The sequence below is a fragment of the Musca autumnalis genome, unplaced genomic scaffold (assembly GCF_047663935.1).
Source record: "Musca autumnalis isolate F117 unplaced genomic scaffold, ASM4766393v1 scaffold_53, whole genome shotgun sequence".
Classification (NCBI taxonomy): domain Eukaryota; kingdom Metazoa; phylum Arthropoda; class Insecta; order Diptera; family Muscidae; genus Musca; species Musca autumnalis.
The window spans coordinates 121,833-266,011 of NW_027412122.1; the positions used below are offsets into that span (position 1 = coordinate 121,833).

Consider the following 144,179-nt stretch of genomic DNA (forward strand, 5'->3'; position numbering starts at 1 on the left):
AAACATTTTCCAGGTGTCCAAAATAATCTTTTCAAAAAGGGAAGAACCGCAATGAAATTATACTGTTAAATCCTGACTGTTAAATCCTGATGTGAAGTAACATAGAAGCACAACCACATTTGGTGATAACTGCAGATAAATTGAATATGCAATGATTTAAAATAATTGCTTCATTTAATATTTTGCCTATAACCATCACCAGTAATACATATGTAATTTTTTTGAAATATTTTTTTCCATTTTATGTAATTCAACATTTTAAAAAGGCATTGAATACATACATATCAGTCTGCAGTACAAACTAGTTTTTATGAGTACATATGAATTCATTTGTAATTATGTAACATTCATTTTTCATTATTTTTAATAAAATTAAATTAATTAATAATTAAATTAATAAACATTAACATATGTTTATATACAAATGAAATCTTTCTAAATAAAATTGTTGTTATTACAAATATGGGTGGCTATTTTTTCTAGTAGTTCTAATTTTCGCTCACTTCTACTGCCCTTTGCTTCCAAGTGTTTCAATGCCTCAATTTGAAATTTCTTTTTGTTTTCAGCAAATTTCCTCTAGTACTTTTAGCGATTTTTGTTTTGGGTTATTATTTTCCTTACCTGAAAACATACAATGGTTTAATTTATTGAAGTGAGGGACACATAAGTAGCTGACTTCTTGCTATGTTCATTTCTGCTAAAGGAATCAAGGTTTTTCTACAATGTTCTTTTGTTTCTCAGAAATGTCCTCAAAGCCAGCTGCTTATGTATGTCGACCCATAATGTTTATAAACTTAGTCTAGTTTGTTTTTTACATTTCTTCTCAGAGGAACTGGGCTTTGGACATGGAGAAGTATCTGAAATATAGTAAAATTTATTACAATTACAGCTTACATGAATGTATTATTTACATATTGTAAGTGGAAATATAAGCGAAGAATGGCCAAAGAGAGACCAACTATAAATTGTATTACTTACCACTTTCATCAGAATGATCATTCAAAATAAACCAATGCCTGCCTTCCCTTCTAAATTTTCACTTCCTAAAACGTAATCAGGGTTAATTGATTTTTTATCCCCAAAGATGTTATCTAACTCCCTATATAAATAAAGCTCAAGACGAACTAAAATTTTAATAACACACCACAACCTGTAGCATAATGAGGCAAACATAATTGTAGTGTATTAAAGTAATGTATTACTCAGGTAGTGGTGTAATCTTACAAGGACATTACTAAATCGACTTTAACAACCAATTCATACTTACAACTCAAATGGGCAAGTCATTTTATTTCGGCCTGTTAGAGAGTTATTTAATTTTGCATTTTTGTATTTTCTCTCCAAAGTGCGAAATTTTGTCTGCACTTGTTCGGCAGTGAATATATACCTGCAATTTAATTGGGGAAAAAATTATGAAGCTCCATATTTTCCTCGTTTTTCTTTTGGGAGTAGATATTATTTATCCACACCCTCTTCAGAAAGGTCGGTAATTTGATCATTTAGGTAGTTTCTAATAATCTGAAGGCCAATTTAATTCGTATCATTTTTCCTTTAACCTGGACCAAACGAAAATCTGGAAATTCTCAATAAATACCGGTCCTTTGCATTACGAATTCAACAGAAACATTTTCACGTTGAATCGACCACAGAGAAAACATATCAGGCAGTCCTTATGTAAATGTTCACTTGTGTAGGATTTCTTATTTTCAGTATATCGCCATATTTTCAAGCAATCAATGGCTAAGCCTTCATAGAGATCATAATAAAATAAGTTATTATTTCAAGATAACTGGAAGTATACATTACATATGTATGTTCCCACAACATCCCCGAAAACAAGGGATACTTTTCAAAGTTGAAGTATATTGAAAATAATTTTGAGTAAAGTTATCAGCATTCAGTCATTCAGTTGTTTAAAAGTCGTTTATGAAAGTCAAGGCTTATTCGTAGGAGAAGTGTAGTATAACGATAACTCGAGTAGAGGCGATAATTCTCTCAACGATTTGGTACAAACTTCGATCAAGTACAGAGATGAACCATATAGCTCCACTCCCTCGCGGGCCCTGTCTTCGTATTTCCCACCCAAAATTTAAAAATATGTACGTTGCAATTCTTACTACACTAATTTGTTTCTTAGACAAGTTCATACTTCTTGAGATAACGACCCAAAACAACAAAAAAATACTACCGAAGAAACTAAGATGGCTGATGAGCACAATAATTTCCGAATTAAGTACACAATTTGGCCGAAATTGTGCACATCGTACAATTTCTTCCAAACGTACATGTTCCATGGCAGAATAAGAAGGTAATCTCATTTCAAAAAACCGTCTTTGAGCTGTCGAATACAACCATGCAACGAAACGTTGACAAAAGTTAATTTTTTTTTTTTTAATTTTTTAATCGAGCTTTATGATCTATTATGCAAGTGAAAAAGGAAAGCCGACGATTCGAACCCACACACCCACCACTATGTGACATGCATGTTTCGTCTTCGGTAAAGACTCTTCAGACATATCGGATGTGGAGCGGCTTCGATGTCCTCGAACTTTTCTTCTTTCAAATGCATTTTTGTTTTGTATTTTACAACAACAATGAGGATTTTCCCATTTAGTTGTGCTTTCATGACAAACGCTTAGTGCTGCCTTTGAAAGTTATGAGTTTGGCTCTGAACGCTAACACGCCGTGACAACACTTTTTTCTGTGTTTTCCAAGGACGTGGGTTCAAACCCCAGCCTGGCTCAGCTGATTTTTATTTATTTGAAAATTTTTGCCGTTTTAGGCGAAGATCATTTTTTAAGATTAATTTTGTTTTTTTTTTTAATTTTTTAATCAAGCTTTATGATCTATTATGCAAGTGAAAAAGGAAAGCCGAGGATTCGAACCCACGCACCCACCACTATGTGACATGCATGTTTCGTCTTCGGTAAAGACTCTTCAGACATATCGGATGTGGAGCGGCTTCGATGTCCTCGAACTTTTCTTCTTTCAAATGCATTTTTGTTTTGTATTTTACAACAACAATGAGGATTTTCCCATTTAGTTGTGCTTTCATGACAAACGCTTAGCGCTGCCTTTGAAAGTTATGAGTTTGGCTCTGAACGCTAACACGCCGTGACAACACTTTTTTCTGTGTTTTTCAAGGACGTGGGTTCAAACCCCAGCCTGGCTCAGCTGATTTTTATTTATTTGAAAATTTTTGCCTTTTTAGGCGAAGATCATTTTTTAAGATTAATTTTGTTTTTTTTTTTAATTTTTTAATCGAGCTTTATGATCTATTATGCAAGTGAAAGAGGAAAGCCGACGATTCGAACCCACACACCCACCACTATGTGACATGCATGTTTCGTCTTCGGTAAAGACTCTTCAGACATATCGGATGTGGAGCGGCTTCGATGTCCTCGAACTTTTCTTCTTTCAAATGCATCTTTGTTTTGTATTTTACAACAACAATGAGGATTTTTCCCATTTAGTTGTGCTTTCATGACAAACGCTTAGCGCTGCCTTTGAAAGTTATGAGTTTGGCTCTGAACGCTAACACGCCGTGACAACACTTTTTTCTGTGTTTTTCAAGGACGTGGGTTCAAACCCCAGCCTGGCTCAGCTGATTTTTATTTATTTGAAAATTTTTGCCTTTTTAGGCGAAGATCATTTTTTAAGATTAATTTTTTGTTTTTGTTATTGTATGTCAATGACAACAATAACAACAACATACTGTTTGTTTACATTTTATTTTGTATACATATAATTTTTATTGGAACAAATAAAATTAATTTATTGAATTGTGCAAAAAAGAAACAGACACCGCGGCTAATGTGCATACATACATATATCGAAATTCTGTGGAAAAGAATTAACAAATCGACCAGCAGTGTTTAATGTTGCATCGCCCTGATGTCAACCACAAATTGATTGTCCCGAGACCAAAACTGTTTCCCAGCATCTCATCCATGTAACATAAGCAACAACCAATTGATGCGCGTCAACATAAGACTGACAGCAAACAAGCCGGTAAGTAATTGGGTTGGAGCGATGTTAAAAATTGGTTTATATTCCTACATTGAATGTGCTCCTTGTTACAGTTCACCAAACCTCTGCCGAATCTTGGGCTACTGGTTGCATGGTTTCCCTTTTTCCCGTATTTCCTCTGTCCGAGGAGTGGTACTCCTCATCGATTTGGTCGGAGGCTTTTGATAACATGTGCAGTGGTGGTTACATGTTCGTTCCTACTAAGACTTTCTGCGTTGATACTGCAACGTCAATGCAAACCAACGCCCCTACTCTTGGGTTTCTGCCAATTTAAAGGCCACATCATTGATGGGGTCTTTGAATTCCCTTTAGTAAATTCTGATGATGAACAAAGACCTAGCAAGCTGCTGCCTTCCAGAGGCCCATCAAGATCTGGGCCAGAATCCAAAAGCCGTACAAATCCCAACGCTTCCGTTCTGGCCGTGGTAACATGCGCGAACGTTACCGTTCTTCGGTTGCTGGAAATCTGGTTCCAAACTTCTTTATCCCATGGTGGGTAACACCAAAATCTGAAGATGCCCGTAAAACACAAAAGAAAGTCTTCCGTCGTGTTCGTCGTCTCTATCCGTTGCCCAATGTTCACTAAACTCATCAAGTTGAATCCTTATGCTAAAGTTGTCCTCCGCTTTGCCAAGTTTGTCGCCAAGAAGAGCAACGTTGAATTGCCTAAGAACAACTTTGCTGTTTTTGCTACGAAAGCTATAAAATACTACAGAATGCACTTGAAGCCAGCAAGAAGAAAACCGCTGCTGCCCCAAGAAAAATTAAACTTTTGAACAGGAATGTACGGCAATTTTTTAAAGTACACCTTTAAAGCTGCAAAATGTATGAAAAAAAATATATAAAACCATGTTAAGTTATGCAGCCGTATCACTTTGCTGCATGTATTGTCTAGTAAAACAACATCCATGTAGTTTGCCTTTTACAAAAATAAAACGTCCAAACTATTTATTGGGCTATTTTTATTGTGATGCCAAACATCAGGTTCATGTTGCTGAAGATGCGGGAAAAAATTAATATGATCACATTATTGGGACATAGAACATTTCTGATTTAGCTCCTTCTATGTCATGTTTTTTTTTATCAGAAGCTCCTCTATGCATAGATCTTTAGCTCTTCTATCAGAAGGTTCTTATCTGTTGTATACATACATATATAACTGAAATGCGATTAAAATTTATTTCAATGGTTTGTATTTAAGAAGAAATGGGGATGAATATTAAAACACAGATTAAATCTACAGCGGTATTTTATAAAGATGGTAGAGGTCAATCTTAATTTGAATTATGATGTGTAGAATTTGACGTATTATAGTGATTATTGTAAATTTTGGTAACGACCCAACATGAGCGACGGCAGGAACAATATACAGCCAAAACATCAGGAACAACAAAATAGTCAATATTCCAAACAGTTTGAGATTAACGTCAAAATTAATTGAAGAGCATGAGTTGGGACGGAGTGCCTGAAATTACATGTACACATCACTAAATATTCTAATGGAATAGTTCCTCAGCGATAATTACACGTATAGCCGTTGTTAAATACATGTACATTAGAGTGGGGCGATTTGAACACCACCACGGGCGCCTGCAGTTTCTGATTCTTGGGATTGTACTGAGCAAAAAAGTCAACTAGACCATATGTCTACGGTAAAAATCGAGCCCCCGGATTTTGACTTGAAGTTTTTTTTCAAGGACTTTTGGGATACTTTGACATATATCAACCAAACCACTGAGATTTTCTATCCAACACAAAGACAACAATTGTAGCCAAGACAATAATAAAGAACTCTCTAGTACAAAAGCATTGGAATGCTCCTTCAGGCAGTTATGGCCTCGAGAAAGTGCACATTTTTCGGAAAATATCGATAAATGACACTGTGCTACAAAATGGGACTCAAATACAGTGGGTGGAAAATCCCTTTTCAAGATGAAAGCCCTCGGTGAGTGTACTAAGAACCCAAAAGGAAATTTTCACCATAGATCAAGTTTCCGAGATATTGCTTGATTAATGGTTTAATTTTGGGCCCTTAATTTGTGAGAAAATAGCTTTATATCTCACTAAAGCGTTATTGTAGCTTCATTTTGATATTACATGTCTTCATTCAAATCGAATGATAAATCTTTTTGTGGAATATTTCATCCCTCTAACTACATTCCTTTTATGTCCTTTTCGTCCTTTATTTTTTGAACCGTAGTAAAAATACCAGAAGACGAGATTTTACAGCATCCAAATATTCTACAACAATGTTGTTTAGAAGATTTTAGGTACGGTTCTCATTGATGACCAACCGATATTTCCCCGTTTTCATGGTTCTTTTTGACATTTACCCGGTTTTTGTTTAGAAAACTATGTTTTGTTTTTATGTATATTCGTTATTGGTATGTGGTGCTTTTGAAATACTTACCATAAATAGCTCTTGTAATGACGAACACGATAATAACAAATTTTATTGAAAGATAGATCCGGTTATCTCAATTTTCGAACCGGTTATTCTGAAACCGGTTTTAAGTAACCGATTAACCGTATATGTATATCATTAGAAAGTTAATAAAATGGTCAATCAAATGGCAGCAAGTAGCTGATTACAACTTTGTTGGTTCCTAAGCTAGAACAAAAAAACCGCTTTCTTAAACCGATTTTGATGTAAAATATCACTGGTTTCAAAAATTCTTTTCGGCGATGAAAGTCGATTAAGACAGTTATGCCATAGGTAAAACTTCTGAGTTATGGTGAGATGAATTTGTGTTATGTTGTTTTTTATGATGCACTTAAAGTTCATCAAGAATGAATTAATTCCCCATAACTCAGAAGTTTGAACCACGTCAACCCAGTGATATTTTACATTTTTGTTCTAGCTTCGGAACCAACAAAGTTGAAATCAGCTACTTGCTGTCATTAGATTGACCATTTTATTAGCTTTCTAATGATATACATATACGGTTTATCGGTTATTTAAAACCGGTTCCAAAATCGATTTTGATATCAGAATAACCGGTTCGAAAATTGAGATAACCGGATCTATCCTTCAATAAAATTTGTTATTATCGTGTTCGTCATTACAAGAGCTATTTATGGTAAGTATTTCAAAAGCACCACATACCAATAACGAATATACATAAAAACAAAACAGAGTTTTCTGAACAAAAACCGGGTAAATGTCAAAAAGGACCATGAAAACGGGGAAATATCGATTGGTTATCAATGAGAACCGTACCTAAAATCTTCTGAACAACATTTCTGTAGAATATTTGGATGCTGTAAAATCTCGTCTTCTGGTACTTTTACTACGGTTCAAAATAAAGGACGAAAAGGACATAAAAGTAATGGAGTTAGAGGGATGAAATATTCTACAAAAAGATTCATCATTCGATTTGAATGAAGACATGTAATATCAAAATACCAAATTAAAAAATGCTATTTTATCACAAATTAAGGGGCCAAAATTAAAGCATTAATCAAGCAATATCTCGGAAACTTGATCTATGGTGAAAATTTCCTTTTGAGTTCTTAGTACACTCACCGAGGGCTTACATCTTGAAAAGGGATTTTCCACCCACTGAATTTGAGTCCCATTTTGTAGCACAGTGTCATTTATCGATATTTTCCGATAAATGTGCACTTTCTCGAGGCCATAACTGCCTGAAGGAGCGTTTCAACGCTTTTGAGATGTACTAGAGAGTTCCTTATTATTGTCTTGGCTACAATTGTGGTTTTTGTGTGGGATAGAAAATCTCAGAGGTTTGGTTGATATATGTCAAAGTATCCAAAAATTCTTGAAAAAAAAACTTCAAGTCAAAATCCGGGGGCTCGATTTTCACCGTAGACATATGGTCTAGTTGACTTTTTTCCTCAGTACAATCCCAAGAATCAGAAATTCGAGGCGCCCCATAACACTTTTTTCCTTCCGTACAAATCGCCCCCGGCCTAATATACATACTTAGGCATATGTCCAACAACGGGCTATATATGCATATACAAAAAAGTTCGTCCGACACACACCACTTTACTTACATTGGCGACATTTCCTCTTCTCATTTTTCGTCACAATCCCTCGAACACTGGGAACATTTCAATTTTGCGAAAACCACATATTTTATTTGTTGAGAATTCAAGATACTTAAATATTTATTTATAAATTGTCGTTTAATTTTCAAATTAAATGAAACTGACATCTATGTATATGTTTATTTACATACACATATACAAAGTTTGTCAAAATAATTTGTCAATCAAGGGACGGAAAAGCGAATACAACGCTGTGAGTTGTGAGCGTGAACTTGTATCATTGTATCATGAACAAGTTCCAAGAAGGTCTACATCGGGAATACCTACGGGTACCTCATTCCCAAAATTTCAATATTTTCGCTAAGTACTTCCGAGTGTCGTGTTGTTATCATTAAAAAATGCAGCGTATAAGATTGTACTGCAATCACCAGCAACACGTTATCGGGAGGAAAGCATGGATGAGAAATGTCGTTCCCTAAGAAAAACATGGGAATTGAAAAACGGAAGCGTGAAAAAATTACAGTATTCAGATGAAATACAAATGATGATTATGGTGCAAACTCACATTTTGTAACAGATACAGATAGAGTGAAAAGGTTGTAGGATAATAAATTATGTGAGATATTTTGGTCCTTACCCATTATTTCGCAACTCTTCTGCAATAACTTTCCATAGCTTTTTCTTATTTTTCAAAGTGGCGCTTTTCCCAACATTTGGTAACATTTCTTCCAAGAGCGTAAGCATTAACAACATTGCTTTCCTGTGCTGGCAGTGTCGGTAGGATCCATGTATTCCTCCTGGACCACGTATTCAATTATGTCTTCTGAAAACATTTAAATAAAATTACAAATTAACCGTTAATACAAATGAATCTGTACTTACCGACTAAATATTCCATTGAGCCTGTATTTTTGTTAATTTTTCGATGTTTATATCTATTTTAGTTTTTTTTCGACAATTTAAAATTTTTTTGTCCTTATTTATTTTGTACGTATACTATTTTTTTAAAAGTTTTTGACATATTTGGTTTGTATCAATATTTCTACACAATTTTTCATTCCTGTACTTTTGTAGCAAATGTGTGCCGAGAGAACGATTTTGACACTTTTCTCTTTTGCAACTTTTGCCATTAAAAAAGTTCTGGAACGAAGCTATATTGTCAAATAGTTAATAGGGCGGCAGAGGTCTTATGATGTATTTTTGTTTATATTTGTGTAGTATTATTAAGAATTTAATCATATACAAAATATAAATTCATTTTTTAGAAAACTGTATTAATTATTTTCGAAGTCGAGTAATTTGAGGGTACACAAACCTGTACTGGGATTTGTAATAGTCCGTAGTTATAAATAAAACACGTCTGAATTGTTCTCGAACTCCGTAAAAAGTAATTTTTATTATATTTTCATATTTGATATCCACATGACATTATTGTCTATGCTACCGATACTACAGATACTATTTTTTTTATTTTATTTTTTTTTCAAATTTAATATAAACAAATTATTCTGATTACATTCGATACTCCTGGAATCGTATTGGCTTTTGACATCTGCGTTTGGCTGGCAATAGTCGCCCCTGTTGCGGCGATCGCAAGTCCCCCGTTGGCAATACGATCGAAGGAGATTGATTGCCCGTGGTTCGGGCACAAGGCTTTGATTTATTTCCTTCGTTCACAAGTGGATTGAACGATGATTCATTTATACTGTCGTCAATTGAAATTCGTTTAAGATGTGCAACGTTCCGTCGCTTCCTTCTTCCATTTTCCGTCGATTCAACCAAAGCTTCAGAACCACTCCTTTTCAATACTTTGTGTATGTTTGGCTCAAATGGTGAGTCTAATTTATTCACCACAACCTGCCGTTTTAATATGACCATGTCCCCTTCTTTTATATCGATATGCTTAGCATTTCTCTTGGAATCTGCATATACCTTTCCTTTTTCTTTTTGTTCTTTGTCACGATCATGCAGCTCTTCGTCGATTTCCAATGGCTGTGTTATAGTTGGAAGCTTATCTCTTATCTTCCGATTGAACATCAATTCGGCTAGCGACTTCAATGTTGTTGAGTGTGGTGTTGATCGATACATCAACAAATATTTCAACAATTCTGCTTTCCAGTTGCTTTTTGTTGCTTGACTTATTTTCAGAACCTTCAATAGTGACCGATTTTGCCGCTCAACCTCACCATTTTGCCGGGGCCAGTATGGTGTCGTGTTTATCAATTTATGTTGTTTATTTCGCAGTAATTTCGAAACTCAGCGCCAAACTGGGGTCCATTATCTGCCGTAATGGATACTGGAAATCCAAATCGCGCAAAAATGATTTCCAATCGATTTATGGTTTCCATTGTATCGATCTTTGTCATTATCTCGACCTCCATGAAACGACTGTAGTAATCAACGATGACAAATAGGTGGTGACCCGAAGGCAATGGTCCACAAAAATCCACCGCTAGGTGCTGCCACGGTTCTGATGGTAATTCGGTTCTGCGTATCGGTTCTGGATTAGACGGTATACTAACGAGGGTACAACCTTGACACCTTTTTACCATGGCCTCAACATTTTGATCGATTCTAGGCCACCATACTTTTGCTCGTAGACGTCTTTTCATTACCGTCATACCTGGATGTCCTTCATGGGCCAAATCTAGTACACGACTCCGCAAGTCCGATGGAATGACAATACGTGTGCCTCTTAATAGTATACGATCTGCAAAACTCAATTCTGTTTCATATACTTTGTATGATTCAGCAGCACCAACCCATTCTTGATTCATAATTGCATTTCTTACTGCTTGAATTTCATGGTCGTTATCAGACGCTTGTACTATTTCCTGAAGCTTCATCGCCTTTGAGTTACATGCGATAGCAGCCAATTGACATAATAAATAAATTTCAATGTTTGCTATTGAACCAACGGCCAGTCGCGATAGTGGATCGGCTATATTTGACTTACAAGGCCGGTAGATTACCTTGTATCGGTATGATTGTAATCTCAATACCCGTCGTTCGATCCGTGCACATGGCTTCGATCTCGGTGCGAAGATTGTCTCCAGTGGTTTGTGGTCGGTGACTAGTTCAAATAGCTTTCCATAAACGTAGTAATGGAATCTTTCTACTGCCCATACCAAAGCAAGGGGTTCCTTCTCTGTTTGCCCCTTCTCATCAACGACATAAAAATCTGCTATAGTGCTTCTACCATCTATCTGAACCATCGCTTTGAAAACTCCCATAAGCTTCAACAGTTTTCCACCATATGCCGTGAGTCTTATCAGTTTGTTTCTGGCGACTGATTACATTTACATTTTTGCTTTTCAAATCCATCCAATTTTCTCGATCCACCACATTGTATTTTTATCCCGAGTCAATGATAGCCGTGGTCTCAACACCACCAATTTGACATCGTATTTCGTTTGAATTGTCGGGTGTACTAATGCATCATCAGCATTATCATCATAATTATCCATAGAAGAAACCATCTGCACCCCTTCCGTTTCGTGGTTACCTGTCCCTCTGTTTAATGACTTATAGCGTGAATGGTTTTCATCGTAATGCTCATTTATCTTGCGCTTCCGAATGTTCGTTGTCATACATTTCCGGGCAAAATGATTTTTTCCACCACACTTCGAACATTCTTTACCCTTCGCTGGCAGCGATTGTCATTAGCCTTATGACCCTTTATTCCACACCGATAACATTCGAATCGATTGTTTTGGTTACTTCGGAATTGTAGTTTACGCATATCCTGATTGTCGAATTACTGTGACCATAAACTGACTTGGATGTTACAAACGACTTTTGCTGTTCCGATACTGCTTCTATAATCTTTGCCTTTTTAAAAATTTCATCCAAACTGTCATCACCATGTTCAAGAATCTTACGCCGAAGCTGATCAGATGTACATGCCTCGGTGATTTGGTCCTTAATGTTGCTCTCAATTTAATTTCCAAAATTACATCTTTCGGCCTGTGTACGAAGACGCATTGCAAACAGCTCAATTCTCTCGTTTGGTTCTTGTTTCATTTTTCGGAAGATGTGTAGTTCATATGTTGCATTTCGTTTCGGTGCAAAGAAAATCTGTAATTTCATTACCGCATCATCATATTTGTTTAAATGAGGAATAAATCCACCAATCAGTGGCCCGCGTTTGACATAATCCTCTGTGTGCGGCAAATTGAAGAACACATCCTGCACTTTTGTGCCAGCATAATGTAACAACCAACTGTACTTTTCGCCACTATCTGTTATTCGATTTGCAGATGCAAAGTGCTCAATCCACGCAACCAACTACTCCATTTAATTGCGCAGTTACCATCTTCTTGAATCGTCACATCTTCATTTCGCTTCCCAAGTTCCGGGTTGCTTATACACATTGCATCTTGACTTCAATAAATGATTCTACTTTTCCATATTTTGCTCTCTTCTGAATTTAATCAATTGCGAACCGAATTTAATCATCGCAACAGCAAAATAATTCGTATTGCTCCATATGTATTCCGAATTTAATCAATTGCGAACCGAATTTAATCATCGCACCAGCAAAATACTTCATATTGCTCCATATGTATTCCGAATTTAATCAATTGCGAACCGAATTTAATCATCGCATTAGCAATACATCATCATCTTAACCGAATGTGAAACGAATTTAATCCTCACATTAGCAACTGGGAGCTGATTCTAATCATCGCATTTTCCAAAATTAAAAATTCCTGCACTATGTATAAGTAACCATACCATCGTTTGAACTTCCATAAACAGAAGTAAATATTCCAAACTCATGGTTCATTTCGATATTGTGTACATGTAAAAGAAAAGAAAAAAAAATAATTAAGAGAAACAATCAAAATATGTCACTACATTTATGAATTTTAACTGAATGTGGAAATTCAGTCTGAGATAGAATTGAAATGTTCACAATCCCTATTTCTCCCCGAAGCATTGTCGGATAATCGATCTTTTAACACAAGGAAGATTGAGACGATTCGTACAAATAAGACATTTATCATACATCTTACCTATATTATCCATGTCCATTTTAAATGATTCAAAACCGTTTCAACTTTTGCAAGTAATGCTTATTTATTTGATCCTGATTCTTTCTCAATCTGATTTTCTCCTCGTCGCCAATATAATAGTCCGTAGTTATAAATAAAACACGTCTGAATTGTTCTCGAACTCCGTAAAAAGTAATTTTTATTATATTTTCATATTTGATATCCACATGACATTATTGTCTATGCTACCGATACTACAGGATTCTGTAACTCATTTTTGCTGTTACCGAAGTTTTCAGTATGTATTACATTTTTATTTTCCAGGGTTGTAAGATGGTTGCGCCATACTTTTTGTGTCCCCTCGTAATAATACAACATAATGTTCGTCTCATTAGAAAATATAACGTCATCAAAGTACTTTAAAGGGCTTGAAATCTTTTCTGTAGAAAATTCGTTTCTCTATATTTTACGGGGAGAGCAGTGGTTTTTCCTATCCCTTCGTAATAATGCTTTTCTGACTTTTTCACGTAACGCACATATTCCAAAATCGTTTTCAATTACAAAACCAAAATTTGATTCTGGTTTGTGGTCTATTATTGATTTCCTAAATTATTTGGTGACGAAAAGTTATAGACTCTACATTTCTATATACCAAGAACGCCATAAAAATTCTTAATTGCAAAGAAATCGTGGGAATATTCAGAATTTTATTGCACTTTAACTGATTTGCAAACATTTAGACCAAGGCCAAGAAATCAAGTACATACAGTTTTTGTTGTTGTTATTTCTGGCCGATTTCTGATTTTATTGCCTTAATGATATTTTAAACAGTAAAAAACTTAACATTATTGAACTAAATTTTGTTTTAATCTTAAATTAAAAATTAAATTTTCCAAATTCGTTGGTAATATTTTTTTTGTTTAAAAAAGAAAATCTGTTGTGCGACATTTGTTAAGTGAAAACAGAATTACTCCAGACACGCAAATCTGGATCTGTTGGTTTTTACTGCTTACATTACGTTAATACTATACAATTGCGACATCTGTTGAAACGGAAGAAAAACTTCTAATGTGGTTTTATAATTTAGTGGTTTACGATAAAATGATACGATAAAACCTGCGCCTAGAAGTAAACTACAAAATTTGAAATTATTTGTGATAATTTACGGTATATAATATTTTACGGTATATAATAGCAAAATATAAGGATTTTTGTTGTTGATATTTTTTGTGGTTCCAGGACGAATTTTCTAAAACCCGGCCTTATCTCGCACATTTGCACCAACAGTGACCTACTGGTAAAATTTCAAGCTCATAGCTTTAGCCGTTTTGGCTGGGCGTTGATGATGAGTCAGTCAGTCAGTCACTTATCACCAAGCTCAAATATATAATAGACTAGCAAGTGCCCGCTACTTCGTTAGCGGAGAATTCACACGAATATAAAGGAGGATAATAAATTAAGAAATTAAAATGCAGAGTATAGTTTCACCCGTTCCTATTTACAAATTCTTTAACCAGTAAAGTACGACAGTTTAAGGTATTACCACATATTCTTTCTAAAAATCATACCTGTGGTTTTCAAATAGAACTACATAAATCGATTAATCGATTTGTGTTCATTTTGCTTTATTGATGTAGCTAGAAGCTATCAACGGCAAAAATCTGTTTTAAAAAATGTGGGCCGTAGTATTTTTAAAACTATATTCTCAACAACTATTGTTAAAACATTTGGTACCCTACGCTACATCGAATATGGCATAACTAAATCCCTTTAGTAATGAAAGTACTTAGCTCAACCGTCACTTCAATGTTCCTCGGAGGGGCAAAACAGTTGAATTGTACTACACTAAGCTGTATTTCATTAAAAACGGTTAAAAATAAGTGCAAACAATCACAATGTCTTAAACATATCATCATTGGGCATTAATTACAGCATGTAAACTCCTGGGATTTAAAAAATACAATTCGAAATGTCATATTTTATTGGTATTTGTGCCATTGATCTTTATTAAGTCTCTCATATTAGTGGGCTGTCTTATTCCCGACTTCTGTCTTCAGATGAACCCATAAATTTTCAATGGGGTTAATATTTGGACTTTAGTGTCGATGTCTTCGTTGTAGTTGTATAACAACCAAGTCCTACGTAAATAAGATTTACGTCTGTCTAGGCTGTCTTGTATTGGTAGAGTTTATATTATAATTTATAATTTTCAGTGTCCAAAACCCCAATTTTGACATTGTCGATTAAATAATTTTTCAATGTTTCCGTATTTTACCAAAGCCCTTGCTTAATATACAATCCCATGCCACAGAAAAACGGATTGTATAGACAAAGGACTGCTCTCACCAATTTTATTAACATTGAGTTTGTTGACAGAACAACTGAATTAAAAATACAATTGTAATCAGATTTTGTTCAAACAAAAACTGTATGTGGTTAGTTTTTGACGAAATCTACATCCTCAGATAAATGTATAAATGAAAATATTGCATTTTTTTTAAATCGCCTTCGAAAAACGTTGGGTATTTTTGTTTGGTTCGGTTAACAGCATATAACATGATGCGGTGCTCTTGAACCTACATTACACGAAAGTAGCTCACACCTGGGAATAAAAAATCGCCTGAGCGCTTTTTAAATAAATCACGGTCAAAGTTCACATTTTTTGGGGGTTTTTAGGTTTTCACGCCCTATCAAAATGGAATAAAGAAATTGTTGTAGCATCGAAAATTCTCTACAAAATTGTCCTTTATGATATTTTTGTAGGTTTTACCATTTTTAACATATAGATGTTCAGATTAGGACAATTTACTGACTGTATCGTCTCCATATGAAACAATGTCATGACTGCAATTTCCCTACTTTAACTTATATATCGCAAAAATTGTACAACCTAGGAAAAAATTACGAAATTTTCACAGCTATAAGATTTTTTAGTCCCATTTTGACAATACATGCCGTTTTCAAGCAAACTCGCGAAAACCTAACAAAAAACATAAAACTGTGACCTGAACTTCTCTCAAAAATGGTAAAACCTAGGAACAAATCGTATGAGTAATCCTTTGTCTATACGATTCATTTTTTAACATCGAGTTCGTTTACAGAACAACTCAATTAAAAACACAATTTTTAAAAACATCTTGTTCTAACAAAAACTGTATGGTGTTAGTTTTTACGGAATCGACATCCTCACATGTAAAAGAAAATCTTGCAATTTTTTCAAAAATCGACTTCGAAAATGTTGAGTATTTTGGTTTGAGTCTGTTGACAGCACTCAACATGAGTAATCCTTTGTCTATACACTTCATTTGTCTATTCCCTTACCATAACTTACAGTTCTCCGAACTTTACAATAAGTATTGCATTTTTATTTTCCAGGACTGTGAGAGGGTTGCGCCATTTTTTTTTTTGGGTTCCTTCGTAATAGTGCAACATAATTTTCATCTTATCAGAAAATATAACGTCATCAAAGTACTTTAACGGGCTTGAAATCTTCTCTTCAAATCTGATTCGTTGCTTTATATTTTGCGGGGAGAGAACTTTTTTCCTAACCCTTCGTGATGAATACTTGTTATGTAATACTTTTCTGCCTTTTTCATGTAACACACATACTCGAAAATCGTTTTCAGTTACAGAAATAATCTTTTGTCTCTGGTTTGGGACCTATTATTGATTTCATTAATTATTTAGCCATTTCTTCAAATTACAGATTTTGAAAATTGAATAGTTATGACTGTACATCTCCATATACGATAAAATTCTTAATTGCAAATATATCGTTGTAATATGCACCATTTTATTGCACTTCCGTTGATTTGCAAACATTTAGTTATTACCAAAAAGTCAAGTCCATACAGTTTTTAGCTGTTGTTATTTCTGGCCGATTTCTGAATTTATTCCCCTAATGTTGTCTTCAACAGCAACTCATTTGTTCAACAAACCAAACCCAACAGTATTTATTGAAAGAATTTTTGTTTTAATTTTAAATTGAAACAAATTATAGCTAAATCGGTCTGAAAATGTAGCTTAAAACGTAAAAATACCGTAAATCGGGGGGTACCGTTATATGGGGGCTATACCAAAACGTGGACCGATATAGCCCATCATCGAACTTGACCTGCAAAAAAAGGACGCGTTTTCCCAAAATTTCAGCGTCCTATCTCCATTTTTGTGGATGCTAGAGTGATTAACACAGGCGGACGGACTGACGTGGACAGATCGACTCAGAATTTTACCCTAATCAAGAATATATATACTTTATAGGGTCGCAAATGAGTATTTCAATGCGTTACTAACGGAAAAACAAACTTAATATACCCTCCATACTATAGTGGAGGGTATAAAAAAGTACCGTCAATTATGCGGCTTTAGCACACCCAATAGTCAACTACGACTAATAGTCGACCACGATTAATAGCCGACTACGAATAATAGACTACGACTAATGGTTGACTAGTCGACTTCGTCTTCCGAAAGTCGATGAAGAATAATCGATTATTCGGTTTTCGCACAGTCAATAGTCGACTACGACTTTTGGAAATTTTACCGTTAATAATCGATTAACCGAAATCGATTTTACGTATCCCTATTTTGTACCATTCAATCTTGTCTTAAATAAGTCGACCAACTAATTTTTGGGCAAACTCCGATATTTTATTATTCATAAATTAGTACAAAAAGATTAGTTTTCTTGGTTTGGAAACAATTACTAGACAATCTTATTAATTAATTATGTTAATATAAATATAGTTTCATACATCCTTTATTTTCCAATTTTTTATTATGTTTTTGCTATGCATATGCAGCCATAAAACACACAATTCCAGTTGTTCCACCTACGGTATTTATAGTATTTGAAAAATATCTGTCAATCTAACTAGGATATAGTGTTAGTCCATTCAAGCACATAAACTTGAATTGGCACTTAGGATCCACTTTTAATTGATCCTTACAAGCACATAACTTGAAGGAAACCGTCCACTAATAATTAAGAACAAATGGTTGGTTGTAGTACTAAAAGACGACTGATTTTCTTTATTGATTTCATTCTTTTATAGCAATATTTTCTTAACATAAATGATGACATGCATAAAGTATAACTAGGTCAAATATTATGCATACTTACTTCTTGTATGCATAATATTTGAAATGAAATTTATAAACATTGCAAAAAGTCAGTGAACTTATGAAAGCTCTTTTCACGTGAGATACAGAACATCAATTGCTTTTACAGGTGAAGTGCATGTGTGATGTGAAATGGATACACGGTGAATTCCAGAACATACCCGATTATGCATACAAGGAGCAAAGAAATGAAATTTATAAACATTGCAAAAAGTCAGTAAATTTAATAAAATATAGAATTACTAGCAAAATGCCCGCTACTTCGTATGCGGAAAGCATATAAAAAACAAATAAACAATATATAATATGGAAATGACAAACACTGAAAATTTGGTCGCACTAATACCAATTTTAATCAATATTTATTTTTATCTTAGTACTGTACGTACCCTTTTTTCGATTTTCGAAAAGATCGATTTCGAAAAGATCGATTTTCAAAAAGATCAGCCGTATCTCACATTAACAGCGAGATCAACGTTGCACACCAATACACACCCTAACTCCAAAAAATAAAAATTCCAGCACTGTCCCTACACCCAAAAACAAATTGAGTACCATTAAATAATTTTCGTATACTTATGGTACGTATTTCGACGATATATCTCATCCATACACAGACATTAATACAAAATAATTACAGTAAATTCCATAATAATTACAGTATTTCCAAATCTCAAGATTCCAGCTGTATCCGTTCGTCCAATTCCAAATTGTACCAAACTTAGCATCAAGTCAAACTCTTCGTATCTATAAGTAAGATTTTCCAAAACTACCTCAATCCATCACTTTAGTAGTAATCTTATTTCCAAATTTCAGGATTCAAACTCTATCCGTTAAACCAAATTAAAATTGTACAAAATTTAGAACAATTTAGAATTTTCGTACCAATTTTCAAAACTTCCTCAACGCAACAGGGCTACAATAATCATACTTTCAAATTGCAGGATTACACCGCTATCCGTTCACCTACATACAAATTGTATTAAATTTAGTACCATAAGTTTGCTTTTTCAAAACAACCTGAATCCTACTCTTCGACTGTAATCCTAATTCCAAATTTCAGGATTCCAGCTCTATTAATTCACCAGAATCCAAATTGTATCAAATTTAGTACCATTTCATTCCCAAACAAAATTTTCAGGATTCCAGGTCTAAACGTTCACCCAAATCTATATTGTACCATATTTAGTACTTCTCGTATCCATACGTACGACTTTTCAAAATTTCCTCAATACTACACTCCTACAGTAATCTTAATTCCAACACTATCCGTTTACTAAAATTCAAATTGTACCAAATTTAGTGGTTTTCGTACCCATAAGTACGAATTTCCAAACTACCTCAATTCTACTGTCCGGCAGTAATCTTAGTTCCGTTCATCCAAATCCAAATTGTACCAAATTTAGTACCATTTAGTACTTTTCGTACCCAAAGGTACGAATTTCCAAAACTATCTCAATCCTACACCCCTACAGTAATCTTAATTCAAAACTTTAGGATTCCATCTCTATCCGTTCACCGAAATCCAAATTTATTACTGCTCGTAATCATAAAAACGAATTTCCAAAACCATATCCTTATTTCAACGCCATTTCCCAACCTTGATTCCCATACCAAATTTGAAGATTCTAGCTTTATCCATTAAAAATATGCAATTGGTACCAAATTTAGAAACTTTTAGTACTTTTCGTACACTTATAGGTCGAGTTTCTAAATACCCTTTGGTACATCTTCCTAACTCTCCACCAATGACCACTCGTTCAAAATTTCAGAATTCTAGCTCTTCGCGTTTGCCTAATAAAATGTATTCCATATTTAGTACAATTTAGCACTTTTCGTACCTTTCTACGACGAATTTCCAAAAACCCCTTTACACAAAAACAAATTGTACCAAATTCTGTACAATTCGATTTTCCAAAACAGCCTTAATCCTTCACTTAAACAGTAACCATAATTCCAAATAACAGGATTCCAGCGCTATCCGTGCACTCAAATCCAAGTTGTACCATTTGGTACATTTCGTACCCATAAGTACGAATTTCAAAAACTACTTCCATCTCAATCTTATACTCCAACAGCAGTCTGACCGAATTCCAGGATTCCAAATTGTATCACAGGTAGTACCACTTAGTAATTTTCGTACCCTTACTACCTCAGTCCTACACTCCAATAGTTATCCTAATTTCAAATTTCAGGACTCAAACACTATCCGTCACCCAAATCCAAATTCTACTCTATAGCCTACCGCGAACGGGTTTCAAATTCTAACTCTTTCCGTTTACTACAATTCATACTTTAAATTAAAATAAATAAAATTAAAATACTTAAAATTCAGGATTCCAGTTCTATCCGTTCACCCAAATCCAAATTGTAATAAATTTAGTACCATTTAGTACTATTCGTACACATAAATACGAATTTCCAAAATTTCCCCAATCCTATGCTCCAACAATAATCTCAATTTCAAATTTCAGGATACCAGCTCTGTCCGTTCACTCGAATCCCTATTGTACCAAATTTAGTACTTTTCGAACACATAAGTACGACTTTCCAAAACCACCCTCATATCTCAGTCCTACACTTCACAGTAATCTTAATTCCAAATTTCAGGTTTCCAGCTACATACATACGTTCACCCAAATCCAAATTGCACTAAATTTAGTACCATTTAGTACTTTTCGTACCCATAAGTACGAATTTTCAAAACTACCTCAATTCTACACCCCACCAGTAATCTCAATTCCAAATTTCGAGATTCCAACTATATCCGTTCACCCAAATCCCCATTGTCCCAAATTTAGTACTTCTCATTAACATAAGTAAGAATTTCCAAAACTTCCCCAGTCCTACACTCCAACAGTAATATCAATTCCAAATTTCAGGAATCCAGCTCTATCCGTTCACCCAAATCCAAATTGTACTAAATTTAGTACCATTTAGTACTTTTCGTACACTTAAGTTTCCAAAAACCCTTTGGTGCATATTTCTTACTCTTCATCAGTGATCCTCAGTCCAAATTTGAGGAATCAAACTCTATCCGTTCACCCAAATCGAAACTGTACCAAATTTAGTGCTATTTAGTATCTTTCGTACCCTATGTACGAATTTCCAAAACTTCCACAATACTAAACTCCACCAGTAATCTCAGTTCCAAATTTCGAGATTCCAGAGCTATCCGTTCACCCAAATACCCATTATACAAAATTTAGTTCCATTTAGTACTTTCCAACTAAGCTGTATTTCATTAAAAACGGTTAAAAATAAGTGCAAACAATCACAATGTCTTAAACATATCATCATTGGGCATTAATTACAGCATGTAAACTCCTGGGATTTAAAAAATACAATTCGAAATGTCATATTTTATTGGTATTTGTGCCATTGATCTTTATTAAGTCTCTCATATTAGTGGGCTGTCTTATTCCCGACTTCTGTCTTCAGATGAACCCATAAATTTTCAATGGGGTTAATATTTGGACTTTAGTGTCGATGTCTTCGTTGTAGTTGTATAACAACCAAGTCCTACGTAAATAAGATTTACGTCTGTCTAGGCTGTCTTGTATTGGTAGAGTTTATATTATAATTTATAATTTTCAGTGTCCAAAACCCCAATTTTGACATTGTCGATTAAATAATTTTTCAATGTTTCCGTATTTTACCAAAGCCCTTGCTTAATATACAATCCCATGCCACAGAAAAACGGATTGTATAGACAAAGGACTGCTCTCACCAATTTTATTAACATTGAGTTTGTTGACAGAACAACTGAATTAAAAATACAATTGTAATCAGATTTTGTTCAAACAAAAACTGTATGTGGTTAGTTTTTGACGAAATCTACATCCTCAGATAAATGTATAAATGAAAATATTGCATTTTTTTTAAATCGCCTTCGAAAAACGTTGGGTATTTTTGTTTGGTTCGGTTAACAGCATATAACATGGTGCGGTGCTCTTGAACCTACATTACACGAAAGTAGCTCACACCTGGGAATAAAAAATCGCCTGAGCGCTTTTTAAATAAATCACGGTCAAAGTTCACATTTTTTGGGGGTTTTTAGGTTTTCACGCCCTATCAAAATGGAATAAAGAAATTGTTGTAGCATCGAAAATTCTCTACAAAATTGTCCTTTATGATATTTTTGTAGGTTTTACCATTTTTAACATATAGATGTTCAGATTAGGACAATTTACTGACTGTATCGTCTCCATATGAAACAATGTCATGACTGCAATTTCCCTACTTTAACTTATATATCGCAAAAATTGTACAACCTAGGAAAAAATTACGAAATTTTCACAGCTATAAGATTTTTTAGTCCCATTTTGACAATACATGCCGTTTTCAAGCAAACTCGCGAAAACCTAACAAAAAACATAAAACTGTGACCTGAACTTCTCTCAAAAATGGTAAAACCTAGGAACAAATCGTATGAGTAATCCTTTGTCTATACGATTCATTTTTTAACATCGAGTTCGTTTACAGAACAACTCAATTAAAAACACAATTTTTAAAAACATCTTGTTCTAACAAAAACTGTATGGTGTTAGTTTTTACGGAATCGACATCCTCACATGTAAAAGAAAATCTTGCAATTTTTTCAAAAATCGACTTCGAAAATGTTGAGTATTTTGGTTTGAGTCTGTTGACAGCACTCAACATGAGTAATCCTTTGTCTAAACACTTCATTTGTCTATTCCCTTACCATAACTTACAGTTCTCCGAACTTTACAATAAGTATTGCATTTTTATTTTCCAGGACTGTGAGAGGGTTGCGCCATTTTTTTTTTTTTTTGGGTTCCTTCGTAATAGTGCAACATAATTTTCATCTTATCAGAAAATATAACGTCATCAAAGTACTTTAACGGGCTTGAAATCTTCTCTTCAAATCTGATTCGTTGCTTTATATTTTGCGGGGAGAGAACTTTTTTCCTAACCCTTCGTGATGAATACTTGTTATGTAATACTTTTCTGCCTTTTTCATGTAACACACATACTCGAAAATCGTTTTCAATTACAGAAATAATCTTTTGTCTCTGGTTTGGGACCTATTATTGATTTCATTAATTATTTAGCCATTTCTTCAAATTACAGATTTTGAAAATTGAATAGTTATGACTGTACATCTCCATATACGATAAAATTCTTAATTGCAAATATATCGTTGTAATATGCACCATTTTATTGCACTTCCGTTGATTTGCAAACATTTAGTTATTACCAAAAAGTCAAGTCCATACAGTTTTTAGCTGTTGTTATTTCTGGCCGATTTCTGAATTTATTCCCCTAATGTTGTCTTCAACAGCAACTCATTTGTTCAACAAACCAAACCCAACATTATTTATTGAAAGAATTTTTGTTTTAATTTTAAATTGAAAATCAAAATTTTTACAATTGCATCGTTTGTAATCATTTTTTCTAACTGGACTTTAACGAATGAAAATCTTTTGTGCGACACCTGTTATGTGAAAACAAAATCGGTTTGTCTTTATCTTTCTATCATCTAGTGGTTTACGATAAAATAAGTGCGCCTAGAAGTAAACTACAAAATTTGAAATTATGTGGGATTTTTACGGTATTAAGAAGTTATAGCATTGTTAATTTTACACATGTCTTACAGAGGGCCAACTAAGTGAATAAGTACCCAGCAAAATGTTCGATGCCAAAGATGTCATTCAATCATGGGTAAAAGTGATCCGGCATGTCATCTTTTTAGCATCTTCATCGATGAATTTTGTATGAGCGTGGACCCCAAAAGATGCTATTCATTTTTGGATCCAAAGCATGTCATTCACACTAATGCCTTGACATGTCATTTTCACCAATGATTTGGCATGTCATTTCCACCAATACTTTGGCATGTAATTTTTACCAACTCTTTGCAATGACATTATCATTACGACGAGAGTTTTAAAAACGTTGTTTGTGATTTCGAGTCTCCGACAACATGAAGCCTATTGTAAATAATTAATCTTATATATTTAGAAAAATGTGTATAAATAAAAACACAATATTCATCTCTATTGGATCGATAGAATGGGTTCAAATGCTGGTGAAAAGATCGGATCTTTCACGACTTCCTTTGCATGGGTTCAAATGCTGAGGAAAAGATCGGATCTTTCACGACTTCCTTTGCATTTGTTCAAATACTAATGAAAAGATCGGATCTTTCATGACTTCGTTTGAACCAATGCAAAAGATGCCATGAAATCACGTCATCGCATGGAACCCCTTCCCTCAAATTTTGCTGGGTACGTAATAATAATGAAAAATAAGGATTTTTGTTGTTGTTATTTTTTGTGGTTCCAGGACGAATTTTCTAAAACCCGGCCTTATCTCGCACATTTGCATCAACAGTGACCCACTGGTAAAATTTCAAGCTCCTAGCTTTTGCCGCTTTGGCTGGGTGTTGATGATGAGTCAGTCAGTCAGTCACTTATCACCAAGCTCATTTATATATATAGGTTGACACTTAGGAACCCTAAATGTCAAATTATAGCTAAATCGGTCTGAAAATGTAGCTTAAAACGTAAAAATACCGTAAATCGGGGGGTACCGTTATATGGGGGCTATACCAAAACGTGGACCGATATAGCCCATCATCGAACTTGACCTGCAAAAAAAGGACGCGTTTTCCCAAAATTTCAGCGTCCTATCTCCATTTTTGTGGATGCTAGAGTGATTAACACAGGCGGACGGACTGACGTGGACAGATCGACTCAGAATTTTACCCTAATCAAGAATATATATACTTTATAGGGTCGCAAATGAGTATTTCAATGCGTTACTAACGGAAAAACAAACTTAATATACCCTCCATACTATAGTGGAGGGTATAAAAAAGTACCGTCAATTATGCGGCTTTAGCACACCCAATAGTCAACTACGACTAATAGTCGACCACGATTAATAGCCGACTACGAATAATAGACTACGACTAATGGTTGACTAGTCGACTTCGTCTTCCGAAAGTCGATGAAGAATAATCGATTATTCGGTTTTCGCACAGTCAATAGTCGACTACGACTTTTGGAAATTTTACCGTTAATAATCGATTAACCGAAATCGATTTTACGTATCCCTATTTTGTACCATTCAATCTTGTCTTAAATAAGTCGACCAACTAATTTTTGGGCAAACTCCGATATTTTATTATTCATAAATTAGTACAAAAAGATTAGTTTTCTTGGTTTGGAAACAATTACTAGACAATCTTATTAATTAATTATGTTAATATAAATATAGTTTCATACATCCTTTATTTTCCAATTTTTTATTATGTTTTTGCTATGCATATGCAGCCATAAAACACACAATTCCAGTTGTTCCACCTACGGTATTTATAGTATTTGAAAAATATCTGTTAATCTAACTAGGATATAGTGTTAGTCCATTCAAGCACATAAACTTGAATTGGCACTTAGGATCCACTTTTAATTGATCCTTACAAGCACATAACTTGAAGGAAACCGTCCACTAATAATTAAGAACAAATGGTTGGTTGTAGTACTAAAAGACGACTGATTTTCTTTATTGATTTCATTCTTTTATAGCAATATTTTCTTAACATAAATGATGACATGCATAAAGTATAACTAGGTCAAATATTATGCATACTTACTTCTTGTATGCATAATATTTGAAATGAAATTTATAAACATTGCAAAAAGTCAGTGAACTTATGAAAGCTCTTTTCACGTGAGATACAGAACATCAATTGCTTTTACAGGTGAAGTGCATGTGTGATGTGAAATGGATACACGGTGAATTCCAGAACATACCCGATTATGCATACAAGGAGCAAAGAAATGAAATTTATAAACATTGCAAAAAGTCAGTAAATTTAATAAAATATAGAATTACTAGCAAAATGCCCGCTACTTCGTATGCGGAAAGCATATAAAAAACAAATAAACAATATATAATATGGAAATGACAAACACTGAAAATTTGGTCGCACTAATACCAATTTTAATCAATATTTATTTTTATCTTAGTACTGTACGTACCCTTTTTTCGATTTTCGAAAAGATCGATTTCGAAAAGATCGATTTTCAAAAAGATCAGCCGTATCTCACATTAACAGCGAGATCAACGTTGCACACCAATACACACCCTAACTCCAAAAAATAAAAATTCCAGCACTGTCCCTACACCCAAAAACAAATTGAGTACCATTAAATAATTTTCGTATACTTATGGTACGTATTTCGACGATATATCTCATCCATACACAGACATTAATACAAAATAATTACAGTAAATTCCATAATAATTACAGTATTTCCAAATCTCAAGATTCCAGCTGTATCCGTTCGTCCAATTCCAAATTGTACCAAACTTAGCATCAAGTCAAACTCTTCGTATCTATAAGTAAGATTTTCCAAAACTACCTCAATCCATCACTTTAGTAGTAATCTTATTTCCAAATTTCAGGATTCAAACTCTATCCGTTAAACCAAATTAAAATTGTACAAAATTTAGAACAATTTAGAATTTTCGTACCAATTTTCAAAACTTCCTCAACGCAACAGGGCTACAATAATCATACTTTCAAATTGCAGGATTACACCGCTATCCGTTCACCTACATACAAATTGTATTAAATTTAGTACCATAAGTTTGCTTTTTCAAAACAACCTGAATCCTACTCTTCGACTGTAATCCTAATTCCAAATTTCAGGATTCCAGCTCTATTAATTCACCAGAATCCAAATTGTATCAAATTTAGTACCATTTCATTCCCAAACAAAATTTTCAGGATTCCAGGTCTAAACGTTCACCCAAATCTATATTGTACCATATTTAGTACTTCTCGTATCCATACGTACGACTTTTCAAAATTTCCTCAATACTACACTCCTACAGTAATCTTAATTCCAACACTATCCGTTTACTAAAATTCAAATTGTACCAAATTTAGTGGTTTTCGTACCCATAAGTACGAATTTCCAAACTACCTCAATTCTACTGTCCGGCAGTAATCTTAGTTCCGTTCATCCAAATCCAAATTGTACCAAATTTAGTACCATTTAGTACTTTTCGTACCCAAGGGTACGAATTTCCAAAACTATCTCAATCCTACACCCCTACAGTAATCTTAATTCAAAACTTTAGGATTCCATCTCTATCCGTTCACCGAAATCCAAATTTATTACTGCTCGTAATCATAAAAACGAATTTCCAAAACCATATCCTTATTTCAACGCCATTTCCCAACCTTGATTCCCATACCAAATTTGAAGATTCTAGCTTTATCCATTAAAAATATGCAATTGGTACCAAATTTAGAAACTTTTAGTACTTTTCGTACACTTATAGGTCGAGTTTCTAAATACCCTTTGGTACATCTTCCTAACTCTCCACCAATGACCACTCGTTCAAAATTTCAGAATTCTAGCTCTTCGCGTTTGCCTAATAAAATGTATTCCATATTTAGTACAATTTAGCACTTTTCGTACCTTTCTACGACGAATTTCCAAAAACCCCTTTACACAAAAACAAATTGTACCAAATTCTGTACAATTCGATTTTCCAAAACAGCCTTAATCCTTCACTTAAACAGTAACCATAATTCCAAATAACAGGATTCCAGCGCTATCCGTGCACTCAAATCCAAGTTGTACCATTTGGTACATTTCGTACCCATAAGTACGAATTTCAAAAACTACTTCCATCTCAATCTTATACTCCAACAGCAGTCTGACCGAATTCCAGGATTCCAAATTGTATCACAGGTAGTACCACTTAGTAATTTTCGTACCCTTACTACCTCAGTCCTACACTCCAATAGTTATCCTAATTTCAAATTTCAGGACTCAAACACTATCCGTCACCCAAATCCAAATTCTACTCTATAGCCTACCGCGAACGGGTTTCAAATTCTAACTCTTTCCGTTTACTACAATTCATACTTTAAATTAAAATAAATAAAATTAAAATACTTAAAATTCAGGATTCCAGTTCTATCCGTTCACCCAAATCCAAATTGTAATAAATTTAGTACCATTTAGTACTATTCGTACACATAAATACGAATTTCCAAAATTTCCCCAATCCTATGCTCCAACAATAATCTCAATTTCAAATTTCAGGATACCAGCTCTGTCCGTTCACTCGAATCCCTATTGTACCAAATTTAGTACTTTTCGAACACATAAGTACGACTTTCCAAAACCACCCTCATATCTCAGTCCTACACTTCACAGTAATCTTAATTCCAAATTTCAGGTTTCCAGCTACATACATACGTTCACCCAAATCCAAATTGCACTAAATTTAGTACCATTTAGTACTTTTCGTACCCATAAGTACGAATTTTCAAAACTACCTCAATTCTACACCCCACCAGTAATCTCAATTCCAAATTTCGAGATTCCAACTATATCCGTTCACCCAAATCCCCATTGTCCCAAATTTAGTACTTCTCATTAACATAAGTAAGAATTTCCAAAACTTCCCCAGTCCTACACTCCAACAGTAATATCAATTCCAAATTTCAGGAATCCAGCTCTATCCGTTCACCCAAATCCAAATTGTACTAAATTTAGTACCATTTAGTACTTTTCGTACACTTAAGTTTCCAAAAACCCTTTGGTGCATATTTCTTACTCTTCATCAGTGATCCTCAGTCCAAATTTGAGGAATCAAACTCTATCCGTTCACCCAAATCGAAACTGTACCAAATTTAGTGCTATTTAGTATCTTTCGTACCCTATGTACGAATTTCCAAAACTTCCACAATACTAAACTCCACCAGTAATCTCAGTTCCAAATTTCGAGATTCCAGAGCTATCCGTTCACCCAAATACCCATTATACAAAATTTAGTTCCATTTAGTACTTTCCAACTAAGCTGTATTTCATTAAAAACGGTTAAAAATAAGTGCAAACAATCACAATGTCTTAAACATATCATCATTGGGCATTAATTACAGCATGTAAACTCCTGGGATTTAAAAAATACAATTCGAAATGTCATATTTTATTGGTATTTGTGCCATTGATCTTTATTAAGTCTCTCATATTAGTGGGCTGTCTTATTCCCGACTTCTGTCTTCAGATGAACCCATAAATTTTCAATGGGGTTAATATTTGGACTTTAGTGTCGATGTCTTCGTTGTAGTTGTATAACAACCAAGTCCTACGTAAATAAGATTTACGTCTGTCTAGGCTGTCTTGTATTGGTAGAGTTTATATTATAATTTATAATTTTCAGTGTCCAAAACCCCAATTTTGACATTGTCGATTAAATAATTTTTCAATGTTTCCGTATTTTACCAAAGCCCTTGCTTAATATACAATCCCATGCCACAGAAAAACGGATTGTATAGACAAAGGACTGCTCTCACCAATTTTATTAACATTGAGTTTGTTGACAGAACAACTGAATTAAAAATACAATTGTAATCAGATTTTGTTCAAACAAAAACTGTATGTGGTTAGTTTTTGACGAAATCTACATCCTCAGATAAATGTATAAATGAAAATATTGCATTTTTTTTAAATCGCCTTCGAAAAACGTTGGGTATTTTTGTTTAGTTCGGTTAACAGCATATAACATGATGCGGTGCTCTTGAACCTACATTACACGAAAGTAGCTCACACCTGGGAATAAAAAATCGCCTGAGCGCTTTTTAAATAAATCACGGTCAAAGTTCACATTTTTTGGGGGTTTTTAGGTTTTCACGCCCTATCAAAATGGAATAAAGAAATTGTTGTAGCATCGAAAATTCTCTACAAAATTGTCCTTTATGATATTTTTGTAGGTTTTACCATTTTTAACATATAGATGTTCAGATTAGGACAATTTACTGACTGTATCGTCTCCATATGAAACAATGTCATGACTGCAATTTCCCTACTTTAACTTATATATCGCAAAAATTGTACAACCTAGGAAAAAATTACGAAATTTTCACAGCTATAAGATTTTTTAGTCCCATTTTGACAATACATGCCGTTTTCAAGCAAACTCGCGAAAACCTAACAAAAAACATAAAACTGTGACCTGAACTTCTCTCAAAAATGGTAAAACCTAGGAACAAATCGTATGAGTAATCCTTTGTCTATACGATTCATTTTTTAACATCGAGTTCGTTTACAGAACAACTCAATTAAAAACACAATTTTTAAAAACATCTTGTTCTAACAAAAACTGTATGGTGTTAGTTTTTACGGAATCGACATCCTCACATGTAAAAGAAAATCTTGCAATTTTTTCAAAAATCGACTTCGAAAATGTTGAGTATTTTGGTTTGAGTCTGTTGACAGCACTCAACATGAGTAATCCTTTGTCTAAACACTTCATTTGTCTATTCCCTTACCATAACTTACAGTTCTCCGAACTTTACAATAAGTATTGCATTTTTATTTTCCAGGACTGTGAGAGGGTTGCGCCATTTTTTTTTTTTTTTGGGTTCCTTCGTAATAGTGCAACATAATTTTCATCTTATCAGAAAATATAACGTCATCAAAGTACTTTAACGGGCTTGAAATCTTCTCTTCAAATCTGATTCGTTGCTTTATATTTTGCGGGGAGAGAACTTTTTTCCTAACCCTTCGTTATGAATACTTGTTATGTAATACTTTTCTGCCTTTTTCATGTAACACACATACTCGAAAATCGTTTTCAATTACAGAAATAATCTTTTGTCTCTGGTTTGGGACCTATTATTGATTTCATTAATTATTTAGCCATTTCTTCAAATTACAGATTTTGAAAATTGAATAGTTATGACTGTACATCTCCATATACGATAAAATTCTTAATTGCAAATATATCGTTGTAATATGCACCATTTTATTGCACTTCCGTTGATTTGCAAACATTTAGTTATTACCAAAAAGTCAAGTCCATACAGTTTTTAGCTGTTGTTATTTCTGGCCGATTTCTGAATTTATTCCCCTAATGTTGTCTTCAACAGCAACTCATTTGTTCAACAAACCAAACCCAACATTATTTATTGAAAGAATTTTTGTTTTAATTTTAAATTGAAAATCAAAATTTTTACAATTGCATCGTTTGTAATCATTTTTTCTAACTGGACTTTAACGAATGAAAATCTTTTGTGCGACACCTGTTATGTGAAAACAAAATCGGTTTGTCTTTATCTTTCTATCATCTAGTGGTTTACGATAAAATAAGTGCGCCTAGAAGTAAACTACAAAATTTGAAATTATGTGGGATTTTTACGGTATTAAGAAGTTATAGCATTGTTAATTTTACACATGTCTTACAGAGGGCCAACTAAGTGAATTAGTACGTAATAATAATGAAAAATAAGGATTTTTGTTGTTGTTATTTTTTGTGGTTCCAGGACGAATTTTCTAAAACCCGGCCTTATCTCGCACATTTGCATCAACAGTGACCCACTGGTAAAATTTCAAGCTCCTAGCTTTTGCCGCTTTGGCTGGGTGTTGATGATGAGTCAGTCAGTCAGTCACTTATCACCAAGCTCATTTATATATATAGGTTGACACTTAGGAACCCTAAATGTCAAATTATAGCTAAATCGGTCTGAAAATGTAGCTTAAAACGTAAAAATACCGTAAATCGGGGGGTACCGTTATATGGGGGCCATACCAAAACGTGGACCGATATAGCCCATCATCGAACTTGACCTGCAAAAAAAGGACGCGTTTTCCCAAAATTTCAGCGTCCTATCTCCATTTTTGTGGATGCTAGAGTGATTAACACAGGCGGACGGACTGACGTGGACAGATCGACTCAGAATTTTACCCTAATCAAGAATATATATACTTTATAGGGTCGCAAATGAGTATTTCAATGCGTTACTAACGGAAAAACAAACTTAATATACCCTCCATACTATAGTGGAGGGTATAAAAAAGTACCGTCAATTATGCGGCTTTAGCACACCCAATAGTCAACTACGACTAATAGTCGACCACGATTAATAGCCGACTACGAATAATAGACTACGACTAATGGTTGACTAGTCGACTTCGTCTTCCGAAAGTCGATGAAGAATAATCGATTATTCGGTTTTCGCACAGTCAATAGTCGACTACGACTTTTGGAAATTTTACCGTTAATAATCGATTAACCGAAATCGATTTTACGTATCCCTATTTTGTACCATTCAATCTTGTCTTAAATAAGTCGACCAACTAATTTTTGGGCAAACTCCGATATTTTATTATTCATAAATTAGTACAAAAAGATTAGTTTTCTTGGTTTGGAAACAATTACTAGACAATCTTATTAATTAATTATGTTAATATAAATATAGTTTCATACATCCTTTATTTTCCAATTTTTTATTATGTTTTTGCTATGCATATGCAGCCATAAAACACACAATTCCAGTTGTTCCACCTACGGTATTTATAGTATTTGAAAAATATCTGTTAATCTAACTAGGATATAGTGTTAGTCCATTCAAGCACATAAACTTGAATTGGCACTTAGGATCCACTTTTAATTGATCCTTACAAGCACATAACTTGAAGGAAACCGTCCACTAATAATTAAGAACAAATGGTTGGTTGTAGTACTAAAAGACGACTGATTTTCTTTATTGATTTCATTCTTTTATAGCAATATTTTCTTAACATAAATGATGACATGCATAAAGTATAACTAGGTCAAATATTATGCATACTTACTTCTTGTATGCATAATATTTGAAATGAAATTTATAAACATTGCAAAAAGTCAGTGAACTTATGAAAGCTCTTTTCACGTGAGATACAGAACATCAATTGCTTTTACAGGTGAAGTGCATGTGTGATGTGAAATGGATACACGGTGAATTCCAGAACATACCCGATTATGCATACAATGAGCAAAGAAATGAAATTTATAAACATTGCAAAAAGTCAGTAAATTTAATAAAATATAGAATTACTAGCAAAATGCCCGCTACTTCGTATGCGGAAAGCATATAAAAAACAAATAAACAATATATAATATGGAAATGACAAACACTGAAAATTTGGTCGCACTAATACCAATTTTAATCAATATTTATTTTTATCTTAGTACTGTACGTACCCTTTTTTCGATTTTCGAAAAGATCGATTTCGAAAAGATCGATTTTCAAAAAGATCAGCCGTATCTCACATTAACAGCGAGATCAACGTTGCACACCAATACACACCCTAACTCCAAAAAATAAAAATTCCAGCACTGTCCCTACACCCAAAAACAAATTGAGTACCATTAAATAATTTTCGTATACTTATGGTACGTATTTCGACGATATATCTCATCCATACACAGACATTAATACAAAATAATTACAGTAAATTCCATAATAATTACAGTATTTCCAAATCTCAAGATTCCAGCTGTATCCGTTCGTCCAATTCCAAATTGTACCAAACTTAGCATCAAGTCAAACTCTTCGTATCTATAAGTAAGATTTTCCAAAACTACCTCAATCCATCACTTTAGTAGTAATCTTATTTCCAAATTTCAGGATTCAAACTCTATCCGTTAAACCAAATTAAAATTGTACAAAATTTAGAACAATTTAGAATTTTCGTACCAATTTTCAAAACTTCCTCAACGCAACAGGGCTACAATAATCATACTTTCAAATTGCAGGATTCCACCGCTATCCGTTCACCTACATACAAATTGTATTAAATTTAGTACCATAAGTTTGCTTTTTCAAAACAACCTGAATCCTACTCTTCGACTGTAATCCTAATTCCAAATTTCAGGATTCCAGCTCTATTAATTCACCAGAATCCAAATTGTATCAAATTTAGTACCATTTCATTCCCAAACAAAATTTTCAGGATTCCAGGTCTAAACGTTCACCCAAATCTATATTGTACCATATTTAGTACTTCTCGTATCCATACGTACGACTTTTCAAAATTTCCTCAATACTACACTCCTACAGTAATCTTAATTCCAACACTATCCGTTTACTAAAATTCAAATTGTACCAAATTTAGTGGTTTTCGTACCCATAAGTACGAATTTCCAAACTACCTCAATTCTACTGTCCGGCAGTAATCTTAGTTCCGTTCATCCAAATCCAAATTGTACCAAATTTAGTACCATTTAGTACTTTTCGTACCCAAAGGTACGAATTTCCAAAACTATCTCAATCCTACACCCCTACAGTAATCTTAATTCAAAACTTTAGGATTCCATCTCTATCCGTTCACCGAAATCCAAATTTATTACTGCTCGTAATCATAAAAACGAATTTCCAAAACCATATCCTTATTTCAACGCCATTTCCCAACCTTGATTCCCATACCAAATTTGAAGATTCTAGCTTTATCCATTAAAAATATGCAATTGGTACCAAATTTAGAAACTTTTAGTACTTTTCGTACACTTATAGGTCGAGTTTCTAAATACCCTTTGGTACATCTTCCTAACTCTCCACCAATGACCACTCGTTCAAAATTTCAGAATTCTAGCTCTTCGCGTTTGCCTAATACAATGTATTCCATATTTAGTACAATTTAGCACTTTTCGTACCTTTCTACGACGAATTTCCAAAAACCCCTTTACACAAAAACAAATTGTACCAAATTCTGTACAATTCGATTTTCCAAAACAACCTTAATCCTTCACTTAAACAGTAACCATAATTCCAAATAACAGGATTCCAGCGCTATCCGTGCACTCAAATCCAAGTTGTACCATTTGGTACATTTCGTACCCATAAGTACGAATTTCAAAAACTACTTCCATCTCAATCTTATACTCCAACAGCAGTCTGACCGAATTCCAGGATTCCAAATTGTATCACAGGTAGTACCACTTAGTAATTTTCGTACCCTTACTACCTCAGTCCTACACTCCAATAGTTATCCTAATTTCAAATTTCAGGACTCAAACACTATCCGTCACCCAAATCCAAATTCTACTCTATAGCCTACCGCGAACGGGTTTCAAATTCTAACTCTTTCCGTTTACTACAATTCATACTTTAAATTAAAATAAATAAAATTAAAATACTTAAAATTCAGGATTCCAGTTCTATCCGTTCACCCAAATCCAAATTGTAATAAATTTAGTACCATTTAGTACTATTCGTACACATAAATACGAATTTCCAAAATTTCCCCAATCCTATGCTCCAACAATAATCTCAATTTCAAATTTCAGGATACCAGCTCTGTCCGTTCACTCGAATCCCTATTGTACCAAATTTAGTACTTTTCGAACACATAAGTACGACTTTCCAAAACCACCCTCATATCTCAGTCCTACACTTCACAGTAATCTTAATTCCAAATTTCAGGTTTCCAGCTACATACATACGTTCACCCAAATCCAAATTGCACTAAATTTAGTACCATTTAGTACTTTTCGTACCCATAAGTACGAATTTTCAAAACTACCTCAATTCTACACCCCACCAGTAATCTCAATTCCAAATTTCGAGATTCCAACTATATCCGTTCACCCAAATCCCCATTGTCCCAAATTTAGTACTTCTCATTAACATAAGTAAGAATTTCCAAAACTTCCCCAGTCCTACACTCCAACAGTAATATCAATTCCAAATTTCAGGAATCCAGCTCTATCCGTTCACCCAAATCCAAATTGTACTAAATTTAGTACCATTTAGTACTTTTCGTACACTTAAGTTTCCAAAAACCCTTTGGTGCATATTTCTTACTCTTCATCAGTGATCCTCAGTCCAAATTTGAGGAATCAAACTCTATCCGTTCACCCAAATCGAAACTGTACCAAATTTAGTGCTATTTAGTATCTTTCGTACCCTATGTACGAATTTCCAAAACTTCCACAATACTAAACTCCACCAGTAATCTCAGTTCCAAATTTCGAGATTCCAGAGCTATCCGTTCACCCAAATACCCATTATACAAAATTTAGTTCCATTTAGTACTTTCCAAAACCCCCCTCATATCTCATTCCTACTCTTCAACAGTAATATTAATTCCAAATTTCAGGTTTCCAGCTCTTTCCTTTCACCCAAATCTAAATTGTACTAAATTTAGTACCATTTAGTACTATTTGTACACATAAATACGAATTTCCAAAATTTCCCCAATCATATGCTCCAACAATAATCTCAATTTCAAATTTCAGGATTCCAGCTCTGTCCGTTCACTCGAATCCCTATTGTACCAAATTTAGTACTTTTCGAACACATAAGTACGAATTTCCAAAACCACCCTCATATCTCAGTCCTACACTTCACAGTAATCTTAATTCCAAATTTCAGGTTTCCAGCTACATACGTTCACCCAAATCCAAATTGCACTAAATTTAGTACCATTTAGTACTTTTCGTACCCATAAGTACGAATTTTCAAAACTACCTCAGTCCTACACCCCACCAGTAATCTCAATTCCAAATTTCGAGATTCCAGCTTTTATCCGTTCACCCAAATCCCCATTGTATCAAATTTAGTACCATTTAGTACTTTTCATACACATAAGTACGAATTTCCAAAAGTTCTTCAATCCTACACTCCAACAGTAATCTCAATTCCAAATATCAGGATTCCAGCTCTATCCGTTCACCCAAATCCCTATTGTACCAAATTTAGTACTATTTAGTACTTTTCGTACACATAAGTACTAATTTCCAAAACTACCCTCATATCTCAATCCTACACTTCAACAGTAATATTAATTCCAAATTTCAGGTTTCCAGCTCTATCCGTTCATTCAAATCCAAATTGTACTAAATTTAGTACCATTTAGTACTTTTCGTACCCATAAGTACGAATTTTCAAAACTACCTCAATCCTACACCCCACCTGTAATCTCAATTCCAAATATCGAAATTCCAGCTATTATCCGTTCACTCAAATCCCCATTGTATCAAATTTAGTACCATTTAGTACTTTTCATACACATAAGCACGAATTTCCAAAACTACCCTCATATCTCAATCCTACACTACAACAGTAACCTTAATTCCAAATTTGAGGTTTCCAGCTCTTTACGTTCACCCAAATCTAAATTGTACTAAATTTAGTACCATTTAATACTTTTCGTACACATGATTGGTAATTTTCCAAACCATTTCCTTTTAGAAGCACCACTTCCCAACCTTGATTTCCATACTATAATTCCTATATTCCTGGGGCCTATTATTGATTTCATTAATTAGTTATCGATTTCTTCAAATTACAGATTTTGAAATTGAATAGTTATGACTGTACATCTCCATATACGATAAAATTCTTAATTGCAAATAAATAGTGGTAGTATGCACAATTTTATTGCACTTTCATTGATTTGCAAACATTTAGTTATTCACGACATCTGTTGCAATGGAAGATAACAAATGTCTTGTCTTTCTATTATTTAGTGGTTTACGGTAAAATAAGTGCGCCTAGAAGTAAACTACAAAATTTGAAATTATGTGTGATCGTTTACGGTATCATGAAGTTATAGCATTGTTAATTTGACACATGTCTTGCAGAGGGCCAACTAAGTGCATAAGTACGTAATAATAATGAAAAATAAGGATTTTTGTTGTTGTTATTTTTTGTGGTTCCAGGACGAATTTTCTAAAACCCGGCCTTATCTCGCACATTTGCATCAACAGTCAGTCAGTCAATCACTTATCACCAAGCTCATTTATATATATAGATTGACTGTTACTTTGGTGAATGACTTACATAAAAATGTTGTATTAGCAATTTTTACAATTAAAATACAAATTGTAAATATGTGACAACTAAAGTACAAATAGTAGATATGTGCATAGTTATGTGTGTAAATATGTATGTTTTAACATTCTCCGCACCGTTGACAGTGTTCAAGTGGTGAGTGTAGCTGAAGCGGGTGTATGAGTGGATGAATCAGCTGGTACATTTATTGTTGATTGGAGAATTCTAACTAGGCGTTTACACCAGACAGTTTGTCTTCAAATACAACTCTGATTTACTAACACATACATACATTTGTCGCTTGTCTCCCAGCTGTCCATTATTGGGTTAACAAATTTCTGACATTTTTGTGAAAAAGAAGTGAGATGATAATTCAAATGTGCTGAAAACAAAACAATATGTACAAAAACAAAATATGTGAACGAAAAACGAAAAGGAATCGATGATTTTCATTATAATTTCACGACTGTTTTTGCAGTTGTCTGGACGCCTACGTCACACAGGCAAGTTTTGGGTTTTTGACAATCAATACATGAACTCAACTGTCCTGTCATTTGTAAACGCAGGGTTAAGGCTGGAGAATTAATAGATGAATTGGAGTCTTGTGAAAACATATTGGAAGCTGACAATGCATTACTTGAAACGGGTAATGCCGCCGAAGGCTGCGGCATACTCATTGTGGACGATGAAGATGTTGATACACTCACAGTGATACGTTGATAATTATTATATTTACTAGCATATGGCCGCTACTTCGTTAGCGGAAAATCCCCATGGTATAAAGCAGGATAATAAATAAATTGACCAAAATTCAGAATATAATGTCCATTTCCCATTACGGACGGATTACTTGAGCAAAACTGACAGTCAAAACTGATCGTGTGTACCCCGCTTAAAGGGGAGTACACATTATCAATCAAAAATGACAGCCAACGTACTTTTAGGACATTTTTCCTGCAACTAACAATTTTATTTAGCGAAAAACCTTTTAAATACGATATATACGGTATTATTTAGATATTACAAAAGAAATTTTTCAGTTAGGCTTTGATATTCACGAAATAGACCTCGATGACTGCCAGTTTTGCTTGTCAATGTGTACTATACTTAATTTGCAGCAAAATTGATTGAATGAGTCTATAACATAAAAATGGACTCTACCGCTACATTAACCCTACAGAAAACCGCGTGTCTATGTGGTAAATATTGAGCCTCGCACTACTAACTAATATAAGTGGAATTTTTGTGTTTTAAAAATTAGTAACCTATGTCCTTCATATCAAACTACAAATGTTTCGAAACTATCAAAATTCGAAACATTTGTACTAATTATTACAAATTATCGAGTACACGGACAGACATATTGTCAAATAGTTAATAGGGGACAGAGGTCTTATGATGTATTTTTGTTTATATTTGTGTAGCATTATTAAGAATTTAATCATATACAAAATATAAATTCATTTTTTAGAAAACTGTATTAATTATTTTCGAAGTCGAGTAATTTGAGGGTACACAAACCTGTAGTGGGATTCTGTAACTCATTTTTGCTGTTTCCGGCAAAAGTCGGTAAAATTAAATAGCAAAATGATGACTAAAAACATAAAGAAAAGTTGACATCACTGTTTGTGTCGCTAGAGTCTAGAGACTACTTTTTATTCTTCGTTAACTTACCGAAAAAATTCGTTAATTATCGAAATTATAAGCATTTTAAATTTACCGACAATTATCGATACTACTAATGAACGTTAACATAGATTCACCACAACACAAAAGAAAAAAGCACTTTTTTTATTAAAACACCATTTTGCACAGCTTTATATATCACCGTGGGTCATTTTGCAAAACAAATAAAAATCAAACCCTTCATACAGCACGGAAACAACTCGAGTTTAAGACCGCCATAATCCGGTTTATAGTCTGGTCTTCAATCGTTTTGCATTGCACTACTTGTGATGCTTAATATTGCTATTGCCACCTGAGATTTATAAACAGTTTCGTTAAGACGATACGAATACAAATGTGTTCAAACTGCTACCTGAGTTACGTTTTGTTTAAATATGAGTTATTTTTGTTCGTTTTTTGTTTTCAGTCGAACAACCATTTTCTACACCGAAAGGCGTTTGGTAGTAATTCGAAGGAATATGATTTCGGATCGTCTTAGAAATCAAATATATTATAGTCATTCATTAACCATCATTCAAGACACAAATTTGTTTTTCACTGAACACTAATTTTAAATGTTAGTTATACGCATAGGTAAGGGTACTTTACACGATATGAAAAAATACATTTCGAAATGTCATATTTTATTGGTATTTTTCCCATTCATCTTTATTAAGTTTCGCATATTAGTGGAGGGTCTTTTTCCAGCTTTTTTCCTCAGGTGAATCCATAATGTTTTTGAAAATAAGATTTACGTCTAGAATGTCTTGTCTTGGTAGATTTTATATTGTATTTACTTTTTTGATTTTCAGGTTCCAAAAACCACAATTTTGACGTTGTCGTTAAATAAGTTGTAGAAGATCTTCAAATAAACCTCAGAAAACTTATTTTACCCAAAGCCATTGCTCCATATACAACCCTTTGCCATAGACAAATTAAATGTACATATAGACAAAGGAATGCTCTAAACAATGTTCTTAACATCGAGTTTGTTGACAGAACAACTCAATTAAAACTACAATAAATACAATTCTATAAAGTTACTTTTTGACGGAATCTGCATCCTCGGATAAAAATGTAAAAGAAAATCTTGCAATTTTTCTCAAAAATTTAATGAAATATAGTATTTAAACAAATGTGTAGCTTCATCTTCTTATTAAACGTACTATATAGCTGTTTTATCTATGAAAAGTTCCAAATAAGCTAAAAAAATAGTATTGAAAATCTGGTACTATTGACTCACTACCTCCAATGTCTATACTGACTCACTACCTCCATTGTCTATACTGACTCACTGGCTCCAATGTCTATACTGACTTACTATCTCTAATGTCTATACTGACTCACTACCTCCAATGTCAACACATGGTTCCTCAGGAACTACTGACTTACTATTGACATACTAGTTCCATTGTCAGTACTGACTTTCGAATGACACGTTCATACAAAATGTCTATAGGAAATTACATTAGTTGTCTACAGTTTGTCAGTAGTACTGTTGACAATGTCAGTAGTAAGTCTGTATAGATTCACTATTGACATTTCCTACAGGGTTACAGTTCTCCGAAGTTTTCAGTATGTATTACATTTTTATTTTCCATGGTTGTAAGATGGTTGCGCCATACTTTTTGTGTCCCCTCGTAATAATACAACATAATGTTCGTCTCATTAGAAAATATAACGTCATCCATGGTTTAATAAGAAAGGTTAGCCAAAGCTTCCTGTAAATTTAAATTTTTTCTTTCGACTATTCCTAAAACGTCAAAACAATATACACAATCTTTGTATGTGTGTGTGTTGTTTGAATAATATGCCAAACAATTTTAAAAACAATCGAATTCAATGGATTTTAAATTCGTGTTTAGAATATTAGTATGGAAGAAATTTGTCAGCTTATCATTGAAACAAACATTTTATCATATCCGAAACTCGATTATGTGGAGAAACCTTGGCCCTTCATTAATTTTTCGTGTTTTTTATAAAATGCTCAAAATCGGTATTGTGAACAAACACACTTGTTGCTTTTGTGTTTACCAATTTTGATGTTTCAGGAATTCAGGAAAAACAAGGGTTTTATAGATTTTTTCATTTAAATCTACCTCTTTACTTATACCATGACGTCATCAAAGTACTTTAAAGGGCTTGAAATCTTCTCTGTAGAAAATTCGTTTCCCTATATTTTACGGGGAGAGCAGTGGTTTTTCCTATCCCTTCGTGATAATGCTTTTCTGACTTTTTCACGTAACGCACATATTCCAAACTCGTTTTCAATTACAAAACCAAAATTTGATTCTGGTTTGTGGTCTATTATTGATTTCGTAAATTATTTAGTGACGAAAAGTTATAGACTCTACATTTCTATATAGCAAGAACTCCATAAAACTTCTTAATTGCAAACAAAACGTGGGAATATTCACAATTTTATTGCACCTTAACTGATTTGCAAACATTTAGACCAAGGCCAAGAAATCAAGTACATATAGTTGTTGTTGTTATTTCTGGCCGATTTCTGATTTTATTGCCTTAATGATATTTTAAACAGTAAAAAAACTTAACATTATTGAACTAAATATTGTTTTAATCTTAAATTAAAAATCAAAATTTTCCAAATTCGTTGGTAATAATTTTTTTGTTTAAAAATGAAAATCTGTTGTGCGACATTTGTTAAGTGAAAACAAAATTACTCCAGACACGTAAATCTGGATCGGTTGGTTTTTACTGCTTACATTACGTTAATACTATACAATTGCGACATCTGTTGAAACGGAAGAAAAACTTCTAATGTGGTTTTATAATTTAGTGGTTTACGATAAATGTTACGATAAAACCTGTGCCTAGAAGTAAACTACAAAATTTGAAATTATTTGTGATATTTTTTACGGTATATAATATTTTACGGTATATAATAGCAAAATATAAGGATTTTTGTTGTTGATATTTTTTGTGGTTCCAGGACGAATTTTCTAAAGCCCGGCCTTATCTCGCACATTTGCACCAACAGTGACCTACAGGTAAAATTTCAAGCTCATAGCTTTAGCCGCTTTGGCTGGGCGTTGATGATGAGTCAGTCAGTCACTTATCACCAAGCTCAAATATATAATAGACTAGCAAAATGCCCGCTACTTCGTATGCGGAAAGGATATAAAAAAAAACAAATAAACAATATATAATATGGAAATGACAAACACTGAAAATTTGGTCGCACTAATACAAATTTTAATCAATATTTATTTTTATCTTAGTACTGTACGTACCCCTTAAGTCGGTTTTTAAAAAAGATCAGCCGTATCTCACCCTTACACATTAACAGCGAGATCAACGTTGAACACCAATACACACCCTAACTCCAAAAAATAAAAATTCCAGCACTGTCCCTACACCCAAAAACAAATTGAGTACCATTAAGTAATTTTCGTATACTTATGGTACGTATTTCGACGACATATCTCAGCCATACACGGACATTAATACAAAATAATTACAGTAAATTCCGTAATAATTACAGTAATTCCAAATCTCAAGATTCCAGCTGTATCCGTTCGTCCAATTCCAAATTGTACCAAACTTAGTATCAAGTCGAACTCTTCGTACCCATAAGAAAGATTTTCCAAAACTACCTCAATCCTTCACTTTAGTAGTAATCTTACTTCCAAATTTCAGGATTCATACTCTATCCGTTAAACCAAATTAAAATTGTACTAAATTTAGAACAATTTAGAATTTTCGTACCAATTTTCAAAACTTCCTCAACGCAACAGGGCTACAATAATCATACTTTCAAATTGCAGGATTCCACCGCTATCCGTTCACCTACATACAAATTGTACTAAATTTAGTATTTTTCGTAACCATAAGTTTGCTTTTTCAAAACAACCTGAATCCTACTCTTCGACTGTAATCGTAATTCCAAATTTCAGGATTCCAGCTCTATTAATTCACCCGAATCCAAATTGTATCAAATTTAGTACCATTTCTTTCCCAAACAAAAATTTCAGGATTCCAGCTCTACCCGTTCACCCAAATCCACATTGTACCATATTTAGTACCATTTAGTACTTCTCGTACGCACACGTAGGACTTTTCAAAATTTCCTCAATACTACACTCCTACAGTAATCTTAATTCCTAATTCCAACACTATCCGTTTACTAAAATTCAAATGTACCGAATTTAGTGCTTTCTGTACCCATAAGTACGAATTTCCAAAACTACCTCAATTCTACTGTCCGACAGTAATCTTAGTTCCAAATTTCAGAATTCCAGCTTTATCCGTTCATCCAAATCCAAATTGTACCAAATTTAGTACTATTTAGTACTTTTCGTACTCAAAGGTACGAATTTCTAAAACTATCTCAATCCTACACCCCTACAGTAATCTTAATTCAAAACTTTAGGATTCCAGCTCTATCCGTTCACCCAAATGCAAATTTAGTACTGCTCGTAATCATAAATACAAACTTCCAAAACCATTTCCTTATTTCAACGCCATTTCCCAACCTTGATACTTAAAATTCAGGATTCCAGTTCTATCCGTTCACCCAAATCCAAATTGTAATAAATTTAGTACCATTTAGTACTTTTCCTACACATAAATACGAATTTCCAAAATTTCCCCAATCCTATGATCCAACAGTAATCTCAATTTCAAATTTCAGGATTCCAGCTCTGTCCGTTCACTCGAATCCCTATTGTACCAAATTTAGTACTTTTCGAACACATAAGTACGAATTTCCAAAACCACCCTCATATCAAGTACACATTAACAGCGAGATCAACGTTGAACACCAATACACACCCTAACTCCAAAAAATAAAAATTCCAGCACTGTCCCTACACCCAAAAACAAATTGAGTACCATTAAGTAATTTTCGTATACTTATGGTACGTATTTCGACGACATATCTCAGCCATACACGGACATTAATACAAAATAATTACAGTAAATTCCGTAATAATTACAGTAATTCCAAATCTCAAGATTCCAGCTGTATCCGTTCGTCCAATTCCAAATTGTACCAAACTTAGTATCAAGTCGAACTCTTCGTACCCATAAGAAAGATTTTCCAAAACTACCTCAATCCTTCACTTTAGTAGTAATCTTACTTCCAAATTTCAGGATTCAAACTCTATCCGTTAAACCAAATTAAAATTGTACTAAATTTAGAACAATTTAGAATTTTCGTACCAATTTTCAAAACTTCCTCAACGCAACAGGGCTACAATAATCATACTTTCAAATTGCAGGATTCCACCGCTATCCGTTCACCTACATACAAATTGTACTAAATTTAGTATTTTTCGTAACCATAAGTTTGCTTTTTCAAAACAACCTGAATCCTACTCTTCGACTGTAATCGTAATTCCAAATTTCAGGATTCCAGCTCTATTAATTCACCCGAATCCAAATTGTATCAAATTTAGTACCATTTCTTTCCCAAACAAAAATTTCAGGATTCCAGCTCTACCCGTTCACCCAAATCCACATTGTACCATATTTAGTACCATTTAGTACTTCTCGTACGCACACGTAGGACTTTTCAAAATTTCCTCAATACTACACTCCTACAGTAATCTTAATTCCTAATTCCAACACTATCCGTTTACTAAAATTCAAATGTACCGAATTTAGTGCTTTCTGTACCCATAAGTACGAATTTCCAAAACTACCTCAATTCTACTGTCCGACAGTAATCTTAGTTCCAAATTTCAGAATTCCAGCTTTATCCGTTCATCCAAATCCAAATTGTACCAAATTTAGTACTATTTAGTACTTTTCGTACTCAAAGGTACGAATTTCTAAAACTATCTCAATCCTACACCCCTACAGTAATCTTAATTCAAAACTTTAGGATTCCAGCTCTATCCGTTCACCCAAATGCAAATTTAGTACTGCTCGTAATCATAAATACAAACTTCCAAAACCATTTCCTTATTTCAACGCCATTTCCCAACCTTGATACTTAAAATTCAGGATTCCAGTTCTATCCGTTCACCCAAATCCAAATTGTAATAAATTTAGTACCATTTAGTACTTTTCCTACACATAAATACGAATTTCCAAAATTTCCCCAATCCTATGATCCAACAGTAATCTCAATTTCAAATTTCAGGATTCCAGCTCTGTCCGTTCACTCGAATCCCTATTGTACCAAATTTAGTACTTTTCGAACACATAAGTACGAATTTCCAAAACCACCCTCATATCTCAGTCCTACACTTCACAGTAATCTTAATTCCAAATTTCAGGTTTCCAGCTACATACATACGTTCACCCAAATCCAAATTGTACTAAATTTAGTACCATTTAGTACTTTTCGTACCCATAAGTACGAATTTTCAAAACTACCTCAATTCTACACCCCACCAGTAATCTCAATTCCAAATTTCGAGATTCCAACTATATCCGTACACCCAAATCCCCATTGTCCCAAATTTAGTACCATTTAGTACTTTTCATTCACATAAGTAAGAATTTCCAAAACTTCCCCAGTCCTACACTCCAACAGTAATATCAATTCCAAATTTCAGGAATCCAGCTCTATCCGTTCACTCAAATCCAAATTGTACTAAATTTAGTACCAATTATTACTTTTCGTACACTCAAGTTTCCAAAAACCCTTTGGTGCATCTTTCTTACTCTTCATCAGTGATCCTCAGTCCAAATTTGAGGAATCAAGCCCTATCCGTTCACCAAAATCGAAACTGTACCAAATTTAGTGCTATTTGGTATTTTTCGTACCCTATGTACGAATTTCCAAAACTTCCACAATATTAAACTCCACCAGTAATCTCAGTTCCAAATTTAGAGATTCCAGCGCTATCCGTTCACCCAAATCCCCATTATACAAAATTTATTTCCATTTAGTACTTTCCGTACACATAAGTACCAAAAACCAAAACCACCTTCATATCTCAATCCTACACTTCAACAGTAATATTAATTCCAAATTTCAGGTTTCCAGCTCTATCCGTTCATTCAAATCCAAATTGTACTAAATTTAGCACCATTTAGTACTTTTCGTACCCATAAGTACGAATTTTCAAAACTACCTCAATCCTACACCCCACCAGTAATCTCAATTCCAAATTTCGAGATTCCAGCTATTATCCGTTCACCCAAAACCCCATTGTATCAAATTTAGTACCATTTAGTACTTTTCATACACATAAGTACGAATTTCCAAAAGTTCTTCAATCCTACACTCCAACAGTAATCTCAATTCCAAATATCAGGATTCCAGCTCTATCCGTTCACCCAAATCCCTATTGTACCAAATTTAGTACTATTTAGTACTTTTCGTACACATAAGCACGAATTTCCAAAACTACCCTCATATCTCAATCCTATACTACAACAGTAACCCTAATTCCAAATTTCAGGTTTCCAGCTCTTTACGTTCACCCAAATCTAAATTGTACTAAATTTAGTACTTTTCGTACACATGATTGGTAATTTTTCAAACCATTTCCTTTTAGAAGCACCACTTGCCAACCTTGATTTCCATACCAAATTCCTATATTCCTATATTCCTGGGGCCTATTATTGATTTCATTAATTATTTAGCGATTTCATCAAATTACAGATTTTGAAATTGAAAATTGAATAGTTATGACTGTACATCTCCATATACGATAAAATTCTTAATTGCAAATAAATAGTGGTAATATGCACAATTCTATTGCACTTTCATTGATTTGCAAACATTTAGTTATTACCAAAAAGTCAGGTCCATACAGTTTTTAGTTGTTGTTATTTCTGGCCGATTTCTGAATTTATTCCCCTAATGTTGTCTTCAACAGCAACTCATTTGTTCATTTGCGTAATTGATGTTTATACACCATTATCACCAACTGCGACATCTGTTGCAATGGAAGATAACAAATGTCTTGTCTTTCTATTATTTAGTGGTTTACGATAAAATAAGTGCGCCTAGAAGTAAACTACAAAATTTGAAATTATGTGTGATCTCTTACGATATCAAGAAGTTATGGCATTGTTAATTTTACACATGTCTTGCAGAGGGCCAACTAAGTGAATAAGTACGTAATAGTAATGAAAAATAAGGATTTTTGTTGTTGTTATTTTTTGTGGTTTCAGGACGAATTTTCTAAAACCCGGCCTTATCTCGCACATTTGCATCAACAGTGACCCACTGGTAAAATTTCAAGCTCCTAGCTTTAGCCGTTTTGGCTGGGCGTTGATGATGAGTCAGTCAGTCAGTCAGTCAATCACTTATCACCAAGCTCATTTATATATATAGATTTGACATATTTAACATCATATTAAAAAGTCGTGTTCCAATGTCCACTATGAAGATGTTTATAAAATTATTCTTGCAGTGAAAAGTAAAAATCGGCCAATAAAGATGACAGGCAGTTCACTGGAATTTGACCAGTCAGTCTATGAAATTGAAGGACTTAACGACTGACAACTGTGCGCCACGCCGCGTACAACAACACAACACGAAGTATAAAGAAGAATATAGGACAATAAACAAATCAAGAGGTTATCGCCATTAACATCGTTTTAGTTGAGGAAGACAATGTTCGAGTTAGCACGCTTCCTAAAACCACAACTGCGATTACAAGTTAAATTCACTTGGCTGATGTACACTTGCTGGATTTGCCTTTTCAAAGATAAAACTTCATTAGCATTACCACTATCGAACTTTGTATTTGTAATGGGCGATTGTTTTTAAGCTATGTATATTGCCGTGCTATACGCAATCTTCATTCTTTTTGTCGGAATGATATCTCTATCATCTCCATCTTCTAAGGATTGTTCCGTTGTCGAAATTGCCTCGTCTTGAGCTGTATTCCTGTCTGTTGACACTTCATCTCGACTTTCTGGAAATAGGGTAGCCAGTCTGTGAATGGCCCTATTTTAACAAAGTGTTGCCAACTCATCATTGTAATTGGTTTAAGAGCCTCATCCCAGTTGATTTGGTCTAGCCAAACTTGTTGCATTATTAATTTGGCTACAACTACAACTGGTGCTAGCCAACCACATGGGTCGAATAATTTTGCGATAACGGAGAGGACTTCCCTTTTTGTGAAAATGTTTTTGTTTTGTATTGTTGGAGGTGTAATGGTAAAAAAGTCACCAGAAATGTTCCATCGTATTCCTAAGGTTTTTGTAGAGGAGTCTTCCGATATGTCCAGCCAATTGACCGGTAGCAGAACTTCTGAAGGTAATTCTTCAAGTATTTTGGGGTCATTTGCAGTCCATTTCATGAGATCAAATCCCGCGGACTTCATAGCACTTACTAGTTCCTTCAGACCAGCTATGGCATCCTGTATGGAATAACTTCCTGCCAAAACATCGTCGACGTATAAGTTTTGCAGGATAATTTGTGAGGCGAGTTAGTGACTTTCCTTCACATCCTCAGCAAGTTGTATAAGAGTCCTCAGGGCTAGATATGGGGCGCAGTTTACTCCAAATGTCACTGTTAATATTTCGTAATCTTCTACTTGGTCTTCTGGAGACTTTCTGAAAAGTATGCTCTGAAACTGAGTTTGATTTGCATCGAGTAGTATTTGTCTGGACATCTTTGTAACGTCAGCGTTAAAGACGTATTTGAAAAATCGCCACTTCAAAATTTGTAATATAAGGTCTTGTTATAATATGGGACCAGAGAGTAGAATGTCGTTTAAACTCTTTTTGTTTGAAGTGGGACTAGATGCGTTAAATACTACCCTGAGCTTTGTTGTGAGTCTGTCTGGTTTAATTATTGCGTGATGAGGCAAATAATAGTTGGGTTGTTTGTTTATTTCCTCAGGCGAAATTTTTCGCATGTGACCTAAATCCAGATATTCCGAAATTGAATTGTCATACTCTACTTTTATTTCTGGTGTTTTCAAGAGTTTCCTTTCCATTCTATAAAATTGCGCTAATACAATGTTTCTAGATTTTCCCAATTCTACGAATTTTTTGAATGGAAGTGTTACTATATATCGACCTTGTGGATTTCTTTTTGTAGTTTTTATATAATTTCCTTCACAAAAGGCGTCCTCTGCTGACCTCAAAATGTGTTTTGGAGTTTCCTCCCCCTCCCAGAAACGAGTGAGAATTTTTTCTAAAGAAATAGTATTGTAAAGTGAAATGGGCTTTCTATTTGAAGTCTGTTCTGTCAGGGGTCCGCCGATTATCCAATCGAATACGGTGTGTTGCGCAAAGAATGTTCCTATGGATTTCATTGGAACTCCAACAGTAAATATTGATGGCCGTATGTCCATACCTATCAAAGGATCTAGTGGTTGACTTAGGTAAAACTTGGGATCCGTTAATTGTAGCTGATTTACGTGTCCATATTGAGATTTATCCATTGTTTGAAAAGGTAAATTGGAAGGTAAAGTCTTTAACACGGGTGCCCAGACTTCTAATTTAAAACTAGGTTCTAGTTTTGAACGCTATGTAAATATACAAGATCTTGTAGATGTGTCTGATACAAATTGGTTGATTCCAGTAACGTGAACTAGATTTCGTTTTGTGGGAAGTTTAAGTTTGTTTTTAAATTTTTCTGTAACGAATGTGGATTGCGATCCTGAGTCAACAATGGCCCTTATATCATAAAATTGTCCATGTACTTCTAATTGTACCATGGCTGTAAAAAGCAATGTATCTGTTGGATAAGTAGCTGGGTTCCCTTGTTCTCTAAGAGTCATGGTTCTTATAAAGGGCGTTTTTTTTAAGCTAGATAGAACTTTAAATTGCAAGAAGTAACACAAAAAATTAAATTTTGATGAAACTTTTTTTTATTTGTTTCAGTATACTCTGACAAATCATCATGAATAGACTCACGCTTGAACAACGCTACGAAATTATCCAAATTTACTTTGAAAATCAGTCGTCGATTCGCGCATCTTATAGACGACTTCGTCATTTGAATGGCGTTCAGCGATTTTTTGGCTTAACGGGTTTGTTAATAAGCAAAATTGCCGCATATGGAGTGAGACCAATCCACAAGAGACCCTACAGACTCCATTACATCCAGAAAAATGCACCGTATGGTGCAGTTTTCACGCTGGAGGGATCATCGGACCTTATTTCTTCAAAAATGAGGCCGGAGCTCGCGTTATGGTCAATGGAGATCGTTACCGCACCATGATCAATGATTTTTTTGTTTGAAAATATGGATGACATAGATCCGGAGGAGATGTGGTTTCAACAGGATGGCGCTACGTGCCATACGGCGAACGCAACCATCGAATTATTGAAATCGAAATTTGGCGATAAGTTGATTTCGAGAAGTGGACCTGTCAATTGGCCTCCAAGGTCGTGCGATTTGACACCTCTCGATTATTTCCTGTGGGGCTACGTGAAGTCACTGGTTTATGCTGATAAACCAGCAACAATTGATGCCTTGGAGGCCAGCATTGTTCGTGACATACGGCCAGCAGTGCTCGAAAAAGTGGCCAAAAATTGGACGTCCAGAATGCACTTCGTCAAGAACAGCCGCGGTGCCCATATGCCCGAAATCATTTTCAAATGTTAATGTCACGTATTGATCTTTCGAATAAAAAAAATTTGATTACAATTTAATTTTTTGTGTTATATGTTACAATTTCAAGTTCTATCGGGCTTAAAAAAACACCCATTATGTGCTGGTTCTATGTTCGTTGTGGACTGTGTGAAGATAGTGAGAGAAGTAGCACTGCTACTAGTTCGTGTGTCTTCTCTTTCTACGGTTTGCGTTGTAAGAGATGTATCTGTTTCCTTATGCAAAAAGGTGTAATGGCGTAAGAGGTAGTTTACACTATCTATCAATGTCATATGTCACAAAATAAAAACATTCCATATTTACCCACGGAGGCAATGTGGAGACGTAGTTTTTTTACATTTTTGCTGGTGTGGACGCACAGAGTAAATGGCGTAAGGAAAATCTCCAATATTACACATATTAGCGAATATATAACAATGTAAAATTTCATGTCATATGACATTTACATGTAGTGTAAACTACTTCCTACTGCCATATCGACTTTTGCAGTCTTTTACTCCATGATTGGAGGAAAGACAATTGTAGCACAAATGACTTCTTTTGATTGTATGTATTCGGCCATTGGTTGTTTTTTCAAGAAATTTTGAACAATCGCGTATAAAATGAGTTGCCTTGCAAATTGGACATTGTGTTGTTTGGTATTGGGTTTTAGAGTGTTCATGAGACCTGAAAGAGACCTTGCTATTTCCATTTCTGGATTTTTGGGAAACATTGGCTTGCAAACTATTTGAGAATCGAGATCTTTTACCAGATTCTGGTTTGGGTTACTTGATTTCAACCAAGTTGGTTTTATATTGCCAACTGATTCAAGTGTTTTGAATTTATGTGTCAAGAAATTGTTAAATTTTTCCCAAGACGGAAGATCCTTACAGTCTTTTATAGTGTTTTCGAATTCTTCCAGAAAAGATCGGGGTAATTTACTTGAGCATATGTAAATTAAAATTGGGTCCCAACATTCTACCTAAACTTTTAAAGTTTCTAGGGTTTGGATACTACTATTTACTGTTCGTTGCAGTTTTAGTATTGTTGTACTAGAATCTGAGCTTACATTGGGTAAATTGAAAAGAATCTTAATTTGTTCATTCATATCTAACTGCTAAGTTTTTCCACGCTTACTCAAATCCATCGTTAGTAAGAGGGGCCTGACTTACAATATCCCTAGCTTCTCCAGCTGTTTTCTGGGTTAAATGAAAAAGCTTTTCTACATTGCTTAACTTGGAATTATCAATGTAGATAGCCGTGAATAAGTTCCTAAATGTTGGCCAAGCATTGTATCCACCATTGAATGTGTCAGTATCACATGGAGGCAATTTTGAAACCGGGGCATAATCATGTGGGTCATATTTTTGTTTAATCTGTGGTTCACTTGCTGCTGTTTCTTCTAACGTCTTGTCTGCTACCTTTTGGATCGTTCCATTTAATGAACTTAAAACCCTTTTATAACATTCAAGAGCTTCATTGTAGTGAGTTCGTATCTTAGACTTGTCGATAGATTTTTCAGCCTGTTCAGGCACGTGTTCCCTACATTGGTGATATGATCTTCTAACTTGGTTCCACAGTGTCGTTAGTTCCACTCTGGATTCTTCCAAAGAGTGAAGCCACTCATCATGCTTAGCTACATTGTAAATTAACTCGAAATCCTTGAGATCATTTACGCTATTAGCGTATTTCTCAATTAAAACATCCATATTGTTCGTTAGAGTCAAATTCCGTTAAAGAAATTTTTGCGTTTCGCAAGAATTTTTAAGGGCTTTCTCAGAAAATGATATTTATCTGTTGACTGGATTCACCCAATTGAAAATTTTCCCATTTTGTAGGAAAATATAAATTGATAGAAACCAATAAGCTAAAACCAATTTAAAGAGTGTACATGTTTATTAAAGGAGATCCAAAGAAGTTTTTGTTTACGTCAAAAAACAGTGATTGGTTTTATCACCCTAATGGTTATACCCTTTCCTTCACTTGATAAGTATGTAATACGTTGATAATTTTAGGGCAAACTGTATTAATTTGTGTTAGTTACGTGTCAAAGTACAGACAGAATGACGTAGGAATATTAATTTTTATAAGAATGTTACGAATGTTGATTGTGGTACATATTTTAATATAATTTCAATATTTGTGTACTATGTTCGAAAGTGGTTCGTATTGGACGTTGTTTAATTGTAAGCATTATTAAGGGTTAAATTTTTATTTCCAAGTAATGATTTTATCCAAATATGTTTGATGGGTTAGCGAGTTTAATGTTGCTTGGATTCAGTTACATGTATTGGTGACATGAAGAAAATGGAAGTTTACTTTTATTACTGTTCCATTTCTCTCATATAATTATTACATTGAGTTGTTGCTCGAATATGTTACACGTTTTCCCAAAAATGGCGATAATGTACAAGCCTGATGGTTTTGTTTCCAGTACGAAATACAAGTATAGATATAAAACAGTATATATAGACACGAGTTCACATGTGTTGGTGTCAAGATGGCGAATCATACGTTTGTATGATTATTAAAATGAACGGAGAATTTTTAGTAAATGTTTTAATCCCAATTCCAATGTTATTTTTAAATATTGCGTCTTGCAAAAATGAGTTTTTTTATTTATCCACTCCAAAGGGTGTCAACTTCAGTAAGGAACTATTGGGTTTATATTAATTTGTTTGTCGATGATTGAAATCAATATGTTAACCCAATGTTATATACACAATGTTTGTTGGGAACTCACTTTGATGTGTCTTTAATTTGTTTCAGGGTATGTGTTCGCAATCTTAGCTTGGTTTCTCTCCTTCCAATATTTCCAAATGCAGGTTTTGTTATATGACCGAACCGTTTCGCGTTTTTGTTCTTTTTAGTTCATAAAAAATTGACACTGTTAAATTGATTTTGTTAAATACTCGCAATGTTTTGTGTCTTTATTAAGCACTTTTTCACTTTTTCAATCGTAAAGCAAATATGTCTCCCGCTCTCTCCTTCCCTTCGCATCTTATGGTATTGTATTTTTTGAAGGCAAAGAAATGATTTGTTTGTAAGTTAATACCAGCAATTTAATATTAATTAACATTTAGTAATATTCGTACCGCGAAAACACTAATTATCAAAAACTCTACCCGTTTGTAAAAATTGAGCTTGCTTCTAGTTCTGTCTGTTCACACAACCCCAGTTATCCCCATTTGTAAACTTACAGAACTATATTTTAAAATCACCACTTTATCTCAACCAATACTAAATATCAGTTTAGAAATCTATCTGTTCACACAAAACAAAAGGTACCAAATTTAGTACGCAAATTATAACCTTTTTTACATTTCCGTTTTTATTGAGTTTTATTGAATTCGTTAGATAAGTACCCAACGCAATTTACCCCTCGCAACGCCTTAAAAAACGCATTTAAAAGTTGCACTTTTGTTTCATAATTTTTTGTAAGGAACAAACGGTATGCACAAATCTATCATTCTTAATATTTTACAAAGCAGTTATATTTTACTCTTTAATTCAAAAATGTAAAAAAATGGAAATTTAAAGCGGCAGTGAAATTGAAAAAATTAATCTACTAATCATTACAAATGATGATTTCTGTGATAATAAGAATCCTCTCGCAAATGAAACGGTAAAAATAGAAATGCAGTGACAACCTGAACTTAATGTAAGACATACTGTATAAAATTGATGGTATGATGATGGACCAAAGTCGATTGAAAGTTTTGTCTTTAAACTTTAAACCTAAACCTAAACCTATGTTGCTAATATTTCGCACAGAGGTTTTCTATCTACAAAGAACAACAAATGCCAAATTACAACAAAATACGTATGAAAATGTATCCTAACGGCCGACACGGTTAAATGAGGGTTATATCAACGTGTATTGAAAATATTTTGTACATATTCCGAAAACCCTATATTCTAAAGCGGGGTACACACGATCAGTTTTGACTGTCGATTTTTCGGAAATATCGATAAATGTCAAACTATCCAGCAACCACAAAATATTTTGTGGTTGAATGATGACTGACAAAAATGAACGGCCACACTGGCAAGCAACCGATTACTTGAGCAAAACTGATCGTGTGTACCCCGCTTAAAGGGGAGTACACACTATCAATCAAAAATGAAAGCCAACGTACTTTTAGGACATTTTCCCTGCAAATAAAAACTTTTATTTAGCGAAAAACCTTTTAAATACAATATATACGGTATTATTTAGATATTACAAAAGAAATTTTTCAGTTAGGCTTTGATATTCACGAAATAGACCTCGATGACTGTCAGTTTTGCTTGTCAATGTGTACTATACTTTATTTGCCGCAAAATTGATTGAATGAGTCTATAACGTAAAAATGGACGCTACCGCTACATTAACCCTACAGAAAACCGGGTGTCTATGTGGTAAATATTGAGCCTCGCACTACCAACTATTATAAGTGGATTTTTTGTGGTTTACTGTAAAAATTAGTAACCTATGTCCTTCATATCGAACTACAAATGTTTCGAAATTTTTCAGTTAGGCTTTGATATTCACGAAATAGACCTCGATGACTGTCAGTTTTGCTTGTCAATGTGTACTATACTTTATTTGCCGCAAAATTGATTGAATGAGTCTATAACGTAAAAATGGACGCTACCGCTACATTAACCCTACAGAAAACCGGGTGTCTATGTGGTAAATATTGAGCCTCGCACTACCAACTATTATAAGTGGATTTTTTGTGGTTTACTGTAAAAATTAGTAACCTATGTCCTTCATATCGAACTACAAATGTTTCGAAACTATCAAAATTCGAAACATTTGTACTAATTATTACAAATTATCGAGTACACGGACAGACATATTGTCAAATAGTTAATAGGGGCAGAGGTCTTATGATGTATTTTTGTTTATATTTGTGTAGTATCATTAAGAATTTAATCATATACAAAATGTAAATTCATTTTTTAGAAAACTGTATTAATTATTTTCGAAGTTGAGTAATTTGAGGGTACACAAAGTGGGATTCTGAAACTCATTTTTGCTGTTACCGGCAAAAATCGGTAAAATTAAATAATTATGACTAAAAACCATAAAGAAAAGTTGGCATCACTGTTTGTATCGCTAGAGGCTAGCTTACCGAAAAAATTCGTTAATTATCGAAATTATAAGCATTTTAATTTTACCGACAATTATCGATACTACTTGTTAATCTAATTAGAATCTGGTGTTACTCCATTCAAGCACATAAACTTGAATTGGCACTTAAGATTCTCTTGGGTTGTTCCTTACAAGCACATGAACTTGAAGGAAACCGTCGACTAATAATTAAAAGAGGTGGCGGATTGTAGTACTAAAAGACGACTTATTATCTTTATTGATGTCACTCTTTTATAACAATACTTTCTTAACATAAATGATGACTAAGCCAAATATTATGCATACAAAAAAAATGTAAACAAATGAAATTTATAAATATTACAAAGTAAGGGAATTTAAATATAGGTCACATTAACGATAAAAAGTATTGACTTACTTTAATTAATGACTGAATAATACTTTATTGGCAATTTGGACAAATAAAATACAGAGTGTGAAAACAAAAATAAAAATAGTAAATAAATATAAGCTATGTAAGTATGTATGTTTTTAACATTATCCGCCGCGTTGACAGTGTCAAGCAGTAAGTGTAGCTGAATTGGTTGTATGAGTGGATGAATCAGCTGGGACACTTATTGTTGATGGGTGAGTTCTTACAGCTGGAGTAGGTGTAAATTGAGCCGTTTTGTTTAACCTTGAATGGATTTTCCAACTCAGCAGACCAAGCAGAATAACAACGCAGCACAACAATGAAGTGTAGCTGACTGCATGATGATGAAGACTTCTGGAGTGAATTAGTTGTGGCAAATGTCTTAGAGTTGATTCATTCAGCCGTCTTTGGATGTTCTCCAATACTTCTAGATGAACCTTGTAAAAAGTAGTGTTAGTGCGTGTTAAAACCCTTTCTACCTCCTGTGGTGAACTTAGCACGTAGGCTATTGGAGGCTTCAAAATGTCCGTGTATGGTAACAAAATTGTTCTTCATAACACAGTTGGGACCAATTTCCATTATACCGGCATTTTTAATGGTGATAAGACTAGTCTGATGGTGCAATTGGCTCCAAACCGCCGTTTCAATAATTCTGTTGAGTTTGCAATTGGTAGTTGAATGATTGTTAAAGAAGATTGTTATATTCCCCATCCTTTGGTTTGAGGCATCTTGATATGTCCTCTGATTGGAGAAGTATATATTCATCTCTGTGGGCATCTGTAGCCATGTACGATGTTTCTGGCTTGACTTCAAAGATGACTTCATATTTTGTTACTGCTCCCTTGACGCTCATAAGCTTATATAGTTCACCGGCAGTTGACAAAGCATGCGAAATTGGAAGATTAGCTTTGATAACGCTAATTTCTTCCTTCAATTGATGAGGAGACAGTAACAGTGGACTTATTTTGCCATTATTGGAGCAAAGCGGAGAAGCTTCAAAGCAAATGATCTCGTATATGCTCAAATTTATAGGAATGGGAAACAAATGTGGATACCCGGAACAATAGTGGAACGAGTGGGCGTAGTTAACTACAACGTCTACATTTATGAAGGTCAGAAAACGAAACTCATTAGATCTCATATTAATCAGCTGATCCAAAGAACAGACAAAGGTATTTATATAATGATGATGGAGATTTTTGGTATAAAGCCCTGTACTCAAAATGAACAGCAATCACATCAAGAAATGGAACAAGTAATTCACGATGAATATTCATCAAATCGACAGCAAATTCAGAATGCCGAAAATATAGAACATCAACCAGATGCTGTTTCCATTACTGATTCTTCTAGCTCTCTTGAAAATGACCGGCGATCACCTGTAATGTTTAGCACACCTACAGCTCCATCACCTCCACCAGTTTCAAGACCAACTCGCAATCGTAGACCGCCAGCCAGATTTATCGATTAATTTAAAAAAAGGGAGATGTTGTAGACACTTGTAAAACATTCACTGTAAACATAAATAATATTTCTAACTACATACCATTGAAATATGAGTTGTCAATATTATAACATATATACAGAAATTTATGAAAATTTTCTTCAGTCTGAGTCTTTACTTCCTTAAATAAACATTGTGTTCTTTTGTATAAAAATATAAATTGTGTGTTCCTCATTTTACCAACCAAGACCCCAACAGGTAAGCACACTGATAATTTCGGAATCTACTCGCTGAAGGTTTATGGCGGATAATGTCAGGTACGTTGACAAGAGTCCAACAAGCTGTGAGTTGCTTAATTGGGAAGATTCCTTAGCGACATCATTCTTGATCCTGTCAACCATTTCTGAGATCTCTTGTATTTTTCGCTGATCCTGTTTGATGATATTAATGGTTGAGTCAATTATCGACGTTTGATTTTTAAGTAATATTGTCATGTGATCCTGCTCGTTCCTTGCTCTGTTGATAGTTTTCGACATTTCTTCAGCGTAATCTGCATCAAGAACGCCAAAAAGAGAACGGGCAATATTGCCAACTATGTTAAATGGAGATCTTCTAAGGCGCCTATTGATAAATAACTCCTTCTCTTGTAGTAATTCATTCTTCATCTGTTTAAGATAGTTTACAAATATGTTGCACATCTCTTCCTGATGAAGTACAGGGCACATTTGCTGCAGCGTCTGTAAACCGGATGACAATGATTTTATTTCCGATATAAAAGGCGTCAAATCATAGTACACCAACATTTTCCATTCTGACGTATTCTGTTTCACTGTTCCCAATCCTTCAAAATACAATCCCGGATCGTTCTGAAATTGCGTAACCTGCAGGTGGTGCATAGGACCATAGGCATCAGGAGCAGTGCTAACAATACTGATAGTATTGCCGGGCTATACGCCATCTTCACTCTTTTTGCCGGAATGACATCTCTTTCATCATCGTCTTCTAGGGATTGACCCGTTGCCGAAATTGAACTGTCTTGCGCTGAATGGCTGTCTTTAGACACTTCATATTGACCTTCTGGAAATAAGGGAGCCAGTCTGTGAATGGCCCGCTTGAATATTCCCGACTGCGTTTTTACTTCTGCAACTCTTACAGCTCCGTCCTCACCGGTAAACACCTTAAGAATTCTTCCTAATGGCCACTTCATTGGGGGTATATTGTCTTCCTTGATAATGACCATACCTCCTTCTTTAAGATTGTCCATATTTTTCTTCCATTTGTTTCGCTGTTGAAGTTCCTGTAGGTATTCTTCGTACCACCTTTTCCAGAACTGCTGCTTGATATGAGAAATCAATTTCCAATGTGACGTACTGGATGTCTTCACAGTATCTGCTCTGCCGTCTACTTGTGAAGTTAGAGCTTCTCCTATTAGAAAATGTCCCGGTGTCAATGCTTCAAGGCTATCTGGGTTGTTTGATAGTGGCGTGAGAGGACGGGAATTTAAAATAGCTTCGATTTCTACGATAATTGTCTCTAGTTCTTCAAATATTAGTGTTTCTGTTGAAACATTGCGTACTAAGAGACGTTTTGCAGACATTACTGCAGCTTCCCACAAACCACCGAAATGAGGAGCTCTCGGTGGAATATAATGAAATTATATGCCCTTAGCACTGGAAGCTGATATTATTTCTTCTTTCGCTTTAGTAGCATATATGCTTTCAGATAATTCCGCTAAACTATTTTTGGCCCCGACAAAGTTTGTAGCATTGTCACAATATATATTCTGGCAATGTCCACGACGAGCAATAAACCGCATTAGGGCACCAATGGACAAGTCGGATACTAGTTCTAAATGAACTGCTTTTGTTGCAAAGCAGCAGAACACAGCTACATATGACTTAGTTGGTCTTTTGCCCCTCACCTTGTAATGTACCCAAAATGGTCCACAATAGTCTACTCCAGAGTTTATGAACGGTCGAGCAGGAAGTATCCTTGTTGCTGGCAGATTACCCATTATTTGCTGATATAGTTGTGGCCGCGACATAGTGCGTCGTACGCATTTTTGAACAGTTGATCTTGCTGTTATTTTGCCTTTGATTGACCAAAATCTCTGCCTCATTGTATTTAACAGTGCTTGAGACCCACAGTTATTGTTCTCTTCATGAGTCATCCTGAATAGCAATTTCACCAAAGGATCGTTATATGGCAATATCATCGGATGTTTTGCATCTGGTTGTAGCACGGAATGTTCCAATCTTCCTCCGACGCGAAGGATACCTTCATCATCTAAGAATGGTGATAGGCTGCATAAAGGACTATGTTTGCTTGGTTGCTTTTCAGCTATCAATTCTTTTATTTCATATAGAAAGGAAAAAAGTTCACTTAGCACGGTTGGCCCAGTGTACATCAAATCATTTAAGCAATAACCTGATGAGGTTTTTGCGGACGCATCAAATACGACCCTTAGTTTTGTTGTGGTGCTATCCGGTTTAAGAACACAGTGATGCGGAATTAATATCTTGGGTTTGATACTGTACCCAAGTCAATCTTTTGTATGTGTCCCACTTGCTCGTATTCTTGCATAAATTTGATGTATTGAATGCGGTTATACGCCATTGCGTGAGATTTTCCCCAATGCTGCAGGAGATTCTCGAAAAGGAAGCCTAACAATGAAACGGCCGCACTTATCTGTCTGTCCATGTTGATTGTAGTGAGGTTCACACAGGTTCTCTAGTGGAGACATAACTTTTTCACTTGACTCTACTTCCTCGAGCTTCCATAGTTTCTCAATTGCTTGTTCTAGTGATGTCTCACTATCAAAAATTGCACATGTCAACGCTGCTGGTGTGACGTCTGTTGAAGTTTGTTCGATTAAGCCGCCAACAATCCAGCCAAGCGCAGTATTTTGTAGTATGGGTTGATTGCCATTGAGCTTTATTGTACCTGGTTCCATTAGGCTAGAGAAGAACTCTGCTCTAAGTAAAATATAAATTTTTCCTTGCGTATTAAAATTGGGATCTGCTAATTTAATGTTCTTTGGAATTTGCCAGTAAGAGATATCCAACTCGCGATATGGTTGTGCTGGTATGATTGTTGGCAAAACAAACGCCTCCAAATCAGTTGAAAATTCAGAATTATTAGACAACAGTTGTACATTTACGCGATGATAAGCTCTCCTTTGAATCTTTCCAACTCCGTCAATGGACAAAGAGGCATCCCTGGTTTTAAGTGATAACTTTTTTATCATCCTTTCGGTCACAATGTTCACTTGTGAACCCGAGTCGAGTACAGCTCTAAATTCGCCTGACATACCGTTTGCAGCCTCGACGATAACTCTAGCAATAGCTAGAATTACGTTTTTCTGGTCTTCTACTGATGCTGACGAGATTGCAGCTGTTTTGACTGGTGTGGAATCATTCCTTGTGGTTGGTGTTTGATTCGAAGCTATTAAAGATGTCTTAGATTTGTTTGGCAAATGTAGTAACGTATTGTGCTTATTACTACATATTTTGCAGTTGCTAGAAGTACATGCTTTCGGTACATGATCGCATTTGAAGCAGTTTGTACACATTTAACGTTGTTGTACCCATTTGAGTCTCTCAGATTCCCTCATTGCCAAAAATTGTTTGCAACGATAAATGGGATGGTGGCCGGTTTTTGCATAAGTTGCAATTGCTGTTATCCTCAACTGATGCTATGGACGAAACAGTTTTGTTTAACCCTTTTTGAGTATTTGCCACTTTTCCAATTGATTCCATCGACTCAAATTGCAATTCCAAAAATGCAAATAGTTCTTTAATGGTAGGGACCTCCTTCGGCTTCTTTAACGATTGCATGGATCGTATGTACAGCGTATGATCCAATTTCTTCGTGATCAATTGGATCAAAAGAGCGACGAAGTGTCGATATCCAAGTTGTTCAGGGCTAGCATGCATTCTATTGCAGTGTCATGCAGAGCCTTGATTGAAGCGGTAGATGAGGTTTCTGTTGGCTGGTTCTGAATCCGTTCTACCGTTCTTGAAGCAACATCCATGCTGTTTTGTAGTTATCCTCTGTCAAGGCTAGATGGCTTATGAGTTTGTACCACATTTTTTGGACGTTGGGAAGAGGCTGATTGTCAACCATCTCCAAAAACAGTTCATAGAACTGCCGCCACTTCAAGCAATCTCAATTGAATTGAGGGATTGTTACCTTCCGTAGCGGAAGTGCACTGTGTGCTACCAAGTCACTTCCCAGTTGAGGTGCGCTTGTTACATTGTCACAGCATTTGTCTTCTTTTTTTCAAAAACACTTGTGAGGTTGTTACTGGATTTACCTTCACCACTTGGAAGGTGGACAACTGCTCTTTATTAAATAAATCCCAGGATGCGTGTTGTGTCATGTCTGGTTACTTTTCCGATGATTCGGTTGTGCGTCCTTCTTGAAATAAGGTACGCTTCTGCTTGCTTTAAAATTCCCAGGATGCGTGTTGCTAGCACGAGGGATGCGGGTATATGCGTTGTATCTGAGGTTGCGTGTAGAATCAGGAAAGATATGCGTTGTATCCGAGGTTACGTGGGAACCAAGAGGGATGTGCGTTGTATCCAAAGTTACGTGTGGAACCAGGAAGGATGTGCGTTGTATCCGAGGTTACGTGTGGAACCAGGAAGGATGTGCGTTGTATCCGAGGTTGCGTGTAGAATCAAGAAGGATGTGCGGACGCGAGGATTAGAATTGAATATACGCGACGCGTTCTACTTAAACGGAAACTATCACGTCGGGGTCACCAATTTGTCTTCTTTTTTTCAAAAACACTTGTGAGGTTGTTACTGGATTTACCTTCACCACTTGGAAGGTGGACAACTGCTCTTTATTAAATAAATCCCAGGATGCGTGTTGTGTCATGTCTGGTTACTTTTTCGATGATTCGGTTGTGCGTCCTTCTTGAAATAAGGTACGCTTCTGCTTGCTTTAAAATTCCCAGGATGCGTGTTGCTAGCACGAGGGATGCGGGTATATGCGTTGTATCTGAGGTTGCGTGTAGAATCAGGAAAGATATGCGTTGTATCCGAGGTTACGTGGGAACCAAGAGGGATGTGCGTTGTATCCAAAGTTACGTGTGGAACCAGGAAGGATGTGCGTTGTATCCGAGGTTACGTGTGGAACCAGGAAGGATGTGCGTTGTATCCGAGGTTGCGTGTAGAATCAAGAAGGATGTGCGGACGCGAGGATTAGAATTGAATATACGCGACGCGTTCTACTTAAACGGAAACTATCACGTCGGGGTCACCAAATAATGTTAATCTAACTAGGATCGAGTGTTAGTCCATTCAAGCACATAAACTTGAATTGGCACTTAGGATCCACTTTTAATTGTTCCTTACAAGCACATCAACTTGAAGGAAACCGTCGACTAATAATTAAGAACAAATGGTAGGTTGTGGTACTAACAGACGACTGATTTTTTATTGTTTTCATTCTTTTATAACAATATTTTCTTCACATAAATGATGACATGAATAAAGTATAACTAGGTCAAATATTCGGGCATGTTCTGGCATTCACCTCTGCACCTCACGTTTATAGAACACACCTAAAGCTGTTCTGCAACACACTTTACACCTAGTTGGGGTGTATTACTCACACTGTAATTTTGATGGCGAGAGCTGAGTGAATTCTTATTTTTTAAAGAATCTAATTGACATTTTCTACTAACAACTGCATAGGACTAAAAATTAATGAATTTTCTATTAGCATTTAAAGAAATATTTAATTTTCTTAACAAAATATGATTTAAAAATGTATTTTTTTCTTAAAGTACCAAATTCAACATGTACGCGCTCTTCTAGAAGTTCGTTTCTTTGTTTACGTCTGTTTCGTAAAAAATCAAAAGAACAATGCGTACATACCCACAGACGCATATGTATTCGTTGATGCGCCAACACAGACTGGTATTTTTTCATTGTTAATGATAAAGTTTAAAAGCTGTAATGAAGCTCTCCAAAGTTCTTTCGTGAAATATGAAAGCTCTTTTCACGTGAGATACAGAACATCAATTGCTTTTACAGGTGAAGTGCATGTGTGATGTGAAATGGATACACGGTGAATTCCAGAACATACCCGATTATGCATACAAGGAGTAAAGAAATGAAATTTATAAACATTGCAAAAAGTCAGTAAATTTAATAAAATATAGAATTATTTACTGTTACTTTGGCGAATGACTTGCATAAAAATGCTGTATTAGCAATTTTGACAATTAGAATACAAATTGTGAATATGTGACAACTAAAGTACAAATAGTAGATATGTGCATAGCTATGTGTGTAAATATGTATGTTTTAACAATATCTGTGGTATCACAGTTATTTGAGAACGAAAAAACAAATACTGATCTTACTTGCTGTTATACAAAACACAACTGTTTCTCTCTGTTATGGTAGGGTGAGTTCGCACACACAAAATCATAACATAACTGTTACATGCCCTCTCTTTTATACCAACAGTTACTGGTATGTATCTGTTGTATTTGTTTTGTTGATACAAGCAGTTCCATTAATGCACGCCTTTAGCGCCAAATAGAAGATATAGAAGCAAAAGAAATCGATCCTTAACTTTTGATCTGAGCAGAACTTCTATTTCGTCATTACCAAAGCAAAAGAAAGAGCCAACAGGTGCAAAAATGGAAAAAGCAAAAACCAATAACGACCGCTCAAATAGGGACTTATCGGGGTACATACTTAATACCAATCCTAGCACTAGCGCTGCCGCCAGAATGACACAAAATATTCCACAGACCACTAATCCGATTAGCCGCCAAAATAATATTCCGCAAACCGCAAATCCGACTAATCCTATTAACCACCAAAGTAATATTCCGCAAATACCAAATCAGCCTGACGCAGGTAACCAAGTTAAGGTTGACAACTTTGTCCGTGGTTTAGTTCAGCAAAGCCTGAACCACGCTCAAGCAAACATGCAAAACATTGTACAGGAAAGCGTATCCAAAGAATTGGAAAAGTTACATGGTGTCATAAATAAGTTGAGTGAAGCAATATCAAAAATATCAATAGATGCGCGTAAGGATCCACCACTAAATCCTACACAATCATCTGCCAACTATAACACTATACCTCAGATTTTCCCCACTAATACTGAAAGTAGCATAAACATGAATCGTGGTAATCCAATCATACCATCGTATATGCATACGTCGAGCCAGGGGATCAGGGTAGAAAAATTTGGGTTAAATTTTTCAGGTAGACCCAATAGCCTTTCAGTGGAAGATTTTGTGTACAGATTGGAGTACTTCCAACGCCATTATAGGTTGCAATGGGGGGACATTCTAAACGAATTCTATCTCTTAGTATCAGGTCCAGCTTATGACTGGTTCTGGTTACAGCAGAAAAATTATAATATTACAGGTTGGGATTCGTTAAAGCATTGATTACTGGAGAGGTTTAAAGTTAGGCGCACCTGTTTCGAGCAGATGCGAGACCTATTGAAAAAAAAAGCACCAACCAGGGGAATCAATAGACGCCTTCTTTCATGACATCAATTTGAAGAGGTCAAGACTGGAAAAGTCAGTGGCAGAATACTAGTATGACATTATTTCTTTGGTAAAGAAGAACCAACAGAAAAATATTTCCAGCATAGTGTATTCCATGCCAGTCTCGTCTCTCGAACAGCTTAGAACAGAGTGCCTTGAAATTGAATGTACGTTTTTCCGCAGGGATAAAGCTCCAGTACCACCTCCATCCGGTAGCAAACCATTTAAAGTAAATTCTATAAAAGAAGAAGATCTTATAGACAAAAGTCCCATCGTCGAGGAAGGCGACGACGTAATAGATGTATCATGAATACCACGATAATATGTTGGAACTGTCAAACCCGTGGGCATGTTTTTCGGGACCACACCGCATCCCAAAGGAATAGGTTTCGTTTCATATGCGGAAAACCGAACACCATCAACCCGAAGTGTGCTGATTGTAGAACGGGAAACGGGAAGGCGAACATGGTTACAGCGGGGAACCATCGTTCCACCGAACAACCAGCCAATCTGAACCCTCATACAAGTTAGCAAAGATCATAAACAAAGAACAGGCATTTCCTAAAATACGTTCCCTAGGAACCTGTCCGAGTGTCGACGAAAACCCAAATATACCAACCAAGAAGTTTAATAAAATATTAAAATTAAGAAAAAAAGAAAAGGAACACAAAATAATAAAAAATTGGTGGCAGAAGCTATTTCAAAATTCCAACAGTATAAAGATCCCAGACCCTATGCGACTGTGAGTTTCGGAGGAAAGGCCATTAAGGGTCTCCAAGATTCCGATGCTACCGTCTGCATATTAGGAAAACACTGTCGTGAGATTGTAGAAGAATTAGGTTTAGCAATCGGCCCCATATTTCGAACGTCAGCACAGCTTCTGAGCAGATGCATCGAATTCTAGGAAAAATAATGATCGATGTGGAATACAATAATAAAATCCATAACATGACTTTATTTCTTTGTAACGATCTAGAGCAGGACTTATATCTGGGGACAGACTTTTGGAAAATTTACGATAGCGCCACACATGTTTCCTATGGAACAAATCGATATAAGTTTACAAAGAAAAATGCATAGTGTTTCCGACAACGAAAATGAAAATATGCACGTCCTAACCGTAGATCAACGAATAAAACTAGAGGAAATTATAAAATGTTTCCCTACCTTCGAAGAGAAAGGCCTGGGGTACACGAAGCTAGAAAAACACTCCATGAAATTGATAGAAGGTGCGAATCCGATAAGCATTATTCTCTCTAACCTGGGGTCCAAGAAATCGTTTATAAAGAGATAGATAATATGATTGCTCTCAGCGTCATAGAAGAACGCAATCGTACAACAGTCGTTAGAAAATAAGGTAAAAATAGATTTTGCTTGGACGCAAGGGAACTGAATGCGTTGACCGTCAAAGACGCTTATCCCTTGCAGAACATAGACGGTATCCTGAGCCGCATAGACCAGACACATTATATAAGTAGCGTCGACCTGAAACATGCCTTCTGGCAAATTGAACTAGAACATGAAGCAAAACCATATACTGTCTTTACTGTTCCGCTATACCAATTCCGGGTAATGCCGTTTGGTCTATGTAATGCGGCTCAAAGACTCTGCAGGTTAATGGATAAGGTGATACCGGGAAGGGTGAAGTCAAACGTATTGCAAACGATTTCGAGAATCATATTAAACTACTGAGGGAAGTCGCCGAATGTCTACAAAAAGCCAACCTGACAATTGGCCTAAAAAAATCGCTATTCTGTTTCAAGGAACTAAGATATCTAGGATTTATAATTGGAAATGGCTGCCTCAAAATAGATCAGGAGAAACTGAACGCTATACTAAAAATCCCTGTACCAAAACCCCGCGGGAAGTCCGAAGCTTCCTCGGCACAGGTGGTGCAGGAGAGTCATCCGAGATTTTGCGTCCATATCCGATACTCTGAAGAAAGGACAGAAATTCAAGATGACATCGTTGGCATTAGAATCCTTTGAAACTCTCAAGCAAGCACTGACGTCAGCACCTGTCCTCAGACATCCCGACTATCGCAGAGAATTTTATGTGCAATGCGACGCATTGGAGTACGGGATAGGTGCTGTATTATTTCAAAATAATGACGTTGGCGAAGAATTTCCTATTGCATTCTTCTCACAAAAATTGAATCCCTGTCAAAGAAACTACACGGTAAAGGAATGCATAGCAGCGGTATTAGCGGTGAAAAGATTCCGGCCCTACATAAAGCTTATGAAATTTACCATCATATGGGACCACGCGAGCCTAAAATGGCTAATGTCCCTCAAGGATTTAAGTGGTAGACTGGCAAGTTGGTCCTCACAACTACAGACCTACAATTTCTCGATCGAACATCGGAAGGGATGGGAAAACGTGGTGGCAGACACATTATCCCGAACGCCTACTGATTCCAGTTTGGTTGTAGAGGAAATGAATACGGATAATGCATTATTGGATTTTGAAACAACTGCCTTTGAGTGCGAAGAGTATGTAGATCTCCGAGAGACCATACTCAAAAAAAGAAGCCTTGCCAGATTTGAGAGTAGAGGATGATAAAATTTATAAACGGATGCTGAACGTGGATCTAGAGTTAGTTGAATTCGAATGGAAGTTATGGATTCCAACTGATATAACGTATGTCCTTATAGAGAAGGCCCACAACTAAATCAATACCGTTCATGAAGGTGTAAATAAAACACTAATCCGATTAAGAACACTATACTACTGGCCTAAAATGACCTCCCAAGCCAGGCAATATGTAAGATATTGCGATACTTGTAAAGAAACAAAATCATCACACCAACACCTGTACCCTACTATAGGCTCCGAAGTTATTACCGAAAGACCCTTCCAAAAATTGTTCGTGGATTTCCTTGGAAAGTATCCACGATCAAAAAAATGCAGTGCATACATTTTTATCGTGGTGGACCATTTCTCCAAATTTACCTTTTTGATGGCCATGATTAGGCAACCGCTCAGAATGTTGTCCAGTTCCTAGAGAACCATATATTTCATAATTTTGGTGTCCCGGAGACCATACATATCGACAACGGGAAGCAGTTTGTATCAAAAACATTCGAGGACATGCTAAAAAAACTATAGAATACAACATTTAACAACTGCCTACTACGCTCCCCAGTCCAACGCTTCTGAGCGGGTAAATCAATCCGTACTCCGTGCATCCGTACGCCGTGCATTCCGCCACTTGAGTAAACCCCTTCTTTGCCCTATTTGGGTATAATATGTTTACAAGTGGCACAGATCATAAACTAGCTAAAAGATTAAAATCCCTTACTGACCATCAAATTCAGCACATAAGTAAAAATGATAAGTTAGAAATTATGCGGGAAAAGATAAGGAACAATATGCACCAGGCTTATGAAAGCAGCGCCAAAAGGTATAACCAGAGAGCATTCCCAGTGAATTTTCTCCCGGGACAAGAAGTCTTCAGGAGAAATCATGTCCTGTCCGATTTCAAAATTTTCTAAAAATTTTCTCAAATGTAGAATTGTTCGGCCAATCGGCAATAACATGTACGAACTAGAAACCCTACAGGCTAGACCGTTGGGAAATTTCCACGCCAAAGATATAAAAGTGTAATGAGTGCTATAATTCTGTGATTTAGTAATGTATAATATAGGTTTAAAAAAAGGTATTTTTGTGAACGTCCATTTTTTTATTTTGCCTTTTTGCTGTTAATTATTATGAACAATTATTTTTTTATATATTTTATATCTGCCACTAAGAGATCGCCGGAGGACGAAAATCGCTACAGGGTGAATAATTGAAAAGAAAAAATTCAATGCCAACATGTGGAAGTGAAAACAATGCAAATATTTTGTGATATAATAATATAGGTGCAATTTAGGTTTAAAAAAAATTATGTCTGTGAGCGTCCATTTTATTACCTTTTGCATTTGATTATTATTGACAAATATTGACAATTTTTTTTTTTTATTTCTTTGCATTGACTAGGATCGAATGGGCTTGTCCAGCCGGTGAACTCCTTGAAAAGTGTGAGCAAAGCATTCAATCAACATTCAATCTGCAACAGAAATCTTTAGATTTTCCTCTAAAAATGAATGAAATTAATATAAAGTGGTTTTCACTGGGCTGATTTGGTCAGTTATGTGATGGAATAAATAAAACTAATTTATTTCATTATCTACTCAACGTTTCGTTGGCGACTTTCCAACTTCTTCAGGAGTTTTTATTAGAAAATCCTATTGACAAAAATACAATGTTTGTTTTATACAGCTTTTTGATCATTGGTTTAATTTACTTACAATTAGTTTTTATAGCATTTCCAATAATTATTATTCTTATTATATAAAAAAACGGGACTTCACAACACAGATTTTGTATAATTTAAAAAAATAATTACTAATAATGTATAAAAAAATATTGCAGCAAATCCTTAACCTAAATCACAGAACCGTATGAACTTAAATGATTGCAACAGAATATTGCAATTTAGTATTGTCTTTGTCCTCTTTGGTGTTGATGGACTTATATATTCTCTCTTGAATACGTAAACTTTCAAGAGTATATCTTTTATTTTCTCTTTGTTCTCTGTCCAGTATTTTGACATTTGAGAAATTAGCGTTGTGTCCAAATTCTTTAATATGTTGTGATAGTGCTGTGCTTTCTTTTCCTTTCCTCACATCTGCTTCATGTTCATTTATTCTTGTGTTTAGCGTTCTTTTTGTTGTACCCACGTACACTTTATTACATGGCTCTCCTTCTTTTCCATTGCAAGTTATTTCGTAAACAACATTGCACTGTTTTAATTTGTCGCTTCTGTTTCGTTTTGAAAATAGTCTATGTAAAGTGTCATTTGATTTGTATGCTATGGTGGCTTGGCTTTCGTTTGTTGTTGTTATTGTTCTTAATGCATTTCTATCTGTCAATTTCGGTATGAATGGGAGACTGTAAAAATGTGTGGATTCTTTGTAATTGCTTTTTTGTTGATGGTATTTTGGGCTTTTCAATTTTTTATCTATTAATTTGTTTATTGTATGTTTCGGATAATTGTTTTTCAGTAATATCTCTGTGATTCTGTTTTTATTAATATTTACGTATTCCTCATTGCTAAGGAAAAATATTTTATTTATTAGGTTATTAGCTGTATTTATTTTCATTGATTTCGGCTGGGTTGAGTTGTAATTGATCATTCGGCCAGAAGAAGTTGGTTTGCTGTACCAGTTTGTTTTAATTTGGTCTTTGTCTCTGATGATTGTCATATCTAGATATGGTAATTTATTGTTAATCTCCATTTCTACAGTGAATTGCAGTTTATTATGATAAGAGTTGAGAAGTTTTAATGTTGTTTCCATGTATTTTCTGTCTATTATGGCAAATATATCGTCAACGTATTTTGATATAAGTTTTATTTGTATGCTGTTTTGTCTTAATTCCTTTAATACTTCATCCAATAGAGTGTCTAAAACAATGTCGGCAATTGTTGGCGATAGTGGATTGCCCATTGGCATACCATATGTTTGAGTATATATAGTTTCGTCGTACTTAAAGTAGTTGTTGTCTATTAGACAAAATTGCAAGAGCCCCAAAAATCTTCGTTTAGGAATTGTCGTGTGTTTTTGTAGGATTTCCCACTTGTCAAGTATGTTCTTAATCGCTAAATGTATCGGTATATTCGTAAACAATGATACTACGTCGAATGATACAAGTATGTCGTCTTTATCCAAACTTATTTCGTTTAATTTTTCTTTGAGTTCCATAGAATTTTTTATATTATAGTCCATTGAGATGATGTTTTTGAGTATTTTTCCTATGTATTGGGACATGTTGTAACAGGGTACTTTTGTAGATGAAGATATGGGTCTCAGGGGTATATTTTCCTTATGGATCTTGGGCAGTCCATAGAGTTGAGGAGCTTCAGATGAGTGACATATTAGTTTAAATTTTTCTATTTTTGTGATATAGTCGTTTTTGTATAGATCTGCTACAATATTGTTATTGGTCCTTTGTAATTTTTCTGTTGGATCAATTCTGCATGTTTTATATGTTGTTTTGTCATCTAATAATAAGCTCATTTTTGATTTGTATTCATTTTTGTATAAAATGACGGTTTTGTTTCCTTTGTCAGCTGTTGTTACTATTATGTTTTCTTTGTAATTGCGTAAGTATTTGCTTGTTTGTTCGTATACCCCCATTATATATTTTTCTATTTCGTTATTGTTCATCTTTCTTCTATGGTTTGATATTCTGCCTGCTATTTTTGCTCGTATTATATCTTTCTCTCTCTCGTCTTTTATAATGTGTACCCACTGTGTGTACCCACTGACGAGAGAGAGAAAGATATAATACGAGCAAAAATAGCAGGCAGAATATCAAACCATAGAAGAAAGATGAACAATAACGAAATAGAAAAATATATAATGGGGGTATACGAACAAACAAGCAAATACTTACGCAATTACAAAGAAAACATAATAGTAACAACAGCTGACAAAGGAAACAGAACCGTCATTTTATACAAAAATGAATACAAATCAAAAATGAGCTTATTATTAGATGACAAAACAACATATAAAACATGCAGAATTGATCCAACAGAAAAATTACAAAGGACCAATAACAATATTGTAGCAGATCTATACAAAAACGACTATATCACAAAAATAGAAAAATTTAAACTAATATGTCACTCATCTGAAGCTCCTCAACTCTATGGACTGCCCAAGATCCATAAGGAAAATATACCCCTGAGACCCATATCTTCATCTACAAAAGTACCCTGTTACAACATGTCCCAATACATAGGAAAAATACTCAAAAACATCATCTCAATGGACTATAATATAAAAAATTCTATGGAACTCAAAGAAAAATTAAACGAAATAAGTTTGGATAAAGACGACATACTTGTATCATTCGACGTAGTATCATTGTTTACGAATATACCGATACATTTAGCGATTAAGAACATACTTGACAAGTGGGAAATCCTACAAAAACACACGACAATTCCTAAACGAAGATTCTTGGGGCTCTTGCAATTTTGTCTAATAGACAACAACTACTTTAAGTACGACGAAACTATATATACTCAAACATATGGTATGCCAATGGGCAATCCACTATCGCCAACAATTGCCGACATTGTTTTAGACACTCTATTGGATGAAGTATTAAAGGAATTAAGACAAAACAGCATACAAATAAAACTTATATCAAAATACGTTGACGATATATTTGCCATAATAGACAGAAAATACATGGAAACAACATTAAAACTTCTCAACTCTTATCATAATAAACTGCAATTCACTGTAGAAATGGAGATTAACAATAAATTACCATATCTAGATATGACAATCATCAGAGACAAAGACCAAATTAAAACAAACTGGTACAGCAAACCAACTTCTTCTGGCCGAATGATCAATTACAACTCAACCCAGCCGAAATCAATGAAAATAAATACAGCTAATAACCTAATAAATAAAATATTTTTCCTTAGCAATGAGGAATACGTAAATATTAATAAAAACAGAATCACAGAGATATTACTGAAAAACAATTATCCGAAACATACAATAAACAAATTAATAGATAAAAAATTGAAAAGCCTAAAATACCATCAACAAAAAAGCAATTACAAAGAATCCACACATTTTTACAGTCTCCCATTCATACCGAAATTGACAGATAGAAATGCATTAAGAACAATAACAACAACAAACGAAAGCCAAGCCACCATAGCATACAAATCAAATGACACTTTACATAGACTATTTTGAAAACGAAACAGAAGCGACAAATTAAAACAGTGCAATGTTGCTTACGAAATAACTTGCAATGGAAAAGAAGGAGAGCCATGTAATAAAGTGTACGTGGGTACAACAAAAAGAACGCTAAACACAAGAATAAATGAACATGAAGCAGATGTGAGGAAAGGAAAAGAAAGCACAGCACTATCACAACATATTAAAGAATTTGGACACAACGCTAATTTCTCAAATGTCAAAATACTGGACAGAGAACAAAGAGAAAATTAAAGATATACTCTTGAAAGTTTACGTATTCAAGAGAGAATATATAAGTCCATCAACACCAAAGAGGACAAAGACAATACTAAATTGCAATATTCTGTTGCAATCATTTAAGTTCATACGGTTCTGTGATTTAGGTTAAGGATTTGCTGCAATATTTTTTTATACATTATTAGTAATTATTTTTTTAAATTATACAAAATCTGTGTTGTGAAGTCCCGTTTTTTTATATAATAAGAATAATAATTATTGGAAATGCTATAAAAACTAATTGTAAGTAAATTAAACCAATGATCAAAAAGCTGTATAAAACAAACATTGTATTTTTGTCAATAGGATTTTCTAATAAAAACTCCTGAAGAAGTTGGAAAGTCGCCAACGAAACGTTGAGTAGATAATGAAATAAATTAGTTTTATTTATTCCATCACATAACTGACCAAATCAGCCCAGTGAAAACCACTTTATATTAATAAATAAACACGGTCATAATATCCACAAAATGAATGAAATTAATTTGTATTTTCTTCACAAACACAATGTTCTGGGTTTTTAAAATTACTATATGACTTTTTTGGAAATAAACCATATTCATCGGATCGACTGGGGTTAATTTTTGAAAATCAAAACTTATTTTGATTTTTTTTTTTCAATACATAAAACTCACAAACTCGTTCTCATATTTTGCAAAATTTGCACATACTATTATAAATATTGACCTCAAAATGTGTTAGTGTGTGACCTGTTTTAGAAATATACTTGATGCCCGGCTTTTGAGACTTCAGGGTGTGGGAGTTCCCCACGTTGGGTTCCTAAAGGGATGAATAGATGTAAACCGAACAAAATCACACAACAATAGCCAAACCATGAAATTCATAAAGAACTCAGAAAAATGTTCCTGGTAGATAAGGTTGGATAAAATTGTAATGCATGATCTGCCACCAAAAAAATGACAACTATGAAACCTTTGTGCAGTCATAAATACTAAACCCCAACAACAGCCTCAAATGTTCATGTCCGCCTGCCTTCTAAAAAAACAGACCCTCCCCCCCTCAATAAAACAAAGTACATAGAAATATTCAAGCCTGCCAAACAAAACTTTTCGGGAGACTAAAGTTCTAAATCCTTAAAAAAATTTCCACGTGTTCCAAACAAGGGTTTTTTTACACGGCCACATAATCTACCGTAATGAATTTATTTTTCACTTTAATGGAGGACAATTTGGTCACAAAAAAAGTATCTGTATATGTTGGCCAATATAGGTACCATAAAAGGAACAATTAACATGCTACATGCTACAACATGAATGTTCGTAAGATAACAAAATAATGAATTGAACAATAAAAATCCCAATACCTGACAGTGGAAATGATTATAATCAGGCACGTTCATAAAAACACGTAAAATATATAAGGTCTCATTAAAGATCTATTTGATCGGCGAATTTGTGTCACATGTGTTTACATTACCACTTCGATATCATATCAAAACACCTTTTTCTATTCTCGTACGTGTATTTTTTCTCATTGAAAATATTTCCGTGGATAATATTATGTTAAGGTATATCCCCTAATAATCTGCACGCTGATGAAAACCTCGTAAACAGTGAGTCACATCATCCCTTTTTGGGGTAAAACACCTTCATTTTGGATTGAACATGGAACTTTCCCACTTATAAAACATACACATCACTAGCCATAAAAATGCAAACACCTACTCACCATTATTACGTAGGAAAACATTTAGCGTCCTTGAACGGAAAAAAGCTTATTCATCATCCATGCTACATTCATTGAATGTGGTCGAACAGAGTCATTCAATGTTCATATGCAAAAAAAAAAAAAAATCGCCATCACAGTTATTTGAGAACGAAAAAACAAATACTGATCTTACTTGCTGTTATACAAAACACAACTGTTTCTCTCTGTTATGGTAGGGTGAGTTCGCACACACAAAATCATAACATAACTGTTACATGCCCTCTCTTTTATACCAACAGTTACTGGTATGTATCTGTTGTATTTGTTTTGTTGATACAAGCAGTTCCATTAATGCACGCCTTTAGCGCCAAATAGAAGATATAGAAGCAAAAGAAATCGATCCTTAACTTTTGATCTGAGCAGAACTTCTATTTCGTCATTACCAAAGCAAAAGAAAGAGCCAACAGGTGCAAAAATGGAAAAAGCAAAAACCAATAACGACCCCTCAAATAGGGACTTATCGGGGTACATACTTAATACCAATCCTAGCACTAGCGCTGCCACCAGAATGACACAAAATATTCCACAGACCACTAATCCGATTAGCCGCCAAAATAATATTCCGCAAACCGCAAATCCGACTAATCCTATTAACCACCAAAGTAATATTCCGCAAATACCAAATCAGCCTGACGCAGGTAACCAAGTTAAGGTTGACAACTTTGTCCGTGGTTTAGTTCAGCAAAGCCTGAACCACGCTCAAGCAAACATGCAAAACATTGTACAGGAAAGCGTATCCAAAGAATTGGAAAAGGTACATGGTGTCATAAATAAGTTGAGTGAAGCAATATCAAAAATATCAATAGATGCGCGTAAGGATCCACCACTAAATCCTACACAATCATCTGCCAACTATAACTATAATTTTCCCCACTAATACTGAAAGTACCATAAACATGAATCGTGGTAATCCAATCATACCATCGTATATGCATACGTCGAGCCAGGGGATCAGGGTAGAAAAATTTGGGTTAAATTTTTCAGGTAGACCCAATAGCCTTTCGGTGGAAGATTTTGTGTATAGATTGGAGTATTTCCAACGCCATTATAGGCTGCAATGGGGGGACATTCTAAACGAATTCTATCTCTTAGTATCAGGTCCAGCTTATGACTGGTTCTGGTTACAGCAGAAAAATTATAATATTACAGATTGGGATTCGTTAAAACATTGATTACTGGAGAGGTTTAAAGTTAGGCGCACCTGTTTCGAGCAGATGCGAGACCTATTGAAAAAAAAGCACCAACCAGGGGAATCAATAGACGCCTTCTTTCATGACATCAATTTGAAGAGGTCAAGACTGGAAAAGTCAGTGGCAGAATACTAGTATGACATTATTTCTTTGGTAAAGAAGAACCAACAGAAAAATATTTCCAGCATAGTGTATTCCATGCCAGTCTCGTCTCTCGAACAGCTTAGAATAGAGTGCCTTGCAGGGATAAAGCTCCAGTACCACCTCCATCCGGTAGCAAACCATTTAAAATAAATTCTATAAAAGAAGAAGATCTTATAGACAAAAGTCCCTTCGTCGAGGAAGGCGACGACGTAATAGATGTATCCGCCATGAATACCACGATAATATGTTGGAACTGTCAAACCCGTGGGCATGTTTTTCGGGACCACACCGCATCCCAAAGGAATAGGTTTTGTTTAATATGCGGAAAACCGAACACCATCAACCCGAAGTGTGCTGATTGTAGAACGGGAAACGGGAAGGCGAACATGGTTACAACGGGGAACCATCGTTCCACCGAACAACCTGCCAATCTGAACCCTCATACAACTTAGCAAAGATCATAAACAAAGAACAGGAATTTCCTAAAATACGTTCCCTAGGAACCTGTCCGAGTGTCGACGAAAACCCACATATACCAACCAAGAAGTTTAATAAAATATTAAAATTAAGAAAAAAAGAAAAGGAACATAATAATAAAAAATCGGTGGCAGAAGCTATTTCAAAATTCCAACAGTATAAAGATCCCAGACCCTATGCGACTGTGAGTATCGGAGGAAAGGCCATTAAGGGTCTCCAAGATTCCGGTGCTACCGTCTGCATATTAGGAAAACACTGTCGTGAGATTGTAGAAGAATTAGGTTTAGCAATCGGCCCCATATTTCGAACGTCAGCACAGCTTCTGAGCAGATGCATCGAATTCTAGGAAAAATAATGATCGATGTGGAATACAATAATAAAATCCATAACATGACTTTATTTCTTTGTAACGATCTAGAGCAGGACTTATATCTGGGGACAGACTTTTGGAAAATTTACGATAGCGCCACACATATTTCCTATGGAACAAATCGATATAAGTTTACAAAGAAAAATGCATAGTGTTTCCGACAACGAAAATATGCACGTCCTAACCGTAGATCAACGAATAAAACTAGAGGACATTATAAAAAGTTTCCCTACCTTCGAAGAGAAAGGCCTGGGGTACACGAAGCTAGAAAAACACTCCATGAAATTGATAGAAGGTGCGAATCCGATAAGCATTATTCTCTCTCACCTGCGGTCCAAGAAATCGTTTATAAAGAGATAGATAATATGATTGCTCTCAGCGTCATAGAAGAACGCAATCGTACAACAGTCGTTAGAAAATAAGGTAAAAATAGATTTTGCTTGGACGCAAGGAAACTGAATGCGTTGACCGTCAAAGACTCTTATCCCTTGCAGAACATAGACGGTATCCTGAGCCGCATAGACCAGACACATTATATAAGTAGCATCGACCTGAAACATGCCTTCTGGCAAATTGAACTAGAAGATGAAGCAAAACCATATACTGCCTTTACTGTTCCGCTATACCAATTCCGGGTAATGCCGTTTGGTCTATGTAATGCGGCTCAAAGACTCTGCAGGTTAATGGATAAGGTGATACCGGGAAGGGTGAAGTCAAACGTATTCATTTATCTGGACGACTTACTAATTATTGCAAACGATTTCGAGAATCATATTAAACTACTGAGGGAAGTCGCCGAATGTCTACAAAAAGCCAACCTGACAATTGGCCTAAAAAAATCGCTATTCTGTTTCAAGGAACTAAGATATCTAGGATTTATAATTGGAAATGGCTGCCTCAAAATAGATCAGGAGAAACTGAACGCTATACTAAAAATCCCTGTACCAAAACCCCGCGGGAAGTCCGAAGCTTCCTCGGCACAGATGGTGCAGGAGAGTCATCCGAGATTTTGCGTCCATATCCGATACTCTGAAGAAAGGACAGAAATTCAAGATGACATCGTTGGCATTAGAATCCTTTGAAACTCTCAAGCAAGCACTGACGTCAGCACCTGTCCTCAGACATCCCGACTATCGCAGAGAATTTTATGTGCAATGCGACGCATTGGAGTACGGGATAGGTGCTGTATTATTTCAAAATAATGACGAATTTCCTATTGCATTCTTCTCACAAAAATTGAATCCCTGTCAAAGAAACTACACGGTAACGGAAAAGGAATGCCTAGCAGCGGTATTAGCGGTGAAAAGATTCCGGCCCTACATAAAGCTTATGAAATTTACCATCATATGGGACCACGCGAGCCTAAAATGGCTAATGTCCCTCAAGGATTTAAGTGGTAGACTGGCAAGTTGGTCCTTACAACTACAGACCTACAATTTCTCGATCGAACATCGGAAGGGATCCGAAAACGTGGTGGCAGACACATTATCCCGAACGCCTACTGATTCCAGTTTGGTTGTAGAGGAAATGAATACGGATAATGCATTATTGGATTTTGAAACAACTGCCTTTGAGTGCGAAGAGTATGTAGATCTCCGAGAGACCATACTCATAAAAAGAAGCCTTGCCAGATTTGAGAGTAGAGGATGATAAAATTTATAAACGGATGCCGAACGTGGATCTAGAGTTAGTTGAATTCGAATGGAAGTTATGGATTCCAACTGATATAACGTATGTCCTTATAGAGAAGGCCCACAACTAAAACAATACCGTTCATGAAGGCGTAAATAAAACACTAATCCGATTAAGAACACTATACTACTGGCCTAAAATGACCTCCCAAGCCAGGCAATATGTAAGAAATTGCGATATTTGTAAAGAAACAAAATCATCAAACCAACACCTGAACCCTACTATAGGCTCCGAAGCTATTACCGAAAGACCCTTCCAAAAATTGTTCGTGGATTTCCTTGGAAAGTATCCACGATCAAAAAAGGGCAGTGCATACATTTTTATCGTGGTGGACCATTTCTCCAAATTTACCTTTTTGAAGGCCATGAAGGAGGCAACCGCTCAGAATGTTGTCCAGTTCCTAGAGAACCATATATTTCATAATTTTGGTGTCCCGGAGACCATACATAGCGACAACGGGAAGCAGTTTGTATCAAAAACATTCGAGGAAATGCTAAACAAACCATAGAATACAACATTTAACAACTGCCTACTACGCTCCCCAGTCCAACGCTTCTGAGCGGGTAAATCAATCCGTACTCGCGGCAATAAGAACCTATGTTGGAAGCGACCAACGCGATTGGGACCTATTTTTACCGGAAATAGAGCAAGCCCTGCGAACCGCCGTGCATTCCGCCACTGGAGTAAACCCCTTCTTTGCCCTATTTGGGTATAATATGTTTACAAGTGGCACAGATCATAAACTAGCTAAAAGATAAAATCCCTTACTGACCATCAAATTCAGCACATAAGTAAAAATGATAAGTTAGAATTTATGCGGGAAAAGATAAGGAACAATATGCACCAGACTTATGAAAGCAGCGCCAAAAGGTATAACCAGAGAGCATGCCCAGTGAATTTTCTCCCGGGACAAGAAGTCTTCAGGAGAAACCATGTCCTGTCCGATTTCAAAAACAATATCAATGCGAAATTTTCTAAAAATGTTCTCAAATGTAGAATTGTTCGGCCAATCGGCAATAACATGTACGAACTAGAAACCCTACAGGCTAGACCGTTGGGAAATTTCCACGCCAAAGATATAAAAGTGCAATGAGTGCTATAATTCTGTGATTTAGTAATGTATATAGGTTTAAAAAAGGTATTTTTGTGAACGTCCCTTTTTTTTTTGCCTTTTTGCAGTTAATTATTATGAACAATTATTTTTTGATATATTTTATATCTGCCACTAAGAGAACGCCGGAGGACGAAAATCGATACAGGGTGAATAATTGAAAAGAAAAAATTCAATGCCAACATGTGGAAGTGAAAACAATGCAAATATTTTGTGATATAATAATATAGGTGAAATTTAGGTTTAAAAAAAATTATGTCTGTGAGCGTCCATTTTTTTACCTTTTGCATTTGATTATTATTGACAAATATTGACAATTTTTTTTTTATTTCTTTGTATTGACTAGGATCGAATGGGCTTGTCCAGCCGGTGAACTCCTTATGTACATTTGTGCTTGAAAAGTGTGAGCAAAGCATTCAATCAACTTTCAATCTGCAACAGAAATCTTTAGATTTTCCTCTAAAAATGAATGAAATTAATTTGTATTTTCTTCACAAACACAATGTTCTGGGTTTTTAAAATTACTATATGACTTTTTTGAAAATAAACCATATTCATCGGATCGACTGGGGTTAATTTTTGAAAATCAAAACTTATTTTGATTTTTTTTTCAATACATAAAACTCACAAACTCCTTCTCATATTTTGCAAAATTTGCACATACTATTACAAATATTGACCTCAAAATGTGTTAGTGTGTGACCTGTTTTAGAAATATACTTGATGCCCGGCTTTTGAGACTTCAGGGTGTGGGAGTTCCCCACGTTGGGTTCCTAAAGGGATGAATAGATGTAAACCGAACAAAATCACACAACAATAGCCAAACCACGAAATTCATAAAGAACTCAGAAAAATGTTCCTGGTAGATAAGGTTGGATAAAATTGTAATGAATGATCTGCCACCAAAAAAATGACAACTATGAAACCTTTGTGCAGTCATAAATACTAAACCCCAACAACAGCCTCAAATGTTCATGTCCGCCTGCCTTCTAAAAAAACAGAACCTCCCCCCTCAATAAAACAAAGTACATAGAAATGTCCAAGCCTGCCAAACAAAACTTTTCGGGAGACTAAGATAACAAAATAATGAATTGAACAATAAAAATCCCACTACCTGACAGTGGAAATGATTATAATCAGGCACGTTCATAAAAACACGTAAAATATATAAGGTCTCGAACACCATATGTGTCACTAAAGATCTATTTGATCGGCGAATTTGTGTCACATGTGTTTACATTACCACTTCGATATCATATCAAAACACCTTTCTCTATTCTCGTACGTGTATTTTTTCTCATTGAAAATATTTCCGTGGATAATATTATGTTAAGGTATATCCCCTAATAATCTGCACGCTGATGAAAACCTCGTAAACAGTGAGTCACATCATCCCTTTTTGGGGTAAAACACCTTCATTTTGGATTGAACATGGAACATTCCCACTTATAAAACATACACATCACTAGCCATAAAAATGCAAACACCTACTCACCATTATTACATAGGAAAGCATTTAGCGTCCTTGAACGGAAAAAAGGTCATTCATCATCAATCCTATATTCATTGAATATGGTCGAACAGAGTCATTCAATGTTCATATGCAAAAAAAATCGCCAACAGGTGCCACTTATGGAGTTGAGGGAAACGTTAACAAAGACTAAAAACCAGATACCTGCAAGCAAAAAAACCATGGCTTTGTTAAAAAATATGCTACATGAATAAACAAACAGATTGGTACCTGTTCCATTTAGTGGGCATAGATCGCTCCATGTCTTCCACTCCCTTTCTTTAGTATAAAGGTCATAGTTGGTTTAGGATTGTCAATGTAGGCTCATCAAATCAGACCAACAATCATAAATTTCCGGCGGGAAGAAAAATTTAACGGCAAATAGAATAAAATGTCCTCATTCCTGGAAAAGAAGAAATATGGACGTTATTGGTGGCTAAAAATTTAATAACATAAGTTGCGAAATTACTTACCAACATCTGTCCAAATGAATAATGAAGACATCTTTCTTCAGTCAGTCTTTGTGAATGAAACACCCCATTCAACTGAGACCACATACACATGTATTACTTAATGGGTGCTTGAATAAATTCTGCCATCAGATAAAAGCCGCAGCCAGGCAATGGAGTGAGACAACACTCTAGCTGTCTACCTGTATACATACATATGTATGTAAGTAGGTGCGGACACCAAAACGACGTTGACATTTTTTGTTGGTGCGTACTCACAACCATATGTGTACACAAACTGCAACCACTAATCTGTCCCAATGGAGAAGAGCACGTTTTTCTGTAAACGAAAGAAAATCCTTAATTATTTCATGCAGCGAAAGATGTTTTCTTGTACTTACCTACCCTTCCGTTAGTCATACTGGTAGAATCTTGAAGGCATTAACGGCATCTATCTCACCTTACAATAAAACATCTCCAATAGTCGCATCCAGAATGCAAACAGTATATAACATATCCCAAAGATTAGTAGGTTGTCCACTTGGATACTTGTCAGGGAACATTACAACCGATGCCAGAATGGGACTTCTTGTTTAAAGCTCGACAAAACAAACAATGTAACCGGATACAAAAAAATCGCCAACATATGCCACATAGTTGAGGGAAACGTTGAGAGCGACAAAGATACGGAAACCTGCAAGAGATAAAGGTAAATATTATACATGCTACATTAATAAACAGAGTACCATACCGGCCCCAATGTTGGGTATATGTCCTTCCACTCTATTCGTATAGTTCAAAGGTCGTAGGTAGAGGAGCAGGATCATGGTTGGTGGCCTAAAGCATATATCCCATATCGTTGTTCGAGCATCGAATAATACAAGCGCTCCTCAATTTTTTTTTAGGAAATTAAAGTACATTTTCAATTTCTACTACGTGAAAGCAGGATATCTATCAGATGTTACCTACACGGATGATGTCTACTTCAAATCTACTGCTGAGAATGGAGAGAGAAAGTTGCAGACAATGTTGCAAACAGCAACAACAATAACAAACGAATGCGAATGGATGATACGTCTCCTGCAGAAATTGACATATCTGCATTGAGATATGATCCCAATAACCAAAATAGGTTTGCAATGTGTGCGGACCTTGATGTAGAGAACGTTTAACGACGTCATTACCCTCAAAATACTCAAAATAGTCCCAAAATCCCAGCAAACGTTTTTGCCCCCTATCTTTATGTTTAATATAAACGTTAAACGACTAATCGAGCAACTCCAAGAAAAAGCACCAAAAATAGACTTCAAAATTAAATATACTGGTCCAAACAAATGAAACGCTGCGTCAGAAATCTATTCATGCATACTCCTTCACACCGAAGAAGCTAAAGCAAGTGTCCTGTGTTTTGAGGGGTCTATACCATGGCGTGAATGCAGAGGATGTTAAGCAATCGTTAGACGAAGTGGTACCAGATGTCGTGTCCAATGTTACTAAATTTCAGACCTCCAGGTCCATAAAAAACGGATTTGATCCTGGCCTTCTTTTACTTACTCTTCACCCTGGAAAAACTATTAATGACATTTCCCATATCAAAAGTTTATGGACGCAGGACATTTACTGGGAAAAAACCAAGAAAAAAATTTTCAGAAATACAATGCCGCAGATGTCAACGCTGGGGACATGTTTCCAAAAATTGCGGTTCGCAATACAATTGTGTGAAGTGTGACCAAAAACACCTGGTGAATGTCAAAGGTCGAAAACAGACACGTCTGTCCCATTTTGTGTGAATTGTAACGCCGCAGGACACACAGCCAATTGGACGGGGTGTCCCAGTGTTAAAAAATACGCGGCAAAGCGTAGGAACGTATCCAAAGCGCCTTGGAAAATAAGGAAACCGCGAAACGCAATGTGAGACAAGCAGTATCACAGTCATTTGTCAGTCCAAATAAAACATTTTCAAGCCTGCCACTAGTCAGATCACAAAACCATCCATTGTAGATGCATTTTTGAAACTGACCAGCATTTTCTTGCAACCTGACGAACTTACTCTTGAGGAAGAGATAAATATATTTCTGGACAAGTTCAATAATATGTCGAAAAACGAGGCTGAAGAAGAATTCATTCGCCTCTTGAAAAAAGTTAAAGCCACCTATGGACCATAGTATGTTCAAATGTTTAACATTCAATGTTCGATCTCTAATAGATCGAAGACACAAAATTGATGTAGCATTCATACAGGAATTCCATCTGCGTAGGTTCAAAAGAGTGAATATAAGTGGCTATACATTCATTTACGATTTTTCAAATATTGGGGTCGCTGTTTTAGTAAAAAATACCGTTTCTTTCAAACGGATTCATATAGAGAACTCTATTTTTAATGACAACTTTATAGAAATAGAAACAAAAAGGAATCACACTGTGAAAAAATATTTATTTGGATCGATTTACATCCAATGTAACTTTAACCCACAAAATCTCATCAACGGGTTGCAAAACATTTTACTGGCTTCAGCCGAATACAATGGTTTTATTTTTGGAGGTTACCTTAATACCCGAAATACAGCCTGGGTAGATCTCATGGACAACACCAATGGAAGAGTACTTCACAACTGGTTGCTGAACAACTGCACCGACGTCACTCGTGTCTGTGGTTCATCTCCGTCATATCCCAACGGACCATCCTTTCTGGACCACTTTCTAATTAGTCCTAATATAATTGATGTCCATAATGGCAACTACACAATTTCAAGCCTTTCTTCTTTTTCCGACCATTTTCCATTGAAGTTGGAATTTGCTTTTGACGACAAAAGTATATCATTCTGAAACCTCCTCGATTACTCACGTCTTACAAATCCACAGAATGGGCAAGTTATCGGCAACATTTTGACGCTGCTGTCCGCAATATATTACCTCCTGCAAATAGAAACCTGATTAATACTGAGATTGATGATTGCATAAATGAGTTCCAGAGTACTTTTCATCGTGTACATCATCAGCACAGCTAAAAAGTCGAGCTCAAGGAGGGCAAAATTCAACTTCCTGAGAATATACGAAAGTTTTTCAAAATAAAACTTCAATGGCAACGGGAGTTAAAGAAGATTTTTCACACGAATGGTAACCGGCAAAGTCGTGATTATGAAATCCTTTCCAAACAAATCCAATTACTGAAATTAATAATAAGAGATTTGATTAATAACGAAGAGGCTAATATATTCAATAATAAATTGAAAGATATAAAAACTGGACCCTTTGCCTTCATGCAAGTATATACTGTTATTTTGCCAAAAGTTACAAAGGGATAACGTAACAATCACTAATGCACTTGACATTGCAAATATATTACACAATCATTATTCTCATACATTCCAGGAGAATGTACCAGAAAGAAGTATTCCAGGCATTGAGAATCAAATATCAAATTGCCTGAATTCCATTTCCAACCACATATACACGTTTTCTGACGAATATGATTCACTCAATAATCCAGACCATTTTCATTTCACGGAAGTCTCCACAGTTAAATCTCATTTCGCTGGTGTGAACAAGAAAGAATCTAGTGGCATTGACGGCATTTCTAATTATGTCATGAAGAAGTTCCCGGAAGCTGCATTTCAGTTCCTTACAACCATTTTCAATAATTGCCTAAACAACTGCTATTTCCCAGATGTATGGAAAATTGCAAAAATTATAGCCATTTAGAAAAAGGCATCTAGTGTAACCCCGGAGGAGTTTCGACCGATCTCCCTACTCTCCAACATTGGAAAAATATTTGAGCGTATTCTACGCGATAAGTTGGATAATGAATTCATCATACATCCGATTTCTCAATACCAATTCGGATTTAAAGCAGACCACTCAACGAACCATGCCTTACCGAAACTTCGCCATGAGGTAACAAGCAACCTTCGGGAGAAAACCTGTACTGTCGCGATATCATTGGACATACCGAAGGCGTTTGATTCGGTTTATCACAAAGGCATAATCTTCAAATTAATAAAGCTGAATGTGGATCCGTTTTTAATTAAAATATTCAAAAGCTTCTTAACCAACAGGAAATTTGCCGTTGCCATAAATGATTGTGTATCCCCCTTTGGTAATATAGAGAGCGGTGTCCCACAAGGCAGCGTTCTATCGCCTCTCTTGTTCAACCTGTTTTTGTATGATTTGATCACCAGACTGACAATACAAAGGCAATCCTATATGCAGATGACTGCCTGATATACAGCCACAATGTTTCCCCGATAGAGTCTTTAAATAATACAGCGTTCCAGCTTGGTAAAATAAGCGCATACTACAAGACGTGGGGATTTTCTATAAACGCGTCAAAGTCTGAAGCAATTTGCATGAGAAATGCCTCTGGAAACTGCCATAGAAGGGTTGTTCCCAAATCGAAAACGCTAAATCTCTCTCTCGATGGTGTGGAAATTCCTTTTAAAGATTCTCTTAAATATCTTGGAATTAACATAAACAAGCTTTTTAAATTTAACGAGCACGCTAGAACAACATTGAAAAGAACTAAGATGATTGCTGGTCGTTTTTCAAAGGTTATGTACAATGCCTACTTACCTCAGAGCACCAAATTACTCTTGTATGAAGTTGCCATTCGACCAATTATTACCTATGGTTTCCAAATGTGGTTCACAATCTCACCAACTGTTGCTAAAGAAACTGAGATGTATGAGAGAAGTCTTTTAAGGAAATGCATGGGTAAAAACTTTCAGAATCCCACAAAACGATTTTCAAACAGGCACATCTACTACAGCGTAGGCACGCCCTTAGCTTACAAAGAAGATTTGCAGAAAATTTAGCAGAGCATTACAACGATCTACTATCCAAATTATATTATGCTGAAATTAATAACTGTTGGGCAAGGTCCACTTACCTTTCTCCAATAGGCATTTTAAAAGAAAATATTGACAACGATCCTGACCTTTATTCACCTCCAGAATTTTACATCAAGACAACACCTGGAACGCACAGGGGATAACTATTATTAAACCGTGATATATTATAACGTACACAATACCGTATGTGATTTACATGAATTTGTTACTACATTATTATTATACATATATGTATTTACCATATTTTGTTTACATCAGATAATCAAATTATTTGCTATGCAATATTTACTTGTTATTGCTATCGACATGGAATATCATTATATCATTTTTATACGTTGATTTCGTTTCAGCGCATATTTTGTTGTTTATTTTAGTTTAGTTTTAAGTGTTGATTAATTTTAAGTTAATTTTGCAAATATTTCTCTGCATATGACTGAAAGACCGAGAGCAAGTCTCCTTATCCGCTTTGTTTGTTTTTATACCAAACTTTATTGCACTTTACTTTGGCATGGCGCCTCTGTATACCGGTCTGAGTGAATGAATGATTCCATTCAGCGGTGCACACACACAGGTATAAACTTATATTTGTTCTAAGAAATGCTGCCATCATATGCATACAACCGTCATATATTGGAGTGAGACAACACTCGAACCGTAACGGTGTCTACCCGTATACATATGTATGTACGTTGGTGAGTGTGCGAAAACACGCTACGAATATTCTGGTGCGTACGCACAAACATACATATGTACATACAAACAGCAACCACGAGTTATTTGCAGGAAGGAGGGATTTTTTTGCCTGTAATTGAAAAGAAAATCATATTAATTATTTTATGCAGAAAATAACGTTTTCTAATTACTTACCTATGAAATGCTTCCCAAGGTGACTCCTTCTATACGTTCTGCTGGCAATACCTCGTGGCCACCATTTGTAGCAAATCCTGTAGTTAAATTTATAAGCGTTGAATTAATAAACCCCGCACATCACCATTTTCATCGATTTTCGCGAAGACGGTGAAGTGTTTTTGAGCGAACCGGATATATGAAACGGCCGGCTCATACGTAGAGATAGCCAGTGATGCCACTGATAAAACCAATTATTGCAGACTAGAGTTGTACAATCTAGTTCATTTGAAAGATCTAGTTCAATAGCTCAGCTCTTTTAACTGAACTAGTTCAGTAATCTAGTTCATAGTTCACTATCCAGTTCAATCATTATAATAAGAGATTTGATTAATAAGGAAGAGGCTAATATATTCAATAATAAATTGAAAGATATAAAAAATTGGACCCTTTGCCTTCATGCAAGTATATACTGTTATTTTGCCAAAAGTTACAAAGGGATAACGTAACAATCACTAATGCACTTGACATTGCAAATATATTACACAATCATTATTCTCATACATTCCAGGAGAATGTACCAGAAAGAAGTATTCTAGGCATTGAGAATCAAATATCAAATTGCCTGAATTCCATTTCCAACCACACATACACGTTTTCTGACGAATATGATTCACTCAATAATCCAGACCATTTTCATTTCACGGAAGTCTCCTCAGTTAAATCTCATTTCGCTGGTGTGAACAAGAAAGAATCTAGTGGCATTGACGGCATTTCTAATTATGTTATGAAGAAGTTCCCGGAAGCTGCATTTCAGTTCCTTACAACCATTTTCAATAATTGCCTAAACAACTGCTATTTCCCAGATGTATGGAAAATCGCAAAAATTATAGCCATTTAGAAAAAGGCATCTAGTGTAACCCCGGAGGAGTTTCGACCGATCTCCCTACTCTCCAACATTGGAAAAATATTTGAGCGTATTCTACGCGATAAGTTGGATAATGAATTCATCATACATCCGATTTCTCAATACCAATTCGGATTTAAAGCAGACCACTCAACGAACCATGCCTTACCGAAACTTCGCCATGAGGTAACAAGCAACCTTCGGGAGAAAACCTGTACTGTCGCGATATCATTGGACATACCGAAGGCGTTTGATTCGGTTTATCACAAAGGCATAATCTTCAAATTAATAAAGCTGAATGTGGATCCGTTTTTAATTAAAATATTCAAAAGCTTCTTAACCAACAGGAAATTTGCCGTTGCCATAAATGATTGTGTATCCCCCTTTGGTAATATTGAGAGCGGTGTCCCACAAGGCAGCGTTCTATCGCCTCTCTTGTTCAACCTGTTTTTGTATGATTTGCTCACCAGACTGACAATACAAAGGCAATCCTATATGCAGATGACTGCCTGATATACAGCCACAATGTTTCCCCGATAGAGTCTTTAAATAATACAGCGTTCCAGCTTGGTAAAATAAGCGCATACTACAAGACGTGGGGATTTTCTATAAACGCGTCAAAGTCTGAAGCAATTTGCATGAGAAATGCCTCTGGAAACTGCCATAGAAGGGTTGTTCCCAAATCGAAAACGCTAAATCTCTCTCTCGATGGTGTGGAAATTCCTTTTAAAGATTCTCTTAAATATCTTGGAATTAACATAAACAAGCTTTTTAAATTTAACGAGCACGCTAGAACAACATTGAAAAGAACTAAGATGATTGCTGGTCGTTTTTCAAAGGTTATGTACAATGCCTACTTACCTCAGAGCACCAAATTACTCTTGTATGAAGTTGCCATTCGACCAATTATTACCTATGGTTTCCAAATGTGGTTCACAATCTCACCAACTGTTGCTAAAGAAACTGAGATGTATGAGAGAAGTCTTTTAAGGAAATGCGTGGGTAAAAACTTTCAGAATCCCACAAAACGATTTTCAAACAGGCACATCTACTACAGCGTAGGCACGCCCTTAGCTTACAAAGAAGATTTGCAGAAAATTTAGCAGAGCATTACAACGATCTACTATCCAAATTATATTATGCTGAAATTAATAACTGTTGGGCAAGGTCCACTTACCTTTCTCCAATAGGCATTTTAAAAGAAAATATTGACAACGATCCTGACCTTTATTCACCTCCAGAATTTTACATCAAGACAACACCTGGAACGCACAGGGGATAACTATTATTAAACCGTGATATATTATAACGTACACAATACCGTATGTGATTTACATGAATTTGTTACTACATTATTATTATACATATATGTATTTACCATATTTTGTTTACATCAGATAATCAAATTATTTGCTATGCAATATTTACTTGTTATTGCTATCGACATGGAATATCATTATATCATTTTTATACGTTGATTTCGTTTCAGCGCATATTTTGTTGTTTATTTTAGTTTAGTTTTAAGTGTTGATTAATTTTAAGTTAATTTTGCAAATATTTCTCTGCATATGACTGAAAGACCGAGAGCAAGTCTCCTTATCCGCTTCGTTTGTTTTTATACCAAACTTTATTGCACTTTACTTTGGCATGGCGCCTCTGTATACCGGTCTGAGTGAATGAATGATTCCATTCAGCGGTGCACACACACAGGTATAAACTTATATTTGTTCTAAGAAATGCTGCCATCATATGCATACAACCGTCATATATTGGAGTGAGACAACACTCGAACCGTAACGGTGTCTACCCGTATACATATGTATGTACGTTGGTGAGTGTGCGAAAACACGCTACGAATATTCTGGTGCGTACGCACAAACATACATATGTACATACAAACAGCAACCACGAGTTATTTGCAGGAAGGAGGGATTTTTTTGCCTGTAATTGAAAAGAAAATCATATTAATTATTTTATGCAGAAAATAACGTTTTCTAATTACTTACCTATGAAAGGCTTCCCAAGGTGACTCCTTCTATACGTTCTGCTGGCAATACCTCGTGGCCACCATTTGTAGCAAATCCTGTAGTTAAATTTATAAGCGTTGAATTAATAAACCCCGCACATCACCATTTTCATCGATTTTCGCGAAGACGGTGAAGTGTTTTTGAGCGAACCGGATATATGAAACGGCCGGCTCATACGTAGAGATAGCCAGTGATGCCACTGATAAAACCAATTATTGCAGACTAGAGTTGTACAATCTAGTTCATTTGAAAGATCTAGTTCAATAGCTCAGCTCTTTTAACTGAACTAGTTCAGTAATCTAGTTCATAGTTCACTATCCAGTTCAATCATTCGGATCAGAATCGTTCACGAGCTCTTAATCGTTCTCTTGATGAAAACACATACATACATACATCAAATAGGAACAAACATTAGAATAGTATTATTAAACTACGAAAATATTACATTTAGATATTTTTATTCCATTCATAAAGAAAGATTAAGTTTAGAAAAAAACATCCTTCGAAAAAAATTTAATTACAATTTCATTTATGTGGCTGGCAAAAAAAGCTTACGTTGTGTGTTTGTAGAAATTATCACTGTATGTATGTTTCTTTTTATGTTTTCCTTTTTTCTATCCAAAACAAGGCACATTGAATAGGTAATGGATTCGATATATTGAGATACGATGTGTTTAAAATGCTCTTAAAATTTATTTTTATTACAATGGGGGATGACACATCACATTGATCCAAAACATAAACAAAACATATTACATTACGATGGCGTCACTTAACACAGAGGACGGCGTCACTTTATGTGAATGACATGCTGAACTAGATTGTGAATCGTTCGTTCATTGATCGCTCTTTGTGGATCTTTCGGTCGGCGCTCAGTGAGCTATTGAACTATAATGAACTATATCGACTAATCATACCCTCTTTTCAATGAATCGTTCAATTGAACTAGTTCGTTCATGAACTATACAACTCTATTGCAGACACGTAACGTAATTTTCCCTAAAGCAAATACAACCCTGCAGGGAACTATAGGGGTCTGTAGTTGCTGACAAAACGAAAACCACTAAATTTCGCAAAATGCGCGAAAATGTGGAAAGAGGGGAAAAGTGCTGCTGCTAGCGGCCTTATAAAAGGCATAAAGGCGAAAAATAACATTTATAATCGCCATTTACTTTTCGTAAAGAAACCATTTTTTCTTTTATATTCGTCAAACAAAAACAAAATCCCATTGCCAATGAAAAAAAGTGGAAAATTTAAAATATATAAAGAACTAAGCAAAGCTTTTATTTTATTTATTGTGTTTTGGTTGTTTGTGTTAAATATATTTATTGTTGTGTGCGTGCAACCCAATGTAAGTAATGTAAAGAGTGCTTAGACGGTAGATAGATGTTTCAATGTTTGTCTCTTTGTTGCTCCTTAAAGATATCGCCAAGTTCAAGGATAACCGCAACCAAAGCAAAGAGAGTACTGTCTCCTCCAGGTACTGGCGTGGAGGAAGTCAGGGGAATTTTTACGCCAAAGACCTTTTTCTTATGCCGAGATTTAAAATCAAATTGCTAATTTGATTTTTTGGAAACCGAGTAATCGGAGTGCCAGTGGGGGCAATAAACTTTTTTGGTGACGCCAACAATAGGTATGTCTGGTTACCCTAAAATTTATAACAATTTGTACCAATTGTTGTGAATAAACTCGCAATACACAGCGAAAAATACGGTCTGAAAATTAACATCCGCAAAACCAAATTCATGGTTATAAGCAAGAAGAATGAACACAATAATACAACATTAAAAATTCACAATACCTATGTTGACAGAGTTAAAAGTTTCCAATACCTGGGAGTTACAATAACCGAACAGTGGCAGTCCTCGCAAGAAATAAGATGCAGAATTGAACAGGCCAGAGAAGCATTTTCAAAATATAAGAGAGTACTTACGAGTCATGACATTAATCTTGAAACAAAGATTCGTTTTATCAAAACATATGTCTGGTCAGTGTTATTATATGCAACGGAAGTATGGACAATTAAAAGTGCTGATATAAGAAGACTGAAAGCTTTTGAGATATGGATTTATAGGAGAGTACTCAAAATTCCCTGGACAGCCCATATGACAAATACCGATGTACTGAGAAGGATGCACTGCGAAAGAGAACTTATCTCAGTAATAAAAAGACGAAAGACTGCATACCTGGGGCATATAATGCGAAATCAAAAACATAAATTGCTACAAAATATAATCCACATAAAGATAGAAGGAAGACCTGTTAGAGGAAGAAAGGAGACAACATGGATGGATAATATTACAGAATGGACGGGCATCCGAGATACTACAACCCTATTATCAAAGGCTAGAGATAGAAATGCGTTTGTAGACATACTAAGCAATCTTTAAACAAATATTGTATATATACGTATTTATTAAAACAAATCTATTTATAATTGTATTGGTCGCTAACATTCGGAAAACGAATTGGCAAATAAAGAAGAAGTACCAATTGTTGCTGAAAGTCGTCTGTTAACACAAAAACCCACCAAAAGAGACCGATTCGAGGGAGATATTTTGACAGTTCTTTCACTGAGTGTCTGCAAATTCTTTCGGGACAAATTTCTTCTAGCACGCACTAGCAATGCTTCTTCTTCCTGAAAACAGTCAATCATCTGTTTTTAGTTTTTTGTTGATTTATGTTTGTGAACATTAAAAACAATTTTATTGGGGAAATAACATAGTCTAATTGTATTGTTTTTTTTTTCTTTATTTTTTAACACCTGCAAATTGGACAAGTGAGTAGGGTTACCCCCAAGAATACGAAAGGAATAATTGCCGAGGTTTATTTTTATATATGTACTATATGGTAACGTCCAGTAAAACCCACTAACCGAGCTCGTTTAGGGAGGTATATCTCTTTGTCGATAAGTTGGTTTTAATTGTTAGGTTTAAGTCGTTTAATCATGATAATAAAAAAATATTTATGTTTGATTGTGTAGATTAATATGAATTACTAAGGTTTTTATTTGTGAGAGAGGACTCTGGGATGTAAGTTGCTAGGGAGGTAAGTGTTCGTGGATTATGGGGCCCTTTAAGATATACGCTTGAGGATAAAAAGGGTCAAGGTTGGGAGGGCTGAGTGTGGGAACACTAGTCACCAAGTTCCCCGGTCATGTTCGTATGGTGTGTTGTTGTTTTATGTTGTGTTTGTCCTGTCTTAGTAATCCGTACCTTTGAATTGCTAGACCCCTAGGACTTTTGTTGGAAAGGGTTTAGAACCCCTTGAAAGAAATCGCCAACAGAGGGCCGCTTTAGTCTGGTTCATAACAATATGGCGCCCAATTTCTAAAACATTTTTGTCCTATCGTCCCGATAGGACATCAACATCAGCACGGTTCCTGCGCTAACCTCTAGAGCAAAAACAAACAAAAAATGGAAATGGCGAGGACATACGAAATATACCCTGTGTAATAACACCGAACAATAGACAATAGGGTGTAATAGCTTAAACCGGAATCTCGCCTTTCCTAATAGCTAATATTGTATCCACTCCTTTGAAACGAATCTGTGATTAAAGTGCAATATATAGTTTAGATAATTAGGATAGTAGGATATTTTTGGTCCATAAGAAAGAATAGAGTACAATAGCTCTTGTTCGTTAATTGTAACAAATGTTGTATTGTTTCATGACCTGTGTTTTTTATGTTTCATAGTCGTTTTTTGGTGGTAGAGTTGCAATAGACTAGGTATAGAAGAGCTGTACTGTACAATAGTATCCTTAAAACGCGATCTTTTATTTCGAGACGAAAAACTAATTAAATGTCGTGTGAATATACTTAAAGATTCAATGTTCCTAAATGTACTGTTTAAATACCGTCTATTAATACGCAATAACAGCCATGTAAGGACACCTAAAAACAAAAAAGTTTTTGCCAAAGTTAAACCACACACTTAAACCATACTAGCAGCTGAAAACACATCCAAGATCCTCTCATATGTAGTGAATTGAAAACTAATTTTGTGTTAAGATAACAATGTCTAATGATTTTAAAACTGATAAATAATTTATTTATTTTTGTACTTTTAATTGATCTAGAGTAGTCGAATATTGACATAACTAACTTATTGCAGACTAACTAATTGTAACTCTTGTTAAGTTGTAAAATAAGCTCAAAGTACTCCACTATTTTTCGATTTAAAAAATATATAATAAAATCACCAATAATAAACTTTAAAAAGATAATATAAATTTTTCATGAGCGCCAAATAAAGTCGTGCACAGTTACAACTGAATGCACCAGTTTTGATGTTTTACAGAAACCAGTGAGTATTGATGAGTGTAATGAAGTTTATGTTACTGGTTGTTATTGTTACTCTTTCAAACAGTTATGGTGGGAATTGGTAAAGAGAGAAAGAGAGTAACATATCTGTTTCCATCTGCTTCGCCCAAACTTTTACAAACAGTTATTGGTGGTGATACCATAGGTATCTGTTGTTCTGTTGTGCGTTGTCAATGCTAAAGGGTGGTTGATTCCTTAAAGCTGTTGTGAAGAAACACTGCAAAATAAGTCCATATTTTGCCTCGATATTTTTTTCTATTAATATTATTAATCTAAGATATCTTTAAGATATTTACATGTTTCTTAATGACATAAATGGGTTTTATTTATAAATAATAAATAAACAAAAGTATAACAGAAACATTTAATTCAATATTTTAAGTACAAACATAAGCAAAGAAATACATATAACAAAATTTTTTATTCGATCCCTAAAGAAACACGGTGCTCTTGAACCAACTTTAAATGAAAGTAGCTTACACCTGGGAAGTTTTTGTGGATTCTTAAACTACAATGTTCATAGATGAAAAAATCAAAAAACAAAAAAACACCGGAGCGCTTTTTAAATAAATCGCGGTCAAAGGGTTTTTTTAGGGTTTCACGGTTTTGCTTCAAACCTCAAGTCCCATCGAAATAGGATTAGAGAAAATTTTAGCAGTGAAAATTCTCTACATGATTGTCCTTTATGACATATTCGTAGGTTTTACCATTTTTGAGATATAGAAGTTCAAATTTGGGCAATGCGCTGACTCTATCGCCTCCTTATAAAACAATGTCATGCACGGTGCTCCTTAACTAACTTTAAATAAAAACCGCTTACACCTGGAATGTTATTGCGGATTTCGAAACAGCAATGTTCATAGATGCGAAAATTCCAAAAACAAGAAAAAATCGCTGGAGGAATTTTTAAATAAATCGCGGTCAATATTTACTTTTTTAGGTTTTCGCGATTTTGCTTGAAAACCGCAAGTGCTAGAAAATTTTGTAGCTGAGAAAATTTTCTAGAAGATTGACGGTTATGATTTGTTCCTAGGTTTTACCATTTTTGAGATAGAAGTTCAGGTCAAATTTTTATTTTTATACCCTCAGCCTTTAGGCTAGAAAGGGTTTATACACTTTCATACGGGCAAAACGTGCCTCATCGAAATTATGGTTTTAGATCCCAAGTATGTTTGGACGAAATTTGTTTCAGACAATTTGGATTCGATTTAACAATTTCAGCCCGTCTCACAGAGGACGAAATCATTGATCTAGCGGCGCGAAAGTCAAAAAATCAAAGTATAAAATTGCGAAATGTTTTCCATTATCTCGATTACAGACACTCTGCTGACTAAGATTTTGTTTTTACTTTTTTGTTGTTGTAAATATTCACTCAGTTATTCAGTGTCAAGTGCAAGAAATTTTGACAGATCAGATTTTAATAAAATTGTTGCTAAAAACCTGATCTCATATTTGTTTAATTGTTAAATAAATTCGTAATAAAACTAAACAAAGTTTATTTTGTATTGATAGGAGAGGGTTTAAGTTAAATTAAAATAAAATGTTTGGGTCCTGAAGTTACACAGTTATAGAGCAATAAATTTTCATAAATTTTTTGTTGGATGGAGCGTAACTACAAAGGTCCACCGAGGTTCGGTCCAGTTATTTTTTTAATAACTAAATTGGACTCCCTAGATTCCGAATAACCAAAATTTAGCTGCAAATAGCTGCCAATCTTGCTGATAAATGGTCTTGAAAAATAGCTTAAATCCTCAAAATACCCAAAATCTGTCGGTACGGTTATATGGGGGCTATATCAAAATGTAGACCTATGTTCGCAATTTTTGGTGGAGAATTTTTGTGTCCACTGGGAACCCCAAATACCAAATTACACCTAATTTGGTCGGAAAATGTAGCTTTAAATCCCCAAACTACTGAAAGTCGGGAGGTACCTTAAAAGGGGCCTATACCCAAACGTGGACTTATGTCCACAATTTTTGGTGGAAAGGTTTAGTGATCACTAGGAACCCTAAGTAACAAATTACAACTAATTTGGAAGGAAAAGGTGGCTTAAATCCTCAAAATATCGAATATCAGGAGGTACCGTTATATGGGGGCTATACCAAAATATTTGCCTATGTTGTTCATTTTTAGTCCATAATTACCCACAGACACAGATTGAGTTTGTTCAAAATTTCAGAAAGATATCTTCATTCGTTTCCAAGTTATTAATTTCGCGCCGCTAGATCAGTGGTTTCGACCACTGTGCGTCTGTCTGTCTGTCCGTCTGTCTGACTGGCTGGTGCGCACGATAACTCTCAAACGGATGAGCCGATTTGGTCCAAAATTTGGCTATAGTAAATGTGACCTTCGTAATATTTTGGGCAAAGTTAGTTTAAGTTCGAAGATAAGCCATATCGGTTTACTCCTTCGGGTACCTCCCCCACAAAAGTTCAAAAATGTTCGGAAAAATTGTGCGTACGATAACTCTTGATGGGAGTGACAGATTTGGTCCATACTTTACATATCCTAATATATCTACCAGGTATAGGTCAGGTTCGAATATGGACTATATTTGTCCACTCCGTCGGGTACCTCCCACACACAATTTCTGATAAATTCACTTAAAGAAATGCTCTCGGATCACTTTGATTTTTGTTGAAGCAACTTGCGATACCTCCCCGAAAATATTTGTTAAAATGGTACTCTAAATATTGTCGAAACGCAGTTTAAAAAAAGCCCTATCTATTGATATCCCCGCAAATTTTTTCGATTTAATCCTGTCCATATTGTTTTGAAAAACCCCTAATACGTAAGTTTTTTTGGAAAATAACTGTCGACTGATAGTTTATTACTTGTTTTTTTAGGTTTTCACGATATAATTGAAAAAGGTAAGTCTTATCGAAGTGGGACTAGAGAAAATCTTATAGCTGTGAAATTTCTCTATAAGATTCACTTTCGTAATTTTTCCTAAGTTTTGCCATTTTTGAGATATATAAGTTTAAGTTGGGAAATTGCAGTCATGACATTGCTTTATAAGGAGAGATACAGTCAGTGAATTGCCCCAATTTTAACCTCTATATTTCAAAAATGGTAGAACCCACGAAAATATCTGTAGGCCATACTTGTAGAGAATTTTCACAGTTACAATATTTTCTCTAATCCCATTTCAATGGGATTTGCGGTTTCGAAGCAAAATCGTGATAACCTAAAAAATGTGAGCTTTAATGGCGATTTATTTAAAAAGCACTCCGGCATTTTACGTTTTTTGGTTTTTCTCATCTATGAACATTGTAGTTTAAGAATTCGCAAAAACTTTTCCAATGTAAGCTCCTGTAAAAGCTGGTTCAAGAGCACCGTGGAAAATGTTTCTATATTAATTCATTTCGTAAACAAAAATTACTAAATTTGGTTATTTTTGTACTAGGGATACGCAGTGAATTGCAATAATCGGGTTTTCAACTATTCGGTTTTCGTGAAAAACTTAAAACTCGATTTTCCGTTAGTCGATTATTTGAGAGTGTTCTAAAAGTCGACTTTCGATTAATCGTTAACCGCCGAAAACCGATTATAATCGAATATAAACGACCATTTTCGTTGATGCGATTCGTGATGGTTATAGGTATAACAAGTAAAAAAGCGTTAAGTTCGGCCAGTCCGAACTTTTTATACCCTCCACCATAGAATATTCTGAACTAAAATAGAATAATTAGTTTTCGTTCCTGTTCCCAACTTTAAGTGGGTACGTTAAAATGTCAGATAATGTACATAAAATGCTTCATTCGGGAGGCCATTTTTTATGGTGCCTATATCTAACTATGTTTGTTGACAATTTTTGGTAGGCTACATGGACCTATGTTGACAGTTTTTGATGGGAGCCTGTAATGTCAAATAACTCCTAATTCGGTTAAAAATTGTAGCTAGAATCCTCAAAATAACGAAAATCGGTACATAACGTGGGAACTTCAAATGTCATTAACAGCTAGTTCGGAGGTATGTGGGCTATACGAAAATATGAACTTAAATGAAAAATTTTTGTTGGCTTTTAAATTTCAAATTACAGAAAGTTCGTCCAAAAATAAAGCTAAGGTTCGGAAAATCGGGAGGTTTGTTTTGGGGCTATACCAAAACATGGACCTACGTTCGGTTAAACATGTTAAGTAAAATCCTCAAAGTACCGAAAATAGGGAAGTATCGTTATATTGGGGATATGTTGAAAATTGTTGATGCAGATGTCTGGTGAACACTACAACCTTCAAATGTCAAACTACAGTTAGTTCGGTTAAAAATTGTAGCTAAAATTGCAAATTACTGAAAATTGGAAGGTACCGTTATATGGGAGCTATATCCGAACATGGACCTATGTTGGCAATTTTTGATGGAGAGGTGTTGTGACCACCAAGAACTTCAAATGTCAAATAACTGCTAGTTCGGTTTAATATTGTAGCTAAAATCATTAAATTACTGAAAATCGGGAGGTACCGTTATATGGGAGCTTTATCAGTACATCGACCTTTCTTGACAATTTTAGATGGAGAGGTGTGGTGACCACTAAGAATTTCAAATGTCAAATGTTCAAATTACAGATAATTCCGTTAAAACTTGTAGATAAAACTCTCAAAATACCGAAAATCGGGAGGTACCGTTATATGGGGCTATACCAAAACATGGACCTATGTCCAGTAGTTATATAAGTTTATTGACATTTAAGAACCCTAAATGTCAATTTATAGCTAAAACGGTCTGAAGATGTAGCTAAAAACGTCAAAATGCCGTAAATCGGGGGTATCGTTATATGGGGGCTATACCAAAACGTGGACCTATGTCCACAACTTTTGTAATATAAGTTTATTTACACTTAAGAACCCTAAATGTCAAATAATAGCTAAATCGGTCTGAAAATGTAGCTACAACAGCCAAAATACCGTAAATCGGGGGGCACCGTTATATGGGGGCTATACCAAAACGTGGACCTATGTCCACAAGTTTTGTAATATAAGTTTATTGACATTTAAGAACCCTAAATGTCAAATTATAGCTACATCGGTCTGAAAATGTAGCTACCCAGCAAACCAATCGTACCGACATCGTAACGAAATCGGAACAAAATTCGGACGATACGTCCGATATCTGACCCGAAATCGTAACGATATCTTAACGAAAGTTGTATGAAGTGGTTGACATAATTTCGGAACGAAATGTCGGAGCGACATCGGATCGCTTTCGGTCCGATTTCGTAACGAAATCTGAAGAAAATTCTTGGGAAATTCGGAAAGGAAATTTCTTTCCGACATTCGTTCCGAAATCGGAACGAAATCGGTAAAAAACCTGAACTATTTGCTCTCCGAAAAATCGTTTAGAAATCGGAACGAAATCTGAACGACTTTGCTTCCGAAATTGTTCAGACGTGTCGGACATCAGACATTTGGTTTGCTGGGTAAAAGCGTCTAAATACCGTAAATCGGGGTGTACCATTATATGGGGGCTATACCAAAACGTGGACCGATATAGTCCATCATCGAACGTGACCTGCCGGCAAACAAAAGACGAATTTCCCCAAAATTTCAGACAATTTTGGTGGAGAGGTGTGGTGGCCACTAAGAACTTCAAATGTCAAATGTTCAAATTACTGCTAATTCGGTAAAAACTTGTAGGTAAAAATCTCAAAATATCGAAATTCGGGAGGTACCATTATATGAGCTATACCAAAACATGTACCTATGTTCATAATTTTTTCGAATATAAGTTTGTTGGTCACTAAGAACCCTAAATATCAAATTATAGCTAATTTGGTCTAGAAATGTGACTTAAAACGTCAAAATACCTGAAATCTGGCGGTAACGTCAATTGAACCAGTTTTCAAATAAATTTTACGTAATTTATTTTTTCTCTTTTTCAAAGATTTTAAGCCACTCGTGTACCAAGGATGTTTTATATATATGTTTTTCTTCGGAGGCATAATTATGTCGCATATATTTAAAATAGTATTAATAAATGCCTCAGAAGAAGGATTAATGCATGTTGGATGGATAACATCAGACCAATCAAAGTTTGCAAACGCGGAATTTAAAGCATCAAAATTACAATGATGGAAGTTATATTCTTCAAAATTGCATGAATTTGATTTCTTTGTTAACTGTATTGATTCATTCTATTATAATAGCATTATGATAAATTGTAGAGCAAGAATATGGTATCAAACACTCGTAAAGGTTATATTTAAAATGAGTGAGAACGAAAATTGAGTTCTATAATTTATTTAATTTGTTAAATATATTATTCACCTCACTGCGAAACACATATACACAGAAAATAATCAAGCATAGGGATAGTAATAAATAATTGACCAAGAAAATCGTCAACTGTGACGACACTGCGAATACATGAGCTGAGTTTTCTTCTTTCAGCCACTAGTACACCGCCGCCACGAGTTAGACCCACTCTTTTATTACATCTGTCTTTTCTATAGACTTTAAACAATTTCGTGTGAAAAAAATCCGCATAAAAATCATCGTTTAGCCAGGTTTCAATGATAACAGAAATTTCAACATTAGAATAAGTAGAATATTGAAATAACTGATCACTTTTCGACCTCATACCTGATACATTTTGGAAAAAGATTTTTAACACAGTTTGATTTTTTACATTCCGGGTGACAGACCCACTGGCGTTTTTGGAAAAGAAATAAACGGTCTAATCTTTATTCCAACTGGCCATAAAGCGGGTTTAATAACTTCATTAAAGAAATTTGGAGAAACACCAACTGCATGTTTGCATCTTTCTTCTCTAGCATCATACATTCAAGGTATTGTTAATCAATCTTGGCCTTCTCTGCTATGTAGCTTCCCTGTGGGACTTTTCTCAACCGGTTGAAAAAATAGTTAGCTATAAAGTCATTATTCTACAACTAAATACAAATTAGTTGAAAAGTCATTTACAGATCAACCATATTGAAAACTAAAAACATGGATAACTGACTATCTCTGCATTACTTTTCAACTAGTTATCAACCAGTTTGAAAATAGTCAGTTACAAAGCAATTATTCTACAACCAACTATAAATTAGTTGAAAAGTCATCTAGTGAACAACCAGCTGAAAACGTTGAATGTTTAATTTCGACATAATTTGAAATAATTCTGATATACACTTTCGTAATTATTTCGATATAAATCATACTGGAAACAGCTGGTGTCAAAATAAAAAGTCAAAGATAAAAGCAAAATAGAAAATTAAAAGAAATCAAAATTAAACAAAAAAATAAATAAAAAATGTTTTTTCATCTCTTTAAGACAAAAACAACATTTTTAAACTGACTATAAAAAGTCAAAAAATAGTTAGATATAAATTAGTTAAAAATAGTTGGTTTACAACTAGTTAAAAGTAATGCAGAGATGGACAATTGTCCACTGCCCAGCTCATCCCCATGTTAAAATAATTAGTTGGCGGAATGGAAAATAATCGAGAAATAACAGCTTGAGGTTATTTTTAAACTAGCTATAAACTATTTTAAACTAATTTGTTTCCCCGCAGGGTTATTATTTTTTCGGAAGTAGTTGTTGGCTTGAATGAAGACACAAGTAAATACTTACTTTACAAAACAACATCAAGTTATTTTCTCCAACAACAATAATGTGGTTGCGACGTTTGCGCCTTCGTACTTTAGACCATTCATTGCGTTGTTCAGCATCGAGCATGTTCGATCTCTCTTCTGACACAGCAGTTGGGGAAGACAACACACTCTGCACACTTTCCGATCCAACCACAACATTCTTGTGTGAGGCTTTAGTAGCAGCCAAAACGTTCTTTACTGGTATTGGCATATTATTGTTATTTCTTCCCTTGTCCTCAAGGTTGTTATTAAGTTTATGGAACTATAGTTTTAGAAGTTTCACTTCATCCACAATGTTTGAAACAACAGATGTTTTAGGTTCTCTTAAATCTTTAGCAATCTCAGAAATAAGAGAAATCATCTCCGACGATGCACCCAAACAATCGCCACAATTAAAAACAATATTAATGTTTTTAAGAAATATTTCAGTGTGGCTTTCATCGATTTTCACACAAATATGATGAAATTTGGCATTGCATATATGGCTGCCAACGAATTCAGAATAATTCAGTTGACAATGTCTTTGGTGAAGCATTCATTTCACACGCCTGTACAAATCAAAAACCAATCAATGACCGGCAAACTGATTCATAGAGAACTCGAAATATTAAATTACGTTAAAATAACTTTGGATGAATTTTTCGAAAAATTTTTAGAATTATCTTGCAGTATAGCCATTTCAGTATGTGCCACAGAGCTCCGATTTGCTCATTTTTACTCGCAAGTGAAAAGTACTCGCGAGTGCGAACAAAAAGTCCGATTACTCGTTTTTACGCGCGAGTAATGTTTTTGATGGTTAATCCATATAAAATTCAATTAATTATCCGTATGTTGATCGTTATTCAAATCTTTTATTGAAATTCAATATTTTTCAAAATTCAAATTAAAAATTACTACTTATTTATTTGAAAGGAAATTGAAATGAAATATGGAAAATATGTTTTACAGGAAAGTTATGAATAACAGTTAATTCAAATATGTCGACAGGAGGATTGTACAAAATATTAGTATAATAATAATGGGAAGGACAAAATCTATAAATTTATCAATTATAATCAAAATATGTGTAGAGATATTATAAACAGATATTGGGTAAATGAAGTGAAGTGGGAAGAAGGAATGATATTTTCCTATTAAAATTATTAAATGATATTATTGTTTAAATAAACATAATTATTATATTCGTTATGATATTACTATCATTACTTCCCCATTAAACAATAATATAATGTTTTAGCTTGTTTGTAGTACAATAAAAATACTTATACATTATTAAGATCATGCCTAAATGATTACATATTATATAAATATTGAAATTATTTATCGCAAACTACATAATACTTATATTTGGCTTAACGTTTTTTATATTATTTTTGTATCATTATTATAAACATTGTTTAAATTACTAAATCTGAATTTAAGTTCTTCCTTATGTCTAACAGATTTATAATTTCTTATGAATTCTATATCTATGTTTGCAAATTTCCCTATTTAAATATTTTTTCTCAATATATGTTTTTTTATATTTTAAAATATTTGTATAGACAAATTTTTTATTATACTGTCTGAATTTAATTACAAAAGGCTTCTCTTTAGTAACAGTGTGAAACCCATTATTAAAATATTCTATTGCTTTAGTCACTTTGTCTATTGTGATTAATGATTTTTCTTCAGTATCTAAGATTCTTGCTTCTTCTGAATCTCTGTTATAATTTATAAATTTATTGTCTACATTTATGGAATTATAATAAGCAAATTCGGTCATATCCGTCATCTGATTATACTCATTAATAGTCCGGTCAAAAAAGACATGCGAATAAGGGGGAAATAGCAAAAATTCCCACAAAGCTGAATTTTTTGTGGAGAGCTAGGGTTGGCCATTAGAAGCAACGTCTTAAAAGTCCCCGTCGATTCCATGTGTGCAAAACAAGTTATTCGGAGTCAAAGGTAATTTTTGGAGGCATTATTCAGTTTTTTAATTTTTCTCAAATACGGTAAGACATAGCAAAAGCCGGCTAAAGTAAACGTTGTAGATTCAATAATTGTCTACAAGAGTGGTCTTTATGATTCTTAAAAAAGACTAACCTGGTTACGTGTTCTAATTACAACACTATAGTTATGTTTTGGCCTTAAATCAAACATGACAAACAAAGCTGACGGCGTTGATTACAAAAGCTATCAGCTTTGTAGTCTTGTAGTCTGACATTTCGAGAAAGAAAATTTCTTCACTTTTTTCACATCAACCGGCAAAAACAGTAATAAGTGCTAGAACAAAATATACATACATTAAAGTGACTCAAAAGTAAATAGTGGAAATCCAGTGCCTATCGCCATCCCCATACCCTTTATTAAATACGGCTATAATCAACAATAAAAGGAATTCAGTGTAAAACATAAGAAAACAAGCCTTTTCATTAATCGGAAGTGGGAAAGAAGTTGCCTGATACTGCGCACACCATCTGAGCATTAACCACAGGTATTCCCGAAAAGCATAGTGGTGCAAACATTGGTCCTCGGCCTACAACGCCAGCAAATAATTTAAGGTGCGTATGTATAAATTGTTTATCCTGTGTTTCGTGAATTTAAAAATGTGTTCCCCGCTGGAAGTGTGTTTCATACGATGATGTACAACAAAAGCCATACTTTATTGAAGGTTAAATTAGCATCCAACAAATATACATATGTACATACAAAACGGTACATGAATAGTAAATAGAATCCGTATGCAGTTGAGAGCATTGTTAAACATAATATAAAAGAGTACATAAAGTGAATGTGTCACCATCTTTGTTTAACATAAATAAGGAATCAGTTTGGTTTGGTTACTTATGTACCAGTATATTAGCGTGGCTCGTAAACGGGTGGTAGAAAAATAACTTTTTTAAAGAAAAATTTCTGAACTGTGAAACATTGTATGTTGTCTCCCTTAATATGTGTATGAATTCATGAATGCTGATTTATAATGACTGTGACTTATTGAAATTGGAGCCAAGAGTTTTTTCCTCTCAAAGTTATAAGATATAAAGAATTATTACAGTGTTTTTGTTAATATTTCTCAATTTAAGCACAAGAAAATATTTAATGGAATGCCGGCTTAGTTGAAAAGAAGAAATATTATCGATATTTGTGCCTCAAAATAATAAGAACAACTCAGTGAAATTAAAATTTTGCATTCGAGTCGTACTGTTCTTCTTGGTAGAGATTGTTCTTACTTGTCAAGTACCAAGCTGGAGGTTATGTTAATATTCTCGGCATCTTTCCTACTGATTAAAATATTGTGCGTAGGTAAACTCTACAACGTTTAAGATTTCTGTGTTCCGTGAAGCATTTTTTACAAATTATGAACGTTTTTGGTAACTTTTATGGGACTAAGAAGTATTTAGAGCTAAAGAGAAACCCGATTCAGTGTCTCGTTTAAAGTTTGGGAATCCCAGTAAATAATTTTGCTTGAAAAAAGAGAATATATTACACTTCAGTTAGATATTTAAATTGCTTGGAAATATAAACGACTTGGTGATAATAACCTATATTATATTTCAATTGGTATTTACTTGCATGTTAAGTATATCTGGTCTTTTCATAACTTCAAATGTGTCTCGTGGCTGCATATGTAAATGTTTAACAAAATAAGTTGGTTCGTTTGTGACATCTTTGGCAAAGTAAGAGAAATTGTTGTATGAGTTCTAGCAAAAAGGGTCTGTAGCTCGAATTTAGTGTATTTTACTGTATAATTTGCATTGTGGTATAACCGAAAATGAGTACTGAGAATTTTGAAGAGGTTCTGGAAGAAGTCATTCGATTTGAAGCCAGACTTAAAGAATAAGACTTTTCTGCATACACTACCGATGGGATGGATTGTGAGCGAAATGAATTGGAGATGGTTTGGGTCAAATTCAAATCAGTTTATGAAGCCCTTTCAGGAGATTTTAAGGTAAAAGAAAAGAAAAAGTTACATGTAATCAGACTCACAAAACATATATTAAATGTGTAAACATTATTTCGATAGCGAAAAAGAAAATCGTTGATAAAGAGGCCCGTACAGAAACAGTGGCTCAAAAGCAGAAAATGTCAGTACATGTACCCCCATGTGATACAGGAATATTTCGTGGTGACTACGTTTCGTGGCCCACATTTAGAGACCTGTTCACAGCTATCTTCATAAACAACACAGGATTGAGTGCTGTTGAAAAATTATTTTACTTGTTTCAGAAAACTGACGGTGAGGCTAGGGAGATTAACAGAAATATAGCTCTAACCGCAGAAAACTTTGATATCGCATGGGCGAATTTAAAAAATCAATACGAAAACAAACGTGTTTTAATCAACAGTCAGTTAAAGCTTCTTTTCAACATGGCCTCTTGCCAATCTGAATGTTCTACTGAAGTAAAAAGATTGCAGAGAGATGTGAATAATTGCATTTCCATTTTGAAATTATACGAGATCGACATACGCTCATGGGATCCTATTTTTGTTTTTCTGTGTTCCTCAAAACTTTCTGAACAAACATTAAATCTTTGGGAGCAATCAGTAAAGAGTAAAACTGAAGTCCCGTCCTGGAAAGAAATGAATGAATTTCTGACCGATAGATATCACGCCTTAGAAAGCGTATCAGATATTATAACCACGAATGCTCTGTGGTCCAATAATTTAAGGAATGTCTCTCATAGAAGTCATCAAGCCAGTGTTAACATAAAAAGTCAAAAAGCTTATCATTCTAAAGTGGAGATCCCACAATGCAAACTGTGTAGGGAAGCTCACAAAATTAGCTCTTGTACCAAGTTTCTTGCAATGGATCAAAAAGAAAGAGCATCAACTCTCAGAAAGTTTAAATTTTGCTTTAATTGCTTGAAGGTAGGACACTTGTATGTAAATTGTACAAGTCCAAATGGTTGCTCGAAGTGTCAGAAAAAACATCACACTTTGTTGCATAGAGATTTCGTCAAGAAGATTACTCAAAATCAACAAAAAGTTCTACCACATGTCTCAAGTCAATCAAATTCCTCAAATAATGATAATATACAGTCCACGGAAGTACGAAATACTCTTGTGACGGTGCAAAATCATCATACTACAGCAACAAAAAAGGTGATGTTAGCTACTGCATGGGTTGATATTTGTCATTTTGGCTCAACTTATAGAGTTCGAGCATTGATAGACCCATGTTCTGACGAGACTTTTATTTCTGAAAGAATTCAAAAGCTTCTAAAGTTACCAACTGTCCCTATAGCAGCTGAGGTGACAGGTTTGGGAGGAGAAGTTGTTAGTAGAACTAACAAGATGGCTTCTTTTGAAATAAGTTCGAAGATAGATCCCAATATTTCACTTAAAGTAGAAGCTTTAGTTGTGTCTCATGTTACTGGAGACATTCCTACACACTCTCTTTGTGAACAGGCAATGTCGAATCTGCCAAAACTGGACTATGCAGATCCAGATTTTTACAAAAGTGGCCAGATCGACATATTATTGGGTGGAGATTTGTATCCCAGCATACTGAAAGGAGGAGTACGGCATGGGATAGTTGATACACTTGTGGCTCAGGAGACAATATTTGGTTGGATCGTAACTGGTCCATCTGGTAAGAGAATTCAAAATTTCAATACTAGAGTCTCTTATTCTGAGAAAGTGTCAATAGACGAACAACTAGCTAAGTTCTGGGAATTAGAAGAGGTGTCCCACAAGAAATTGTTATCAGAAGATGACAAAAAGTGTGAAGCCATATACTGCTCTACGACAAAAAGAAACGTAGATGGTCGATATGTTGTAGACCTGCCATTTAAGCCCCAAGCTGAGCCAGTAGGTCCTAATAGATTCAAAGCAATCAGACAGTTTTTGAGAAATGAGAAGTCCTTATTAAAAAATCCAGAGTACAAGAAGCTATATGATGACGTCATTAAAGAATATATATCGCTAGGGCACATGCAAAGAGTAAAAGACGAAGACAGTACTTCAGGATACTATTTGCCTCATCATGGAGTGTTTAAGCCTGAGAGTACCACAACAAAGTTAAGAGTAGTTTTTAATGCGTCCAGCCCATGTTCTAATAAAGTTAGCTTGAATGATATGCTGTATGTAGGCCCTGTTCTTCAAACAGATTTAGTGGTCCTAGTATTGAAATGGAGATTCTTTAAGTTTGTTTTCAATGCAGACATTAGTAAGATGTATAGACAAATTATGATAAACCCAAAACATAGTAGTTATCAGAAAATTGTCTACAGGGAGTCTGAGAATGATGAAATTGCTGATTATGTCTTAAAAACGGTCACATTTGGTGTTAACTGTGCACCGTATTTAGCACTTAGAACACACAGCACTTAGATATTTTCTATTTTGTCACAGAGAAGATTATTAATAAAGACACCTATACAAAAAGGGAAGTATTATCGCTGATAGCCAGACTCTTTGATCCTGCCGGATGGTTGGCTCCAGTCATAATAACAGCAAAAATCATCATGCAGGATATGTGGCTCGACAAGATAGAATGGGATGATAATATAAAACCTGTAGCTTTACAGAAATGGAAACATTTTATTACAAAATACAATGAAGTAGATAGCATTACAATTCCCCGTTGGATCGGCTATACCCCACAAAGTAAAGTTGAGTATCATGGTTTCTGTGACTCTTCAGAGGTAGCTTATGCTGCCACAATTTACGTAAGGATTCAAGAAGGAAATACTATTAGTTCAAACTTATTAGTTGCAAAGACAAAGGTGGCTCCGATAAAGAAACCATCGTTGCCAAGGTTGGAACTATGTGGGGCTACGTTGTTGGCAGAGTTGATTGAAAGTATGTTGCCCAATTTTGAACCTAATTCCTACGACTTACATTTGTGGTCTGACTCAACAATAGTTTTGGCGTGGCTCAAAAAGCCACCATGTTGTTGGAAAACTTTTGTAGCAAATAGGGTTGCTCGTATATTGGAAAAGGTTGGTAATAAGAGTTGGTCCCATGTAGCTTCACAAGACAATCCCGCTGATCTAGCAACCCGGGGGCTGGTTCCTTCGGAATTAGAAAAAAGCAGTTTTTGGTGGCACGGACCTGAGTGGTTAGTTCAAGATAAATCTATGTCGCCCGTATCATCAAAACCCTTGGAAACGTTGGAAGAATCCAAGCCCGTTAAAGTTCACGTTGCTAGATCATGTACCCCTAACGAGTCGTTCAAATCCGAGGTTTCATATGACATTTTGGAAAACTACTCTTCGCTATCCACGGCTATCCATGTCACTGCCTACATTTTTCGATACTTCCACAGGTTAAAGAATGGTAAAGGAGTTACAGTTTTGTCAAAACGTTTGACTGCCGACGAATTGAACTTTGCCAGAAGTCGTCTCTTTCACTTATCTCAGGTTCGCCATTTTCCAGAAGAATTCCATTGTCTTAAAAATAATAGGAAACTTCCAGCTACCAGTCCCTTGTTAGCACTGAGTCCATTTTTGGACAAACATGGTGTCATAAGAGCAAATGGTCGACTTGGTTCCACTTCGAGCTTATCATATAATGAGAGACATCCAGTTATATTGGCGTATAAGAGCCGGTTAGCGAGGATGTATGTTGATTTTATTCATAAACTTGTAATGCATGGTGGCCCAAGATTAATCTTAAATACCATCCGCCTAGAGTGTTGGATATTACGAGCAAAAAATTTAGTTAAATTTCATATCCGGAATTGTAAGGAATGTATTCTGTATAAGAAAAGGTTTCAAAGCCAAATAATGGCACCATTGCCCGAAGAAAGAACCAGTTTTAGCAGGCCATTCACCAACACAGGTGTTGATTTTGCGGGGCCTTTTGAAATAAAAAGTTTCACAGGCAGATACTGTCGTATCACGAAAGGTTATGCATGTCTCTTCGTTTGTTTCTCGACTAAAGCGATTCATTTAGAGGCTGTGAGTGATCTCTCGACTCCAGCGTTCATGGCTGCGTTGGCTCGCTTCGTTTCCCGCCGCGGTTGTCCACATCAGATGTTCTCTGATAATGGTAGAAATTTCGTTGGTGCCGCTCGTCAAATTGACTCAAACTTCGTGGCTCTTGTAAAAGAAGTAAGAGAACGATCAATTCTTAAATATGGCCACCAAAGGTTATCCTGGCATTTTATTCCGGCCTCGGCTCCACATATGGGTGGTTTGTGGGAGGCCGGAGTTAAAAGCTTCAAAATGCACATGAAAAAAGTCAGTGGTCAGATGAAGTATACGTTTGAAGAATTTTCTACTCTTCTCGTTACCATAGAGGCATGTTTAAATTCAAGGCCCTTAGCATCTCTATCTGATGAAGTTGACGATATTTCCGCCCTCACTCCGGGCCACTTTCTCATCGGTGGCCCTATTTTAGTCCCAGCGGAACCCGAAGAATTATCGCATGTTGAAAGTCTTATGAATCGGTGGCGGAAGCTAAAGGCTTTGCAACATGAATTCTGTAGACGTTGGAAAGATGAGTATTTAAGGGAATTAAATAAGCGTAATAAGTGGAAGAATCCCCAACCTGATCTTCAACTTAACGATCTGGTAGTTATAAGAAATGAGCCTGTGTGTCCTAACGAATGGCGTTTGGGCCGAGTAGTGAAAGTATTCCTAGGTGCAGATGACCGTGTGAGAGTTGCAGAACTTAAGACTCAAAATGGCTTAATAACTCGCCCTGTCCATAAAATGATACTCCTTCCCCGTGGCACACAAGAAACCGTATTTTAGATATCTGCTGTAGCTCATTAGAAAATTTCGTCTCTCAAATACTAATTGATTTCTTCTCTCCACACAGAATGTCAAATTTCAATGAAAATTACCCGTGCCCGGTCTGCACACGATTCCACTCCATCAGCGACTGCACCCGGTTCCTCGCTTTATGTATAAGTGCACGACGCCGTAAGGTGGAACAGCTCGATCTCTGCAAAAACTGCTTGGCGCAGTCCCATGGTCGTAGTGACTGTCCCAGTCGTAATCGCTGTTTTCGATGCCGTGGCGACCACCATTCTCTCCTCCACCCCGTGGATACAGGAAATGTATTTTTCCCCATGACCGCAACTGTACGATTGTACCCCACCAAAGCCGACTGGTGTGAAATGGCTCGGGTTGTAATCGACCCCTCACATAAACTCTCAGCAATAACTATGGACGCTGCCAAAAATTATAAGTGCGAAATTCGCCGGGGCTACACCTCAATAAGGCTTCAACACCACATATTCGATCGTGACCAGGTTCACGTCAGATGTGTGATTGAAGACACTCGGTATGGCAAAACACCATCAGCCCCACTCGAGAGCATCTGGACTTGGGATCATCCCATCGTCGGCCGCGCCACAATTGGGGATCCTAGCTGGAATAAGCCTGAACCCTATCATCTGATTTTGGGTGCCGATGTAGCCCACCAGATCTTTACCGGCAATGTGATTGGCCGGGCAGGCCAGACGTTGATTCACCATACCACATTTGGGCCTGTATTTTTCGGTGAGGGGAAGAAGACATAATGTATAATCCACGCCGTCGCAAAATGTTTGTTTGAGCTGCCAACGAAAACTGTAACATGAAGTATTATCATTATTTAAAATATTTAAGTTCACCATGTTCTTTATTAAATACATTCATATACTAATACTACCTTTATATCACCTATTCCTCATACCATGAAATATGCTTTATTTTTGTTGTGTTTTAAACTTGGTAACGAACTTGTTCATAACTTTTATTTTGATATTTGAATTTAAATCAATGTGTATATCATACTTAACTCTCATCTATCATTTAATGAACTCCCATCCTTGTAGCATATAGTCTTATAAGTCTTTTGAAATAAGTCTAAGTTTCCTTAGGGATAAAGATATATAGTCTTTCGCATATATCTATTGAATTAAATTACTCTTATCTTTTATTGCCCTTCGGGCAATGGGGTGGCGATATGGTTACGTGTTCTAATTACAACACTATAGTTGTGTTTTGGCCTTAAATCAAACATGACAAACAAAGCTGACGGCGTTGATTACAAAAGCTATCAGCTTTGTAGTCTTGTAGTCTGACATTTCGAGAAAGAAAATTTCTTCACTTTTTTCACATCAACCGGCAAAAACAGTAATAAGTGCTAGAACAAAATATACATACATTAAAGTGACTCAAAAGTAAATAGTGGAAATCCAGTGCCTATCGCCATCCCCATACCCTTTATTAAATACGGCTATAATCAACAATAAAAGGAATTCAGTGTAAAACATAAGAAAACAATCCTTTTCATTAATCGGAAGTGGGAAAGAAGTTGCCTGATACTGCGCACACCATCTGAGCATTAACCACAGGTATTCCCGAAAAGCATAGTGGTGCAAACAAACCATTTTTGAGATATCGCGATCTAAAAGTCAAATAAAAAATTAGCCGCGTAAGTACATTGTAAGCGAACCGGTTAAAGTAACGACACTATGTGTTAGATACTTCCGTCAGCTTTCAAACGATATCCACTTTGCAGTAATCGGTTCAGTAGAACCGGGTCTAACCCGGTTTTCTAATTTGGCCTTTCTGGTCGAGTAACCGGCGAACCGGACCCTCAACCGTTGAAAATTATGCATTTCCGCAATCAGCGCAACAATCCCTACCTTCGGACAAAACTTGAGAGAAAAAAAACGGAGAGTTTTCGTTGGGGTCGTTCCCGTTGGGCTTTCGATTATACATGTGAGTTAAATGGGCTATTTTTGCATAAAATGACTCTAACATTGAATAACTCTACTAAACACGCTCCGATTTTGTTGGAATTTTTTAGAAGACAAAAAATCGGGACAGACCCGATTACTTCGCTTAGTTTAGCCGGTTCGTCTGAATATGTGCATATTTCCCTTATAAGTGCATAAAAATCATGTGTTTTTTAGAACAGCTATATCTCAAGAATGGTCAAACTTGTAGATAATTTGTCTGTCTACAATATTTACTTTCGTCAATTTTTGAATAGATCAACCGTTTTCAAAAAAAAAAAAAAAAAAAAATCCGAAAACCTAAAAACCCTTAAAATTTGATTTTGACCCCGAATAATTTTTTTTGCACACATGGAATCGATGGGGACTTTTAGGATATTGCTTCTAATGGCAAACCCTCATGTGTTTTTTAGAACAGCTATATCTCAAGAATGGTCAAACTTGTAGATAATTTTTCTGTCTACAATATTTACTTTAGTCACTTTTTGATCAGTTCAACCGTTTTCAAAAAAAAAAATCCGAAAACCTAAAAACCCTTAAAATTTGATTTTGACCCCGAATAATTTTTTTTGCACACATGGAATCGATGGGGACTTTTAGGATATTGCTTCTAATGGCAAACCCTAGCTCTCCACCAAAATTCAGCTCTGTGGAAATTTTTGCTATTTCAATGTCTATTTCGACCGGACTATAAAATGTAGGGGGGTTTCAGCTTCTACATTATCGTTTGAAATATTGTGCTTATTGACTAAGTTTTTTGATTCATTTAAATCCATATCTGCATGTTTCAACACATAAGGGCAAATTGAAGATACTCCGTGTATCCGTACTTCATTTTCATTTATTTTTAAATGTTTAGAATTAATGTATTCTTTGTATTTATTTAGTGGATTTTGTATTTTCTCGCCTTTCTTATTTTCACTTTTGCTACAATGTTTGGATGGCTTAAGATCTTCTCTCTGAGATGCGGAATGCACGATATCATTTAATATAATTTTACGCCTTCAGGCGAATAATGATTATTACTATACACAAAATGGATCATATTATTATGATTTATCTGCTGATCCGTTTTTTCTTCTGTATTGAAATCAATGCTATCATATAAAAGGCTACTCACAATATTGATTATTCCACCAGTATCGTTGTTTATACTGCTTGGGAAGTGCCTTTTCGAAGCAGTTAAGTGAAAATTAAAATAATTATCCTTTTCCTCAGGGTACTGATACTTATCCCTATCCATTTCATTGGGTACTAACTCTTTGTACCTGCCACTATAATTATTATGGTAATAAGAATTATTGTGATTGTTAGTATTTGTTTTATGCCAGCTAAGATTTTTGTTGTAATTATTTCGAAAATTCGTTTGAAAGCTATAACTTTGTGAGCTGAGATGCTGATTATTATTATTATTACAATTTGTATTATTCCTATTCGAAAAAATTGCATTTGCTCGTCTACACTGGTTTAAGTACGGGTTATTAAAATAAGAACTATGATTTCTATTAGTGGGAATGTTCATAGTTGAAAATTGATGGGAGTTTCCCTGTATATTTCTTATTTGATCATTGTATTTAAATCCTGAATTTGTATCCGAAAAACTATTATGATTATTAATTTGTGGTATGAATCGCGTGTTGGGATATGTCTCTGAAATATGTTTCATGTTATGAGTATTGCTATTATATGTTTTTTGACCACTATTCCTAATTAGGCCCTTTTGCTCTAGTAAGATGTAAGAATCTCTTAATTTAGTGATGCTTCTATTAATTAAAACTGAAGCCAAATTTACATCAATATTATTAATAAAAAAGAGGGTGCCACCATGGTGCAATGGTATGCACACCCGCCTTGCACGCTGAAGGTCGTGGGTTCGATTCCCCGGCCAGTCAACATCAAAATTTTCAACGGTGGCAAAATACCCCTCAGTAATGTTGGCGACATTTCCTGAGTATTTCAGCCATGTAAAACTTCTCTACAAAGTGGTGTCTTAAGACACGCCGTTCGGACTCGGCGATAAACAGTAGGTCCCATATCATTGAGCTAATATGAATCGGGGTGCACTCATTGATATGAGAGATGTCTCCCTTGTCCCGTATGGGATGTTTGTGGAACAATTATTATATATATTATTAATAAAAGTTTTTAAAAGAATGTGTTCTGCATTTGCAGGTCTGAACTCTATTGGCTTATCACTATCATACTCATATTTTTCGTTTATCTTGCACAAAATGGATAATAAAATATGAAAATAATTTGTAATACCATGATTTTGGGTTCCAAAAACCTCTTGAAAAAGGTGATGATATGATTCCTCGCGACTCCGACTCCGGAGTCGACTCCTAAGGTAATTTCCTATACCACTAAAAATTAATAATATATGCTACATTTTTCAAATTTTCCTATACTAGGACCCTATATGCTTATCTGTTGTTTTCTCTAAGGCATTTTGTAATGCAATGCGATATTAAATTGAAGTTCCGTATTGAATATGTTGTATCTTATATCGAAAAGAATTTAGAATTTAGAAAGTTTCAGTAGATTTTGCCGAAATATATGTACGAGTATACCCTCAGATTACCAATTTAAAACAAAAACAAGTAGAACTGACGAGTTTGATTAAATTTTTTTGGACGGACGGGTCACATAGCTTATTCGTTTTATTTTGTCGAAATACCCAGCAAAAATACTCATTACAAATTGGCCTACTTTCTCATTATTTTAACACGGGCATGTCATAGGGAGTAAGTACTTATTTTTTGGCCACTAAAAAGTTGGTAAATAAGTAGTTACTCCTTGGTTACATCAAGTCGTAAGTACTTTTACTTTTATTTAAGTACTTTTTTATTTACTTTTAAGTGCCAAAAAATAAGTACTTACTCCCTATGACATGCGTTAAAATAATGAGAAAGTAGGCCAATTTGTAATGAGTATTTTTGCTGGGTATTTCGACAAAATAAAACGAATAAGCTATGTGACCCGTCCGTCCAAAAAAAGGGGGGGTCTACATTAATTTGTTGTTACAAATTTTATGAAAGCGAAATTTTATTGCTGACTCAGTTTAAAGTACATGTAGAATAATATATGTCGATCGGATAAAAATTAGCTGAGATAAGAAAGCTAAGATAAGAAAGAGAAAATTCATTGTGATTTGTATGTAACATCGAAGTTTGAAATACGGTTTTCTCAAAATGGCATTTTGGGATTATTATACCTATAAAAAGATTGTACTTAAGCAAAAGACTTTTTTAAACAAATTTTGAAGGATTTATGGCGAAAACACTATCAACTTTTTAGGTAAAGTCGAAATTTTGACTTCCACAGTTCACATTTTTTTAAAAAAATGGATATATTATTTAATCCGTTTCGTTTACGTAGAATATTATTATGTTCTTAATGATCCCACAAAAACATATGCTGATCGGTTTATTCGTTTTCGAGCTACAGTGGTCACCGCAAACGGCTTTAGTAAAAACAGTGTTTCGTAGGCGGCCATTTGTCAGAAAACTGTGTACTATTTAAAAAAAAAAAAATCTGAAAGTAGCTCAAGTTTTATCAGTCAGATGAAAACAATATATTTTGGAAAAAATTGGTAGATTTATTGTAAAAATTCATGAAAAATTTAATTTTTCGTTTACAATAAGTGACCATAACCCCTTAATTGTGGACGAAATAAACTTATAATACTTTTACACATTATATTGTGAAGTATAAATATGTTGGATCTAAAACTAGTATTCCAGAGTGTAGAAAAGTTTGTCATAAATATGATGGTATATTAAGAAATCGATTCATATTGAAAGATGGAATTAGGATTCTATTGTCATGGAACATTACTAAATATAATAAATCCTTTGCTTACAAGTTTACTCATAGATGTCCTATAAAATAAAAATAAAATAAATAAACGATTTATCAAAATTTTATTAAAGTTCATCTCTCTATCATAAAAAAATAAAAACTTTTTGATAAATGTAGAAAAAAACATATTGCCCGGAGTCGGTGTCGAGCTTTTTTTCAAGACTCCAGACTCCGACTCAAGTAAAATTTGCTAGACTCCGACTCCAAAGCCCTGGTTTGAACCAATGACAACACGGTATCAACTTCTCTTATAAAGGATGTTAGAGCACAACTGGTATCACCTCTAAATTCTTTAATTCGTTGAGCATCCTTGAGTACATCATTTATTGAGAGAACAAAAGATGTTTGGATGTTGTTATTTTGATACTTTGATGATTCCATTTTGTATATTTGTATTCTCTTTTCCCTACAAAATTGAAAAAAAATGGAAATTGATTGTTTGATTTCTTGGTCCAAAATTTTTAAAATTGGTTGGTTCTTTTGTATTTGACTTTTCCCTCCAAAATTGATATTGAAACTGAAAATATAATGATTTGAAATAAAGCTTAGGCTTTTTGAATTAAAGATACGTTCCATTTTTTTGAGAAATCTTCAGCTTCATTAATTAAAGCTTCAACCGATTGGTTTTTTCGTTTGCCCTCCAAAAATTTTTAACTAAAAGTATTTGAAAATTTCTTGATTCTTTCGTTTTATCCACTAAAGCTTAAGCTTCTGAAAATAAAGGTTCATCCTATATCGACTGCGCCAGTAATGTATTTGATGGTTAATCCATATAAAATTCAATTAATAATCCGTTTGTTGATCGTTATTCAAATCTTTTATTGAAATTCAATATTGTTACGAATGTAACTGATAGGTTTAAGCTAATTTAGTTTAATTTCCTTTCATTTAAAAATTTGAATTGTAACGTAAAGTTTTTATTACGCAGTTACTTTATTTAAGCAACAACAACTACCATTTAGAATGCTCTTCATCGTTCTAGTTCTTACTTTACCTTTCATTAATGTGCTTTTGCTTGCATTGCCATAATCATGTAATAATCGATTAGTTTGCTTCCCTTTCATTTCTTTCATTTGTTTGTTGTTGTAATTACGTCATTAGTGTGCTTGTCCACTTGTATTGATCTTCGACCATGTATGTGAGTATATTGTTCGCTTAGTGCGAATGTGAGTCTATGTGTTCGTTGCACAGATTCGAGGTGTTACCAGATGTTCTGAATAACTCTCGAACAGGGAGAATTTGGTATATATACAGGTGGAATCAGCAACGGCGAGTTAGTTTGTTTTATACGTTGAACTGAACAGATCGGTTAAAGAACAGCTGCGTGCTAACTAGAGGCAAGCTGTGTGCTTAGTCATTAAAGTCGGATCCGAATAAGTGTAATAAAGTAAATAAAGCATTGTAGAAACGTAATCTGAAACGAACCCTGTTTTATTTGGTACAAATCGTAATGGGGAATAAAACCATATTTTTCAAAATTCAAATTAAAAATTACAACTTATTTATTTGAAAGGAAATTGAAATGTAACAAAATATGCAAAATATGTTTTACAGGAATGTTATGAATAACAGTAAATTCAAATAAGTCGACAGGAGGATTGTACAAAGTATTAGTATAATAATAATGGGAAGGACAAAATCTATAAATTTATCAGTTATAATCAAAATATGTGTTGAGATATTGGGTAAATGAAGTGATGTGGGAAGAAGGAATGATATTTTGTTATTAAAATTATTAATTAAATAAATATAATTATTATATTCGTTATGATATTACTATCATTTATCGCGAGTGAAAATTATCTGCGAGCGGGAGTACTCGAAGAGTACGAGTTTTAAAAGAAGTTTACTTTCCAATCTTTTGATTTATTTGGGAGCACTCGCGAGTACTCGGGGTTTAAAAATAAGAGTGGGAGTGAAGATACTCGAAATAGGGAACGAGTTTACTCGAAGAGTATAATCGAGTAGAAAAAATTTATTTATTTTTTGACCGTTTGTGTGTTCGATGTTGTTGTGGACTGAAGGTGGAGAGGGCGAGTTGTTCGGATGTTCGGAGGGGGGTGGTCGTAGGCTCGGAGGAGGGTGATCGGAAGTTCGGAAAAGTGTGGTCGGAGGTTTGGAGGAAGGTGGTCGGAAGTTCGAAGATGGGTGGTCGGAGGAGGGTGGTCGGAGGTTCGGAAGAGCGTGGTTGGAAGTTCGGATGAGGGTGGTCAGAACTTCGGAGGTGGGTGGTCGGATGTTCAGAAGAGGCTGGTCGGAAGTTCAAAGGTGGGTGGTCGGAAAGCCGAGGAGGGTGGTCGGAGGTTCCGAACAGCCTTTGATCACCTTTCGGCGAACTTCCGACCACCCACCTCCGAAACTTCGACCACCCCCCTCCGAAGTTAAGAACAATCTCCGCCGAACCTCCGGCCGCCCTCCGCCGACCATCATTGTTTAGCCAGGTTTCAACGATAACAAAAATGTCAACATTAGAAGAGGTAGAATATTGAAATAACTGATCACCTCTTTTAGAATGTCCGATAGAGTTAAACAATTGGAACACAAGTTATTCTGATGCCGATGAGGAGATGCCGTGAGCCATGTATCGACACAGAACTCGCCTGTGCAATCTCCCGATGAGAAGAAGCGGGTTCTGTTTGTTTGGCTAAATATCCGCAATTGCTGGGCAGAAGTACTCTAAGAGTATCGACTACAGTTTCGGACAAAGTTTCCGGATCGGTTGTTATTGTAGCAGCTTCTACATATATGTGTACGTCTTAATTTTATTGATTCGGCTCTGCCTCCAGCTCCAAGTTCAGAAAGAACGCCACCTGAATAGGATCAGTCCTAAGTGAGAGTGGAGTCAGGTTAGTCAGGTCGGCTGGGTAGTTAAAAAGGTGTAATTCTTATTTTCTTTTGTCCCAATAACCACGCAACAGCTAAACACCACAACAAAATGATATCGGACACTGTTTGTTTTATTTATCAATTTTTATGTATTTAGTAGCATATGCCCGCTACTTCGTTAGCGGAAAATCCCCATGGTATAAAGCAGGATAATAAATAAATTGACCAAAATTCAGAATATAATGTCTCCATTTCCCATTTACAACTTTTTTTATTAAAATAAAAGCCAGTAAGGCTACTTACGACAGTTAAGAGTGTTACTATTTATCTTTTTCTAAAAATCAAGTATTTAGTTTTCAAAAAGAACTACATAAATCGAATCGTTCGCGCTATAGTTTGACGTAAATCGACTTATCTCCAAAAATTAATGTCTACAATCGTAAAGCAAATATGTCTCTCCCTCCCTCCTTCCCTTCTCATCTTATGGTATTGTATTTTTTGAAGGCAAAAAATATGATTTCTTTGTTAGTTAATACCAGCACTTTAATGTTAATTAACATTTAGTAATATTCGTACCGCGAAAACACTAATTATCAAAAACTCTTCTTCTTCTTTATTTACTCATCCGTTATTCGGATATTGGTGATCGTACAATAATATTTCAATGATACATATATGATATTAAGTATATATTTATAATTATTTGTTGTTACACAATGATGTTCAGCTCCCTGTTCTTAGCGGCTTGTAAAAGTGTGTATTCATCATTATAGCCGGTCCATGTCTGGATATTTTTGAGCCAGGTTGTTTCTTTTCTACATCTTCCCCGCTTTCCGTCGATTTTTGCCACAAGGATTGTCTGTAGAATCTTGTATTTGTTATTTCTAAGTATGTGTCCAAGGTATGAGACTTTACGCTTTTTTGTTGTTGAGATTAGCTGTCGGTTTACATTCATCCTTCTAAGTACTTCGTCATTTGATATTTTTGAAGTCCAGGTTATTTTCAGTACTCGTCGGAATGTCCACATTTCAAAAGCTGCCAATTTCCTTTCATCGGGCATTTTATCTGTCCAGACTTCGGAAGCATATAAGAGGACTGTCCAAACATAGCACTTGATAAATCTTATTTTTGTTGTCACATTTATGTCGTGACTTGTTAATACTTTTTTATGTTTAAAAAAGGCATCTCTCGCTATTTCTATTCGGCTGTTAATTTCTTTTGAGTAGTCCCAACGGTCATTTATTAGTACTCCCAGATATTTAAATGTGTGTACCCTCTCGATTTCCGTTTCCTTTATAGTAAGCTTCACGTTGCGATGGTCGTTTTTTCTGCTTACTATCATGTATTTAGTTTTTTTCATATTAATTTTTAACCCATACTTTTCACTTGTGAGTGCCAATTTTTCTATAAGTTTCTGTAGACCTGATATGCTCTCAGCCAGTAGTGTGGTGTCGTCTGCATATCTTATATTATTCACAATATGTAAATTTATTTTTATTCCAATATTTCCTCCATCTAGCGTTTCTTGAAATATTTTTTCCGAGTACACGTTGAATAGTAATGGGGACAGTATGCATCCCTGTCTAACTCCTTTTGAGATAATAATTTCACCACTTTGTTCACCATTGACGTCGATTCGTGCTTTTTGGTTCCAATACAAATTTTTAATACATCATAATTCTTTTCCTTGTACTCCGATAGATGTCAAAATGTTCATTAATTTATCATGGTTAACCGTATCGAAGGCTTTCTCATAATCGATGAAGCAGATGAAAACATCTTTTTGGGCTTTTCTGCATTTCTGGACTAAGACTTGTAAACAGAATAGAGCTTCTCGGGTACCCATCCCTTCCTTAAGCCCAAACTGCGTTTTTCCCATAGCATGTTCGCACTTGCTATATATTCGTTGATGTATTATTTTTAGGAATACTTTCAGTACGTGACTCATTAAACTTATTAATCTGAATTCACAACATCGTTTTGCATTGTTTTTCTTGGGAATGGCTATGAAAGTAGATTTGAGCCAATCTTCTGGATATTGTCCAGTGTCGTATACATGGTTGAAAAGGGTGATGAGGAGTTCTTTATTGCTGGAATCTATTAGCTTTAAGACTTCAGAGGGTATTTCATCTGGTCCTGTGGCTTTTTTATCTTTTAGAGTTTGTACGGCGCGTTCTACTTCTAATCTTGTTATTGATGATCCAACTAGATAATTGCTTATATTATTCTCAAGAGGTGCTCGCTGCTCATCCGTGAAAAGTTTTTCTATATAATCTTTCCATATAGTCTTTCTTCCCTCCATATCAAACACTGCTTCATTATTATCATTAAATATAATTGCACTTGTCTTTCTTCCATACGTCCCCGCAGATTCCTTTATCTTTTTATGTAGGTTAAAGTCGTCATGTATGGACTGTAGAAATTCAATTTCTTGACATTTTCTATTTAGTTGGTCATTTTTTGCTGCGCGGATTGCCCATATTATTACTTTGTTTATTTCCCAGTACCTTTCATAATTTTTATTTTTATGTCTACTTCTTTCTTCCCGAAGTTATCGAATTTCGTCTGTTATCCAGTCTTCAGTTCTTGCCATTGATCGGTTTCCCAGGATGCTTTTAGTTGCTGTGTTTATAGTAGTTTTTAGGTTGTTCCACAGTAGATCCGGATTGTCTTCCTTGATGTTTTCTAATTCTCCATTGATTTGATGTTGCAGTTCGTTTTTTATGGTAGGATCGCTAAGTTTTCCGATATCGATTTTTGGCTGGGGTTTCTTTTTCCGTATAAGCGCGAGTTTGAGGCGCAGTTTTGAGACCAATAGATTGTGGTCTGTTGGAACATCTGCACCTGGATATGTTGTACACTTGGAAACACAGGAGTTATATCTTTTGTTTATCAATATATATTTGATTTCTATTTGATTTCTTACTATATGTCCATGGTTGTCTTGCGGTGATTTCCATGTGTATAATCTCCTGGGGTGTAGACGATAAAATGTGTTCATGATCTTCATATTGTTTTCTTGGCAGAATTGGATAAGTCGGTCACCTCTTTCGTTTCGGTCTCCAAGACCATATTTCCCAGTGATGTCTTTAATTTTATCGTTACCAACCTTCGCATTAAAATCACCTAGTATAATATTTATTTCATGACTTTTTGTCATTCTTAATAGTATGTCGAAAGGAGGATTGTACAAAATATTAGTATAATTGGAAGGACAAAATCTATAAATTTATCAATTATAATCAAAATATGTGTAGAGATATTATAAACAGATATTGGGTAAATGAAGTGAAGTGGGAAGAAGGAATGATATTTTCCTATTAAAATTATTAAATGATATTATTGTTTAAATAAATATAATTATTATATTCGTTATATTAAACAATAATATAATGTTTTAGCTTGTTTGTAGTACAATTACAAATACTTATACATTATTAAGATCATGTCTAAATGATTACATATTATATAAATATTGAAATTATTTATCGCAAACTACATAATACTTATATTTGGCTTCACGTTTTTTATATTATTTTTGTATCATTATTAGAAACATTGTTTAAATTACTAAATCTGAATTTAAGTTCTTCCTTATGTCTAACAGATTTATAATTTCTTATGAATTCTATATCTATGTTTGCAAATTTCCCTATTTAAATATTTTTTCTCAGCATATGTTTTTTTATATTTTAAAATATTTGTATAGACAAATTTTTTATTATACTGTCTGAATTTAATTACAAAAGGCTTCTCTTTAGTAACAGTGTGAAACCCATTATTAAAATATTCTATTGCTTTAGTCACTTTGTCTATTATGATTAATGATTTTTCTTCAGTATCTAAGATTCTTGCTTCTTCTGAATCTCTGTTATAATTTATAAATTTATTGTCTACATTTATGGAATTATAATAAGCAAATTCGGTCATATCCGTCATCTGATTATACTCATTAATAGTCCGGTCAAAATAGACATGCGTATAAGGGGGAAATAGCAAAAATTCCCACAAAGCTGAATTTTTTGTGGAGAGCTAGGGTTGGCCATTAGAAGCAACGTCTTAAAAGTCCCCGTCGATTCCATGTGTGCAAAACAAGTTATTCGGAGTCAAAGGTAATTTTTGGAGGCATTATTCAGTTTTTTAATTTTTCTCAAATACGGTAAGACATAGCAAAAGCCGGCTAAAGTAAACGTTGTAGATTCAATAATTGTCTACAAGAGTGGTCTTTATGATTCTTAAAAAAGACTAACCATTTTCGAGATATCGCGATCTAAAAGTCAAATAAAAAATTAGCCGCGTAAGTACATTGTAAGCGAACCGGTTAAAGTAACGACACTATGTGTTAGATACTTCCGTAAGCTTTCAAACGATATCCATTTTGCAGTAATCGGTTCAGTAGAACCGGGTCTAACCCGGTTTTCTTATTTGGCCTTTCTGGTCGAGTAACCGGCGAACCGGATCCTCAACCGTTATACATTTCCGCAATCAGCGCAACAATCCCTACCTTCGGACAAAACTTGAAAAAAAACGGAGAGTTTTCGTTGGGGTCGTTCCCGTTGGGCTTTCGATTATACATGTGAGTTAAATGGGCTATTTTTGCATAAAATGACTCTAACATTGAATAACTCTACTAAACACGCTCCGATTTTGTTGGAATTTTTTAGAAGAAAGCTATAATTTCGCTCTTCAAGAAAATATATATTTTTTGGGGGACAGACCCGATTACTCGGCTTAGTTTAGCCGGTTCGTCTGAATATGTGCATATTTCCCTTATAAGTGCATAAAAATCATGTGTTTTTTATGGTTTAATGGTCAAACTTGTAGATTATTTTTCTGTCTACAATATTTACTTTAGTCACTTTTTGATTAGTTCAACCGTTTTCAAAAAAAAAAATCCGAAAACCTAAAATCCCTTAAAATTTGATTTTGAACCCCGTTTTTTCTTCTGTATTGAAATCAATGCTATCATATAAAAGGCTACTCACAATATTGATTATTCCACCAGTATCGTTGTTTATACTGCTTGGGAAGTGCCTTTTCGAAGCAGTTAAGTGAAAATTAAAATAGTTATCCTTTTCCTCAGGGTACTGATACTTATCCCTATCCATTTCATTGGGCACTAACTCTTTGAACCTGCCACTGTTATTATTATGGTAATAAGAATTATTGTGATTGTTAGTATTTGTTTTATGCCAGCTAAGATTTCTGTTGCAATTATTTCGAAAATTCGTTTGAAAGCTATAACTTTGTGAGCTGAGATGCTGATTATTATTATTATTACAATTTGTATTATTCCTATTCGAAAAAATTGCATTTGCTCGTCTACACTGATCTAAGTACGGGTTATTAAAATAAGAACTATGATTCCTATTAGTGGGAATGTTCATAGTTGAAAATTGATGGGAGTTTCCCTGTATATTTCTTATTTGATCATTGTATTTAAATCCTGAATTTGTATCCGAAAAACTATTATGATTATTAATTTGTGGTATGAATCGCGTGTTGGGATATGTCTCTGAAATATGTTTCATGTTATGAGTATTGCTATCATATGTTTTTTGACCACTATTCCTAATTAGGCCCTTTTGCTCTAGTAAGATGTAAGAATCTCTTAATTTAGTGACGCTTCTATTAATTAAAACTTATATTAATTAAAACTAAAATTTACATCAATATTAATTATAAAAAAGAGGGTGCCACCGTGGTGCAATGGTATGCACACCCGCCTTGCACGCTGAAGGTCGTGGGTTCGATTCCCCCGCCAGTCAACATCAAAATTTTCAACGGTGGCAAAATACCCCTCAGTAATGTAGGCGACATTTCCTGAGTATTTCAGCCATGTAAAACTTCTCTACAAAGTGGTGTCTTAAGACACGCCGTTCGGACTCGGCGATAAACAGTAGGTCCCATATCATTGAGCTAATATGAATCGGGGTGCACTCATTGATATGAGAGAAGTCTCCCTTGTCCCGTATGGGATGTTTGTGGAACAATTATTATATATATTACTAGCATATGCCCGCTACTTCGTTAGCGGAAAATCCCCATGGTATAAAGCAGGATAATAAATAAATTGACCAAAATTCAGAATATAATGTCTTCATTTCCCATTTACAACTTTTTTTATCAAAATAAAAGCCAGTAATACTACTTACGACAGTTAAGAGTGTTACTATTTATCTTTTTCTAAAAATCAAGTATTTAGTTTAAATCGAATCGTTCGCTATGTAGTTTGACGTAAATCAACTTATCTCCAAAAATTAATGTCTACAATCGTAAAGCAAATATGTCTCTCCCTCCCTCCTTCCCTTCGGTTTTTATGGTATTGTATTTTTCGAAGGTTAATACCAACACTTTAATGTTAATTAACAGTTAGTAGTATTCGTACCGCGAAAACACTAATTATCAAAAACTCTACCCGTTTGTAAAAATTGAGCTTGCTTCTAGTTCTGTCTGTTCACACAACCTCAGTGACCCCCATTTGTAAACTTACAGAACTATATTTTAATATCACCACTTTATCTCAACCAATACTAAATATCAGCTTAGAAATCTATCTGTTCACACAAAACCAAAGTTACCAAATTTAGTACGCAAATTAAAACCTTTTTTACATTTCCGTTTTTTATTGAATTCGTTACATAAGTACCCAACGCAATTTATCCCTCGCAACGCTTTAAAAGTTGCACTTTTGTTTCATAATTTTTTGTAAGGAACCGGTATGCACAAATCTATAATTCTTAATATTTTACAAAACAGTTATATTTTTCTCTTAAAATCAGAAATGTAAAATAGTGGAAATTTAAAGTTGAAATTTAATCATTACAAATGATGATTTCTGTGATACTAAGAATCCTCTCGCAAATGAAACGGTAAAAATAGAAATGCAGTGACAACCTGAACTTAATGTAAAACATTCTGTATAATATTGATGGTATGATGATGGACCAAAGTCGATTGAAAGTTTTGTCTTTAAACTTTAAAATACTTCAAAACCTAAACCTATGTTGCTAATATTTCGCACAGAGGTTTTCTATCTACAAAGAACAACAAATGCCAAATTACAACAAAATACGTAGGAAAATGTATCCTAACGCCCGGTATGGTTAAATGAGGGCTATACCAACGTGTACTGAAAATATTTTGTACATATTCCGAAAACCCTATATTCTAAAGCGGGGTACACACGATCAGTTTTGACTCTCGATTTTTCGGAAATATCGATAAATGTCAAAGTATCCCGCAACCACAAAATATTTTATATTGACTGACAAAAATGAACGGCCACACTGGCAAACAACAGATTATTTGAGCAAAACTGACAGTCAAAACTGATCGTGTGTACCCCGCTTTAAGGGGAGTACACACTATCAATCAAACATGACAGCCAACGTACTTTTAGGACATTTTTCCTGCAAATAACAACTTTTATTTAGCGAAGAACCTTTTAAATACAATATATACGGTATTATTTAGATATTACAAAAGAAATTTTTCAGTTAGGCTTTGATATTCACGAAATAGGCCTCGATGACTGTCAGTTTTGCTTGTCAATGTGTACTATACTTAATTTGCAGCAAAATTGATTGAATGAGTCTATAACGTAACAATGGACGCTACCGCTACATTAACACTACAGGAAACCGCGTGTCTATGTGGTAAATATTGAGCCTCGCACTACCAACTAATATAAGTGGAATTTTTGTGTTTTACTGTAAAAATTAGTAACCTATGTCCTGCATATCAAACTACAAATGTTTCGAAACTATCAAAATTCGAAACATTTGTACTAATTATTACAAATTATCGAGTACACGGACAGACATATTGTGAAATAGTTAATAGGGGGCAGAGGTATTTTTGGAAATTTCACCATTACATAACGGTAACATAGATTCACCACAACACAAAAGAAAAAATCACATTTTTTTTATTAAAACACCAACTTCCCCAGCTTTACATATCACCATGGGTCATCTTGCAAAACAAATAAAAATCAAACCCTTCATACAGCACGGAAACAACTCAACTTTAAGACCGCCATAATCCGGTTTATAGTGTGGTCTTCAATCGATTTGCAATTGCACTGCTTGTGATGCTTAATATTGCTATTGCCACCTGTGATTTATGAACAGTTTCGTTAAGAGTTACGTTTTGTTTATATATGAGTTGTTTTTGTTTGTTTTTTGTTTTCAGTCAAACAACCATTTTCTACACCGAAAGGCGTTTGGTAGTAATTCGAACGAATTTGATTTCGGATCGTCTTAGAAATGAAATATATTATAGTCATTCATTAACCATCATTCAAAACACAAATTTGTTTTTCACTGAACACTATTTTTAAATGTAAGTTATATGCATAGGTAAGGGTACTTTACACGATATGAAAAAATACATTTCGAAATGTCATATTTTATTGGTATTTTTTCCCATTGATCTTTATTAATTTTCGCATATTAGTGGAGGGTCTTTTTCCAGCTTTTTTCCTCAGGTGAATCCATAAAGTTTTTGTAAATAAGATTAACGTCTAGAATGTCTTGTCTTGATAGATTTTATATTGTATTTACTTTTTTGATTTCAGGTTCCAAAAACCACAATTTTGACGTTGTCGTTAAATAAGTTGTAGAAGATCTGCAAATAAACCTCAGAAAACTTATTTTACCTAAAGCCATTGCTTCATATACAACCCTTTGCCATAGACAAATTAAATGTACATATAGACAAAGGAATGCTCTAGACAATGTTCTTAACATCGAGTTTGTTGACCGAACAACTCAATTAAAACTACAATAAATACAATTCTATAAAGTTACTTTTTGACGGAATCTACATCCTCGGATAAAAATGTAAAAGAAAATCGTGCCATTTTTCTCAAAAATCGCCTTCGAAAAATATTCAGTATTTTGGTTTGAGTCTGTTGACAGCACACAGCATGAGTAATCTTTTGTCTATACAATTCGTTTGTCTATGCCAATACCATAACTTACAGTTCTCCGAAGTTTTCAGTATGTATTACATTTTTATTTTCCAGGGTTGTAAGATGGTTGCGCCATACTTTTTGGGTCCCCTCGTAATAATACAACATAATGTTCGTCTCATTAGAAAATATAACGTCATCAAAGTACTTTAAAGGGCTTGAAATCTTCTCTGTAGAAAATTCGTTTCCCTATATTCTACGGGGAGAGCAGTGGGTTTTCCTATCCCTTCGTTATAATGCTTTTCTGACTTTTTCACGTAACGCACATATTCCAAAATAGTTTTCAATTACAAAACCAAAATTTGATTCTGGTTTGTGGTCTATTATTGATTTCCTAAATTATTTGGTGACGAAAAGTTATACTCTACATTTCTATATACCAAGAACGCCATAAAAATTCTTAATTGCAAACAAATCGTGGGAATATTCACAATTTTATTGCACTTTAACTGATTTGCAAACCTTTAGACCAAGGCCAAGAAATCAAGTAGATACAGTTTTTGTTGTTGTTATTTCTGGCCGATTTCTGATTTTATTGCCTTAATGATATTTTAAACAGTAAAAAACTTAACATTATTGAACTAAATTTTGTTTTAATCTTAAATTAAAAATCAAAATTTTCCAAATTCGTTGGTAATAATTTTTTTGTTTAAAAAAGAAAATCTGTTGTGCGACATTTGGTAAGTGAAAACAAAATTACTCCAGACACGTAAATCTGGATCGGTTGTTTTTTACTGCTTACATTACATTAATACTATACAATTGCGACATCTGTTGAAACGGAAGAAAAACTTCTAATGTTGTTTTATAATTTAGTGGTTTACGATAAAATGATATGATAAAACCTGCGCCTAGAAGTAAACTACAAAATTTGAAATTATTTGTGATAATTTACGGTATATAATATTTTATACGGTATATAATAGCAAAATATAAGGATTTTTGTTGTTGATATTTTTTGTGGTTCCAGGACGAATTTTCTAAAACCCGGCCTTATCTCGCACACTTGCACCAACAGTGACCTACTGGTAAAATTTCAAGCTCATAGCTTTAGCCGTTTTGGCTGGGCGTTGATGATGAGTCAGTCAGTCAGTCACTTATCACCAAGCTCAAATATATAATAGATTATTTATTCATTTGTATTTATTTATTTATTTATTTATTTATTTATTTATTTATTTAAGTTAACACACTGCAGTCTTCACGAGCCACTGTCTTGCGATACTTTTCTGCTACACGTGTTGCCGAGTAAGCAATTACGGAGTATTGCGAAAATGCAACATGGTATGTTCCCACAGGCACTCAACTTTAACACGAGTTGCATTGTCAACATAATTCACCTGTGGGAAACATATTTGGCGTCGCTGCCAAGATATGGAGACTTAAAGCTAAGAAGGAGAATTTGGAAACGGCAGTATTGTTCGGGAGTCGTGCGTGTTTAGTTCTAATTTTATACTTAATATACTGATTGTGAAATAATTGTGATTCATATACTGATTGTGAAATTAAAAATCCTTTTTGTAATTTTAAATAAACTTGTGAAATTCAAAAACGGTGTAATTAATTTTCCGTCTGTTGACGGAGTGTTTTTTTATTTCGATATTACGAAAAAAAAACTCTTAACTGGCGAGTCATTCTTACAAGACCGCTAATGTTTTAAGTAATGAATTTTAAGAAAAAATTTGGAAACGGCAGTATTGTTCGGGAGTCGTGCGTGTTTAGTTCTAATTTTATACTTAATATACTGATTGTGAAATAATTGTGATTCATATACTGATTGTGAAATTAAAAATCCTTTTTGTAATTTTAAATAAACTTGTGAAATTCAAAAACGGTGTAATTAATTTTCCGTCTGTTGACGGAGTGTTTTTTTATTTCGATATTACGAAAAAAAAACTCTTAACTGGCGAGTCATTCTTACAAGACCGCTAATGTTTTAAGTAATGAATTTTAAGAAAAAATGTTTTTAATATATTATTTTTGCTACCGATTGTTTGCTTATCTCGTATTCGAAATACTTTTTATTCTTTTATCCGCATTAAGGAAATATTTGTTAATACAAATTTTGTTAAAAGAAATCTCAAGCTATATCAAATTTAAGGTAAATTTTTGCTATCGTTTGGGTACTCGGCTCCGAAACTATCTTTACGGCGCAAGAAAGATTAAAATTTATACAGACTATCAACCGCTTACCTACGCTTTGGGTAATCGGAATTTCAACGCAAAATTGAAAAGATGGAAGGCTCGCATTGAAGAATATAGCCACGAATTGATTTATAAGCCAGGTAAATCAAATTACGTGGCTGATGCATTATCACGTCTGAAAACCCAAATCAACCATCTAACTTCAGGAACAGATACTGCTAGCGAGGGTGCCGACTCAAGAACCGAAACCGCTTCGGAAGGAGTTCCGAGCTATTCAGCAACAGAATCGGCATTCGAGGGTCGCGACGAGAATCGGGCAATTGCCAACGAACCAACGGACAGTGATACTGTAGCAACAATGCATAGCGCAGAAGAAGATAGTTCAGAATTTATACCACACGTGGAAGCCCCCATTAACGTCTTTCGAAACCAACTGATCTTTAGCGGAAGTACATACGCCTATGAAGAACCGCATCCTGGATACACACGCCACTATATCCCCGTCAATAGTCTTTGCAGGGAAGAGCTGACAAAAATACTGAATGAAAAACTCAGACCAAACATACTTAATGGAATTAAAATGCCAGAGGAAAAACTATCAATTCTTCAAGAAGTGTTTCGTGATCATTTTTCGAAATACAAAGTAAGAATTACACAGAGAACTGTTGAGGATCTAAGGAACATTGACAATATTCTTGAGATAATTGCCAAAGAACATAAAAGAGCTCACCGAAATATTGCTGAAAACAGGCAGCAAATTTTGGAAAAATATTATTTCCCCAGAATGAGCAGCCTGATCCGGAAATTCGTGGCAACGTGTGAAATTTGCAAGCTAAATAAATACGACAGGCATCCATCCGTGCCTTTGTTACAAGCCACCCCGATACCGTCATACCCCTGCGAAATCCTTCATATAGACATTTTTGAAATTCAGGGCGAAAAATTCATTTCATGTTTAGACAAATTTTCCAAATTTGCCAAACTCTTCCATATTAAAAATCGATCGACGTTGCATTTGCGTGAAAAAATTATAAAACTACTGCATTATTTCACGGCTCCAAAAGTTTTAGTTACAGATAATGAAAGTGCTTTTCTGAGTCCTATAATTCTGGCAACGTTGAAATGTGCAGATAATTTTTTTTACGCGCTCCAGTAAAATTAATTAAAATAAAGGAAATTTGTAGTAATTTGCCCAAAAAATTGAAATAATTTGCTGAGCACTTAACTCTCTGCGCGAGAATTTATTGGATCTTCAATTTCGCTTACGTTTTTTTCATTTTGTATTTTACATCTGCCTGCTGTTCACATCATTTGCACTCCCATTAGTGATCAACGTGTATGTGAATGTTTCGACGTTTAATAATGGCGCCACCTCTTGCTCAAAACAAAACAAAAGCCACCAATAAAGATGGTAAATCAACGAAATCAACAAGAAACTGCTCGAAGGAGTTTATATGTCCAATTTGTGGTTTAACTATTGGAAGAGTATATAGCATTGGTTGTTCTATTTGCCCACAATATTTCCACCCCAAATGCGTTGGGTTTAAAACTGCTGAAATAAAAAACAATAGATCATTGAGATATACATGCAATGAATGCAGAAACCCAAGGGTACCAATTGCGAATCATAGTTCTGTTAGTAATTCCAATAGTCCTGGGTTACCAACGGCGACTGGTACTTCGAGTAGTAATTCCACGACATTGCACCAAGTGGATAACTCAATGCCGGATTCTATATTAGCTGATCCTGAGAATGTGTCAAATAGCAGTATTATGCAGACTTGGTTTGATAGCAATAATGAACGTCTTCAAAAGTGGTTCGATGATATGGCTGGTTCAATGAAGAAAAGCATTGAAGAGCAGATGAAAAAGTACGCAGATGATTTCCAAGAAATGGTTGATGGTGTGGATGCTTCATTTCGAAGCGAATTCATGAATAGCCTGCAGAAGGTGAAGGATGATGTCACGGTCTGCAGCGAGAAGATAAATGTGGTGAATGATTCTTGCCGTGCTATTAAAGAAGATCTAAACCGCTGTAAACTAGAAGTTGAAACACTCAAAAAGAAACTTGACTTTATGGGAAAAGAAAATGATGTTTTGCAAAGACGATTGAATCGTGCAAATATTGTAATAAGAGGTCTTCCCCGTGGATTGGGTGATATTTCTCAAGCAGTTCTTAACATATTTAGCCTGTGCAACGTTAATATTAACTTGTCTGAAATTCAGCATTGTTGCTATTTTGAAAATGGCAAGTCGGTTCTGGTAAAACTTAATTCGGTCTTAACTAGAGACATAATAATGGCCAATTATCACCGTCAGTATCCTATTCTTCTTAGGGATGTGATAGGAGGTAACATCCAATCTCGTGTTTATCTGTTTGATCACCTAACCCCTAATTCACTCGCCCTTGTTAATGCTTGCCGACGCCTTATTGATGATGGAGTTGTGTCGTGGTATAAAATTTTTAATGGCGATAACCCATACGCGCAAATCACTTTTGTCAACGGCGGCATCAAGTCTGTTTACTTGAGGGATTGCGAACAGATTCTTAGAGAGCGTCAAATTGCTAATGATCCAAATTAGTAGCAGTATCCATGCTACAGTTCCAGTTTTAATTGATTTTTCTGGACAATTCTCTTGAAATCTTATCGATCTCATATTTATTAGTGAACGTTTATACCACTAGTTTGTTTTATTAATCTTTTTTTTGGTTCCCCAACAATTTTTTTTTATTATTTATTATTACTTTATTTTTTTACTAGCAATGAATCTTAATCTTGGTCCAGTAATTAATAGTAGCTCCTATATAAGTAATGAACTTAGGCCGTTTAAAAACCAAATATCTTTTGGTCATTTGAACTGTCAAAGTTTTCGCCCTTCCAACAGTAATTTAAAAATTAATGACTTGCGCAGCCTTATTTGTGGAAGTGGCCTTACTTTATTCGCCATATCAGAATCCTGGTTGAAAACACATGTCTCTTCCAAAGCAGTATCGATACCTGGATACACTCTTATACGTAATGATCGCCCAGTATCTAGAGGAGGTGGGGTTTGTATTTTTGTCTCAAAATGTTTAAAATTTAAGATTGTTCATCGTTCATTGGACTTTGGAGTTAGCGAATCTCTTTTCATTGAATTGGAAGATGGTTTAGTTAAAACTCTTTTTGGTGTTGTTTATTTGCCTCATGGCGATGTTGATACGTTTGAAGAATCTCACTCCGACCTTTTCGCTAGGTATTGTAATGTCATTGTAGTTGGTGATTTTAATTTCAATTTATTTGACGTGTCAAAGTCAGTAAAAATGAGAGATATATCGACGAGACTGGGTCTTTCTGTCGTTCATAACTCTCTTCCCACTCACTTTGATATTGTTCATTCATCGTCGTCATTGATTGACTTTATGCTTTTGAGTCGTCCTGCATTATTAAAATTTTCTCATCAAGTTCAGTATCCCTCAATTTCTCATCACTCATTAATTTTTGCCTCATTGGACTTTTTCATGCGTCCTAGGGATATATATGTAGAATATCGCGATTTCAACAATATTGATTGGGATGGTTTTTTCTTGTATCTATCAAATATTTCCCTTGATCTTACTTTTTCTTCGTTGGATGTGAACTCGCAGATTCAGGCGCTTAATAATGTTATATCTAATTTATACTCCTATGTTCCCACCATTCGTCGCCAACTTAGTAGTAATACAGATTCCTGGCTAAAATGCGGGGAAATTGTATTGTCTCGGTCGTTGCGTGATATGGCTTACAATGAATATTTGAGGGACCCGACGACTGGTAATTGGAAAATTTTTTGTACCTACCGTAACAAGGCCAAGTCGGTTTTACGGAGAGAAAGAAGGAAGTATTATACAAATTTGTTTGATGGTTTAGATAGCTCCCAGATGTGGAAAAGAGTTCGTGCAGGTGGCTATATGGATGAGGACTCCAACCCAGAGGAGATTCCAGTTGATGTTGAAACTCTAAACGATTTTTTTGTTCAACCCCCTTCCACCTTGGGTCCGAGACCTGTTGATCTTACTGGTTGTGTTACTCAAGGCCATACATTCTCATTTAATTGCGTATTTGAAGAGGATGTTGTTCGTGCTTTTGGTGCTGTGAAGTCGGATGCGGTAGGTTCGGACGGTATTCCGATCAAATTCCTGAAGATCATTTTTCCTTATTTGTCTGTTTATTTCCTAAAGTTTTTCAACTCAATTCTTACAACTTCTTGCTTCCCCTCATGTTGGAAAATTGCCCGTGTGGTTCCAATACCTAAATGTAAAGAGTCATTATGTATGGAAAATTTGCGACCCATAAGTATACTTCCCGCTTTGTCTAAAGTAGCCGAGCATCTTATGAAAAATCAGATCATTGATTATATAGAAGATAAAAAGTTGTTAAATAAATTTCAATTTGGGTTTCGTCGTGGTCACAGTACCGTAACGCATCTTCTTCATCTTACGGATACTATTAGAGAGAATATCGACGTTGGAAATTTTGGTGTGCTTGTAGCTCTTGATTTGTCTAAAGCTTTTGATAAAGTTGACCATGTATTATTGATTGAAAAGCTAAAGAATAACTTTTCCTTTGATAGCTCGTCATGCAGATTGATTTATTCATATCTTTCAGACCGTTCGCAGTTTGTTAGCCTTAGTGGTTCTTCCTCAAGCCAACGCATTATCAATAGTGGTGTTCCGCAGGGATCCGTCTTGGGCCCGCTTCTCTTTATACTATATATCAATGATATCGTTAACTGTATAAGTAGTCGAGATTGTTTCCCATTTTTGTATGCAGACGACATGCATTTATTCTTTAGAAATTGTTTGATTACAGATTTAGAAACTGATGTTAATTGTTCCTTAGAAATTATAAATCGTTGGCTTAACTCTAACAACTTTTCGGTTAATGTTCAGAAATCTAAGGCAATATTATTTAAACCCAGGAGAAATATTAGTTCTTCCATTCGTATTTATTTGAATGGCTTAAATATAGTATTTGTAGAAAAGATGAAATGTTTGGGATGCATAATTGATGATAGGCTAACGTTTAGTAGTCACATCACATATCTTCATTCTGTTGTTATGTCCACATTGCGTAGGTTATACTGCAATAATATGTATTTGCCACTGTCTGTTCGTAAGCGACTTGCTTTTGCTTTGTTGATGTCTCGGCTTAGCTACTGCATTGAGGTTATTTCTGGCACTAACCAAGGGAATTTGAAGAGGATTGAGAAGCTTTACAACATGGTTTTGCGCTTTGTTTATAAATTGAAGCGCCGTGACCATGTCACGAGCTACTCTCTAATGTTTTTGGGAGTACCGTTTGACAGTTACGTTAGTCAACGTTTAATGATAACGTTTTACGAGATGATTTGTACTAATTGCCCCGATTTATTGCTTACAAAGTTTCACTTTTCGCATTCAACGCGACATACACAGCTAATTATACCTCGATTTACCTCTTCGATATTTGAGCGATCGTATATTATTAGAGTTGCACGTATTTGGAACCAGCTTCCTCCATTATTACGCACATTTTCGTACACGGTACATGTATTTAAACAAAAATATACTGCTTTTGTTTTAAATCAGGTCTGATAAGTTATCCACAATGGTGGCAACAAGTATAGTAGTTCTCTTAGTTGATTTATATATTTTGTATGCTTATTTAACAGTAATATACATATATACATTTTTTTTTTCCTCAGTTTGGATTTTTTATACATTGGGGAACCAAATTCTTGGTCTTAAATTGTTAAGTTTACATTTAATATTAATTGCTTGAAATCATGTTGTATGATCCATTGAATTAAAGTAGAACTTACTGTAATGTAATTATTTGGCTGCCTTCAGCTTTTGCATTATTAAGTAAATAAAAATGAAATGAAAATGAAATTTCATTAAAATTTTGGGAATCCAGCTGTACCGCACACCAACGCAACGCAGTGAGGTGAACGGTCAGGTAGAAAGATTCCATTCAACAGTCTTGGAAATTTATCGTTGTCTAAAAGCTGAGTATAAAGACCTCAAGCTAAGAGAGCTGTTAAATATTGCAGTGGATCGATACAATGACACAGTACATACAACCACTAAGAGAAAACCGAATGACGTATTTTTTTAATAGATCCGAAAGGATCAACTTTCAGAAGCTCTTAAACTTCAAGCAAAAAATCAATAACGACCTCTCCACGGAATTGAAAAGAGTACAAAAACTTCAGCTAGAGCGGCATAATGCTAACCGCAAAAGCCCAAAAAAATTCAAAAAAGGGCAAACAGTCTATGTAGCTTACCGACAGAGGAAGGGTAAACAGAAACCTCTTTACATAAAAGAAAGGATTTTAAAGGATAATAAGGTTACTGTGTCAACCGAAAGTGGTCGAAGAATTCATAAAAATCACATTAGAAACGAAATTCTGCCAAGCTCTTCTAGCAAAAAAAAAAAAAAAAAAAAAAAACTAACAGAAATTTCGATCGAGGTTGCTTAGCTTAACAAGAGCATGCCTGTAAGCGAGATAAATCGTACCTTAGTAGGTTGGGGAAGGCATGCCTGTCCTCGACTAAAACGGAATACTACGATCTCCCCATGGCAAGTTCGAGAAACATGCTAAGCAACGCTCATATCAAACGATATCAAATTCTTGAAAGTTAAATCCTTAGAATCCTTTCCATGTTAAAATTTTATGAATTCACATTATTTTACATAAAAATGTATGAAGAACAAAATCGAAAAATAAAGAAATTCTTATACAAACAACTGGAACTGCACCCGAAAGTGAACTAAAAGCCTCTGCAAGTAATGACAATGTCAATGCCCTGGCAGCTCAGCAATGGCATAAGGTTGAGAGGCATAGGTAGTGACATTGTACATTTAGTCATGCTTTGTTGGAAGTATGGTGACATACCTCAAAAAGAAAAAAATAAATAAAAGGAACCCATCGGGTCACAAATATACATTATTACAAATAAAAGGAACCCATTGGGTCACAAATACAAAATTTAAAAAAAAAAACAACAAAAATAGGAACCCATCGGGTCACAAGTACAAAATAAAAAAAGGAACCCATCAGGTCACAAATACAAAATATAAAAAAAAACAAAACAAAAAGGAACCCAAAGGGTCAAAATAAAAAAAAAGGAAAAAGCCTACTAACCCTTACTAACAAATATCCCGCTCATATAGAAACTTTTCCGCCTTCCCGAAATCCTCTCACTCCAATTAACTAACTACTAACACATTAAAATAGAAACATTTGATAATTTCTCTTACAATATAAATTGTGAAAGGCTAATTTTTCTTTATTACATTTCAATATTAAAATACACTATTGAATAATTAGATTTGAAACATCAAATACCAAACAATTACTAAATGTAATTTCTGATTCATTTTCAAAAATTTACACCAATTTATATTCTTAAATTTGTAGCCTTACGAATATATTGGAGTTCCAACAGTAAAATTTAATATTGTTATTGAAGGATTAGAATTAGAAGGATTAGAATACATTATTATTCGAATAATTTGCTATAATTTTCATACTTTAATGTGTTTAAATTTTTCTATGAAATAAGATTTATTTACGTAACGTAACATTTTCCTATTTTGAACACTTTTATGTTTTAATTGATACGATAGACTTAAGCCATTAGACTATAATTATTTCTTAGGTTATGCCTCTGTGCAACCGCACAAGCATATGTCGTGTTTAATCTGGACTCTCCTCTTCTAACTATTCGTGATGACTATGGCTGGATGATCAATGGACACTTCAAATTAATTCATAACATCGACTTAAAACGTTATGAGAATATATTAAATCGATTAAAGGACGAAAACGATAAGATGAATGAGACAACCGGCATCAAGGATGTTATCAACTTTCACCTGGAAAGAATTCAAATTCAACTTGATGAACTAACGGGACCTAAAGTCGAGAGATTTAAACGCTCAATTAACTGGATCGGTTCCGCGTGGAAATGGATAGCTGGCTCGCCTGATGCATCAGATTGGGATGAGATTCTGCGAAGTCAAGACACAATTATTTCTAATAACAACCAGCAATACAAAATCAACTCCGAAATTTCCATGAAAACTCAAGAGATCTTGCGAACCCTTAATGGAGCTGTTACTACAACAAATGATATTCTGGGACACAGCATTCAGGCCAAGTTTTCACAAGAGTTACAACACAAGGTTATGATTCTGAAGGATGAAGTGGGCGAATTAGTCTTAGCTTGCCAAATGGCCAAGGCTAAAGTTGTAAATAGCAACCTATTGAACAAAGAAGAGATAAATCAATTAATAGGTGAAATAGAAGTTCTTCCATATAGTAATTTTATTGAAGCCATTGAATATAGCGAACCTTCTATTTACACCAATGGTACTACCCTGCTCTACATACTGTCGATGCCGAAAGTAGAGGAAACCAAATTCAACCACCTGATCGTACGAGCAGTCTTAAAAAAGGGTCAGAAAGTGGATCTAAATTATAAAACCATACTGATGAACAAGGACGAAACCTATGGTATCAAGGGCAATTGTCTACGTTTAAGCACAGCCATGGTTTGCAACAAGGAAATGCTTGATCTGTTGCCAGAGGACGATTGCTTACCACGACTTTTGAAGGGTGGTCAAACAGCTTGCCGCTATGTAACTGGTGGGGAATCAAGGATAGAACTACTCAAAGAAGACACATTATTCCTGGACAACTTTAATGGTAGCATTTGGTCTAACGGAACGTCCCATCACCTAGATGGCTCCTTCATTTTACAAATGGAAAATGAATCCTTGACGATCGACAATAAATTATATTGGAGTATAGCCAGTTCAGGAGTGCAAGTTCTCCCACCTGTACTTACCACCATCACAAAGAAGAGCCTGTCAGTAAACCTTAATCTCATTCATGAAATGGCTTCAACAAATATACAGTTATTGGGGTACCTAAAGGAAAAAACTTCATGGTTTATGACATCTGGATCATTGGCCCTGTTCCTATTAATGGGCCTAATTTTCATAATCTGGAGGAAATTGACAACAAAGACCGACCTCCCTAAACTCAACCTGCGAATACTACAACAAACTTCGTCCTCAAATCCGAATCTGCGGGACGCAGATCTTTAAAGGGGGAGGAGTTAGAACACTGCAGTCTTCACGAGCCACTGTCTTGCGATACTTTTCTGCTACACGTGTTGCCGAGTAAGCAATTACGGAGTATTGCGAAAATGCAACATGATATGTTCCCACAGGCACTCAACTTTAACACGAGTTGCATTGTCAACATAATTCACCTGTGGGAAACATACTTGGTAGAGTAATAACGGCGTCGCTGCCAAGATATGTTGACGGAGTGTTTTTTTATTTCGATATTACGAAAAAAACTCTTAACTTTTATCTATTTATTTATTTATTTATTTATTTATTTATTTATCTTGCGATACTTTTCTGCTACACGTGTTGCCGAGTAAGCAATTACGGAGTATTGCGAAAATGCAACATGATATGTTCCCACAGGCACTCAACTTTAACACGAGTTGCATTGTCAACATAATTCACCTGTGGGAAACATATTTGGTAGAGTAATAACGGCGTCGCTGCCAAGATATGTTGACGGAGTGTTTTTTTTATTTCGATATTACGAAAAAAACTCTTAACTTTTATCTATTTATTTATTTATTTATTTATTTATTTATTTATTTATTTATTTATTTATTTATTTATTTATTTATTTATTTATTTATTTATTTATTTATTTATTTATTTATTTATTTATTTATTTATTTATTTATTTATTTATTTATTTATTTATTTATTTATTTATTTATTTATTTATTTATTTATTTATTATTGTAAAGCAAATATGTCTCTCCCTCCCTCCTTCCCTTCGCTTCTTATGGTATTGTATTTCTCGAAGACAAAAAAAAAAATGATTTCTTTGTTAGTTAATACCAGCACTTTAATGTTAATTAACATTTAGTAATATTCGTACCGCGAAAACACTAATTATCAAAAACTCTACCCGTTTGTAAAAATTGAGCTTGCTTCTAGTTCTGTCTGTTCACACAACCCCAGTGATTCCCATTTGTAAACTTACAGAACTATATTTTAAAATCACCACTTTATCTCAACCAATACTAAATATCAGCTTAGAAATCTATCTGTTCACACAAAACAAAAGGTACCAAATTTAGTACGCAAATTAAAACCTTTTTTACATTTCCGTTTTTTATTGAATTCGTTAGATAAGTACCCAACGCAATTTACCCCTCGCAACGCTTTAAAAACGCGTTTAAAAGTTGCACTTTTGTTTCATAATTTTTTGTAAGGAACCGGTATGCACAAATCTATAATTCTTAATATTTTACAAAACAGTTATATTTTTCTCTTAAAATCAGAAATGTAAAATAGTGGAAATTTAAAGTTGAAATTTAATCATTACAAATGATGATTTCTGTGATACTAAGAATCCTCTCGCAAATGAAACGGTAAAAATAGAAATGCAGTGACAACCTGAACTTAATGTTAGACATTCTGTATAATATTGATGGTATGATGATGGACCAAAGTCGATTGAAAGTTTTGTCTTTAAACTTTAAAATACTTCAAAACCTAAACCTATGTTGCTAATATTTCGCACAGAGGTTTACAAAGAACAACAAATGCCAAATTACAACAAAATACGTAGGAAAATGTATCCTAACGGCCGGTATGGTTAAATGAGGGCTATACCAACGTGTACTGAAAATATTTTGTACATATTCCGAAAACCCTATATTCTAAAGCGGGGTACACACGATCAGTTTTGACTGTCGGCCACACTGGCAAGCAACCGATTACTTGAGCAAAACTGACAGTCAAAACTGATCGTGTGTACCCCGCTTAAAGGGGAGTACACACTATCAATCAAAAATGACAGCCAGCGTACTTTCAGGACATTTTTCCTGCAAATAACAACTTTTATTTAGCGAAAAACCTTTTAAATACAATATATACTGTATTATTTAGATATTACAAAAGAAATTTTTCAGTTAGGCTTTGATATTCACGAAATAGACCTCGATGACTGTCAGTTTTGCTTGTCAATGTGTACTATACTTAATTTGCAGCAAAATTGATTGAATGAGTCTATAACGTAACAATGGACGCTACCGCTACATTAACCCTACAGGAAACCGCGTGTCTATGTGGTAAATATTGAGCCTCGCACTACCAACTAATATAAGTGGAATTTTTGTGTTTTACTGTAAAAATTAGTAACCTATGTCCTGCATATCAAACTACAAATGTTTCGAAACTATCAAAATTCGAAACATTTGTACTAATTATTACAAATTATCGAGTACACGGACAGACATATTGTGAAATAGTTAATAGGGGGCACAGGTATTTTTGGAAATTTCACCATTACATAACGGTAACATAGATTCACCACAACACAAAAGAAAAAATCACATTTTTTTATTAAAACACCAACTTCCCCAGCTTTACATATCACCGTGGGTCATCTTGCAAAACAAATAAAAATCAAACCCTTCATACAGCACGGAAACAACTCGAGTTTAAGACCGACGTAATCCGGTTTATAGTGTGGTCTTCAATCGATTTGCAATTGCACTGCTTGTGATGCTTAATATTGCTATTGCCACCTGTGATTTATGAACAGTTTCGTTAATACGATACGAATACAAATGTGTTCAAACTGCTACCTGAGTTACGTTTTGTTTATATATGAGTTATTTTTGTTTGTTTTTTGTTTTCAGTCGAACAACCATTTTCTACACCGAAAGGCGTTTGGTAGTAATTCGAACGAATTTGATTTCGGATCGTCTTAGAAATCAAATATATTATAGTCATTCATTAACCATCATTCAAAACACAAATTTGTTTTTCACTGAACACTAATTTTAAATGTAAGTTATATGCATAGGTAAGGGTACATTACACGATATGAAAATATACATTTCGAAATGTCATATTTTATTGGAATTTTTCCCATTGATCTTTATTAAGTTTCGCATATTAGTGGAGGGTCTTTTTCCAGCTTTTTTCCTTAGATGAATCCATAAAGTTTTTGTAAATAAGATTAACGTCTAGAATGTCTTGTCTTGTTAGATTTTATATTGTATTTACTTTTTTGATTTTCAAGTTCCAAAAACCACAATTTTGACGTTGTTGTTAAATAAGATGTAGAAGATCTGCAAATAAACCTCAGAAAACTTATTTTACCTAAAGCCATTGCTTCATATACAACCCTTTGCCATAGACAAATTAAATGTACATATAGACAAAGGAATGCTCTAAACAATGTTCTTAACATCGAGTTGGTTGACCGAACAACTCAATGAAAACTACATACATACATATGTTCCCACAACATCCCTGAAGGGACAAGGGAGACTTCTCTCATATCAATGAGTGCACGCCGATTCATATTGGCTCAATGATATGGGACCTACTTTTTATTGCCGAGTCCGAACGGCGTGTCTTACGACACCACTTTTAGAGAAGTTTTTCATGGCTTAAATACTCAGGAAATGTCGCCGGCATTACTGAGGGGGAATTTTGCCACCGTTGAAAATTTGATGTTGCTTGGCCTGGGATGAAAACTACAATAAATAGAATTCTATAAAGTTACTTTTTGACGGAATCTACATCCTCGGATAAAAATGTAAAAGAAAATCGTGCCATTTTTCTCAAAAATCGCCTTCGAAAAATATTCAGTATTTCGTTTGAGTCTGTTGACAGTACACAGCATGAATAATCTTTTGTCTATACAATTCGGTTGTCTATGCCAATACCATAACTTACAGTTCTCCGAAGTTTTCAGTATGTATTACATTTTTATTTTCCAGGGTTGTAAGATGGTTGCGCCATACTTTTTTGATCCCCTCGTAATAATACAACATAATGTTCGTCTCATTAGAAAATATAACGTCATCAAAGTACTTTAAAGGGCTTGAAATCTTCTCTGTAGAAAATTCGTTTCCCTATATTTTACGGGGAGAGCAGTGGGTTTTCCTATCCCTTCGTTATAATGCTTTTCTGACTTTTTCACGTAACGCACATATTCCAAAA

At 34.9% G+C, this 144,179-nt stretch overlaps 2 protein-coding genes and 1 long non-coding RNA gene across 23 annotated transcripts; 1 reads left to right on the plus strand and 2 right to left on the minus strand.

Annotated features, from left to right (window-relative positions):
• Positions 1-9,978: 9,978 nt before the first annotated feature.
• On the minus strand, positions 9,979-91,115 carry LOC141388094 (uncharacterized). Of its 20 annotated transcripts, none has more exons than XR_012408710.1 (12): positions 90,707-91,115; positions 90,079-90,641; positions 89,878-89,962; positions 87,815-89,820; positions 85,078-87,749; positions 84,648-85,016; positions 82,852-83,097; positions 82,502-82,794; positions 82,125-82,440; positions 81,883-82,054; positions 81,637-81,816; positions 9,979-12,817 (listed from the first exon to the last, which is right to left on the minus strand). It is a non-coding gene; the product is annotated as an uncharacterized lncRNA (long non-coding RNA). The 20 variants fall into 20 exon arrangements; XR_012408706.1 differs by having other exon boundaries at positions 85,078-87,070; positions 87,187-87,380; positions 87,450-87,749; positions 87,815-90,641; XR_012408712.1 differs by having other exon boundaries at positions 85,078-85,267; positions 86,986-87,070; positions 87,187-87,749; positions 87,815-90,641.
• On the minus strand, positions 69,497-70,935 carry LOC141388097 (uncharacterized). The gene is made up of 2 exons (XM_073958143.1): positions 69,668-70,935; positions 69,497-69,604 (listed from the first exon to the last, which is right to left on the minus strand). Exon 1 carries the CDS (start codon positions 70,871-70,873, stop codon positions 69,827-69,829), a length of 1,047 nt encoding a protein of 348 aa, XP_073814244.1. The 5' UTR covers positions 70,874-70,935; the 3' UTR covers positions 69,497-69,604; positions 69,668-69,826.
• On the plus strand, positions 74,586-112,725 carry LOC141388093 (uncharacterized). Of its 2 annotated transcripts, none has more exons than XM_073958139.1 (2): positions 74,586-74,957; positions 111,392-112,725. In XM_073958139.1, exons 1-2 carry the CDS (start codon positions 74,950-74,952, stop codon positions 112,095-112,097), a joined length of 714 nt encoding a protein of 237 aa, XP_073814240.1. In that variant the 5' UTR covers positions 74,586-74,949; the 3' UTR covers positions 112,098-112,725. The 2 variants fall into 2 exon arrangements, with proteins under 2 accessions (XP_073814240.1, XP_073814241.1); XM_073958140.1 differs by lacking the exon at positions 74,586-74,957 and adding an exon at positions 81,322-81,475.
• Positions 112,726-144,179: the final 31,454 nt, after the last annotated feature.

Bases quoted from the DNA above. Each gene is read 5' to 3' on its own strand.
- LOC141388097 (XM_073958143.1), bottom strand. From the start codon at position 70,873: ATGCCAATGGGCAATCCACTATCGCCAACAATTGCCGACATTGTTTTA.